The sequence below is a fragment of the Canis lupus genome, chromosome 8, assembly GCF_011100685.1.
Source record: "Canis lupus familiaris isolate Mischka breed German Shepherd chromosome 8, alternate assembly UU_Cfam_GSD_1.0, whole genome shotgun sequence".
Lineage (NCBI taxonomy): Eukaryota > Metazoa > Chordata > Mammalia > Carnivora > Canidae > Canis > Canis lupus.
Window position 1 is genome coordinate 18966329 of NC_049229.1, and position 144179 is coordinate 19110507.

A 144179-nucleotide genomic window follows, 5' to 3' on the forward strand; every position below is an offset into this window, starting at 1 on the left:
TAAAATTACTTTAAAAACACAAACAATGATGATAATGATGAAAAACAAGCCAGTTTCCATATGATTCAGCAATGTCACTTCTAGGTATATGCCCAAGAGAATTGAAAGGATATGTGCAAGTAAAAACTTGTACATGAAAAAATAGGGATTACAGGAGAACCTTGAAGAAGCATGGGCAGAAAGGTATAAAGTATACACAGAAAGACTAAATCTAGAGCACAGGGATATTTTTTTAATGTATGAAAAGGAAGTATGTAAGTTGTAGTTAATGCAAAGCTGTTTTACGAGTTTAGAAGCATGACATAGAGCTCTTTAGTAGAACATGTCAAAAAATAATGTCTTTTTCCAGTGCCCATAATACCATGACAGTTACAAAAGGGGAGGTAATTTATTGAAATTAAGAGCTGTCTAAATTATTAAGTTTAGGAGAGAATATAAACAGGCATATATAACTAATTTGATATTGATTAGCTTATTAATCTCTTTAAATACAATGACATGCACACATATACATATTTATATAAATATATTAAAATTAGTTAATGAGAACTAAATTATATGGGTAAAGCTGTCTTAAAATTATACCTTAAAAATATTATACCTCATGCATTCTTAAAATTAAAAGTTCTCAAATATATCATATATTACTTCCCAGTTTATTTGTTAAAGCCATTCTTTCTGGTATAAATTTCCTTTTTTTATATACAATTATTACTTTTTAATGTAAACATTTTTGAAGTACAACAAACAGAAAAAAAATTGATTAATTCAAGTCAGTGAATTTTTTAGTTAAATAAAATCCATGTCAGTGGGACATGTTTCAAGACACAACATTACCAGCATCCCAGAAGTACCCTCTGTGCCTCCCTCTAGTCATTACCTTACCCCTAGAGGTAAACACTGTCCTAACATCTAATATCATAGTTAGGTTTGCTTGTGTTAAACTTTGTACAAATTAGAATTATATAATATATTCTGCTTGTTCCTGGTGTCTTTGACTCAACATGTGCTTATGATATCCATCCACCCTATGTATATTATTTTCTTTGCTGTAAAATATTCCGTTTGGTGATTATATCACGGTTTATTGATTTTTTCTCTTATTTATTGGTGGATATTTAGGTTGTTTCAGTGTGGCATTATAAAGACTAGTGAGGCTATGAATATTATTTTACATGTCTTTTCATGAACATATGAACACATTTCTTTTTTTTTTTTAATGATTTATTTATTTATTCATCAGAGACACACAGAGAGAGAGGCAGAGACATAGGCAGAGGGAGAAGCAGGCTCCATGCAGGAAGCCTGATATGAGACTCAATCTTGGCACTCTGGGATCACACCCTGAGCCAAAGGCAGACGCTTAACTGCTAAGCCACCCAGGTGTCCCATATGAACACATTTCTATTGGGTATAGCCAAAGAATAAAATTGCCAGGTCATGAGTTATGCATATACTAGACTTTAGTTGATACTGACAAATAGATTTCTTTCCTTCTCTCTCTTTTTTTTTTTTTGAAGTAGAATTGGTATATAACATCACATTAGTTTCAAGTGTGCAACATAATAATTCAATATTTGTATACACTACTAAGTGACATTCAAATCTAGTTACCATCACCACCCAATTGACCCCTTCACCCTTTGACCCACACCAATTCCCTTCTCTTCTGATAATCACTAATCTGTTCTCTGTATATATGTTTGTTTTATTTTAGCTGTTCTTTTGTTTTTGTTTTCTTTTTTAAGATTTTATTTATTCATGAGAGACACACAGAAAGAGGCAGAGACATAGGCAGAGGAAGAAGCAGGCTGCCTGCGGGGAGCCTGATATGGAACTTGATTCTAGGACCTGAGCCAAAGGCAGATGCTCCACCACTGAGTTACCCATGTGGCTATTTTGTTTTTTTGATTCCACGTATAAGTGAAATCATATGATATACATCTTTCTCTGACTTATTTCACTTGGCACAATACCCTAAGGCCCACCCATGTTATGACATGGCAAGAATTCCTTCTTTTTTATGGCTAAGTTGTATTTCAGTGTGTGTGTGTATATTGCATTTCTATCCATTTATCCATGGATAGACACTTACATTGTTTTCATATTTTGGCTATTGTAAATAATGCTGCAGTGAGCATAGGGGTGTTCTCAAATTAGTGTTTTCATTTTCCTCAGATAAATATCCAGAGCTGAAATAGCTGGATCTATTTTTAATTTCTTGAGGAAGTTCTATACTGTTTTCCATAGTGGCTGTACTGGTTTACATCCCAACAAACAGTGTAATGTGTTTCTTTTCCTCCACATCCTCTCCAATACTTGTTATTTCTTCTCTTTTTGACCAGCCATTCTAATAGGTGTGAGGAGATATGTCATGGTGGTTTTGATTTGAATGCCTTTGATAATTCAGTTATCACTAATTGATAATTAATAATGTTGAACATCTTTTCATGTGTCTATTGGCCATCTGTATGTCTTCTTTGGACATAAGTCTATTGAGATCATCTGCCCATTTTTAAATTGGGTTGTTTGTGGATTCTTTTGCATGGAGTTGTTAGAGCTCTTTACAGATTTTGGATATTAACCTCTTATCAGATATATAATTTACAAATATTTTCTCCAGTGGGTTACCTTTTCATTTTGTTGGTGGTTTCCTTTGCTGTGCAGAGCTTTTTAGTTCAATATAGCCCCACTTGTTTATTTTTTCTTTTGTTGCTTTTATTTTTGGATTTAGTCCAAAAATTCAATGCCAAGACTGATGTCAAGAAGCTTACTGCCTATGCTTTCTTCTCAGAATTTTATGATTTCAGGTCTTACATTCAAGTATTTAGTATATTTTGAGTTAATACCTAGAAAACCAATGCATAATGTAAAAGGCACCACTATGCTTTAAAGTGATTAATTGGGAAACTCACCTTCATTTTGTCTTTTTTCCTATTTTTTTGTAATGCGTAATATTTTTTTTTTGCAATGCGTAATATTGTAAAGAATTTCTGAGATGTATTATTTTAAAATATTTTCACAACATAATACGTGAAAGTGGCCCAGGTACTACAACAGAAATTTATTTGCTTAGACTATATTTTAAGGTATAATAGATACCTATGATAAATTTTCAATATAATAAGACTAATTATGCTCAATTGCAAGAGAAACTACATGTTATATAAAATGGAGAAAAAAACCTTATAAGGCAATTCAGCCAAATATAAGGCATATTCAGCCAAAAGATTATATAAATCTATTATAATAAGGCTTCAATCAGTAAATCATATGAAATATGAAAAAAACCCATCAGTTTGCAGATGTGACTGAGCAGGTGTTTTATTATAGGTTGCTTTTAATATAGTAATATAAAAGCATATGGGAGATTTAGCAGATGTGGTCAAATGTTCAAGCTCTGTAGAAATTATTAAATTTTGTCATGGAAAAAGTAACAGATTTTAAAATCCAAAGTTTTGTGCATAAGTCAGCAACTTGGTGGTTAACTGAATTTTTAAAAATAGCTTTATTGTGGTATAATTGATATACAAACAACTACAAATACAATTTGATGAATTTCAACATATTTGAACACTTGTGATACCTTCACTACGATCAAGGTAATAGATATATTCAACGCATTCTCAAAATTTTCTTCAGTCCCTTTTCTTTTGTTTTTGTGGAATCATGCAACATTTGCTCCTATGTAAATGGCTTATTTCTCTTAGCATAAGGTCCTCCAGATTCACACATGTTGTTGCAAATGGCAGAATTTCCTTCTTTTGTAAAGCAAAACAATATTCTATTGTATGTATGTACCTCATTTTCCTTAGCCATTCATCTGCCAGTGGACAGAGGGTTGTTATACGTCTTGACTATTCTGAATAATGCTGCAGTGAACATGGGAATGCCAATTCTCAGCATTCTGGGACATTCCCTCAGGTGGCTAACTGAATTTAGCTGTAAAATATATTTGAAAATCAACTCATATACTCATTAGAGTTGAAAATGTTAACTTAAAAGTTGACATTTTAAAAAGTACCAGACAAAGCAATATATGGATTTTTGGTATATTTGAATTAATTTTATCTTAAGAAAATCAATATTTTACATTTTGGGATGCCTGGGTAGCTTAGTGGTTGAGTATCTGCCTTTGGGTCAGGCTATGATCCCAGAGTCCTCGGATTAAGCCCTGTGTTGAGCTCCCCACAGGGAGCTTGCTTCTCTCTCTGCCTCTTTCTCTGCGTCTCTAATGAATATATAAATAAAATTTTTAAAAAAGAAATGTATGTATCGGGGTACCTGGATTAAGCTATTGACTCTTGAGTTTGTCTCAGGTCATGATCTCAGGGCCCTGAGATGGATGGAGCCCCTCCTCATCTGATTCCATGCTGGGGGAGAATGAAAGGGGTGGTCTGCTTCAGGATTCTCTCTCCTTCCTCCTGTCTCCCTCACCCCATGCTCTGTCTCTCAAATAAATAAATATTTAAAAAAAATACACACATTTATTTTCCTTGAGTTAATCTTATTTATTTTTTAAAGATATTTATTTATTTATTTATTTATTTATTTATTTATTTATTTATGAGAGACACAGATAGAGAGGGGCAGAGACATAGTCAGAGAGAGAAGCAGGCGCTATGTAGGGAGCCCAAAGTGAGACTCGATGCTGGGACTCCAGGATCACACTCTGGGCCAAAAACAGGTGCTCAACCTCTGAGCCACCCAGGCATTCCTTGAATTAATTTTATATTGGAGTTTTAAAATACTCATTAATTTGAACTATAAAACTTAATTATCATAAATTATTTTTTTCTTGTTCATATGCAAATGAGTTAAAACATGATGACTATGCATGCATTGGAATTATTCTTAATCATGTCTCAAGAAAAACATTTGTCTTGGGACACCTGGGTGGCTCAGCGGTTGGGCACCTGCCTTCAGCTCAGGTCCTGATCCCAGGATCCAGGATTCAGTCCCGCATGGGGCTCCCTGCATGGAGCCTGCTTCTCTCTGCCTATATCTCTGCCTTTCTCTCTCAGTCTGTGTCTATCATGAATAAATAAATAAATCTTAAAAAAAAAACAGAGAAAAAAAGAAAAGAAAAACATTTGTCTCAATATTTCTGAGGAAAATAGCAATTTTAATTGCCACATATTATAATTTATATCATGCCATCATAGATCAAAGTTAACAATTTCTGTCACATAATATTTTCTGTTATTTCAAAGGAAACTGAGAAATATCTATGATATATAAACCAGTAATTATAGTTTATGGTTTAATTTTATTCTTATGTATACATTTTATTTTATTTTATTTATTTTTAAATATTTTATTTATTTATTCATGAGAGACACAGAGAGGCAGAGACAATAGTAGGCTCCCTGCAGGTACCCCGATGTGGGACTCCATCCCAGGACCCCAGGATCACAACTCAAGGCAAAGTCAGATACTCAACCACTGAGCCACCCAGGCACCCCTTATATGCATATTTTAGAAGTTCATATATACATAAAATTAATTTTGACAAAACTTATAAACTGATTTTCCCTGTTCTACTATGCAGAATATTATATTTTAATTGATTTATTTTCAATTTAAATTACATCTTTTTAATTGAATTCTTATAACCCTTAAGGACAGAATATAGCTTATGAATTGTGAATTGCCACTGATTTATTGGTAAATAAACTTGCTTTTGAATATAAATATTTTATATTATTTATTTTACATTACTGGAAATAGCTTTAATAAATAATTATATATAAGTATTAATTCCTATAAGCTCTCACTTCCCTAAGTTTCTATTTTTGTCCAAAAATTCTGTCTTTATTAAATAGCTAGACTTTCTACTGAGACTGTTAATATTGAAATCAAATCATTTACATAAAAGCAATTGCATAATCTTTCACAGTAATATCAGATATAAAAATATTTGCTAGGGGTGCCTTGGTGGCTCAGTAGGTTAAGTGTCTGCCTTTGGGATACAGCCCCAATCCAGTTCCCCGCTCAGCAGGGAGTCTGCTTTTCCCTTTTCCTATGCCTCTCCCCAACCCCTCTCATGCTCATGCTCTCTCTCTCTCTCAAATAAATTAAATCTTTAAGAATATATATTTGCCCTATTACTGAGAATAATGTACTTTTAGATTTGTACTTATTTTGATGGAATGCAATATAATATCAGTGTAATCCTCTATTCTACATTATCAATATTTTTTAATCCAAAATTGATAATTGATCTTCATAATTACATACTAACTTTACCCTTGGCTCTCTGATAACATCTTGATTACCTCTGTATTCAAATAAGTAATAATAAACAAGTGAAACAAAAAACCCATTTGACTTAGTGTCAAAACATCCTATAGAATGTCAAGTTGGATACCTGGTAAAAGAGTTATAGTTAAGAGAAATCATCTTGATGCCTATATTCATCATCCATAGCATTAATTTTATTTTTTTATTTTATTTTATGTTTTTAGATTTTTAAATTATTTTATTAAGATTTTATTTGTTTATTCATGATAGACACAGAGAGAGAGAGAGAGGCAGAGACACGGGCAGAGGGAGAAGCAGGCTCCATGCAGGGAGCCCGACAAGGGACTTGATCCTGAGACTCCAGGGTCATGACCTGGATGATGGTGGCGTTAAACCACTGAGCCACCTGGGCTGCCCCACAGCATTAATTTTAAAACATAAGTGTAACAATGCCATTGATTGAAAGAGCTCTAAATAATAATTTGTATTTTAAAATAACTCTACATATATATTGAAAAATGTAATAAGAATTTGCATGATTGATGTAGGTGACTGTTCAAGGATGCTATAAAAATAACAAGAGGACAGAAGTGTATTTCTCATTCAGAAATCATTTATTAGGCATTTATAATATGCTACTGTTGTAAACACTGAGGAATTAATAATGAATTATGCTCTCTGCCTTGCATCAGTTCAGTCTACAGGAATGAGTAAGCAGAGCTTCAATTCAGTATGACAAGTATTTTGATAGAGTTTGCTTTAGATATCAGCAAGAGAAAACCCATGGTGGGTTATCAAAAACTTCCAGGAGAATATAACTGACCAACAGAGTTTATAAGCTTAAAAATTAAAATATATTTTAATCTAAAATTTTTTGTCCTCAGGAGAATTTTTTTTAAGATAATTAGATATATACTTCTGGAAATAGCACGTTGATGTTGTCCTTAATTCATCTTTTTATTTTTTAATTTTAAAATAGCATATTTTTGTATTAAAATCAATATCCATTGGTGTTTAACATCCTTATTATTTTCTGATTAGATATTGGACAAATTAGAATCTGATCTTTTGTCCCTTCACTTTCAAACAGGATAATTTAGATTATATTTCATTAGTAGCAAACAAAACAAAATATTTCTTCTTACACTTTATAAGTGAGGCCAATTTAGTTTTTAAGGAAAAAATTATCAGTCAATTCTTTTTATGAAATCAATATCTTCAGCATTTATCAACATTTTTCTGTTGATAATTATATTCTTGAGAACAAGTCTATTTACTTTTTTTTTTTATTGATATGGGAAGTTCAAATTTTGGAGAGTTTTCCTATCTGATTTCTCCAGACAAATAGTTAATTCTTCATTGTTTTTTTTTTTTTATTTTTATTTATTCACAATAGGCACACAGTGAGAGAGAGAGAGGCAGAGACACATGCAGAGGGAGAAGCAGGCTGCATGCACCGGGAGCCTGACGTGGGATTCGATCCGGATCTCCAGGATCGCGCCCTGGGCCAAAGGCAGGCGCCAAACCGCTGTGCCACCCAGGGATCCCCAAATAGTTAATTCTTTTAATGTTCCCTCAAAGAAAAGAGTTCAAATAAATCACTGAATGTCTTTAGTCAGTTCTCTTGTAAGTTCCTTGAATTCAAGGAAACTAGTTTTTGATGACCTAAATTTATATAACTCCTGTGATGACATCTCAATATCTTAGAATATTTTAAAAATCTACTTGGAATGTGTTATCTATTTGGTCATCTATATACCATTATTTATGGGTAATTGGACTATGGATTAATCCACAATTTCCATGCTAGTAACCATATTAGGCTATTGTCCTATCAATGTTTAGTACATAATGGGTACACTATACATATTATAAAATAAACTAGAAAATTGTTGAATATATAATTTTAATGATATATTTAAATGATTATTTAAATGATATAAAAATGATTTAAATGATTATTTAAATGATTATTAAATAATATATTTAAATGATTATGTCTTTTCAGATTAATCTCTTTTGAGATTTTACCATTACATTTAAGAATAAATGTCCAAATATTTACATGCATTGCTTTTAAATTAAATCTTATAAATTTATCCCATTACACAGACTGAATTTGATGCTAATTTTGTCATCAACTCTCATCGTTTTACAAGCATATCAAATATGTTCTCATTCAGGTAATTAATTAAAAATTTACAATAGGTTAAGGCAGAAAAGAAGCCCTTTGTGCATAATTAATACTCTTTCTAGGAGATGGCGTTCATTCTTTAATCAACTCACTCTGGTGGGGGTCATTGGTATGTTACTAGTTTGCCTAATGGAATTGGCATCAAACTCATAATTCTTCATTTTAGCTATAAAAATGTGAACAACTTAACATTACATTTTCAGTGGATTTTCCAGTGATATAATATAGCTATATTTAAAGTTTAACTTTGAATAAACTGGAAAATGTTTAATATTAACATGTCACAAATGTTATGAAATTTGTGTCTACTTCAGCATTTTGCTTGACTAATATCTATTTTCTTCCACATAAAAACTGAGTCGTCAATTGTTGGTCATCAATTGTTGACTTCTAGTAAATAATCAACCCATGTATAACCATTAACAATTTTTGAGTATATAAAATATTGCTTCTCTCAAGGAACTTAATAGCACTTAATCTTCAATGAAACTTTTCTGAAAATAATGTCATGTCAAAGAATCAAAAATGTGGAAAAACATTGAATAGGTCATTTCTCAGGGGTGGGATTATTGAAAGAATTGATTATGCATTCTAATTTGAATCATTTTTAATATTTAAAAGCAAGCGCATTCCATTATATTAAAATTATCTTTGTAAATCAATATATTTTCATAAGATTGATTCAAGTGGAATTCTAAGATCTCCAATGCCATGTTATTTCAGATATTAAAAAACAACTTTTTAAAAAAGATTTTATTTATTTATTATTTATTCATGAGAGACACAGAGAGGGAGGCATAGACATAGACAGAGGGAAAAGCAGGCTCTCCACAGGGAGTCTGATAAGGGACTGGATCCCAGTCCCCAGTATCATGCCCTGAGTTGAAGGCAGATGCTCAACCACTGAACCACCCAGGCATTCCAAAAAACAACTTAAATGCTTAAGAACAATAGAACAGTTAGGTGCATTTTGTTAAATTCATACAAATCAAAACATGTAACTAGTTTTAAGCATGATATATTTACATACCTTTTGATTTAGTGATTCCACTAAAAGCATCATAATCAAATAGAAAGATAGGCAGATAGAAAGCCAGATCACAGATAAACAGATACAAAGACAAAGGTACAGAGAGGTAATAGATAAATAGATGATAGATGATAGATAGATAGATAGATAGATAGATAGATAGATAGATAGATAATAGATAGATCATAGATAATAGATGATAGAAAGATACAAAAGGCAGTTATATGCATAGATAAACACACATACAAATATATATTAAGAAGTAGGTATATAGGTGGACAGATGGACAGAAATAGATGATAGAAAGTCATACAGATCAATAGACAAGAAGATAGATTTATGGACAGACAGGCAGAGATCTACAGATAACAGATACAGAGAGAGAGGTATGGATAGAGAGAAAAATAAGCAGATAGATAAACAAATAAAATGACATACATATATTCATATAGCCTGATAAATAGAAGAATAAGAACCATATACAGAAAGAGACAGAGAGAGAATGATTGTTTATTTTCCTAACACCTGGGACAAGGCATTTTTTAAGGAAGGCATAGTTATTTTTTAGGAGGAAATTTATTAACACTGAGGTAGAACTGAAAAATCTTAAAATGCATTTCCTTGAGAAGTATGACAAAATATCTATGGAGATGGTTAAGTTGCTCACAGTTGAAGAATGAAAATTATTTTCACCTAAAAAATTAAAAGTAGATGGAAGCCCTAAGCATGGAATAAGAAGGATGTGTATGTTGTTTTATATCACTGATGAAAAGGTTCTGCTGACAAAAATGGAAGCAGAAAATGGAAGTCTAGTGTTAATTTTGATGTTATTTTCTATTTCTATGCGGAAAATACCTTCTTCACCAAGCAAATCACAGTGAAATCAATCAAACTCAAAAATCTTGGGAACAATTTGTATTTTACCTAGTAATATTTTATAAAGGTATAAAATCTGATTAAATATCATCAGCTCTTCTGGAATCGATTGACTTCCAATAGGGTGCTGATCCAATGACTCAATTTTTAGAGGACCACATACTTCCAGGGCTGATATGAATTCTTTGGTTATATCAATAAAAAAAATTAAATCCTTGCCTCCATTAAACTTATTTTCTAATATAAGTGTATAGATTATAAACAAATAAAAAGTTAATATATAACCTATGATGAGTGTTAAGTCTATGGGAAAAAAATAAAAGTTGGATAGGAAATATTGATGTGGAAATGATTGATGTATAGTGTTTGAAAAGGCTTCACTTAAGGAGAGACCTGGAGTTCATTTGTTCACATGAAAAAAAAAAAATTCTGGCAGAGAGAAACGTGCAAAGACCCTGAATCAGATAGTTCCTGGCATGGCAGAGGAATATCAAAAATGCTCATATTACAGAATAGTCTTCAGAAGCAGTAGGAGGAGTAGGAAGAAGGGTAGGTGTAGCAGGAGGTGAAGTCTTTACTTCTCTTTAGCTAGCAGAAGGCTAGATCATGAATATCTGTTAGGTTATTGTAATGATTTCAGGAAAATACTTAGTCAAGGCTGGCTATGCTGTGATATATATAATCAAATTATCAGTGACCTCACTCACACAATATTTACTTGTTTGCTCACAGAAAGCTTTAGAGGTCAGGTAACCAACATACAGGAAAAGAGCATAATTCTTGGTTCAATATTCTATCCTATATGAAAGGGAGTAGGATCTAACACACAAGTGGAGGGTTCACTTTACTTTAAATGGATGACAGTTTTTGTGAGAAGAGAGGACAGAAAATATGGGAACAAATTCAGTTATGTTGGTAGGGAGATACGACACTCAGAGCATATGGAAGTTCTCCTGATTGTTTCCATCTTCTCAGTGACTTTGGAAAGAGTTATCAGTTGAGAATATGAATGTGGAGAGGTATTGGTGGTTTGAGGAGAAAGAAACCGAGAAAGTGCCATCTAGAAGAGATAGCAAATGAATGGATTAGGGATACACAACACATTCCTTCGTATGTTAAAGTGCCCATTTGAAATTTATAGCCCAGAATTTAAGGCGAGACCTGGCAGCAAATTTGTGTGATTTTCTTCAGCCACATTCATTTGCATGTAGAAGCTGATAAACACAGAATTGGGTTTTTCCCCAGGTGAGTAAAATGAGGAGCATTGAAGGTTAATGCTAGTGTGTGGTTACAATAATGGTTATTTGAATCTCAGCTATGTTGAAAGGGAAGTGAACATATGAAGGGGTGGAGGAATTATTAAAAAGTCTAAGTTTCATTGTATTATTGGTTGAGCTGAATTTGAAGACTTTCTTGGTAGGGTAATAGAAATAGTGAACATGGGTGATACAATGCTGATACTCAAAATTGAAATAATAGATTGGTTGTATTTATTGATACAAGTGAAATATGGGTAAGTGATTTTTATCAGTGAGAGGGCCAATAGCAAACAGGGAGCACAATGGAACTGAAATAGCTTGAGGTCTTGTTTGTAAAAATGTGAGTATAGAGAAAACATAAGGGATTGTGTAATAATGAGGGGATTAGTAACAACTCACTTGGAGATCCAGAGAGGAAGAGTTTATAGAACCTGGAGGGAAAGAATAAACAGAGTAAATATATTTAATGCTTATTTATTTATTTATTTATTTATTTATTCATTTATTTATTCATTTATTTATAATTTTGAGCAGGCTCCGCACCCAGTGCGGAGCCCCATGTGGGGCTCAATCTCATGACCCTAAGATCATGACCTGAGCTAAAACCAGGAGTTGGACACTGAGCTACCCAAGGACCCCCAAAGTGAACATTTTTAAATTTGCACAGCAAACAAAAGATCTCTAGCATTCAGATATAGATAATAGGATTTTTTTTTTTTTTTAATGGAGCACAAGGTACTGAGTGCACTCTGACTGAATCTTTGAAGGGTTATCTGTTTGGATATTGATGTAACCTAAAAATATGACCTGAGTAAATTTGAAGAGTGTGACAGTTCTAGAAGAAAATGGCTGTTACAGGAATAGGAAAAAGGCAAGTGAAGCTTTAGGGTTTTAATGTACGTTCCCTAGATAGAGAAGGAGGGTTTTGTATAGTTGGACATAAAAAGCCCAAGAAGGCTTGTGTGAGCACAAAACCGAATATATTGTTTTGATTCTTGATAGAGTGATCCTTTTGCTCATTATGTAATGTCCATCTAACTCTAGTAATTTCTTTGCTCTGAAATCTACTTTAGCTGCTATAAATATCCACTCCTGTTTTTCATTTTATTATGGTTTGTCTGATACATCTTTTTCCATTCTTTTATATATCTTTAAAAGATTTATTTATTTATTTATTTATTTATTTATTTATTTATTTATGAGAGATAGCATGAGCTTGTGGTGGGGGGTGTCAGGGAAAAGCAGAGGGAGAGGGAGAAACAGACTCCCAGTTGAGCAAGGAGCCCTACCAGTGGCTTGATCCCAAGACCCTAAGATCATAATCTGAGCCGAATGCAGACTCTTAATGGACTGAGCCACCCAGGTGCCCTTAGATACTTGGTTTTTTAAGTTATCATTTAAATTCCAGTTAGCTAATATGCAGTGCAGTATAATATTAGTTTCACATAAATATGTTGTGACTTAAGTCAATTTCTTATCCATAGCATAGTGTTAAATTGTATTTCTATTCAATTAGTTTTAGGATATTTTTAGATTTACAGAAGAAATGTTATGACAATATAAAGTTCCTGCAGATCTCACACCCAGTTTCTCCTATTAATATCTTACTACTATGGTACATTTGTCATGACTAAGGAACTGGTGTTAATACATAATTATTAATTAAAGTTCAGACTTTATTTAGATTGCTTTCATTTTTACTTAAAATTCCTTTTCTATTCCAGATATCCCCTCAAGGATACTATATTACATTTAGTTGTCATGTCTTCCTAGGCTCAGAATTTTCTTGGTTTTGATGCCTTGATAGTTTTGAGGTGTAATGGTTAGATATTTTGTAGTCTATCTTCAAATTGGGACTTACTTTTTTTTTAAATCAGGTTGGAATTCTGTGTTTTTGGACAGAAGAACACAGAGATAAAATGCTATTTAAAGCACAGTATTTCGAGAGTATATATCCTAACATGACTTACCAATGTTGTTGACCTTGATCACCTGGCTAAAATAGTGTTTGTCTGGTTTCTCTGCAGTAAATTTACTCTTTTCACACTTCCCTCTTCGGAAGAAATCATTGTGTGCAAACCACACTTAAGGGATGGGAAATAAGATATTATATTATTTCAATTATGTGAAATATTCAGAGCAGACAAATTTAAACAGAAATCTGTGATGACCTGGGACTGAGGGTGAGAATGGGAACGGGCTCCAAACAGGCTTACTGGAATTATTTGAGGGTGATGAAAATGCTTTAAAAGGGGCCTCTGGTGATTATACAACTCTATAAAACTCTAAAATTAGTTATAAATAATGAAAATTTATTGAATTGAGAATAATTATGGATGAATATCATGATGTATTAATTATGCCTCACTAAATTTATTGAAATTATCATTAGAAAGTAAAAGTTGAAGAAAATTAGAGAAAAAAGTTCCCTCAGATAAATGTACTTTACAGATGTTTCACAGTAGAATGCAGACATTATGTATGGCTCATCCTCTGTGCTTCTGGATAAATATTGTAAACTGATAGAACTACTGCATAGGAAAATAATTGTGACACTTAGCTTTATATGGCAGCCACTGTTTATTCTTGTGAAGAGTAGCATTATAAAAAGTCAGCTATGGGTTTTTCAATCATTACCTTTTGCATATGGCATACTTAGAAGAAATTATTGTATATGATAACATATTTATTGAAATGATTATTTTATAGAGCAATCACTTGCCAGAACAATAAAAGTATAGAAAACAAATGAGGACTGCCAGCAGATTTTCTGTTAGTTAATTTCCAGAATCCTAATATGCAATGTTAGTTCCAAAAACAAAGCTTCAGAAGTCCTTATTACTGGTTAAATGACAGCTATGATAATAAATAGCTTATCATTAATATAATTTAGAGATTCATGATTTACATTAACCTGTTCATTACCACTTCTTATTGATCAATATTTTATATTGGTATTATGTAGTTGTCTTTACACGCTTCAGTAATATTAGATGACAAGAGTGATTGAAGAAAAACTGATATGAAGTTTGAAATGAAACTTTAATATTTAAACAGAAATGTGATGAACACATGGCATTCATTTTATTTTCCTCCTGAAGACAGGGAAAGACATATTTTTCAGTATCTAGCTCTGGCCAATGTAATATAACCAAAAGTGTTATAAGCCACCCCAGGCTTGGCCTATAAATACATCCCACACAGAATCCTGTCCCATTCTTTCCTTTTCTAGTGTAATCTTGGATGGGAACATAAAGGATGGTGATAATCCAAGGGTGAATAAACGAAATCTCTTAATAATTTCATGGAGAGGACCCCTTACCATAACTTCCAATCTCACTGAGCTGTGAAATGGTTAGTGATAAATTATGTTGAGCCACTGAGATTGGTGAGGCAGATTTTCTATTAGCTTGTATGCAGAGTTCTAATTTATATCATTAGTTCCTATCTAAAATAAAATAATACATTTGAAATACCTATATGTGCATATTTCCTGGTTAATATTTTTACTGTCCTTCTTTGGAGCTTTTAAAATGCATATGGGGATGTTGCTAAATATTATATAAATGCACATACACACTAGAAATTGATTTTGGTGTATTGAGCACTTGCTGTGTGCTATATAGTGTTCTAAATATTCTATATGCATTCATTTAAAAGATCTCATCTGCAACCAGTGAGACTGGTGCTATTATTATCATCATTTAACAGATGAGGAAACTCAGTGGAAGTAAACTTTCATGCTAATGTTAGAATATATTTCTAAGAAATGGAATAACTGGTACTGGAACACAGATAGATTTGCAAGAATGAGCTCTTAACTACTAGGAAAAACCAGGGGATATAAATGTATACATGAAACTGGTTTTGCACATTTTATCCTCTTGTAATTTTAGTATATGCTCATTACCTTACAACCCTTTAAATATATACAGATTCATACATAATTTTTTGTATTAATGAATAATAATGTCAATAATAATCACAATTATAAAAATAAGAGTAGAAAACACATCAATATAGTATGTCAATATATGAAAGATATCTTCAGGGCTAATATTGATGTAGTAGATTCTCTGAGGTTAGTGCTAAGAATAAAACCAAATCTGCAGATCAGAAAACTCAGAGAATGTTGTTGTGCCCAAGATTGCGAATCAGAGAAACCACCAAAGAGCTGACACCGGTGCAAACACACGAGGGTTTATTTACAAGCTCGAGCTTGGGTCCAAGTATACCCGACACAGTGGAGCAGGGACTTGGACCCCGAGGCTAAGAGGCTTAGCTGCTTTATAGGGGCCAATGGCCAATGGGATTATAACACACTTGGAAGTTGCACAGTCATGTTGGTCTGCACACAGGTGGCCAATTGAATCACAATTTACCCTAGAGTGACCATTTGAACTGGCCTATCACTCTGGTCAGAATTGGTGTGCAGTTTTGGCGGGCACAAGGCGGGGTTACATTTTTATGAGCCGATTTCTGATAAGGGTGTGCCCAGCGGCTTGACTAGAGTGGGGCAGCGTCTTAAGCAATAAGCAGGTCATGTGGGGGTCATACAGGAGGTGGCAGGTGCAGCACAAAATGGAGTTAGTCCTGCTCTGCTTGTCCAGGGGTAGGGGATTTTTGTTAAATTTCCTGGGTCCCACAATGTGACCCTATGTGCTCTCAACTACTACAATATCTCTTTTCCTGGTTAATTCTGCATCTGCCATCATCAAATAGGAAACACAACCATGATTAAAATGGCAATCAGCAAACAAATCTTTTGTAAGGGAATTATATTTTGTGTGGTAGATATAAATCTGTGTCAATGCTTTACAATGACAGCATTTTAACTTCAAGCCAAAATGGACAATAACAGGCTTCTCTAAGTGGCAGTCACAATTCCTTTATTAATCAGCTATATTCAGCATGGTGAAAACAGGTTCTAAAACCCTGAACTAGGAAGCAAAGTAACAATTTATGATTTTATATGCTGCTCACCTTTAAAACCCTCTGTTTTAAATTGGAAACTCAGTTGCAGATTTCACTAGGGAACTTGCTGACTATGTAGGTATTTCCTGACATGCAGATCAGACCACTTGATACAGGTTGCCATTTGAAGACTGCCAGGACTTTTCAGTCTCCAAATACATTCTCACTGACTTAGTGCATAAATGCCAGCCCTAAAGTTTTAAAGAAGACAGTTAAAATTTAAATATATTTTCTGGAAAGGCTACCACTATAAGCCATTGTCAGCCACTTATCAATTCAATTATTAATAAACCTATTATATTATTTATAAAATGAAGCTAGATTTTACAGTATGATGGATGGAATCTCTTTCTTTACCCATAGCATTTTTGCCTTCTATTTCACAATATTTATCAAAATAGATACTCCCCAAAACAGTAATAAAGATTTGCTTACATAGAGATTATTTGGAGCAAGTTACTTTTATTAGAACCAGAACATATCTGAAACCAGAACGCTTGTAAGAGAGACAGGCTCAGGTTAAATATTACAGTAGGCTGCAAGCAGGTGGAATGACAGCAGTAGGATACTGATCAGAACCACAGATCTCAGAGAAGGGAATAATGTCAAAACTAAAATTTAAGCTAACTCAGGAATAAAAATGTATATGGTAATAACGTATATTTATATCCAAATTTTGTATAGGAATTATTTTTATGGCATCATTCTAATGAATTTTAGAAATGTAAATATTACACATATCATCAAAAAATTTACTCAGAGATTTTTATCTGGTCTTTATCAAATATTCAAAGAACAGATATCTCCAATAAAGCATTTTTTTTCTCATGAGAAAACAGCAACAATAATAACCACAAAAACTCCACAATTCATTTTGTCAGGCTTGTGAAACATTGGTAACAGCCTGACAGGCTAGGTAAAAGAAGAATATCATAGGCCAATCTCAATATTGAACATGCAGTTCTTATGCAAAGTATTCACACATACTTAAAAAAAAAATCTATCCCACTAGAAATCAAATGCAACTTGCTTCACCTGGAAAAGATAACTAAAAATTATAGCAGTCTCAGTGCATTAAAATACTAAAAAGTAGTACTTCAGTCAGTAACGAAAAATATATTTGATGCCTCTTGTTCTCCTTAACATTGCAGTTTTAGGCACCAGCTATATACACAGTTTTAAGCACCTGCAAATAAAACCAATCAAAACCAAGAAAATGCAACAAAAATTTAAAAGACCTTAGATGAATATAAAATATCTTCATGAATAAAAGTGTCTTGAAAGTCAATATTTTTAAAAGATGTAAATACTGAAGTGGCACACTATATTTATAAAGGAAAATTTAATATCATTAAAATGTTAATATTCCCCAAATCCACCTATACATGCAATGCAATTTCAGACTCATAAATGAGATTTTCATGAAATCTTATGACAAGCTGATTCTATAACTTATATGAAGATCCAATAATCAAAAATAGCTAACAATAAAAATAACTAAATTTTGGAGGGAACAAGGAAGGGGAATTTTAATTGCTTATGCTAATTATGAAACTGCCATACTTAGGTTCATGTGCTATTGTGCAGGAATAGAAAATTAAGTGAATAGAATAGAGATCCAAGAAAATAATCAAAATTCTCTGTAAATTTAATGTAAGTTTAATGAAATAGCTGGTATTTCAGATTTCAGATCAGTGTGGAGAAGTATAAATATATGGAGCTGGGAAAATTGATTCCCCATATACTTACAAAAAGAAATTTGATCTCTTCCTGGCACTTCACCTATATTTAATTTCAGACTAATTATAGACTTACACTAGTTAATTGTGGTTGGAGGATAATTTCTAAACAAGACATAAAATAAAACAACAAATCATAAAGCAGAAGATTGATATGTTCAACTACATTATACTGAAAATAGTAAGTAGGGATGCCATAAAAAGATATTTTTACAATTCATAACTGATGTAGATTTTAATATAAAATAATTGCTATAGACTAATAAAAATAATGTTTTCAATAAAAAATAGAAAAAATGGTTAGAACTGTCATCTCATAGAAGCATTATTTGCAAAAACATATGATAAAAATTATCTCACTAGAAATTGAGATGTATGAAATAACATCCTGAGATAAATTTTCATATCCACTATGCTGGCAAAAAAGAGAAAAAATAATACCAAAATTTAATTAAAATAATAGTGAAATTCTTTCATGTCTAGCCATAGTTTAAATAGATAAAGGCAGAAAGAAAAAGAATTTTTCTTTACTAAATATATGTAAAAATGCACATATCAAATTACCTAAGAATTCCAAGACTAGTAAATACTAGAAAATCTTTCATAAGTGGTGTAGTAGATATATGAAAGATTGCACATAGTATCATTCTTGTAGTAAAAATAAATCTGGACATGGCCCACATCTCCATCAACAATAAAGTGGAAAGTAAATTGTTGTTTATATAATCAAGGAATAAGGAGCTAAATGAATCTCAAAATGTCAGTATGGAGTATGCAAAACCACAAAAGTCTCTTCACAATATAATTCCATTTTTATATGTATAAAATCCATGGAGAAAAAAGAATATTTTTATGCATAAATACAAACGTAGAAAATCAGGTAGGGATTATGTTAAATTCCTACTAATAGAAATCTTACGATAGTAGTTCAAATAATTTCAGATCTTGTTTTTCAATAAAATAAGCCTGGTACTGCATGGAGATTCCACTTTTTTTATCTGCTACTCCTTACTTAGCATGGCCTCTGTGTTCAAGTTCAAAAGGTGATTGTTGAAGCTCAGATATCAAGAACACATTAGAGATAGTCATAAGAAGAGGAAGAAAAAGAGACAACTAGAAAAAGAGTCTCTTGAGAGCCCCACTCAATGCCTTTCTCTTAGATCTTTCATCTGAGAGGTCACAGAAGCTAGAAAATACAGTAGTTTAGCTGAGTAGATTGCCACCTTCAATAAAATCAAGGCTCTCTGTATGGAAAGGGGAGGAGGAAGGATATGGGATAAATAATCAGCAATCTCTTGCTCATACAGTGTAATGGCAAGGAAAGGCAAGAAAGAGATTAACACGGAAGAGGAGGTATCTTCGGAACCTGGGAAAACAGCTGCTATGCACGTGGAGGACATGTGGTTTCACAAATACACTGGTATCATTTTCTTTCTAAAACGATGGTAAGTGCATGGATGTTCATTTTTAAACACAACGTACATTATATATTACCTACATTCTTCTTTACTCTTATAAAGAATTAAAAATAAACTGAAACAAAAGAAAAAACCTTTTCCAGTTAATCTTTCCATTGCAATGCGAGAAAAGCAAAATTATGAGATTCTTTCTTTAAATGATTGCTGAAAAATATACTATATATTTTTTAAGATTTTATTTATTTATTCATAAGAGACACACAGAGAAAGAGAGAGAGAGAGAGAGAGAGAGAGAGAGAGGCAGAGACACAGGCAGAGGGAGAAGCAGGCTCCATACAGGGAGCCCGATGTGGGACTCAATCCCGGGACTCCAGGATCCTGGGCTGAAGGCAGTTGCTAAACCGCTAAGCCACCCAGGCATCCCAAAATATACTATACTTTAATTGTGATTTTGACTTTGGTATCTTCTAGCAACAGAGCTTAAGAATACATGCATGCCATGGCACACTTCGATGGCTTAGATGGAACAGTGACAGGTTTTAAGTGTTTAAGTTTATATTCCTTATGTGAAAAAAATTCATTTGTCTGTTACTAGCAATGAATCACCTATTTTTAGAAAAAAACAAGAATGCAGTTCACATATCTCAAATTAAAAGAATATTGTTCTGTATATTTTCTGCAAAAATAAAACAAATTTAGCTTTGAAGTATCGTCTGTAAGTTTTCTGCATTTATTCAAAGGGTAGAGAAGGAAATCTAAGTGACAGCATTTATTCTGTGCCAGGCACTATGTTTGGATTTAACATCCAAAGTGGATCCTTTCTGGGTTACCTCTTCTCTTGCAACAAGTCTCAGGACAAACTCCACAATAGCACACAGTGTGAGTTAAAAAAATAATAGCCTGTATAGAAGTATCACAAGGAGAGAGCTTGGGGCGGGGGGGGGGGGGGGTGGGGGTTCCATGTCTCTGGCTGTCTCCCAAAAGAGGCATGCCACAACACCTTATTGATATGTGGTCTGTTTATGCATTCTCTTGAAGACCTTGTCTCTCCCTATTGCTCTATCTTTCTACAGGGAAAACATGATAAAGCATATTGTCAGGAGGGAAAAGTACACTTTTGGAGCCCAAGCAATCTGGATTCCAGTTTCTTAGATTTAGAGGAATTGTGTGGGAAAATAAACTGCCTGGTAGGTACATTTGGGTCATAGCAACTAAATTATTATATTTAAAACTTAGCATTTAAACCTGAGCAAACTGAACTCAGAGACATAAATTAACATGTCCAAAGTCACATAGGTAGTGAGCTTCAGAGTTAGATCTATGATTTGAAAACTCATAGTCCTATTCTACCTTGCTATTTGGTTTCTTAATGTGAGTATGATTGAAGCAACCTTAGAGCTTTATCAAATTCTATCTACCCTGGGGTGACTGAGTGGCTTAGTGAGTAGAGCACTGGACTCTTGATTTCTGCTCAGGTCATGATCTCAGGGGGTGAGATAGAGTCTCAGGTGGAGCCCTGGGCTCGTGCCCAGCAGGAGTCTGCTTCAGATGCTCTCTGCCCCTCCTCCAGCATATGCACACACTTTCTCTCAAATAAATAAATAAATAAATAAATAAATAAATAAATAAATAAATAAATCTTTAAAATACCCTTCAGTTTACCCTAAATCACTTTTTTCCAGAATTCAAGTATTTGTTTTCAGACAGAGCTTTAGCTATATAGACACACGAACACACACATGTATATCTTTACATGTATACATAAATATATATATACACACACACAGTTGGAAGACTTATTGTTAGTTGTCCAAAATTTTACTTGAAAATGTGTGAAATTAAAATACAATCAGCAATTTCAAACATCTCAAGAAAGAACCAGAAATGAAATATGATATAATTATTGAAATCAGAATATTAGAGTCAGTAAAAGCTATATTACAATTTATTTCCATTTTGTAAAATTCTGTTTATTGTCTTTCATAATAAGATAACATGAGAATCAAGAAATCCAGAGTTTAGATATATAAAAATCACGTATGGGTGGGCAAATCCAGAACATTATAATTAAGAGTTTGTTTTATTGTTCCAAGAAGATTCAGTAAAACTGATTTTGAAAATATAACGATTTGATAAGTTTAGCAATGGCTTAGAGCATTAGTCTGCAACTGTTTGGCTAAGTTGGTCAATGACTGTTAATGAGGCCCAGGTCAAAGGTTAATTTACTTTTGAGAATGTTAACTTTGCTCTGTTTTACAATAATGAGTTGTACTGGTAAACCTCATCAGTCACTTTGCAAATTTAGAAAGAAACTGTAATGATAAAATGCACATATATCATAATTAGATTTTGCTATTGCTAAATAATATTTAAATAATATATCTTATGTGTTATTAGTATTATCTTCACATGTAAAAGAATATGTTCAGACACAAAAAATAGATGTAAAGGAGAAAAAATATTTTTGTCCTATTAGTTAATGTCACAGGAATGTAAAACTAAATATCATGTGGACACCACTTGATTATTGTTATATATACTTAGGAGAATTTACAATCCACACCAAAACATTATTCATCTTTTCACCTATTTAGCCTATCTTGATATTCAAAATGGATGGCAGGGAAGGTTGAAATATTAAAATAATCTTAAACCAAGATATAGGTGTTAATTTTAAGATCCCTACTTTTGTTACAATATTTCAATAAAGGGATATTGATTCATTATTATGAATTTCTGTCCAAGTCTGCATTTCAGTGGAATTGCTGACACGTGGAACTATATTTCATTTTAGGCAATAGATAAGTATATTTAGAGTTGAAATAAAGTCAAACACTTAGAGTTTTAACTTTATAGATTATTGTGTTAAGTGCTAAAGGCTTTAGTTTTTTTAAGTCTATGGGAATTCAGGAATTCAACAAAAGTTAGTCTGTAGAAGGGCCAAAATCAACAAAGTAAAGTTTTGCCTGCTATCTTCTGTCCACACTACACAAGCACATATGAAATAGGTCTAAAATCATAGGTAAGCACTGATAGCTTAAGTCTTCTCATAAAACTTCTTGACTTGTGCTTGAGATAATACATTATATTACCAGCAAAATAAATCTTACTTTATAAACATTTTATAGGTTACTTGAAATTTTTGAACCCCATCTTTTTTTGTCTTTGCTACAAAAAATAATACATTGTTTGCTTGTCAAAACTGTCCTCATGTCCTGGAAGAAGCCTTTTGTTCCGATGCCCTAGACTTCTATCTGTTAAATTCCTAAAACTTAGAAAAGTACTAGTGATCCTTTGAGAGAAGCATTTTATATATATATATATCACAAGCTAGCAAGGGAACCTGTGTGCGCCTTCTGTAATGGTAATTTATCCTAGAAACTATTCAATGTTATTCATTCCATTGAAACTGCGATTGCAGACTTCACTGAAATATTAGTGTGCTTTTTTTTTTCCTGTCTTAGAATAAAAATAGAGCTGAAGCATTTATTCCCTCTCCCCTTCTAAGAATTCTGCACAATTTACCTCAAGTTACCTCTAAGTGCTTCTTTAAAAACCTATGTATTAAAAAAAATGAATAAATAAAAATAAATTTTAAAAATTGTGAATAAATAAAATCTTAAAAAAAATAATAAAAAAAATAAAAACCTACGTATTTCCCAATTTATTCTCCTGCATTTATAGAAACTTTTCTATATTCACCTGGAAAAATCCTGTCCCCATCATCAGCCACAGATGAACCAGCCTCCTATATTACTGTGAATACTAGATGCAATAGCTTGAAATATATTCCTCTTTACCCCCACCCCCTGCCATACATATCCTGCCACTTGGTTCTGTGCCCACATATCCTGGCCTTTTTTTTCTATTACTAGAGCTCTAACGTTTCTGCTTTGTTCTAAAATCAATTTCTCCCCTTTCTGACTATATCTCCCCTTTCTTCTTCTCAAAGGCATAGTGTCAGTACTTTTTTCATATAAATATTTTTTTTTCACCTACAACTATAAGTTCTTGTCTATCTCTTGGATAATAACCTCAAACCCACACATAATTTGTACTTTTTATCATCTCAAAATATTACATCTTCCCCTGGAATCTCTCTCCTCAGCTGAACACATATATATTAACTGCTTATTTTTTATTTGAATGTGCACTTCAAACTTGACATGTTCAAAACGCAAACCCTATAGGTCTTTTTTAAAGTATATGCGTACCACCACCATTTTTTCTTACCTGTTTTATTGCATTGTCTTCTAACAGGTCCCCTTGCCTCTGCTTTTACACCCTAAAATCTATTTCCAATGCAATAGTCAGCAAAGTCCTTTAACATGGTGTCAAGGGAGACTATTACTGCTTAATGTCTCTGATGGCCTCCTCTCCAGCTTATAATATAAGAAAAAGCCTTAGCCATGGTCAATTCTGGTCTCACCATCCCTGTCTATTTTTTCTACCATACCTTCCCTTGGTTTTCTTTACTCCACTTGCTCTGGCTATCTTACTGTTCTTAGAAAATGCCAAGCATGCTCCCATTTTAGTATTTTTACAGCTATTATTCTCTGTACTTCTAACACTTTTCTTCCAAATAATATACATTTCACTTCATGTTTTTCAGGTCTCTATTCAGATGTCTCATTTTCTGGGTCTTCTCTGTCTGCTACATGACACAGAACACATACGCATTCAGAATTCCTTATCCTCTTTATATAACTTATATTCTTCAAATAATTTATTTTCTATTTTTCCTTATAGAAATATATCTCCCTGAGGCCAGGTTCTCTTCCTATTTTGGTTTCTCATATATTTCAAATGCCTTACTGGTGCCTGGCACATAATACTTTCTCAAAACATATTGTTAAATGATAGATGCAATAATGTTGGTCTATTTCAAATTTGCTATCCCTTACTTACCAGGTTCTGAAGCTCTAAGTAATCATGTCTTTCTAGGCTAGTTTTAAACTCTGAAATTAGGGAAAATCATTTAACCCAAGTCCAATTATCTAATGTATGAAGTTTTCAAGAAATATATTTAAGCAATATATATATATGTGTATATATGTGTATATATGTATATGTATATATATATTATGTGTATATATGTATTTAGTACTATTTAGAATACAAATATACTATATATTTAGTACCATATATATTTAGTACTTGACTGTCTTATCTTTTGTAATGTTTATAAACTTCAAGGCGAACAGCAGAAATTATACACAATACTCAGAACACTCAGAAGGGAAATAAAAATGGGATCAGTAAAAACAAGTTTGTTTGAGAGTAAATGATGATGGAGGATAGAAGTGACCACAAAGAGAAAAGTCAAACAAATGAAATTCCCAGAAGTCAGAGTATTTTGGTTTAGGGATCTTTTGAGAGTTATTACCTTAACATAGCACAAGATACCTGCTCAAGGAGACATCTATGGTATTATTTTACCAAAATGTAAGAAATAAAAGTTACAAGAATCCATTATATCAAGTCAGTCATTGAAAATTAGATTGCATTTTTTTCTTAGAATTTCTTTAATATGGCAAAAAGTGCACACTATATATTTAAAATGTGTTTTAGTTTAATTGATTTAGATAATTTTTCTGGATATGTGTTTTTATGTACTTATTTTCTGATATAACTGTATGAGTGAGACATTATTGGTTTTACTTTTGAAAAGTTGTATTTATGGTTGTCTCAATAAAATGGAAATTGTACATTTGTACTTTTATAACTAGTATGTACCTGAGCATTTCTATCTAAAATTTTCATAATTGTGTTCACACAGACCCTTGAGAAATCAGAGATATGAAGACCGTCAGGTAAATTATCATAAGTAAACTGGATTAAACAATTTATTGGGAATATAACAATTTTTTTTTAAATCACCAAAATATTGTTCAGGTAGAAACTAAAAATAAGGAAAGATTAAAAATTCTGGAAACACCAGAAGAGGGCAATTTAAGAAAAAAGAAATAACTATGAGAAACTGTAGCAACTTTCTTCTAGTCTATATAGTTTGGACTCTCCTTGACCCAAGATATGTAGCTATGGTATAAATTTAACTTAACCTTTCCTTATGTGTCATAGAATCACTACCAATTTTCTTGCTCAGTTGGCTACCTTTATCTGTAGAGCAATTCCACCTATGAGTTATATGTGGTGTTGGAAAATCAGAGTATCACTATTTTTCCCATTTGTAGTCAAGGCAAATGGAGCCTTAGGGTATCAGCAGCTAATGATTTCCTTTCAAATGAAGTGGCTCTGTTTATTAGATATCCTTTGTTTAAGTCTTAAACTCTTTTTTTCCTTTGATTCTTTCTATGGGGTCAGAAGCATCTAGAGAAAATATTCTGAGGTTTTTCTTCTATTCACTAAAACTTTTTCTTCTATTTAATTACAACATGATGATTTTACTTTCCGATCACTTATTTACTTAATGAATATTTATTAAATGTATGTGTATATGCCTGACATTGACCTTGCTATTTGAGGTAAAGCAGTGAGCCACAGGAATATTTCCTTGGGCCTGTGATGATTAAATCCCAGGGATGATGGCTAAATCCCAATGAGAAAGAATGTTAGCTGAAGCACTGAAACCAAGATGATAGTATAAATATATTGAGATAGTGGCCACAGATAACAGAGTAATTAAGTGAGCAATTGTTGGTAGAAAATATGAAGTAAGCAAAAAATTGAGATAAAATTTATAGGTATTTATTGCCTCAAAATTTCATTTTGAAAGATTCAAATAATTCTGGCTTACATTACCCTGATCAGTGTTTCAGCTATTCTTCTTTGTAGATTAAAGTAATCAAAGAGGCCATGGTGATTGTGTTTCCCCTTAGAGTCTTTGCATGGTTCTTATAATGTTTGAGGAAATGCAACCTTGGTAATATCTATAACCAACATATTGCTGTGAAACAAATTACCCAAAACATAGCAACATAAAAACATTAGATATTCATTATTTTCAAGTTTCTAAGTTTCTGTGGGAAACTTAGCAGCATAAAATAACAATCAATATTAATTATTTTATAGTTTCTGTGTGTAGGGAATTCTGAAACAATTTGGTTGGATGGTTCTGGCCTAAGGTCTCCCATGAAGTTGGGAGTCAAGATGGCTGCTGAGGTTACAGTTATTAGGCTTGACTATGGCTGGAAGATCTACTTCCAAGGGGCTCTTACTGAGAGGCCTGAGTCCCTTTCCAGAGGGCTTATGACATGTGAATGTCATAGAGATGTGGCTGCGGGGTAGGTAATTCATGAGACAGAGCAAGGGACAGGCCATAATGTCTTTTACAACCTAGCTTCAGAAGTCACACAACATCACTTCTGCAATATACTATTGATTACACAGCCCTATTTAATGTGAAAGGGGATTGCATAAAGGGGAATACCATGATACCATGATGTGAAAATCACTTGGAGGCTGGCTACTATATCCAGGATCATTTCATTTTCTTTTTAAATTTTTTTCCATTTAAAATCTGTTTTACTTGGAATGAGTTGTGATCAGACTCAGCATAATTTCAAGTCTATGTGACAGATGCTATCTTGTCTGTAATTAGATAAGTTCTTCCAAAGCCTGAAGGTGAGGCCCTCAGAACTAAACACTCATTTTACTTCCTTTATTTATTAGATGATCTAAGTTGTGAAAAGTGTGTATCTGTTTTGGAAATTCATAGGATACCTTTTGTCCCTGATGTTAACATGTTTTCATACAATGCTTTTTAAGCTAAAAATAACATTTGTTATTTAGAGATTGCTTTCCCTGTCCTTTTATTTTACATGTGAGGTTACGAATGTCCAGAGAGGACCAGTAACAAGGTTGTAAAATTTGGAATAGAATTCAGGTATTGTGACTCTTAATCCTTTGTCTTTCCTTTACAACTTGCTAGCAGCTGAATAGTTTTCAATAATTTTATTGTAGTATAAGAAAGCATCCATAAATTTAGCAGTAGAGATTTGCAGGCTGGTTATAATGGAACACTTCAACAATGCCAGCAGCTATAAACTTTTTCGTGTATGATTTCCTTCTTTTCATTATGCTGGAGTTTCTGCTTAGCATTTCAAAGATGTAAAACAATGAAATGGGACTTCCCTTGGAGAGAAAACAAAAACAGTGAAAATGTATATGAAAATTGCAATTTTAGAAATGTGTGATTTCAAAGTTCTGACAACAAAACAAAATTTTTAGAAATATATCTGTATAATTATGTGCTGCTTGACATGCCTTACTGAACAAATAACAAAACTATGGAATCATTAAATTTAAATATAGACATATATGGTTCTCAACCCTTAATATCTATTTAGCACATCTGTGTTTGCAAATATATTTCATTCTCTTTTAAATAAAAATGATTTTCCTCTTCCCAAACCAGTTTATTGGTGTTAGAAGCACTATGCTTAAGGGTTGAATCACTTCATGAGTTATGAATCAACTGTAAAATGAAAATTATCAGTGAAAAAAAGTTAATACAGATAGAATAGTGGATCATCAACTATTAAAGTCTGTTATTTGCTTGGAATGATGATGTATGATATGACATTTGTTATTGTTTACCACTTCCTTTGTTCTTGATATTTTATTTTTTATAATAAGATTTAAAAACAGGAGAAAATACCACAATGCTAAATAAAATAAAATTATATGCTAGTATATTTTAGGCTTTGTTTTTAACTAATTGTCTCATCAAAATAACTGCTCTGCTGTAGCCCATTTGTAAAATGATCAAAATGGAAGTAAGAAAAAAAGAACTGCCTTATAACTCCTAAATATTTTGCCAAAAGGAAACTTGACTTACAGTTGGAATTTAGTATTTAATATTTTATAATTTATACCAAATATAGTATCTCATAATGCAGCATCATTTTAAGATAAAATTTTATTTAAAACTAGTTTTAGTTTTAGAAAAAATAACTTAGTGGAAAGAGTTTCCATACACCACACACCCATTTTTCCATATTATTAATGTAGCACATTTGTTATATTTACTAAACTGATATTGATATATTATTATTAACTGAAGTCTGTATTATATTCAAATTTCCTTTATATAATCTCCTCTATTTCTGGATCCAATATTATATCTAGTCATCATGTCTGCTTCTGACAGTCAGTCATGACTGTTTCTTTGACTTTCCCTGTCTCAGTGACTTTTAGAGTTTTGATGAGTACTGGCTAGATATTTGTGAAATGTGCCTATATGAGAGTTTGTTTTGGATTTTTCTTATGGTTAGATTTGGTTATGCATTTAGGAGGAGGAAGACTACATACTTTTTTTAAGCACATATGTATATCTGAATAATCAAAACTATTATAATTTCTCATTCTATCCATTATATATTCAACTTCATGTTTTCATGAGCCTTTGGGCCGGAATCCAGATAGTATTAGTACTCGCGTGTGGGATTAACTTAATGCTCTTGAAGTAGTGATGCCTACAAACAAGTTTGATAAAATCTCCAGGCTTTTGTATTTATATTAATAAAAATGTGTGAATTAAATACCCAGCTTTCTTCACAAACTTTGGTACCTGAAGCTCTGAAAATTATACTTAACTTGATGACTGTAATATAAGTGTCATCTCCACCTGTATTTTAAGTCTATAAATACTTTATGTTATTTTTCATTGAGAATAAATTTCCTAGGATAGATTTTCTATGAATTAGTTTAATGAACCCTTATGAATGGTATTCATTCAAATTTTATCACTCCATCTATAAATTTTTTTTCTTATAACCAGTAAAGTTCAATTTTGATTAAGTAAGTTCTGAATATATTAACTATATTGCCTATTAATTTTGCATAATTATCTCCTGACAGTGGAATTTCAGAGGGCATGTATATCAAATATACTATGTATATATAAGTCAACTGCTATGGAAGTGCTAACTAGACACATGGAACACAAGCACCTTTATGAAGTATAATAAAATTCTGAATTATGCTTAACATTATATTTTAGCTGTCACATGAATTAATAATATAAAAAATAGGAAATCAAATTAATTTTTTTTGGTTGAAGCTTTTATCAGATATTATTGATAATCAGGCTGAGATAAACTGTAAAATTCTGTATTGAGGCCCTCTGTATACACAGTTGGTATGATAGTAATCACAATGGTTGAATCACTCCTTTTAAGAAAGCATTTAACTCATCTAATCTTCCCTTGGGAAAGAATTTTTAAGAGTGAGTACATAAACTAGTTACTCTTGGCAGTACTGCTGACCTAAACTCTTGACCTTGGCTTAAACATAGTTAAGATGGTGCTTCTCAAAGTCACTGGGAGATGTTAAAACACAGATTTCTGGACCCTCTCCCTAGAAATCCTGATTCACTTGTCTGACAAGGGGCCTGAAAATTTGCATTTTCAGCAAGTCTCAAGTGATGTTGATACTGTTGTCTCCCATCCACTACTTAAGAATGAAAAATCTAGTGTATGAGATGCTATACTTATTTATAAGGGTGATCACTTCCTTTTGGGAACAGTATTCTGGGGAGGAAGTGAGAGAAGTCAATCAACAAATTCCAAGGTGAAAAATGGAGTTAATTCCTCCAAAATTCAACTGATGTTTTAATATGAAAATCAGCTATCTGTCCTCACATATATATGATATATTTTAAAATACTATGTCCCAAAAGGCATAGTGGCTTTTGTATCATTGTGGTTCTGGAAGGATTCGTGAGCAGCTTTCAAAAATATTTATATGCCCAATCTTCATTTGTTCTTTGTATATGTTAGTGTTTTGATCATAAAAAATAATGTATTTAAGTGGACAGAAAAATTAGGTTCAAATAATATAGAAAAAGTTTTTTAAACTGATAATTATTTTAAAAATCTTATTTTCCTATTGGTTTTGTGTTACTAAAGTGGTATGACTTTATTTTACAATCTTTATTTTATTAAACAAAAATTCAGCTGAGTAATTTAAAAAACCAAATTGGCTTTCTTGAACAATTCATGTGTCAGGCCACATCCCATCTAGCAAATAGAAAGGAACTGCTTCTATAGGAAATGAAACGTTTTCAAAGGCAGTGTGTGTATATGTATATGTATGTGTGCTTGGCAGAGGATGGGGGGCTATTATTGGCAAAAAATGCATTGTTTGAGGCAAGGTCACCTTCCTAAGGGGAATAAAAGCAGCCTATCATCAGTAAATGTCCCCTACTCACCAGGAAATTCCATGTTGACTCATTAAAGGTTACACTGTTTGGGGGGTAGAAGTATAGTTAGATTAGGTACTAAAGTTCGGTTTGCTGAGGTCTTAACATAGGTGACTCCATTTTTGGCCTGTGGGTTTCTTTTCAACAGGTTTTAAATATTTCAATTATTTTCAGTGAGACTGATGATTCTGTTAGAACTGATATTTCTGACATGGTATTCACATAAACAATCAGAATTACCATGTCTAGAGAATTGAATGAGACAATTGTATATGTAACATTTGAAAAATAAAATAGTATAAGCCATTAACAAGCTATTATTTTAGTTGAAGTTGCATGCAAAAGAGTTTTAAAAAGGAAAATAAATATCATCCTGCATCCATATGCTCTTTATATTTCACATATATTGAAATTACCTTCTGAATATTTAAATAATAATAGCAGTCAAGTAATGTCTGCTGTTTGAGCTAATACTATTAATATTATTCTAACCTATCTTTCCAATAATAAACACCCAATCTTAAATCATCACTGGGTTAGAAATAATATGTCGTATCAAACCCCTATACCTATCCACAGTACTGGTTGGCTTTATCTGCAATCAGTTCATAGCTCTCCATGCTAACTCCCTAGTCTTCACAAAGATACTTATATTTGCAAGCTTATTTATAGTAAAATTTTCCTCACATCATAGTTGTAATTCTGCTCCAAAACAAGTTTCGTGACTGGGTGACGGGCACTGAGGCGGGCACTTGATGGGATGAGCACTGTGTGTTATTCTTTATGTTGGCAAATTGAACACCAATAAAAAATAAATGTATATATATATATAAACACCAAAACATGTTTCATAAAAAAGGAGAGGGTTGGGACGCCTGGCTCAGCAGTTAAGCGTCTGCCTTCAGCTCAGGGCATGATCCTACAGTCCTGAGATTGAGTCCCACATTGGGCTCCCTGCATGGAGCCTGCTTCTGCCTCTGCCTGTGTCTCTGCCTCTCTGTGTCACTCATGAATAAATACATAAAATCAGAAAAAAAAAATTAAAAAGAAAAGGAGAGGGTTTGCAGGAATAAGTAAAGGTCCTTTAAAATTCAGTTTGGATGTTTCCACACTACGATTTCTTAAAAAAAAAAAAAAAAAAAAAAAAAAAAAAGATGCCTTTGGGTATTTAGTAATTCCCTGATATTTTCATCATGTATTCATTTCAGTTAAAGAATAATTACAAAGTAAATCAAACTGGTGGGACAACAACCAAGATGAATGCTAAAATGTGATTTCCTGAGCTTTACGTCAATTCTCATTAGAGTTACACAACGCTACAGACATGAAATTATATGTAGAAATTGTTTAGCAATGCATTAATTAAATTTCTCTTCTAGAATATATATGTTGATATAACTGAAAATCAGCTTTAGCATAAGATATAAACCATATTTTCATTAGTGAATTATAGGTATTGAAGTGGTTGGCCCTTATGCAAACTATTTTTCTTCAATAACACTAAATGATTTGTTTAAAAAATGATTATAGGGATCCCTGGGTGGCGCAGCAGTTTAGCGCCTGCGTTTGGCCCAGGGCGCGATCCTGGAGACTCGGGATCGAATCCCACGTCGGGCTCCCGGTGCATGGAGCCTGCTTCTCCCTCTGCCTGTGTCTCTGCCTCTCTCTCTCTCTCTGTGTGACTATCATAAATAAATAAAAATTAAAAAAAATAAAAAATGATTATAAATTTAAAGTTAATTCTAATTAATTTAGAATACTAAGGAAAATGAAATGCCAATTGAAAAAAAAATCTTAATCCAAATTAGGGGTGCCTGGGGACTCAGTTTGTTGAGCACCTGACTTTTGGTTTTGGTTCATGTCACAATCTCAGGGTCCTGGGATTAAACCCCTTTTTAGGTTCCACACTCAGTGCCGAATCTGTTTGAGTTTCTTTCCGTCTCTCTCTCCTTCCCCCTGCTCTTCCCCACCACTCATGCATGTTCTTGCACTCTCTTACTCAAATAAATAAATAAATAAATAAATAAATAAATAAATAAATAAAGTCTTAAAAAATCTTAGCCGAAATTCTACTTCAATACTATTTAAAACTCTTCCACAGCCATTTCTGAAGAATTATATAAAAAAATAACAGCTGATCCATCTTGACAATTTAAAAACGTACTGCACATTTTTTTATTTGATTTTGCCTAAAATCAGACAGAATTCCAAATTATAAAAGTTATGAACAAGTAACATACTGATTCTTTCATAAAATGGAATACGAAATAAAAAATAGAATTGAAAATGGTATAGCTCCAAATAGATGCATCAAAAGCAGGTTTAATTTATGTATCTTTTATTTAACTTTTTGTCTTTGATTGTGGAGGAGTGAGGGAAGCAAAATAGAAGTGGAGAGTTTGAGAACTAGAATTTTTTCTGTTGATGCCAACACAGGGATATGGAGTCAGTCAGCAGTGGAGAGAGAGGTACCCATTCTGCGGAACCTGTCCTGCAGAGATTATGCACCAAACATCCCATAAATTCCCACCATAGCAGCAGGGGTTTCAGTTCCTTTTAATTATCTCCTAATTTGCTATATGAGCAGTTCTGTTGCACCTCCAGGCACTTTTGTATCTTTTATGAGTGAGCCCTTCAGATGTTGTTTAAACTGATTTATTCTATGTAATGTTATTGATGGAAAGAGTTACAAAAAGTGAAATTGTTAAACTTAAAAATTGGACCTGAGTGTTTCCCAATGGAGATAATTCTTTATGTATGTGAAATTTTAATAATCTAATAAAATTGTCATTTTTCCAGTGAAATTTTTTCTATTGTCAAATATTAAATATTTCTCCCTAGCTTCTAATAGTAAATAGTGTCAGTCACTGATATTTTGTTGCATTTGGAGCTCCTGATTTCAGGAAGCAAGACAACAGTACTGTATATTTATTTTAGTAAAAATAAAACAGAACTATTGAGCCCTTAAGTAGAAGTTAGATAATTTCCCTATGGATTTCTAGTCTGGAACATTTACAGTTTGTATTAATGAGAGAAACCACTCTGAAATCACGTGTGCGATATGAAATCACTACAAATTCAGGAACAGTAACCAGCTAGGTCTTCATTGTGGTTTATTAATATTCAAATTAATTAATTTTGTTAAGAAATGTCACCTGTCATTAAAAACAATATGTCAGTCAGGTGTCCAGCAAGAAAAACTAATTTAACACCATTGATTCAAATGAAAGGATTTTTTAAAAATTTTTATTTAAATCCAATTAGTTAACATACTTTGTAATATTAGTTTCAGGTATAGAATTTAGTGATTCAACACTTACATACAATACCCTTTGCTCATATCAATTGTATTACTTAATCCCTATCACCTATTTGACCCATGCCTTTGCCCACCTCCCCCCGCTTACCATCAGTTTGTTCTCTATAGTTAATGTTGTGCCCAAGATTACGTATCTGAGAAACCACCAAGGAGCGGACACCGATGCAAACACACGAGGGTTTATTTACAAGCTTGAGCTTGGGTCCAAGTATACCCGACACAGCGGAGCAGGGACTTGGACCTGAGGTGGGTTCCAGCTTAGTTTTATGGGCTGGTCTAGGGGACCTCCAGAAGTGGGGGAGGAATTTCTCAAGTTCTGTTTACATTCTGATATGGGGTTTTCAAGGGCACTGAGCTCTGTTCTCATTCTGATATGGGACTTTCTGCCACGGGCGTTGAGCTCTGTTCTCATTCCAATAGGGGCTTCCTGCCACTGGCGTGAGCTCTGTTCTCATTCTAATATGGGGCTTTCTAGGGCGTTAAGTTGTAAGCTGTTTTTTTCCCTATAACTGAAGTAATGTAAATTTCAGCTCTTATTCACAGGGGCCTGGGATGGCTGTTCTTGTGCTAACACTGAACTGAAAGTGGAATGGCCTTAATTTTCTCGGCCTCCACAGTTAAGAGCCTGTTTCTTGGTTTGCTTCTCTATTTTTTCCCCATGATCATTTGTTTTGTTTCTTAAATTCCACGTATGAATGAAGTCATATGGTATTTGGCTTTTTCTGACTTATTTTGCTTGGTATAATAGTTTCTAGCCCTAGCCATATCATTGCAAATGGCCTGACTTCATTCTTTTTGATGGCTGAGTAATATTCTGTTGTATATAGATATCATCTTTTCTTTATCCATTTACCACTCCATAGACATTTGGGCTCTTCCCATAATTTGGCTATTGTTGATAATGCTGTTGTAAACATCATGATGCATGTGTCCCTTCAAATCATTATTTTTGTGTCCTTTGAGTAAATACCTAGTAGTGCAATTGCTGGGTTGTTAAATTGCTCTATTTTTAACTTCTTGAGGAACCTCCACACTGTTTTCCAGAGTGGCTGCACCAGTTTGCTTTCCCACCAACAGTGTAAGAGGGTTCCCCTTTCTCCATATCCTTGCCGATACCTGTTGTTTCTTGTGTTGTTAATTTTAGCCATTCTGACTGGTGTAAGGTGGCATCTCACTGTAGCTCAAATGAAATGATTTTTAAATAAAGGGACTACTCAGACACAAAAATTAAAGAACAAATGAGGGATGATAATGTACGCAGAGATCAGCAACAATAGGAAACTCTTACTTTCACAGTGAAGGGACAAAGGAAGACAGTGTTTCTTGAGAGCCGGGTGAGAGCTGCAGCTTAGGTAGGTGAGGGATGGCGGATGTTTGTCTGGAGTTGTGACTTGAGGGCTGCAGCTAAGATAATAAGAGGCACTGAAGCAGGGAGTGGGAAAGAAACATCCTGCTTGATCTCTGCTTGTGTTTCCCACCTGCCTAATCCAACCAAAGCCAGCAAGAAAGAGAATCTGGGTGATACCTGCCAGAGGCTCAGCCTCTAGGGACTCAGTTTAGGAGAAGAAAACAGATATGGAGAGGAAAACAAAATAGAACTGGAACATTTGCTGACAAGGCTAGGGGAAAACACAATGAACTCCCACAGTCCACTGGGTAGTGCCATCAAATGTTAGCTCTTTATCCTATTTCCTTAGCATTTTTGTTATTTCTAGTCACCTTATGCTCCCGGGGGGATTTCCTTTCAGCAGTTCCCGCAAATGTCCTATTTTATTTGTCCATCCTGAAACACTCTAAGCAGGCACATTTAGCCACTTATGGAGAGAAGAAGGAGGAGCAGGAGCAAGAATGGGAGGAGGGGAGAGAAGGAGAGGAGTTGAGAGAGGGGAGGGAAAAGGGAAGACAGAACAAATATATGAATCCCTTCTTAATATGGCTCATGCTTACCTATTCCTCTTTTTTATATATATATATATATATATATACTGCTGCTTCTCTATTTGTGAGTAGAGAAGAATTAAATACCCAAGTAGATTTATGGAAAGCCTTCAATTATTTGTTCTTTTTCTCATTTTTCAAACTCCCTTTTTTACCTTTACCACTGAGCAGCACCTTGACTGAGTAAAGATTAAAAGTTTTATAAGCTTTCCTGTAACATTCCTTAGATGTTGTAATATCTGTTGGCATCTAGTCTCATGGGAGAAGTCTGAGGTAAGCTTTATTTCTTTGGAGAATAACGTATTATTTCTGGATAAATTTTAAGATTTGTCTTTCCTTGACTTTAGTAATTGCATCACGGCTAAATTCAATCTTGTCAAGTATTTCTTTGCTATTTTTTTTTTTTTTTTTACTTTTTTCACAATATATCTTTTCAATTTCAGATATTCCTTAATATATATATTTGGGATGTTTTTCTAACAGTAAATATATTTTGTTTCTTGCTTTCTTCCTTCAAAAATAGTAAACATACATATTTGATCTTTGTTGATTTTTTTCTTGTGTGTCTTCTTCTCTAAATTATGCTTATATTTCACCTCTTTTGCATCCTATTATTGGTTTGACACATTATTAATGCTCACGATGGTAAGAGGCTGCCTAAAAGGGGCTATTAAAACAGAGTAAAAAGGTTTGAGTTCATGAAAAGCTGCATGCTGGAGTCTGTCAGGGCAAAGGATGTATGAAAATGCCCTCCCCAAACAAAAATAAACAGGCATAAAAAAACTTGCACATGTGAAGTCCACAAAGGCAGTCTTAAAAGGATGACAGAATGACTCAGAAGAACCCATGAAAATACCCAGGAAAGATCAGTCTTCAATAGATGCCAAAGTCAAGAAACAACAAAGCCAAATTCATCAAGTGAGAAATTTTAGGTCTATCCTACCTCTTTGTTCTAATCTGCATATTTTTTGCCCTGAGTCTGGAGGTACTGAGACAATTTTATATGAATGACACCATTCTGATAACTTGATGAGCTCCTGAACTGTTTTACTTTCAGGTAATATTAACTTTTCTAGTGAGTACTTAAAATATCCTTTCCCATGAAATCATTAAAACTCCAAATAATTTAAAATTAAGTCCTTGGGATACCTGGGTGTCTCAATGGTTGAGCATTTGCCTTTGGCTTAGGGCATGATCCTAGAGTCCTGGGATCGAGTTCTGCATCGGGCTTCCTACATGGAGCCTCCTTCTCCCTCTGCCTGTGTCTCTGCTTCTCTCTGTGTCTCTCATGAGTAAATAAATAAAATCATTTAAAAAAATAAAATTAAGTCCTCTCTTTAATATCATAAACATGTATTCTAAATTATCTCTAAATTTTACATCAAAATTGTTAGATCAAAATTGCTAGATTTTCCCTATTTTTCATTATTCACACAATAGCTAACCTATAGTAGGGTAATAAGACTAAAAACTGTGCCTAGTGCTCTGAAAAATTCTTGGTCTCTTAAATACACAAATCCTTTAAAAATCTATTAGTTTTTCCTATAAACCAGATCTACCTATTCAACTCTTATCTACATTCAATTAATAATAGATCTGACTGCTTTACAATAATAGCTAATATTTACATAATGTTTGTTGTATGCCAGGGATTCTTGTGTGTTCCTTATATTTAATCTTTTTAACAGTCCTAAGAGACAGGATCTAAGAACAGTTGTATTTTATATGTGAAAATTGGAGGCACAGAATTTTTTATGATTAATTTCTGGCCACATACCTCATAAGAAATAGACCTAGGATTTAGACTCAGATAGTCTAACCCCAAAATAGTCCTTTCAACACATATATTATTACTCTTTAAAACATAGGAATAATAGAAAATAAGGTCCATGGACAATTCACATTAAAATCGCTTGTAGTCCTTGGTAAAAAGTGCATTCCTGGGTTCATCTGTTTCCATTTATGTTTAATAATAATTTAAAAAGGAAATACAGGTTATTCTAACAAAACGTACCATTTCAAATTGAAATTATAGCTATTCTTATGTGTATTTTCTTTAAGCATAAATTCAAAGCAGAGTAGATGATATCCGTGATTTTCAAACTGTTTGATAACACTCTAATTTTCTTTGCTTTGTGATGACTTTTATGGTAATTGAGATGATTTCTGTTTTCACAAATTCCATGGAGTATTCTTATATTTTATCTACAAATTTCACAAATAGTCAAACAATTAACATATTATCTGAGAAAACTAAAGATTTCTTTGAAGGAATGCAAATTGGTGCAGCCATTGTAGAAAACAGTAGGGAGTTTCCTCAAAAGATTAAAAGTAGAGCTATTTTATGACCCAAGAGTGGAACTATGGGTGTTTACCTCCAAAATATAAAAACATTAATTCAAAGAGATACATAAACCCCTATGTTTATAGCGGCATTATTTACAACAGCCAAACTATGGAAGCAGATGATATTCATCAATAGATGAATGGATAAAGAAAAGGTGGTGTATATATACAATGGAATATTATTATAAAAAAGAATGAACTCTTGTCATTTACAACAGTAGGATAGAGCTAGAGAGTATAATGCTAACTGAAATAAGTCAAAGAAAAATATTATATGATCTCACTCATATGTGGAATTTAAGAAACAAAACAGAAGAGCAAAGGGAAAAAGAAAGAATGAGAGACAAACCAATAATAAGACTCTTAATAAACTGATGACTACCAGTGGGGAGGTGGGTAAGGGGGTGGGGGAGATAGGAGATGAAGATTAAAGAATACACTTACCATGGTGAAATAAATAAAATGAAATGAAACGAAAAAAAAATAAAAAACAAAATAAAATTAAAAAAAGGTCTTTGACTACAACTAAAAACCTACCAATGGCTGAGATTAACAAAGTTTTATTTATTTCAATTCAAATTATTTCTTCCCCCTATGTCTTTCTTAATATGTTAACTCTGATGCTCATAGTTTTCCTTTCATGTATTTAAAATGGCAAGTGGACCTTGAGTCTTATAACTTCATTCCACACAGGAGAAATGGAAAGAGATATGTTTAATTTTAAAAATTAAAATAAAAAATGGAGACTTTTCCCAAGGACTCCTAACTGCTTCATACTGTCCTAAACTCTGTTCACAGACACCCTTTGTTGGTTGGCAGCTGGTAGAGGACTTGTATTTAGGGGTTTAGTCAACCAACCAACAGTGCAGGCCAATGTCACCCCTATAGCTATGCATGACTACATAAATTTTTCCCCTATATCATCTCCTTCCTCCGGTAAGATTGAATCTATCATTCAGTTAATGTACCTGACTTGAAATTGGAATTTCTCCATGATATGTGGATGTTGTTTCTCAGGGCCTGGTAATCTGCCACCTAAAATACAGTTTGTCTCCAGCTAACTCATGTAATACATAATGGTACCAAAGGAAGAGGAAACAAGTACCTTTATACCCAAGGAGTGATGGGGACATCCTGAAGTAATCACTCATCTGTGAGGAAAGCTTCTCTTCTAACCAGTATGAAAAGCCCTGGCTTTGGTTTTGGTAGCATCCTACTATGCTTTACTACACTTCTTTATCACTTCTAAGCAGATCCCATTGGGAAAGATACTTTTCTCACAGGCTGCATAGATTTAGCACCTAATTGTAGGTTGGTGGAATTTGTGGTCTCCTAAATTGCTGTAGGGATTGAACAATTACAGGTTGTTTTAGGCCATAGAGTTTCAGTTCTCTCAAAACTGGTATAGATAACTAATAAGCTTCCAGTCATGTTATTGTGACTCTAAACACAACCAGAATCTTAAGTCAACATAGTCTTTAAGTCTGAAGATTATAATATTTCATTTACTGGGCTCTGTGTTCTCTGCCTGTCTGTCAGCCCATAGGTTAATGGCTACTGCCTTAAATGCACCATCCCACTTTTCCATTATACGACAATAGTTTTGTGGTTTTTCTCCACCATTTCACTTGGAAGAATCACCTTAGTGGCTGGTGCTTTAAAAAGTGTGGGGTTCCAGTTGTATATACTTTAAAGCTACTGCTTGACATTTTCAAATTCTAATAGAATCAGTAAGTACAGAGGCATGTGGATTCTGCAACCTAGCAAGGCTTTAGGCTGGGAACTCTCAGAAAAGTTTGATATCAGGCTGTTAAGAAGAGAGTGCCTCTCTTAACAAACGTGATTTTATTCCCTGTCAACCTCCCCTGAAAATGAGGTTAATTCTGGTTTCAGTTCATTCATCTCTTTTCGGACTTCACTGACAGCTGCTCAAAATTAGCAAAAGTATAATAATATGGTAAATTTTTGCTCAATTTCTTGTTGTCTTGTTTTAAAATACTTCCTCTAAATTGTGGTGTCATTGAGTATGTGGTCTGCATCTCAATGAACACAGCAGGTAATCTTGGCTAAGTATTTTGCCATCACAAAACAGGGAGCTGAGTAACTTTCCAACTCATTGCCCAGTGATTAAGAGTAAACCAGTATCATTCACTTGCCTTAATTCCCAGTACATACTGAACATTTTTCTATTGCTTGGGAACATTTCCACCTTATTTCCTCAAGGGAGAAATTAGAAATTTGTTTCACCATGCTTCTTTGCAGGTTGGGCACTAGCTGGTGATATAGACTCTGCTAAGCACATGCTCTTGAGCAATATGAAGAAACAAAAATGGTGCTGAAGCAGGGCTACTAGGTGGCTCAGTCGGTTAAGTGTCTGCTTTTGGCTCAGGTCATGATCCCAGAGTCCTGGGATCAAGTGCCCTGTAGGGCTCCCTGCTGAATACAGAGCCTGATTCTCCTTCTCCTCCTGTCCCTTCCCTGCTTGTGTTCTCTCTCTCTCTCAAATAAATAAAATATTTTAAAAAAATGTTGCTGAAGAAAGGTGAAAACAGAAGCATCCCTATTCTGTAGTCATGAGTGGTTGCAAGATTTCATTCATGATGCCCAATGGTTTTGTTGCTCCCAGCAATAGCAGCTGCTGAAGATTATGTTCATGGCAGGAATATAGACACTTCCTGGCTCCTGCATTCACAGTGGCAAAGGTATTGGTGACCTCATGCCAATTATGCAAAGTAGATTAAGATATGATTTCTAGAAACCTAGCCTCAAGCATGTGTTCCCAGCCCTCCCAATATTCCAGTATGATAATTCCCCTTCCTGTTACTTCATTCCATTTCGACTTTTTTTCCCTTAGTTTTGTTTCAAATTGAGGACACTAACAGAAGGGCATTACGTTCTAATGAGATACATGCTTCAAAGCACCAAACATAACTAAATAAGAATATAAATGTATGTGTTTATTAGAGGATTAGAAAAAGCTTATGTGTGTTGTTTGTATATATGTTGTGTGTTTATCCCATTCATCATATGTTGTCAGTGCTATTTAATTTGTTTCATAGTATCCACACAGAGATATACCTGGGTGCACACAAGCACATGTATACACATTCTACACACGAACACACACAACATCAATAAGTGATTATAGACTTTAAATACTCCTAGGCAAATTGATTATAGGAATGGAGATACTTTTTCTTCATTAAAATGGAGCGTTTTGTTTAGGGCATCTGGGTGGCTCAGTTATTTATGCAGCTGGCTCTTGATTTCGGCTCAGGTCATAATCTCAGGGTCCTGGGATCAGGCTCTGAATAGGGCTCCCTGCTGAGCAGGGAGTCTACTTCTCCCTCTACTTCTGCCCCTCCCCCTACTTGTGCTTTCTCTCTCTTAAGTAAATAAATAAAATATTTTTAAAAAATGATGGAACACCTTGTTCAAAAGAAAGGTAAATTTTTGCCTCAGGCAAAATGACTCTAAGTTTCATACCCTTTTATGCTTGAAAAACACTTTACAAGACTTAAAACTTCTATAGATAGATAGATAGATAGATAGATAGATAGATATAGATATAGAACACAGAACCTGTGTTCTATATATATATCTATGTAGAAGCAAAATATAACTAATAATGAAGACTATTGATTAAAGATACTTTAAAAGAATTGATACAAATAAAAATTCTTTTAAAAAAATTATTATGAAAGGGAATCTGGCTTTTTTTTTTTATAAATTTTTATTTATTTATGATAGTCACAGAGAGGGCGGGGGGGCAGAGACACAGGCAGAGGGAGAAGCAGGCTCCATGCACCAGGAGCCCGATGTGGGATTCGATCCCGGGTCTCTAGGATCGCGCCCTGGGCCAAAGGCAGGCGCCAAACCGCTGCGCCACCCTGGGATTCCGGCTTTTTTTTTTTTTCTTAAGATTTATTTATCAATCTTAGAGAGAGAGAGAGAGCATGCCTGTCAGTAGGGGAAGGACCAGAGGGAGAGGAAGAGATTCTTCAAGCAGAGTCCCCACTGAGCACAGAGTCTGATGTGGGGCTTGATTCTAGGACCCCAGGATAATGACCTGAGACAAAATCAAGAGTCTAACACCCAAATGACTGAGCCACCCAAGTGCCCCAATAAAAATAAAAATTCATATTAAAATATTTCATTTTAAATAGCTGAGCTCTATTTATCAATGTTCTCATATTTTTCATAAGGACAGCAAAGTAGTTAAAGATATAGACACACATGAATGTATATAATTATATGCTAAACATACATATATAATCATGAAATCTCATGTATGTGTATATGAAGTAATTAAAACATACTCTCTGTGTGTGAATGAGAGGAATATGGAGACTTCTGGGGAATCTTTCACAGGATTATTATGAATTATATCTTATGTAGCCTGTTTGTTGGAATTGTTCCAATTTCCTGTTTACTCAACTGATGAGAGAGCTAAGAAAAAAGGACATGTATCTACAGGTATTTCACAAGAGTTTGTGGAGATTCTGACTATTTCTTTTCTCAAAATGAATTAAGTAAATATTACAAATATATTTTATTTTTAAACAATGAGATCACACAATCTCTGTAACTGTATACTCCTTTCCCCTTAATAAGACCACTTCCTTAGTGTCTACAAATTTCCCTCATAAATAATGAATTTTTCTACATATGTGAAATTATTAATATAACCAATTAAGAATATTTAAAATTGTGTATTAATTACTTTGTTAATGTTTTTTTCCCTCTTATGGGTGCTGGATATCTCCACTTGGATGTACTTATGGCATCTCACCATCATCAAGTAAAAAAATGACTTCAGTTTCTTTTCTATCCTGGTCTCCACTGATGTTCCATATTTCGGATAATAAGTTTATCATTAACATAATCATTCAAGCCAGATGCCTGGAAATTATCTACTATTTCTTCCTTTTCCTCATATTTCATATTATCTTGTGAAGATTTGATCAGATTGTATTCAAGCGTGCTTATGAAGATTCCATCTAATTTGTTTTGATAGATTCTGAGCACTGAGGTCAGTGAATCTGAATCATTCCTTCTTATACTCACCAATGGGATCTATAAAACTAAACAATAAATGGTAGTGTTAAACTTTAATTTTTTTTTTCAGGAAAAACTAAATTTGCTTCTCTCTATGTATAGTGCACACAAAACATTTACTGGTATAGATTTGTTACTTTGTTCATTGGCATATATGCTTTTCATTTAGAGGTCCTAATCCAACTTCTATACTTTTTAAAGATAAATAAATATAAGCATCATATGCTCTTTTTATTAATTGAATCAATAAGTTTGAACTCCTTCAACTCAGCTTAAAATATTGCTATGATGTCATGAGTCAGGTCCTAAAGTACTAGAGTTTTCCAAAGCGATGCTGGAGGAAAATTGAATAACACTTGATTATTTATGACTCCATTATTGAAAAAATTGTACATGTTCACAATCTATCAGAACTATGGCCCAATAATATTTGATCCTTTAGCTAGTTTCTATTTTTATATGTTTTGAGTTCAACCAGTACAATTCATTAAATTGTTTTTTGCCTACATCTGAAAATTGTTGTAGAACACAGGTAAGCTTCAACTTTAAGTCATTTTAAGTTGAAATAGACAATGTTAAACAAGATTGTACTTACCTAAAGCATATGGCAGCTTTTAAAACCATTCTACCTTTTAGGGGAAAAATTAAATTTCTTATAAATATTAAATGGCTTTTGAAAAATGTTCACTAGTAGAAGGAACAAATTACCAAAAAGGAAACTGTAACATTAAAATAGCATTCTATTTATCATCTTTTCGTTTGTTGTAGAGCGAAAAGAAGGGAAAAAACAACTTAAGCAACACCTTGTGCTAATTAAAAAACATGCATATTTATCATCTGTATAAAATAACTTCTAAGATGTTTGAAATGTTTACAAAGCTATTATTTTCAGAAAAATTTCACCTTTGCCTGTGTTTCCAGATTTTGGAACATTCAGAACACAATTTGTCTTTCCTTGATGCAGGCTTACTTTCTACCAGTGAAAAATCATATTTAGGATATTTGATTTTCATTCACATAGGAAATATCTATTCAGACACTCCCCCTCAAAGAATCACTATTGCCAGGGAATTGAATGGGATTTGAATTGATCAACTAATTTAAAATACAGTCATAAAAAAGGGGGGAATATTAATAATAGCTTAGCAGATAGTTCTCTTCTCTATTATCCTCAAGAATATAAAAAGCTGCACTGATCCTTGGATTGCTTGCCTTTCAATACATTATGTATTCTGAAATCCAGCACAATGTTAAATTTAATCATAATGTTAAATCAGTATACTTTGTTAAGGATTTTTGTGGGTTTTTGATACTATTATCTATAATTTGGTTACTTTACCCAGAGATGTCAAATTCCACTTTGCTAATAATCATGTCTCCACCATCAAGATTCTCAGTGAAGGACACTGTGGGATGGGGAAGCTAAGATGACAGCACCCAAGCCTTGCCTCCTCCCTTGAGCACAGCTGGATAACTATGGAATCATTCTGAATACTCACGAAATTGCCTTGAGAATGAATAAAACAAACTGCACAAAGAGGTAGAAAAAAAGGCTACTTCAAGAGGGTAAGAAGTGTGGAGATGTAGTCTGGGGGGAAACAGATCATGCATGCTGTGGAGGAGAAGTGAGCTCTGGTTGCAGAGAAAGGCAAGAGAGAATGAAGTGAATGGGCATAAGCACACACTTCCCCAAAGCCATTGGCTGGGAAAATGAGAGAGGCTAATTTTCATGACTTTTGCAACCAGCAGGGCTCAAAGACTAGAGTTTCAGAGGTCCACAGGCTTGGCTATAATAGAGACCTGGAGTGGAGGCAGGCAAACAACCTGGAAGAAGACTGTGTGATCTGAGGATCACCTAAGTGACACAGGACAAGACTGTTTTTTGGAGCACATCTGTGAGAGGTGGCATTGCCCATCTGGGGACAAAACAACCAGCAGGTGTCATTTCCCTCCTCCACCCTTCAGCATAGGCACAGAGACACCTGCCGAGGGCAGCTAATTGGGACATTGGTTGTTTTGCCTTCTGGCTCCAAATCTCATGCCCTGTCTCCAGTGCCACTGCCCTTCTGGTCAAACCCACAACACAGCGAGACACATTTCCAGAGGAACAACACAGATCCCCACCACCCCAGGTCCCTGAAGTTTGGGATTTTAAAAGTCAACAGCCTGGTTAGAGTAGAGCCCAGGGTGCTCTGCACTGTTCCAGGCAGGCAAGCAGTCCAGAGCCAGACAGTGTGAAATCAGTGATCTGAAAAATGCCTGTGATGCATGAAGGGGAAATTGTTCACTCTGCTGAGAGTGCTTCCTTGAGAGCAGCAGGCACAGACTTTCTTCCCCAGGGAAAAGTTGCTGGCTGTTGCTGTTTCCCTCACCTGCCCCTCAGCATATCCAACTTCAGGAAACAGGACAGTGCCAGGGCTGACTGACTAAATGGCTTACACCAAGGCCTGTCAAACTGTGCTCCTCTGGTATTGCTTTTCTAGGGCAAGTATGCCTACCAACCAGCAAGGAGGCCCCACACCCGGATCAGGATAAACCCTACACACATGACGTCTACTGATCACAGAGCTCTGCAAAGACTCAATTCCAGTGGAAATAGCATCAGGTCTTTTTTTAGTAAGCAGACCAGAGAACGCCTAGTTAAAACTTGCTACACTATGGCCAAGGTCCAAACAGTCCCCACTGCAAACAAGGAGAAATTCTGCAGAGGACTGACCTGAGGGATAGAGCAGCCATACAGCAGCAGAGTGCACATAGCATACACCAGAAACACTTCCTGAAGCACCAGGCCATGAACAGTATATGACTTCTTCATAAAGCCATTACTCTTAGGAGCAGGCAATCCTAACACATAGAAGAGGACTAGACAAAAATGCCAGGACAGGAATTCACCCAAGAAGAAAAAACAAGAAAAGATCACAGTCAAGGATCTAATCAAAATAGATATAAGTAATAAGCCTGATTCAATATTTATAGCAACAATCATAAAGATATTAATTGGGCTTGAGAATAGCACAGAAAACTGCCCTTACCATAGACATAAAACGGCTTACAACCAATCAGTCCAAAATTTTTAAAAATGTAAAAACAAAGGTTCAAAACTGAGTGGATATAATGGCTACAAGGACAGAAGAAGCAGAGGAATGAATAGGTGATATAGAAGATAGAATTATGCAAAATAATGAAGCTGATCAAAAGAGGGAGAGAAAATCCTGAAGCATGAAAATATGTAGGGAACTCAGTGACTACATCAAGCATAATAACATTTGTATCATAAAACTCCCAAAAGAAGAGAGAAAAAAGGGAATAGGTTTATCTGAGCAAATTACAGTTGAAAATTTATCTGAGAAAAGAAACAAAATGTGCAAATCCAGGAGGAACAGAGAATTCCCATGTAAATCAACAAAAGCAGGCCAACACCAAGACATATTGTAGTTAACTTAAAAAATATAGAGATGAAGAAAAAATTCTAAAAGTAGCAAGAAAAAGAAGTCCCTACCATGTGAGGGAAGACCAAAAGCCTACCAACACACCTCTCCAGAGAAACCTGGCAAGCCAGAAGAGAATGGCATGATATATTTAACATGCTGAATGGAAAAAATTTGCAGCCATGAATTTGGATAAACCCAGCAAGGCTATCATTCAGAATAGAAGAAAAGATAAAGTTTCCCAGACAAACAAGAACTAAAGGAGTTTGTGTCACTAAACCAGCCCAGCCAGAAATATTTAAAGGGGACTCTTAGAGGGGGAAAGAAAGACCAAAAGTGAAAAAGACTAAACATAAACAGAGAACATTTCCAGAAACAAAGACAAAACAAGTAATAAAATGGCACTGAATTCATATTTATCAATAATCACTCTGGATATATATGGACTAAATGCTCCAATCAAAAGATATAAGGTGTCATAGATTTAAAAAACAAGAGCCATGCATATGCTGCCTACAAGAGACTCATTTTAGACCTAAAGACACCTGCAGATTGAAAGTGAAGGGATGGAGAAATGTTTATTAAGCAAATGGACATCAAAAGAAATCCAAAGCAGTGATACTTATATTAGACAGACTAGATTTTTTTTAAAGATTTTATTTATTTGTTCATGAAAGAGAGACACAGAGACATAGAGGGAGAAGCAGCCTCTTCATAGGAAGCCTGGTGTGGAACTCTATCACCGGATTGGGATCAAGCCTTGAGCCAAAGGGCAGATGCTCAACTGCTGAGCCACTCAGGGGTTCCAAGACAGATTAGATTTTCAACCAAAGAGGTAAAAGATCTTTACTCAGAAAACTATAGATTAAAAAAACTGAAGATGACACAAAGAAATGGAAAAACATTCCATATTCATGGATTGGAAGAACAAATATTGTTAAAATTTCTATACTACTAAAGCAAAGCAATCTAATAATCCCCATGAACATACCACCAGAAATTTTCACAGAGCTAGAGCAAACAATCCTAAAATTTGTATAGAACCCCAAAACCCTGAATAGCCAAAACAATCTTAAAAAAGAAAGGCAGAGCTGGAGGCATCACAATTCTGGACTTCAAGTTCTATTACAAAGTTGTAGTGATTAAGACAGTATAGTACTGGCACAAAGATGGCACATAGATCACAGGAACAGTGTAGAAAACCCAAAAATGGTCCCACAACTATATGGTTAACTAATCTTCAACAAAGCAGGAAAGAATATTCAATGGATAAAAGATAGTCTATTCAACAAATGGCGTTGGGAAAACTGGACAGCAACATGCAAAAAAACAAAAACAAAAACAAAAACAAAAACAAAGAAACTTGGACCAGTTTCTTATACCATACACAAAAAATAAATTCAAAATAGATGAAAGACTTAATGTGAGACCTCAAACCATCAAAATCCTAGTGGAGAACATAGGCAGCAACCTCTTTGGCATCAGCCTTAGCAACTTCTTACTACATATGTCTCCTGAAGGAATAAAAGCGAAAATAAACTATTGGGGCTTCATCAAAATAAAAACCTTCTGCACAGCAAAGGAAACAATCAACAAAACTAAAAGGCAACCTATGGAATGGGAGAAGATATTCACAAATGACATATCAGATAAAGGGTTAGTACCCAAAATCTATAAAGAACTTATCAAATTTATCAACCAAAATCCAAATAATCCAGTTATAAAATGGGCAGAAGACATGAATAGACATTTTTCCAAAGAAGACATCCAGATGACTGACGGATGTGAAAAGATGCTCACCATCATTCATCATCAGGGAAATACAAATCAAAACTACAATGAAATATCACCTCAAACCTATCAGAATGGCTAAAATTAACAACACAGGAAACAACAGATGTTGGAAAGGATGTGAAGAAAGGGGAACTCTCTTACACTGTTGGTGATGCAAACTGGTACAGCCACTCTGGAAAACCATATGGAGGGTCCTCAAAAAGTTAAAAATTAGAGCTACCCTATGACCCAGCAATTGAATTACTAGGTATTTACTTAAAGGCTACAAAAATACTTATGTGAAGGGATACATGCACCCTGATGTTTATAACAGCATTACCAACAATAGCTAACTTATGGAAAGAACCCAAATGTCCATCAACTGCTGAATGAAGAAGAGGTGGTGTATGTATATATATACACACACACACACACACACACACACACACATATATATATATGTATATATACATACACAGACACACACACACTGGAATATTACTCAGCCATAAAAACAATGAAATCTTGCCATTTGAAACAATGTGGATGGAACTAGAGTGCATAATGCTAAGTGAAATAAGTCAGAAAAATACCATATGATTTCACTCCTATGTGGAATTTAAGAAACAAAACATATAAATATAGGAGAAATTAAAAAAAATAGGCAAACTAGACTCAACTACAAAGAATAAACTGAAGGTTGCTAGAGGGGGATGGGCTAAATGGGTGACGGGTATTAAGGAGGGCACTTGAGCACAGGGTGTTGTATGTAAGTGATGAATCAATAAATTCTACCCCTGAAACTAATATTATAGTGTATGTTTACTAACTGGAATTTAAATAAAAACTTGAAAAAAAGAAAAAAAAAGATTCTCAAGGTATATAGAAATCCTGACACATATGCATATAGAAATTTATAGCTAGTATAACAATATCATATTGATTATTAGCTGTTTGAATACTTGATACAAAAACATGAGATTCTTGTATAACTTTGTTAAACCCATTCAGTTCCATGTTTAACAACAAAAACAAAAAAATCTAGAAACTACATCACAGAGTCTGACTTACATATTTTATTTTGATTTTGCACTCTTGATTATTTATTTATTTTTTATTAATTAATTTATTTATTCAAGAGAGATGCGGGGCTCAATCCCAGAACTCAGGTATCATGACCTGAGCCAAAGGCAGATGCTTAATAGATTGAATCACCCAGATGCCCCTGTGTACTTGATTATTTAAAATATTCATTCAATTCACTTGAATCATTCTAAATAGCCAGGATAAAAGAAGGGTGGAAAATCTAGTCCTTGTTTATTTATTATTTTTTTTTAATTTTTATTTATTTATGATAGTCACATACAGAGAGAGAGAGAGAGAAGCAGAGACACAGGCAGAGGGAGAAGCAGGCTCCATGCACCAGGAGCCTGACGTGGGATTCGATCCCGGGTCTCCAGGATCGCGCCCTGGGCCAAAGGCAGGCGCCAAACCGCTGCGCCACCCAGGGATCCCTAGTCCTTGTTTATTTTTATCAGATGTTTATACCACTGACATGGATCCAGAAGTTGCAAATAAATTTTCCCAACTATTCAGTAATTTTACATATAATTTAAAATTTTATATCCTAACTCTTAAACATTCATTTTTCCCTTTCATAGTTTCTATTTTCTATACTGGTGTATAAATGAGAAGTTTATAGGCTCCAGTGTAAAAATTATTCTTGCCAAAATATACTGAAAATTATTGGATATACTGGAAAAAAAGCCAGGTTTTGAGTTCCTGAGAAGAAACTTGTGAGAGTTGAATTGGTTTCCAGAAATAATTTTTAAGAATAATTTCTTATTTTCTTGTTTTGTTTTTATTGTACTTAGTGTTTGTTTACCCAAATGATTAGAGAGAAGGAAGAGGAAGCCAGAGAACATGGCTGAGTGGCTCACCATATTTTAGTAACAGAGTATATTATATATAATATTATGTAATTTATCTGTGCAGTGAAATAACTGCTTTCTCCTCCTCAAGATTTAGTAAAGTCAGCCATATACAAAGACAATTTAAAAAGAATTGAAACACATATTATATTATTATTATGTGTGTTTTTACCTGATGCCCTTACTTGATTATAAGAATTTACAGACCATTCTATTTTAAATTGTCCTTTATTTCCTGAAGTACCAAGTAATAATTCAACAATTATTTGTCCAGTGGAATTATATATTGGATTTTATATCTTTTCAAGATATATTTGGCTTTTAAACATGGTGGCTTATGAGATTTAAGTCATTTTTCTTAGCAGTCAATACAAAACATGGAAATAAGTCAGGTGTTACAAAATTTACTGTCAAATGGGTGTAAGATTTAAGTTTTCATAGTTCTATATTTCTTTTTTTTATTCATTAAAAGGGTATATCAACAAATATTTTTGTGGAGGGCATATGTGTGAAGTAGATGTATACATACATATGCAGTAAGCATATGCATGTTTGCAATGAGAAGCTGTTTTTAATCTCTGTATAACTATTCTTCACTTTGGCCTATGCCCTGATTGATTCCTGTAGCTCTGGTAGGACAATCATATGACCCTGATATCCTGGCCTCAAGGATGATACCATGGCCTAAGTTATGCTTACTAGATTCTATTACCAATGATATATGTTTTGAATAAACATATCTAAGGGCAGAAGTCATCTGAAAGGCATACCCAAGAGAAAAGTCTAATGGATTTTCCAAATTCCTCCACTACTAGAGATATATTATCAGATTGATTAATTTAGTTACCTGACATTCTTCATATATACAATATATATTTTGAAAAGAACTACTATAATGTTAACAACAGCAAACTCTGGAGAACTCTGGAGAATGGAATAATGAGTTTAAATTCATTTTTTTCAGTGTGGCTATAGTTTTTGCAATAGAATCCATTACATTTTTAAAAAAGATTTATTTATTTTAGAGAGAGAGTGTGTGCTTGTGCACAAGTGGGGGAGTGGGTAAACAAACACTAAGTACAACAAAGACACAAGAAGAAAATAAGAAATCATTCTTACCAACTATTTATGGAAACCAATTCAGCACTCACAAGTTGAGTGGGAAGCTCCATGCAGGGCTCTATCCCAGGACCCTGACATCTATCACAACCTAAGCTAAAATCAATTGGGATGCTTAACCCACTGAGCCACCCAGGCATTCTGTATCCATTACATTTCTATCTTGTTTAAAAAAGTAGCATGATAGGGTTTTCTATATACAGTATGTAGGAAGAATAAATCTATTTCTCTTTTCATATATCCTATGCTTTTGTAGAGTTAAAAATACAAACAAAATAGAAAGTTAAGAAAACCTGAGTATATAAAATTCTTTGAATAGTCTGGAAAGATTATTATATAATTAAAATGCAAAAACAAGTAGTAAAGTTAAACATGTGATAATTTTTTTTAGTAAAGGAAGGAAATCCAGAGCGGTACTACCACAAAAATACAAACAGTCTTTCTTGGTAACAGACTATTTATTCAAATGAAAAGATTTTGGTAAAAGTGGACAGTGTAGTTAAGGCCATTCTCTCTGTACTGAAGTGGAATTTAACTGAATTAATTACAAATATGAATTGAGTCGGAAATTATGAATTCCTATACCAGTTCTAGCACTCACTGGCCATTTGATTCAAGAAAACTCTCTCAACTCATCTTTCTATTTTGTTTGTACTTTTAGAAGGTGCACACTTAAATAGTAACCAGTAATTTGGCATCATACTTGCATCGTAATTGATTTATAAGATTCTTTCTTCCCTAAGAGTAAACTCTGCCTTCAGCTTATATCTTTGCACTGTGAAAAGCACCTAACATATACTGGATTTCTAATTAATATTTTATGAGGAGGAAAGAAAGAAGAGAGAGAAAAATGATTCTTTTATTCATTGGCTTTAAAAAAATTGTCAATTTTATAACTACAGAAACTTAGGAAATAACTGGTTTTCCCCCATCTTTTTCTCTCTCTCTGGTAGACATTTCAGATTAAAAATTGGCAGGCTCTTTCCTATTTACATCTCTAAATTTAGCGGCTTTCTTGGTCTCCAATATAATTCTTTCCTTTTAATCTTTCAATTTGAAAATATTTTCAAGCTTGGAAAAGTTTTAAGTATAAAAAAGCATATAAATATATCACATACGCTCTCTCAGATTTCCTAATTTTTAACATTCACCATATTCATCTTATTTTCTGTCAATGTATTGGTATATAAATATCTACCTACTTACCTATCTCTCTATATACAAAATATTTGTCTGAAAGACTTACGATGCAGGTATGATGCCAAATTACTGGTTACTCTTTAGGTGTGCACCTTCTAAAAGTACCAGTGTTTCCATTTATCACAATAGTACAACCAGGGACGCCTGGGTGGCTCAGTAGGTGAGCATCTGCTGTCAGCTCAGGGAGTAATCCCCCGTTTGGGCTCCCTGTGGGGAGCCTGCTTCTCCCTCTGCCTATGTCTCCACCTCTCTCTGTGTGTCTCTCATGGATGAATAGATAAAATCTTTAAAAGAAAATAGTACAACCATCAAAATCAGGATATTTTCACTGGCAAAATTCTATTATCTATTCCAAGGATGTTAAAATGATTCTGAGAATTCTAATATTTGATTTTATAGGTTCAAAATCATGCATTGCATTTAGTTGACATGTCTTTTTAGTGTTCTTCAGTTTGGAGCACTTCCTAAATTGCCCTTTATCTTTTAGTACTTTGTCATTTTTTACTCAAACAGGCACTTAATTTGTAGAATGCCCCTCAACTCAAGAGATTTGTCTGATCATTATTTGATTCAGTATATGCTCCATATTTATTTAAAAGCCATGCCATATGTAATTATATTATCTACAAAATCATCATATTGCTTTAAAGGTATACCAAATTAAGAAAATAGATAAAAGATATATAGAGGAGAGTGACATCAGTTTCATATGATAATTACAAACTATTTGTTATTTGTGGAATGCTTATAAGTCTGTTTGGGTCAAACAACTGATCCTAATGGTAATGACCTGACTTACTCAGTCTATCTTATTTAGGGATAATTTTCATATACATCAGAAGAACAGAACCAGTTTATTCCCTAAAATGGTGAGAATAAAGTACCAATTCCCAGCATATAATTTTGTATAGAAGGTTTCATTCCTGACTGGATGATGCCTTTCTCCTGACATACAGTTTTCTTAATTACCCTGAATGTAAGATGGCTGTTTATATTTGGTAATCATTCAAAAGAAGTTCCTTAATCAAACTGCTCTTCATTTATGCAAAGATTGTAACAGTTTGTTATTTGCTTTATTGAGAACTTTGAGATCTTTAGGTTCCTTATGATCACTATGCCAATTACTTCTCTGTAATTAAAGATAATGAAACTTTGATAATGACTTTGCCACCTATGATACTCAAGATAATAGGCTGGTAGAAAAATATCAATAGTTACATGACATTGTTGTGAATGGTAATTGATATAACTGTGGCATGCTAATAAGAGCATAGCAGCTGTCTACTTCTTCAAGTGTGTGTGAACCCTAACCCATGACAGCTGTGCTGGGTAAAGATATTGAACATTAGTCTGACTCAAATATAAAATTACTTCAAAATCAGCTTGAGTCATATATGAGTTAGGAGTTCAGGCTGAAAAAGTGCTCAATAAAGACATTATAAATCAATAAGTTTTTTTTTTTTCTGTTGTCTACAAGTACTCTCTAATTAGGTGCATCAAAAAAAGAGGATAAAATATTCTGATAATAGGAATCACTTTTACGTTGTATTTTGGTTTTGCTTTTCATCTTCATGGATAAATGGAATTTCCAAAAACTGTTGTACATATTCCAAAGCATTGATTATTTCTCAGATGCTTTTTATTTTTTAATTGAAAAAAAAAAAAAAGCTGTAATCCCAACAGTGTCTCTGCATGAAACCTGGAAAATCTACAAGATGTGGTTAAGAATAAATGTCAGAAGCTAGGTAAATTTTAGGAAAGTTGTCAGTGAGGTACAATTTAGAACCAGGAATCAGTGATTTTGGAGACCATTTCTTCCCTTTTATATTTCAACTTGCATATAATATTTTTTGTAAACCCCTTTTGTGGGCACCTGGGTGGCTCAATTGTTGAGCATTTCCCTTTGGCTCAGGGCATGATCCCAGGGTCCTGGGATCAAGTTCCATAACAGGCTCCCCTTAAGGAGTCTGCTTCTCCCTCTGCCTATGTCCTTGCCTCTCTCTCTGTGTCTTTCATGAATAAATAAAATCTTTAAAAAAACACAAAACCAACTTTTTGACATATATTATCTCTACACTTTCCTTTACCCGTTACAAACAGGCATTCTTGCAAAGAAAGGCGCTATTTTTGAATCACCCCCTATCTCAAGTAAAAAAGGCATTTCCTCTTATAATCCAATTGAAAAATATCTTTATAATGAACTTTTACTTTTGGATTAGATTTATTGTTTCTTTATCCCTTGTTTCCATGACATACTATTTTTTTCCTGGAACATATTTTCATTTATCCAGTATAAACTTTTATCTTGATAACCTTATAAAAATATAGAAGAACTAAAAAACCCCTACTTCCTACCATTTGTAGTACACTAACTTCAATTTTATAAGCATCTCTTATAGTCTTCTTCATGTCCTTTATCCCTCAACTTCTTGGCTTCTCTCATCTGTACTTTTATGATATTAAAATGGAAAACATTAATACTCATTATGAATAAATACACTAATCTTTGTCTAAAAGTTGGTTCTAAAGTCTAAAAAGGAATATATATTCAACATTTACCTTATATTGATATGAATATAATGTTCACTTTTGTATCAGACAGCTGTTGTATATGACAAGCAACCACAAAATCTCATAACCAATGAGCATTTCTTCCTTACTAACTCATCTGTATGTTACCTGGAGTTCAATGGAACATAGGTGGACTCAGCTTTCTTCAGGTCTCAAGTTTGGACTGGCTGTTCCCATATCCTAGTACAGTAAGGCTGGCTACCTAAGGAAGAGTTTTCTCATGGAGGTGGGGGAAATGTGAGAGGAAAACCTGACAGGAAACACACTTTAAAGATTTTTCTTTGTTATAACCGCTAACATTGCTTTAACCAAAACAAACCGCTTGGCCAAGTCCAAAGTAAAGGGGTGGTGAGACACATTCCGACCTTACTAAAGCAATGACAAGTCTGTTAATGTATACTCTAAAATTGTAGTAAAAAAAAAAAGACAAATAATTCAATGTAACAAAATTATATAATTGCATACTCAAGTAAAATGTTACAACTATATTTCCTTCCCACCCCAAAATTTATTTTTTCATTTTTTCTTTTGTCATGCAACTTCATGCTTAAAGTAGTTGTAGCTATCAAGTGTAATATCTATTTGTAGAATTATTTTCCTTGAACCAATCCAGTCTGAGACTCATCTCTCTTCATCTTTCTCATCTTTTTAATGATTTTTCTCTAGCTCTGCACTGAAGCTATCATTTCCAGAAATCTTACCTTTTTTTTCAATTGTAGATTAAATGTAGCATTTCTTGGTCCAAAGTCTTTATCTTTATTAGGTTGCCATCTTAATTTTCTGAAGCTCATTCTCAAGTAAACCCTTAAGAAAGTACATTAGAGTTAAGGTACACATACTGAGAAGGGCTAATATGAAATATCCTTTAATTTGCCTTTATGCTTGATTGAAAGTTTGGTGGACATCTAAGTTAGATTAAAAAATTAAAATATTTATTAAAAATTAACTGATGAGAACTATGATACTCTATGTAACTTTTGTTCTCTGTATTTGACCTATATATGTTCTTTTATGAAAAATATAAGGGTCTTATTTTTTTAAGATTTATTTGTTCATGAGAGACACACACAGAGAGAGAGAGGCAGAGATATAGGCAGAGGGTGAAGCAGGCTCCCTATGGGAGCCTGATGTAGAACTCGATCCCAGGACCTCAGGATCATGACCTGAGCCGAAGGCAGATGCTCCACCACTGAGCCACCCAAGCATTTCTAAGGTTCTTCTTATAAACAAATATTTTAGATTTCATGGTGATAAGTTTCTAAATATGATACTGGGTTAATATCAAAGTTATATCTTTGATCATTTTTATCTTAAGGAAGTTTACTTCTTTCCTCATATACTTAAAAAAAAGATGAACAGACAAACATCCTTGTGTTAATAGGCATAATACTCTGGGGAAAGTTTTCTTTCTGTGTCTGTTACCAAGTGAATATATTTTCAACCTGGTCAGTGGTCTTTTCCTTGCTTTCTAATAAGTAAGTGTGTAAGATTTTATATTGTTCTGGATCTTGGTGAGAAGACAAAGACACCAGTTGCAAAAAACCCATTAATGTCATTATGTCTGTTATTCAACTCCATTTATGCTTCTAGAATGTAGTGTTTCAACAACTTGAGTTTCTTAATAGTTTACTCATACTATCGGGTAGATTGCACATACAAATGTTGGACATCTTTTGTACTTGTTGCTTTTGTTTGAATATATATAATCCTATTAAAACGAGTTTATCTATAATATAATTGATTCATATATATTTACATTGAATATTTTTTCCTGATGAAAATTCTCCAACCTACTCACCTCCCAGTTATTCTCTGAACTGTAACTAGTGTGATCTTTTGAGAAGCAGTTTATATAAATTTACTGTATGTTACCAAACTTTTAATATGTCTTTCAACTGCCTTAAAAGTAACATTGAAATCCAATATCAAGATGTACAGATTCCTCCATGACCCAGTCTCTGTCAACCAATGCACCTCGTCTGTGTTCAGTCTCCTCATAAAAATCTGATTCCTCTCTAATCTGCCTACCGTACCCTCATTTTCACTGCCCAGCTGTATCTAACATACAAATAATTCCATATCTTCTTCCCTCTTTTGTATTTTATTTTATGTATTTATTCATGAGAGACACACAGAATGAAGCAGAGATATAGGTAGAGGGAGAAACAGGCTCCTTGCCTGATGTGGGAGCTGATCCCAGGACCCCAGGATCACGACCTGAGCCAAAGGCAGATGCTCAACCACTGAGTCACCCAGGCGTCCCTTCTTCCCTCTTTTTGGAAGAAAATGTTCCATGACACCACTTTCAGTGCCAGCAGCCTCTTTTCTCTGCTTCAGCTGCTACCCCAAATATCCCTGCCCATTCATTAAATAGTCTCACTTGGGGCTTTTATACTTAAAATATCTCTTTCCTGACTGTTAGACTAAACTGCTTTTTTCTCTTTTATGTTCCAACCATGAATTTATATCTTTGACATAAGACCAATGCATTTTTAGATTCTGAAATTATCCATTTTCAAAATTAAAAATTTTGACTCCTTTACTACTATGTTGATGGTATACTTTTTTAGTTTTTTCATTTAGAGTTTTTATCTGTGAATAGTCCATAACCCCAAAAATTCTAATCTTCTAGAAAATAATTGTGCATCCTTTTATTTCTATTTCCTTTCCCCCCAGCTTTATTGAGGTATAACTGACATAAAACTATAATATATTTAAAGTAAACTATGAGATGATTTTATATAGGTGTACACTATGAAATGATTTAGCACATCAATCCTCTCACATAGATAACTTTTTTTTTGTTGGTCATGGTGAGAGTGTTTAAGATCTATTGTCTTAGTAAATTTCAGGTATACAATATGGTACTACGATAGTTACCATGCTGTACATTAGAGCATCAGATCTTATTTATCTTATAACTAAAAGTTATGCATATGGGACTTCAAACTGATTTCTAAATAGAGTTGATGGAGAAAATCATGATAACTACTAATATCTTGATAGCAGCAAACAGCAAAACTGGAAGAGATAAGAAATCACAGTGATCCATTTAAACATGAGGAACATTAAGTAAATGTTTTACACATATCGCTTTATTTAGTTTCCATTTTATTTTAACTTATTTAAAGAGCTTATTTTTGAATGGCTAATATATATATGTAAATATATTGTATATTTTTCTATATGCTATATTTATATACTTATAAATATATATATAGTATATATAAAATGGAATATTATCAGCCACAAAAAATGAAATCTTGCCATTCCTGACAGCATGGATGAATGTAGAGGATATAATGCTAAATGAAATAACTCAGATAGGAAAAACAAATACTATATGACTTCAATTATATGTGGAATTTAAAAAACAAAATAAATACAATCAGAAATTTATATGCAAATACAGAAAACAAACAGGAGGTTGCCAGAGAGGGGGAGACAGAGAGTGGGTGAAATAGGTGAAGAAGATAAGGAGATACAAACTTCCAGTTATAAAATAAATAAAGGATGAAAAATATATCATGAGCAATATAGTCAATAATATTGTAATGATTTTGTATGGTGACAGATGGTATTTACCTTTTTCATGGTGAGCATATCATAGTGTGTCTAATTGCTGCATCGTTATAGTATAATATTTTATGTCAGCTATACTTCAAAATAATTTAATTTAAAAAAATTTAAAAAGTTTTTTTCAGAGTTTTGGATTCACAGCCAAATTGAAAGGAAGAGACAAAGATTTCCTATATAGTCCCTGCATAGATTTAGACAGATATACATGCAGAGACTCCCCCATTATCTACATCCCCTACAAGAGTACTAGATTTGTTACAATTGGTCAATCTACATAGATGCATCATAATCACCCAAAGTCTATAGCTTACATTAGGGCTTTTTCTTGATGTTTTACATTCTATGGGCTTGTATAAAGATATTTATCCACCTTTATAGTGTCATATAGAGTATTTCCAATGCCTTAAAATTATTTTGTGTTCTATTTATTCATACTTCATCTCCTTGAACTCCTGCAAACCATTGACCTTTTTAATGCCTCCATAGTTTTTGCCTTTTGCAAAATGTCACATAGTTGGAATTATACAGTATATAGCCTTTTCAGACTGGCTTCTATCACTTAGCAATATGCATTTACATTTCTTTTATATCTTTTCATTTTTTTCAGGACTGAATAATATTTCATTGTCTGGATGTACCTTAGCTCACCCATTTATGTACTAAGTAAAATCTTGGTTTCTTCCAGACTTTGACAATAATGAGTAAAGCTAGTGTAAATATCCATATTCAGACTTTTGTATGGGTAGAAGTTTCAACTCCTTTGAAAAATGAAGGTGGGAAATTCCTAGATTATATGGGAAGAGTATGTTCAGTATTATAAGAAGCCGTCAAACTGTCCTCCAAAGTGTACCATTTTGCATTCCCACCAGCAATACAAGAATTTTGGTTGCTCCACATTCTTGTCAACATTTGGTGTTGTCAGTGCTTTAGCTTATGTCATTCTATGTGTGTAGTGGTGTCCCAAATTTGTTTTAATTTGCATTTCCTTAATGACATATGATATGGGGCATTTTTTCATAATGCTTATTTGCCATATGTAGATCTTTACTGGAATGCTTTAGTCAATTTGGACTACTATGACAATAACCATATATTGGGTAGCATATAAACAACAAAAATTAGTTTTCACTATTATGGAGGTTGGAAGTCCAAGATTATGCTGTGATTTTTGTCTCTATGAAGCAGAATTCAACCAGATAAAATAAATAGACCAAAAAAGTGTTTTATTATTTTTAGAAGAATCTGGTATTTTGCTAAATGGACAATTGAGGAAAAGGAGAATGTGATAGATAATTACCTGTGGAAATTACCTATAATTACCTGCACATTATATATGTGTAGAGTTGTATGTAATTGGTTTTATCACAGCAAGTAGTGTGACCTCTAGCCTCATTCAAGTGTCAGAGTGGGTAGAGGCAGGTGGAAAGTAAACTATTTAAAAATAAGAGAGAATTATTTTTTATATATTTTATTTGTTTCTTTGAGAGAGAGAGAGAGAGAGATTGGGAGGGGTAGAAGAAGAAGTAAGCTCTCAACTGAGCAGGGAGCCTCATTGGGGCTTGATCCCAGTATCCTGGGATCATGACCTGAGCTGAAGGCAGATACTTCACTGATTGAACCACCCAGGTGCCCCAAGAGAAAATAATTCTTAAAGTAGTAACCTCAGAGAAAATGAGAATAAATTCACTTTGAACTAGCAAGATCATTAAAAGAGTTCAAAATCATGTAAGACAGAGAATGATGAATAGAAATGTAGCTTGTTGTTTGATATATTCATATTAAATATTATGGAAATTTAAAGTATAACAGATTTAAGGTGAAGCTGGATCAGAAAATTTTCATGGAAAACATCTATTTCTTTTTTTAACAACTCTATCCATTTTATGCTACCTCTATTTTTAACTCTCCATAAAGACTGAAACAGATTCACTTGTATAACATTTGCTTTATTTTTATTAAAAACAAATTTCTTGGTCAATCTTTAAATCTACAGGTAACACAGGTAAAGTAATTAATTCTTACAAATCAAAGAGTTTATCTTGAAATTAATGTTAGTTTAAACTATATAAATTTGAATTGAGATTGACTTTTTAACTCTTTAAAAAAACCTCATAGAGTTTTAAGATTTGGATTATTTCATATTCATATATTCAATATATTCATATTATAAAATTGAATTATAAAATTTCTAAAAATAGTGAAGCCATCTAAAAGAATTGACAAACTGATAAGAAATTTAATCCAGAGAAATGTAGGTCCCGTTTATGCATATATCTAGAGGCAGTTTTCACCTAGCAAACTATAAATTACACATAAAAAACTCGAACTAGACTTTGTCAGCCAATATAAACCCGTTTCAAAGTCAAATAAGGATTTGTGTCTGTCCCAAGATATTTAGTAACTATAGAGAAAAGACACTAACTTTAGAGAGGATAATCTTGGCAAAAACCTTATTAACTAATTGATTGAAACCAACATCACCAGTAATTACCTGGTGATAAAATATAACATGATGCATTAAGAAGGACACATAGTTTTTGTGGCCCCCTGGAAAAATATTTTAGTCCGATACTATGAGAACTCCAAACAAATCTAATTTGAGGAACATTCAGCAAAATAACTAGCTATTGCACTTTGGAAGTATTAAGATGATGAAACAAAAATCTAATCAAGAACAATTACCGATTGCAGAAGACTAAAGAAAACAAAAGTGAACAAATACAGTGTGGGATTTTGAATGACATCCTGGAGCATGGGGAAAAAAGTGGTAGAAAAACTGGTGAAATTCCAATATAGTCTTTAATTTTGATTAAAGTCTTTAATTTTGATTTTGGTTCTGAAAATTTTACAAAATTATGTAGGATGTTAACTTTGGGGGAAGATGAATAAGGAATATATAGCAACTTTCTTCTTTTTTAAGATTTTATTTATTCATTCATGAGAGACATACAGAGAGGTAGAAACATAGGCAGAGGGAGAAGCAGACTCCTCACGGGGAGCATCTCTCTTATTTTTATACTTTTAAGTCTAAATACAGTTTAAAGTTTAAAAAAGTTTTTAGGGATCCCTGGGTGGCTCAGCGGTTTGATGCCTGCCTTCTGCCCAGGGTGTGATCCTGGAGACCAGGGATCAAGTCCCACATCAGGCTCCTTGCACAGAGCCTGCTTCTCCCTCTGCCTGTGTCCCCGCCTCTCCCCCGCGCCCCCTCCCCCACTCTGTCTCTCATGAATAAATGAATAAAATCTTTAAAAAAATAAATAAATAAATAAATAAATAAATAAATAAATTTTTAGGGTGAGGCAACTATAGGAATTGCAGAAAGGATAAATTTTGTCAGGAGTTAGTGTAAGGGTGGGATTGATTACAGAATAGTAACAGGAGGGAATTCCTTTTGATTGTGAAATTATCTTGATTATGATGATGGTTACATGACTGCTTTTGCCAAGATGCATAGAAAGGTGAACTATTGTATTCTTGTATATATTTTATAAACAAACAGACATAAAAGAAAAAAAAAACCCAAATAGTCAAAGAAAACATTTGCAGCAGATATGTCAAGAATGAAAAATAAATAAAAGAAGTATTAATATAAAGCTTGATACCTGAACAGCAATTTCATTTCATTGCAAATGACAGCTAGAAAAATAATTGTGATAATTATTCACCATCTTAGTTATTAATTAGGTGTAATTTTAGTGCAATATAGTGATAGAATAATTTTAAATATAAATATTCAATTATTTAAAGATTTGGTTAGTCATGGTCAGTAAGTCATTGTATTTGATAAAACATTTAAATATATATATATATATCATGAGGCTATAAAATTAATCCATTGATTCAGTGTTTTTGAGTCTTCTTAATTTTATTTCACCAACTTTTGGGTAAATATAAGGTGCATTTCTATTATGTACCAGATTCTATGATATTCCATGGACCTACAATGGTGCTGGACAGACCTAAAGTTAAAATGCTAAGTAGGACAATAAGTTGATGCAAAACTCTATGCTGCAAACAAGAAACAATGCAAAAAGATGTGAGATACACACACACACACACACACACACACACACACACTTGAGTTTGTGCCAGTTGACAGAATGAAAAGGTACTTTGAAGTCAGAATTGAAAGTTTAGGCTGTTATCAAATCAGTTAGTGGTGTTTGGACCCGGATATTAGCCCCTACAGCTGGGAACTGGGATTGTAATGCACAGTAGTAGAAATGGTCTTTCACAGTGTGGCAAGACTTAGCACTCAAACTGCTGGTTACTTGTGTAATTGTAAATGATCTGATCTTTCTGCATGAAGGAAATCACAAATACTTCATTCAATAGCTCTGTAGAAATGGTGTGCAGTATTACTGATACTTTAAGATCTAAATAGGTTTCAATGTGTTCTGTGAGAAAGCTCAAGTTAAAGTGTGCTGGGTGTATTGTTTGCTCCTTATAATCTGCTATACCACAGTTTCTTTCTTGCTTTCTACCTGAGAGACTAATTGGGTGAACTACAGTAATGAGGCTGGTCTCACTACAGCTTCTGGTAGTTTAAATGCTGTGGAAAACTCTGGCTGAAGAACACAGAGAGTGGGAAAAGTTAAGTTGGGGCATTTAATCCAACAGCTAATCTTTCAGAGAATTGAGAAATTTAGGAAGAAAAAGAAAAGATACTCAGATAACTGAATTTCAGCTAAACAATGAATGTTTTAAAGTTAAAGTATGCCCATGTAATATTTGAGAAATACTTATACTAAAAGAGTTGTTTGTCTGAGATTCAAAGTTAACTGAGAATCCTGTATTTCATCTGGAAACCTTCCTTCAGAGTGTTGTTGGCTTTGCAAAATCCTTCCAAGACTTTGTGATGTGATGGAAGTGTTAACTAACCTTAGAGCAGTAAAGTTTTTGCATTTTGCGATATATGTGTGTCAAATCAACACATTGTACTCCTTAAACTTACACAATATGTCAAGTATGTCTCAACAAATCTAGGGAAAAATAGATCATGACTATTATCAAGGCAACTTACAAACAGTTCCTTTATTTGGATTCAGGTATTTTTGAATTCTCTTTTAACTCTGTTAGGAAATGCCAATCTAGCTGTCTGATGAAAAAAAGCTTGCATATTTTCTGGCAATATCATTAAGAAACGTTTCTCAGGCATTAAATTTTAATTAAAAAATGCATTTTCTGTATCACCCTTAAGTTCAAGTAAAGTAGAAAAGTAGGAAGTAAAACAGTATTCTTAGATTCAAATTAGCCAACATTTTATAAATCCTGTATTTCTTTGATCTGATGAGTTGCTTTTGGCCCTAATTACAACAGGGTTGTTTCTTTTGGTATGTCTTTGACCATTGACACTCTTCATATGAATTGATAAATAGATAGCATATAAATCTGGAAATATAACATCCAATCTTAGATTCCATTTATTACAAGTTAGTAAGGCTCTGAGACCTCAAATTGAGGAGTCTTAAAAATTGTCTAGAAGTAGATGATCTTGGGCTAAGGGCAAGATGAATCAACACTTTCAAGTCAGGACAATATTGGCACAAAATAAGAAGCTTCCATCCACAATAACAGAAAAATAGTCTTGTTCTGAGATCTGTGCTATTCCTTTTTTTCTGTTTACTTTGTTATAAATATTTATATTTTATTTAAATGAAGCTTAACAATTGCCTAAAAAGGTTTTCCAAGGTTGTGTTATACGCTGACATGTCTATCACACCCTTAACTCCCCTCAATCTTTCCTGTCATGTGAAGAAGCCACTTATCTATACATTTTTCTGAATCCTGTCTTTATGATTGTTGAATCTATTTACTTTCATTTGTGCTCCTGATAAACATCTAATTTATGTTTCATTAAATAATATGGAAGGGAAAATCTCTACAACAGGTTTGTGTGTGTGTGTGTGTGTGTGTGTGTGTGTATACTGAAATTATTCTCCCATCAACTCCAACTTTCAATCTTGTAATAATTGGATCCTCACCACAAATCACCAGAATGCTTCTTTATAAGCATTCCACCCTGTGGGCATAGCTGAGCTCACCAGGGGGAACAACTGTTATAAGAGCTTTCTCACCACAGTAGCCAGTCTGTTCTTTTCAGAGATCCTCCAGCCTGCTTATCAGGAATTATTCATTTCTACTAAGAGAATCTACTAATCTTGAGGATGGATAATTGGTTTATCCCTGTTGTGAAAAATTGTATGGTATATTCTTCACCAGGGTATTAATTCTTAAGTGGAAAGCAGACTTTCAGTTGACTACTATGGCATGCAACGTGCCTTGTGTTTATGCTACAGTTATTAGAGAGTTCCATTTATTAAAACTCCCTATCTCACCAGGGGACTATGTTTCCCTAGGAATTACATCTGGAAATCTCCAAATTAACGTAAGCACAGAGTACTCAGGATTACTACCTAGAGAGATAATAAACTTTTTTCATATGCACAATTTGGGCTGCTTTTCCAACAGCAAGAATACAAAAAACAAGAAAATTTGAACCAGAACTTATTAATATCCTGGCCTAAGTAGAAAGAAAGAAAAATAAGGAAAGAAAGAAAGAGAGAAAGGGAGAAAGAAAAGAAAGAAAGAAAGAAAGAAAGAAAGAAAGAAAGAAAGAAAGAAAGAAAGAAGAAAGAAAGAAAGAAAGAAGAAAGAAAGAAAGAAAGAAAGAAAGAAAGAAAGAAAGAAAGAAAGAAAGAAAGAAGAAAGAGAAAAAAGAAAGAAAGAAAATGGACTAATTTTATTCTAGAGGCCTAGCTTACATTTATTAACCAGGGTTCATTCACTGATCTGAATTATTTTTGTGAGACAAGAGAGTTAATAGTGTTTCATGTGTCATCAGTATAAATAGCACTGGTCAGGTGAAACAATATGCATCTAAACTTAAAGAAAAAATCCACCTGACTTCCTAAGATTAAACTCAACTGCTCAATAAGACATGTTATTATGGCCTAGGCTTACCAATAGATATGTGTACTCATTTACTTTTAAAGGGACTCAAAATCAATTTGCTTGTAATTATTTCTCTTATTTTAGTTGATTTTTACATCTATTCAGTCTTAAATGTTAGTAATAAACTATTTCCTATCAGATGATTTAAGAGCTCCTGCTACAATAAAATAAGAAAAGAATGCTAAGGAATTATCTTGGACCAACTAAAGATAACATTTGTATAATCTTCCGATGATAAGACCACCAGGATTTTTTATTCATGTGAAATTAAATACCATAATATTCAACCTTTCAAGTACAAATCAGTGTTTTTTAGTGTATTGATAAAGATATGCAACCATGACCATTATCTATTTTTGAACATTTTCTACTTGTTTTTTTTTTTTGAACATTTTCTACTTGTATAAATTGTTGTGTATATTCCTTAGAAAAACGTCTCTTCAAAAAAAAAAAAAAAAAAAGAAAAACGTCTCTTCAGATTTTTTGCCCATTTTAAAATTTGCTTGTTGGTATTTTATTGTAGAGTTGTAGTTCTTTCTATATTCTAGGTCCTACATACTTTAATCAGCTATGTAATTACAAATATTTTCCCCATTTTATAGGATGGTTTTCATTTCATTAATGTCTTTTGAAACACATTTTTAAAATAAAGTCCAATTTATATCTGCTCTTCACCTATGGTTTTTCTGTAATATTTAAGAAGTCTTAGTCTAACCCAAAACCATGAAGATTTACTCATGTATTTTCTTCTAAGAGTTTCATACTTTTATCTTATATTTGGGTTTGTGACTCATTTTTTTTTTAGGTGGGCACAGTGATGGCAGGTTTATGACTCATTTTGAGTTAATTTTTGTATTTGGTGGGAGGTAAGGATCTAGCTTCATGCTTCTGCATATAAATATCCATTTGTCCCAGAACATTAGTCAAAATGACTGTTTTCCTCCATTCAATTACCTTAGCTCTCTAGTTGAAAATCACTGGTCACTAACAGAAGGCCAAATTGTGTGAGCCCAAAATTAATAGAATTGCAAAGAGGAATAGATGAATACACTATCATAGTTGAAGATTTCAAAACTCCTTTATGAGAAATGGACATATCCAGCAAGGAAAAGCAGTAAGGGCATAGGTGAAGTCAACAATTAATAAACTGGATTATTTGACATCATTCTTTTTAAGCTACATAGAACATTTATCAGGGTAGGGCTACATTCTGGACCATAAAACACAACTTAAAAAATTTACCTTGTTTTCTTTTTTTAAAGAGGGCGAGAGAGTAGGGGGAGGGGCAGAGGGAGAGAGAGAATCTTAAGCAGGCTCCATGACCAGCACAGAGACCCACATGGGGCTCAGTCTCATGATCCTGAGGTCATGACCTGAGCTAAAATCAAGAGTTGGACACTTAACCACCAGAATCACGCAGGTGCCCCCACAACTTAAAACATTTAAAAGAATAGAAATAATACAATGTCTTTCTTTCATTTTATAATGAGATTAGACTAGAAATTAGTAACATAATTAGAAAATCCCAAACCACGTGGAGATGGAGTAACAGACTTTTAAATAAACTATGGGTCAAAGAAGAAATTTCAAGAGAAAACAAAAAAATGGTTTGAATAGTTTCTTTCTATGAAACTAGAAAGAGAAGAGCAAATTAAATCTATATTAATTAGGGGCTCAGTGGTTGAGTGTCTGCCTTTGGCTCAGGTCATGATCCTGGGGTCCTCGGATGGAGTCCTACATGAGGCTCCCTGTAGGGAACCTGCTTCTCCCTCTGCCTATGTCTCTGCCTCTCTCTCTGTGTCTCTCATGAATAAGTAAAAGTCCTAAAAAAAATCTACACAAGCTTTAAATCCTCTTTTAAATATGTCTTATTGTGTTAGGACTTCTCATTCAGTGTTGAAAAGGAGTGATGAAAAGGGATATCCTAGACTTGTTGATCTTTGAAAGGTTTGAGTTTCTCACCATTAAGTATGTTAACTGTAGGCTTTTTGGTGGTATATTTTTTTTTATCACATTTGGGAAGTTCCTTTGTATTCCTACTTTATGTTTTCATATATGGGTTGTGGATTTTCTTAACTGCTGTTTCTGCATCTATTGATATGATCATGTGACTTTTCTTTTTTAGCCTGTTGATGTGATAGATGACATTAGTTGGTCTTCAAATGTTAAACCAGCTTTGCATATCTGCAAGAACCACTTGGTTGTGGTCTATAACTTTTTTATTCACTATTGGATTCACCTTGCTAATGTTTTGTTGGGGATTTTTGCATTTAAGCTCATGAGGGTTACTGGTATGTAGTTTTCTTTCTTTCTTTCTTTCTTTCTTTCTTTCTTTCTTTCTTTCTTTCTTTCTTTCTTTCTTTCTTTCTTTCTTTCTTTCTTTCTTTCTTTCTTTTTTTTTGTAATATCTTTCCTGGTTTTGCCATTGAGATAAACAAACAAACAGCCTATTCAGATAACTTATTACCTATGCTCTTCTCACACAACTGCTAATCACACACCTGTTTATCATTATTGGTATCAATTTCAATTAAATTCTATGAACTATGCTTTTTTTGTGTAACATTTACTAAAAACCATTCTTCTTTAGGGATAAACTTTATTTTGTGATTTTCTGTGAAAAAACAATGAGACCAGGATTATAGGGCATAAATCTTGTATTCCACAGCTTCCCAATGAAAGGAAATCTTGGATATGAAAATAAAGGTAAATGCCTATAAACTGAGAATTAAATGATAATATTTATGTTGAAAATGTTATTTTCCTCATAAATTTTACATAATTTTCGTTGAGCAAATCAGAGCCAGAAAATTTTACTCTACTAGTGGTAAAATCCCACTCTTAAACATGATAATATTTGAAATGCTTACTTAACAATAAGACCCAATATTAACAGTAGGAAGAGTGAGGAAAGAGTGATACATTCTAGTATCTTGGCTATCCCTCCTTCAAATAAAATCCCTCCCCCAACTTTATAATCTTATTATCTTCAGGTTTTAGTCAGTTGGGGCTACATCATGGCAATAATATGGATTCATACACACAAGACACAATGACCTCACCAATATTGATTTTAAAATCTATTAGCCTTGCAGTGTTCCTCATTAAATAATTATATATGTAAACACACAAATAGCATAATATTCCCATTATCTTACCAGCTACTTCTGAATGCTATAATGGATCTTGAGGTTTCTCTGTAACATTCTTTCCACCTTTCACCTGTTGTGTAAGGACGTGGTTTGAATAGGCATGACTGTTCCCTTAGCTTTTTGATTAAAACCATTGGTGACAGTCCTATGCCTCCTGCCACCAATGATGTGTTCATATATCCCAGGCATAGAATAATGGTGTCAGTGGGACTTTGGCCTACACATAGCAAGTGATTCAGGTTTGGTTTAATGTAATTGAATTTCAGATAACTTGCTTGGAACATTGAAACAGAGGTTTCCTTTTTCATGATGTGATATATAACTGGAAGCCTGGATCTGTTAAAATCACTTGCTTCTTGAAGGAAGCCAGTTTGAGGATAAGGCTGACATGGAAAGAAAAGAATAATTGATACAAGCAGAAAGTAATAGAACTAGAATCCCAATTTAGGGAATAGAAAAAAAGCCTTTTGATATCCTTTCCTCTTTTAGCTGGTTTTAGTTGTATTATTATTTAACCAACTTTTGAAGGTACCGGGTACATAAATCACACATGATTGTTATTTTTTAATGTGAACAAATATTTATATTTAAGAATATATCATATATCCATTATCTACATAAAACCTCTACCATGACTGATTAACTTTGGCTAGGTTAAGAAAAGGAGTTCTATATCACATTTACAGTTGAGTTCCACACATCTTTAATCTTTTGATCTTTAGTAAAGATCAAGTTTGCACCAATAAAAAAATAACAGGCACCTAGTGTTACTTATTACTTGTATTAGCCAGTCATCAATACCGTAAATGATTCAGAGTTGTATGACATTTCCTACCTCCAAGGACTATTTAATATGGTTAAAGAAATATCTGAGAGTTTTTGTTCAATAGCAAATATTTTTTATACTTATATGACTAATATGTAACTTACATAACTAATATTTCATACGAGAGTTACTGTGATCAAGCCCCCATTCACAAATTCTGTTGTTTTTCCTTCATGTAATCAATGTGTGCTTACATTCATTTATAGATATTTTGATATAAAATCAATCTATCTTATAAAATCATGATAAAAAAATAAATAAAATAAAATAAAATCATGATTATAATATTGAGAGATATATATAATTTGCTTTTATTAAAAATATGCACCCTTATTCATGAATATCTTCTTTTTTAAATAAGCAAAAAGAAATATAATTAAAATCTGGCTTTAGTCATTTAAATTGAATATTCTTTTACTATGCTGTCATTGAAGCTTCTCTAAATCAATACCTCTCAAGCAAGAGAGAAAAGAAAAATATGAGAAGTATAGAGGGATTCAATTTATTAGATGTCTACATAAAAATTGAATTTAAGCATTACTTAACTAAAATTACTTGAAATTTTGGTAAGATTACAGGTGATTGTCTATGATTGGAAGATATATATTGTATAGTTCATTTGTTTGAGTTATATAATTGTTCAATGTCATTTATTAGTTTTAATAAAAAATTGTATCACATTTATTCTGTAAAGATTGCTGACACAGGAACTGGAAGTATAGAGTGACATAGGACATAGTCCCTGCTTTTAAAGTATTTATATTCACTACTTGTTGGCATGGCTGTGAACTTTCATCATTGATGAAAGCTTTTCATTGATGTACATGACCATCAATCACTAAGATGCTGCTCTATTTCTAAATGCTAATTCTTCCTTCTACCTTCTGGCCCTTTAGCCTGTGGTCAAATTGTCTACCATCTGTACAACTTTCTACAATCAGATGTCTTTGATTACATCTCTCTTGCACTATAGAAGTTATAACCATATCAATGGAAGCTAAAATGTATTAAATTTTTTAAAAATTATGCATATTTTAATATTATTATTGCTTTAGTTACAAGGTAGGAAAATATATCTGTCACTAATTTTGGAGATTTAGCTGCATTTTTTTGTAATGGCATTAATTAATATATTTATTGACATAATAAATATTAAATAGCTACTATCCGATAAGTGCTGTGCTAACTGTAAGCAAGTCTACTGACTGTTGAGAATTTTCTTTAAAAATCTAATCAAAGAGGAAAATACATACTTTTGGAAATCAAATAGCACAGAGATAATGACTTGCCCAAAGGAAGAGCCAGTTTGCATTGTAAGATATTTCACACAGGGACAGAAAGTCTTATCTTGGTCAAACCACATGCATTGTGCATTTTTTTTCCCCTCTGGCTTAAATGTTTTCTTTGGTATTTTATGAATTAGTTTAGAAGGCCTTTGAAAGGATGCATTTTAGAAAACATATTTTCCCTCTGTGGTTGCTCAAGTTTTTGTTTCTGTTTTTTTTTTTTTTTTTTTAAGTAAACTCTATGCCCAGCATGGAGCCCAACATGGGGCTTGAACTCATAATCCTGAGATCAAGATCTGAGCTGAGATCAAGAGTCGGCCACTTAATTGACTGAATTACTCAGGTGCCCCAAGATTTTGGTTTTTTATTTAAAAAAGTATAATTTCTAACTATGTGTTAAGGAAATGCTGTTCATTGTTCTATCTTATATATTAGCAGTGTCAGCATGAATATATTGATGATAATAAGTATCTAGTATATATAATTGTTTATACACAATTCAGGTCACCTGAATATTTACATTATTACTAGAAACATTTCTATCAAACAGTTCTAATTTTAAGTTATGATTCTGATTGGGCTTATGGAAGTGAATATGTACTTTAAAGTGACCCTAAATTTGAATCCACTAAAATAATAAAAAAAATTAATGAAACTCTTTGGATCACACTACTTACAGAAAATATGTTCACCATAATATATAAAGTGCATGTATGCATAATCTCACCACCTTGACACTAATGCTTGACATTTTCATGGACCTCCCCTTTTCCTTTCTTGCAAAAATGAAAAATATAATACATAATGCTATATATCTTGTTTTTATTTATTATATTTTGATAACTGAAAAGTAATTCTTCAGTACTCCAAAGCATGGTTTCCTTGTCTGCAGAAGATTCTTTTATATGGATGCATTGTAATTTTGATATTATTCCCAAATTTAGGGTAATTATATTGTTTGTAACTTATTCTTCAGTAAATAGCTACGTTGTGAACAATGATCCTGGGGTTCTGGGATTGAGTCCTGCATCGGGCTCCCCACAAGGAGCCTGCTTCTCCCTCTGCCTATGTATCTGCCTCTATGTCTCTCATGAATAAATAAATAAAATATTTTAAAAAATCTATTAAAAATAGATATACCTTTGTAAGGATCATGAAACTCACTATCAGATTACCCACCAGACAGTTTTACTGATTTACAAATGGCACTATATCAATGTATCAGGTGGGAAAAACTAAAGACTTATACAAATATAACCTGAAATCTTTCTGGAGCAAAAAATTAAATATTTTTTATATGAGTATTTGTTTCTGTGGGGCCACTGTCATCCTATCAGTCATTAAGGACTGAATTTCTTCCTTTTTGGTATCCGTATCAAGGAAGCTAGGAGCTAGGAGAAACAATGACTGCTTTAAAAGTTTTAGCCTAAGGGCGCCAGGGTGGCTCAGTGGTTTAGTGCCTGCATTCACCCCAGGGTGTGATCCTGGAGTCTGGGGATTGAGTCTCACACGGGCTCCCTGCATAGAGCCTGCTTTTGTCTCTGCCTCTCTGTGTCTCTCATGAATAAAAAAAAGTTAAAAAAAAAAAAAAAAAAAAAAGCCTTAGCCTGGAAGACTAAGGCAGGCACTCATATTCCTTTTCCATTAACCTAACATGGCTACAAGGGGCTGGGACATTCTCTTTCAAGTTGCTTCCAATCTACAACTGCATACTGTGGAAGGGGACAAGCTAATAGTTTTGCCCTGGTCCATCTCCGGGCACCATTTGACCTGCAGAGTACACATCTTCATCCTTTCCACCCCCTCCCCAGGGAGAACAACCCAAATTTACATCTTTTTTACTTCATTGAGCTCAAAATTCAGGTTTACTGGCTGACCCACAGCCCTCCTCACAGGTATGGATGGAGTTCCTTTTGATCTAGCAGTTGTTCAAGGTGGAGAATACTTCCACTTTAAGAGGTCATTCAGTTTTTCACTCTGACCCATAAATACCTGTGCATTCTCTGCCACAAAAAAAGTGCGTTTCTTTTTTTTAAACCCTAGCCATGCTAACATGGTGTTAAATTATTAAGATGAATTAATTAATGTATTAGCATATTTGTCAAAAAATAATTCCAAAAAATATAATTCCTTCATATTTCAATTTGTGGTTATTAGCTTTTAAGTGAATACATTAGATATGTATATGTATATTGGTCATTTGTGATGCTCAATTTTTATCATTAGCATTTTTCATGAATTCTATTAAGCCTAGTCTCTAATAGTAAATTGTTTTATTAATTAATTAATTTATTTATTTATTTTTAAAAATATTTTATTTATTTATTCATGAGAGACACACAGAGAGAGAGAGAGAGAGAGAGAGAGAGGCAGAGACACAGGCAGAGGGAGAGGCAGGCTTCCATGCAGGGAGCCTGACACCGGACTCGATTCCGGGTCTCCAGGATTACACCCTGGGCTGAAGGTGGTGCTAAACCACTAAGCCACCCGGGCTTCCCTGTTTTATTAATTTAAAAATCAGAACTTTCATAATCATTCTTTTTTTTTTAAAGATTTTATTTTTTATTAATGAGAGATACAGAGAGGCAGAGACACAGGCAGAGAGAGAGAGAGAAGCAGGCTCCATGCAGGGACCCCAACGCGGGACTCGATCCTAGGTCTCTAGGATCACGCCCTGGGCTTAAGGCAGGCGCCAAACCACTGAGCCACCCAGGCGTCCCCATAATCATTCTTATAATAATTTGTCTCCTAGATTTCCATCCATTGTTTCAGTTTTTCAAAGTATATTTTTTAAATTTTTTATTGTTTTGCAGAAAATAAACTCAACAGAAACAACTAATTAGCTTTATGCTATGACATCAGAATTCTTACCTTCATTCCCCTTCCCTTGGGTACTATAGACTACACAAATGGTTATTGGAAAATTTTAACTAAACCCATGCAGTCTGTTATTCTTATAGTTTGTGACAGCTTCCCTGAATCCACAGAATACCTTTCTAAACATATCATAACTATTTCCCCAAATTCTGGCCATATCATCTATTTCTTTTATATTTTAACACCTATTTGGAGGACAACAGTCATTATGAAATTGCACTATGCTAGAGATAGTTAAGACAAGAGAAAATAAGCTCCTCAAAATCCTCCATTAGCTTGCTGTTGCACAATCAATGTATTGGGAATAATGTGGACACCCTTTGTTGCATATCATGATGCCATTTGTCTTGGTCCATTGAAGCTGCTGTAACAGAATACCATAGACTGGATGGCTTATAAACAATAGGAATTTATTTCTCTTAGTTCTGGAGGCTAGAAGTCTAAGGTCAGATTGCTAGTATGGTTTGGTTCTGGTGACAACCCTTTTTATGTGCAGACTGCTGTCTTCCTGCAAAATCCTCACTTGGTGGAAGTGGTAACAGGACTCTCTGGGATCCCTTATTTATTTTTATTTTTTAAACACTATTTATTTATTTGAGAGAGAGAGCACAGTGCATGAGAGCACAGGAGCAGAGGAAGACAGAGAGAATAATCCTCAAGCTGACTCCCTGCTGAAGAGTACAACTTGAGCCTCAGGGTTTGATCCCAGGACCCTGAGAACATGATATGAACCAAAAGCAAGAGCCAGCCCTTTAATCATCTAAGCCACCCAGGGGCCCTCTCTTGGATCTCTTTTTTAAGAGTACTAATCCCATTCTTGTAGACTCCACCTTCATGATCTAATCACCATCCTAAAGTCCCACCTCCTGATACCATCACATTGGCAATTAGGATTTCAACATATGAATTTTGGAGGTGACAAATTGCCAAATAGAGGTGACATTCAGACCATAGCACCATTCATACATAACTATACCTAACCACAATCCTGTACCTCCTGTACTTTCCTGTACTTCCTCACATATAATGATTTCTTTATACATTACACACTTGTATACACACTTCTGTTTGCCTGAAATATTCTTTCTGCCCACTATTGCTCGAACAAGACTTTTGTGATCCACAGATCTCATAGATTTCTCTTGCACTCTCCCTTGTACACTTGTATACTTTTTCTCCATATCACTTTAAAAAAAGTATGTATTTGTTTTCTATACTGTCAATTACTGAGTGACTTAAAACAACAGAAATTTATTATCTTATAGTTCTGGAGCCTAAAGTCAATGTGTCTGCAGGATGAAGATTTCTCTGAAACTTTGAGAGGAAGGAGGAGAATCTGTCATTGTCTCTTGTAGCTTCTGATATTTGCTGGCAAATCCGTGGTGTTCCTTGGCTTGTAGATGCTTCACTCCAAAATCTGCCTCAGCTGTTACATGGCCATTCTCTCTTGTGTCTCTTCTCTTCTAAGGGCCCCAGTCATTTTGGATTAGGGCCCATCTAATTCAGTATGATTTTGTCTTAATTATACATGCAAAGATTCTATTTCCAAATAATGTCACATTCACAGGTACAGGGGTCAATATTTTTTGGGAGGATACAATTTAATCCATGATAGTATTTAATTATATTTTTCAAGGTTGACAGTTTTTCTAATAGTTTGCTCCTTCATTGGCAGGATTATCTGTTCTTTCCATTTCCCAGCACAAGTTCCCATGCATAGCCCAGGTCTTGCATATAAGAAATGTTTGATAGATAGTTAAATAAATGAATGTTATTTGTACTTTCTAATAACTTTGGAAAAACTCTCTAGAATTACATATTAAGGTCAGGGCTTTGACTTCTATACATAGTTTATCATCTCTTACCTCAAGAATTCCTTTCTTGCAATTATTATCTTTTTTTTTCTTTTATATAACCAATTTCTTTTCCTCTATTAAGTTCTTCCCCTGGGATATAAATATGTTCTAAAATTTATTATTATTTTAAAATATAATTTATAATTACCCTGATCAGTTTCATTCTGATGGGAGAAATAATTTTTTTTGTTGTTATTGTAGCTCAGTAAATAAAATATAGCAAAACTCTATCTACTTATAGATATTTTCTTTTCTTAGATGATATAAAGCACTTGATTGCCAGTTTGTAAGAGAATAGGGAATTTTCATCACTTCTCCAGTGATAATTTCTTGCTTCAGTATTAACAATTATACCTCCATGATTGGATCTTGTGCATATGTGTATATATACCAATGAATATCTGTTGCAATGTGGAATCTACAGTGGTCTATTTAGTAGATTATATGACAATTAAATCTAAACCTAAATGCAATCAAAGAGAGAAAATTATGACAATATTTTCAAGTTTTGCACACACAAAGGCAAAGACAGCTATGTCATGACAGCTGTTCAAGCAGCAGTAGTTGTAAGATGGCATCACCTTTTAAACCACAACTCAATTTCAGAGGCATTAAAATGTAGACAGCATGCCTTCTGAAATTGATGAACTGCAGGCAAATATAGATAGATGAAATATAATAGATTTCTAGAGAGAAAGAAAGAATAGAGAAGTACATTCTAAATTCATGATTTGAAAAGTTGGCTTATTTTAGGAGAGAAAATACTTTAATATCCTTCAGCTAGTTATTTGGTAGGATTTAGGATACAGTGATAAAGAGAAGATCAAAATGTGTATAAAAATGCACAGGGCATATTGAAGTTGAGGCACAATAAATAGAAAGCTAATAAGTTACAACTTGCACGCTTAAAAATGAAAAAGAAAAAATACAATTAGAAGAAAATTTAAGAAAATATAATGTGCAGTGGGTAAATTCGAGTAGCTTTCAAACTGTAAATGTCAAGATCTCAGGGCCATGGAGCACTTGGGTGTCTGCCATTATTCCCTAAAAATTAGGTATGTAATTCATTTTTGGTCAGCAGGAATTCGTAAAAGGAGGATTGTAGTAAGTGCGATCAAATTTCTTTTAGGAACAGCAATACAAAATTGACAGTGGGTGCCTCTTGATATAATTTTATGACCTTTAAAAAAGCCTTTGTTACTATGTTTTACAAAGAACCATAACATAATGGAAGAAAGTATGGCCTTGAAGACAAGTCAGTTGAATCTATGAAAAGATGCTTTTTCTATCAAAGGAAATGATACTAATTGAAATGGTTTGGAACTAAATAGAATATTTGGGAACTTAATTAAAATCCTAATTATTCCCTTTGCTTAACTGAACAATAATTTAAAAGAAATATCACAGAAGAGAAGGTAGGACATGTATATCTTTTATGAGCCTTGCATGCTGGGGCAAATGCAATGTAGTCATTCAGAAAATTCATTAAAATTTAAAATAGGTTAAACACATTAAATTAAGAATCAAATGATACTGACATTACATATTTGAGCATTCCATACTGGAAATGCATATTTTATTTTCATAGATATATACTCTTGACATAAAATAAACATTATTGTAAAAATGAATCTTAAACTGTTTGCCATTTCACAACAAATAATCAAATTTATGGGAAAAGCTGGCTAAACAAATATATATGTATATATATTTATACATAAATTTGCGACTGTGCTTACAAGAAAACAACAAAAGAAAAAATAAAAACTCATAGAATAGAAAAAAAGAGTCAATTTAAAACCAAATTAACCAACGAACTAAAGCAATAATCCCCTAGAAGCTGTTGAATTTTGTGTTCTACTAGATCATTTTTCACTTTTTAATTAATTGATTTTATTGTTGTATAGCTTACACATGGGAAAAACACAGATCTGAAGTGTACAGTTTTATGAGCTTGGTATATTGGAAAAATGACTACCAATTATCCCTCTCCCTGTAACCAAGCCTTTTGCAAACATGCTTCCACACGGACTCTGGGCTGGCCTTGGGATATTGCAACATGAGATAAGAATAGAGTTTGAAAAGTGCTTTCACCTGGGACTTGCTTGCTTGCTGCTTTTGGGAATCCTCAAACCACAATTGTGAGAGTTGTGACTTTTGTTAGATTAACATTTGTTAAGTAGAGCCCCAGGGTGTCATATGGTGAACCTTGGATCAACAAAGACCACAAGGGAATATTAAATAGAGAGGAGTTTATTACTCATAGGTCCTGGAGGAAGTACGTGGCCGCCTGCTGGGGCCACTTAGAAGTTCAAGGCAGGGTGTAGGCAGAGAGTGAGCAGCAGCGCCTGGGACATGTCTTTATTAGCATCTGAGAGGGAAATGCTTTTGGCTTTTCTAAGGGTGCAATGCCATGCAATTTCTAGGTGAGCGAGACTTTGGCTCAGCTTTGATCTAGGTTGCAATTCTTTTATCTGCCAGGGTTGGGGGCAGCAAGCCCATAGTATGAAGAGATAGGTTTCCTATCTTGCATTTCTCTGGTAGTTGACAGGAGAAGGAATCTTGCAGCCAGTGAGCCACAGCCACTGGCCATATAATTAGATGTGTCTCCCAGCACCTGTGAGGTTCATACCAGGGAGTATAGCCACTACCAAAGAGGAATGATGTTATTATTATTTTTTTAATTAAAAGCCACCATGATAGGTTATGAGAGTAAACATCTAGGAGGAAAGAAAAAAAAAAAGTTTTATATTTAATACTTTTTTTTTAATTTTATTTATTTTATGATAGTCATCAGAGAGAGAGGCAGAGACACAGGCAGAGGGAGAAGCAGGCTCCACGCACCGGGAGCCCGACGTGGGATTCGATCCTGGGTCTCCAGGATCGCGCCCTGGGCCAAAGGCAGGCGCCAAACCGCTACGCCACCCAGGGATCCCTATATTTAATACTTTAACACTTTTCCTATCCCCTCAGGTTTTTTCCCCCCTTCAGGTTTTTGAAGAAGGGAATCCACATTTCCCGTTAGCACTAAACCCTGTGAATTATATAGCCAGCTCTGCCGGCAGAATCATGAAAAATAATAAGTGGTTTGTGCTTTAAGCCACTAAATTTAGATATAATTAGTGTGTAAAGTAGCCAAAGCTACAGATTTTTGACAAATATATAACCCCCATGCAAGTAATACCCCAATCATGATATAGAATGTTTCTATCATCACAAAAAAAGTCCTCATACCCATTTCCAGTTTGTCTTGTCATATATGTGTGTGTGTGTGTGTCTTGTCATATAAGGGCATCAACTGATGACCTTCTTTAGCAGAACACTTTTTTTTTTTTTTTTGAGATTCACCCATCCTTTGGAGTGTGACAATTTGTATTTTCTAAAGATAGATTTAACAATATCTCCCATCCAACATGTTCTTTTGCATTGTAATTTTGCCACTATCTCATCCAGAGATGGAGTTCTTACATCCTTCTGAATCCAGACTAGCCCTGTGACTGCTTTGACCAATAGAATAAAATTGAAGTGACAATGTAGCATTTTCAGGCGTGACTTTTAACCTGCTTGAAGTTTTTGCTTTTTGCCATCTAGAAAGCTAGATATTTGCCTGCAAGTGGACAGAATTATAAGATACAAAAATTGTTTTATTTTAGTCTATTGATTATATATTTGTGAGAAAATTTCTCTATATCTTTCATTTCTTGTCTGCATCTGGGGACTTAATTTTTCCCCAATATCTATTATGCTTATCCTTACAATAATAACACATTGTCTCAATCACTGTCATGTTATTGTAATTTTTGAGAACTACTTAAGTAAGTTTTCTTCTTTTATTTTCAGAACATTTATATATTATAGATCCTTTTGTTTCCACTTTAAGTTTAGAATTAGATCATTGATTTATAAAAGGAAAAGTCTCTGAAGGTTTATATTGGATTGTGTTCACGTATATAGATCGCTTAGGTGAGAACTGACACTTTAAAAATATTAAGTCCTCTAATCAATGAATATTTATTTAGATCATTTAGATCTTTTTAATTCTCTTAACAATCTTTGTAATTTTGAGAGTACAGATTTCCTCACATTAAAGCATACATATTCCTAGATACTATAGGTGTTTAATTTTTTAAGTAGTTTATTTTTATTTCAGTTTCCAATTTTTTGTTGTAATATATAGAAATTCACACTATTTAGGATATGTCCTCTGTCCTGTCAACTTACCCCATTAACCTAATAATTCTAACATAAATTCCTCAGGAATTTCTTTCTTTTTTTTTTAAGATTTTATTTGTTTATTCATGAGAGACACAGAGAGGCAAAGACACAGAGGCAGAGGGAAAAGCAGGTTCCCTGCAGGGATCCCAACATGGGACCCCATCCTGGGACCCCAGGACCATGCCCCGGGCCGAAGGCAGGCGCTAAACTGCTGAGCCACCCAGGGATCCCAGGAATTTCTACATATAAAATCATGGCATCAGAAAATGCATATATTTAAATTTTTTTGCTATGAAAGTCAAGCCTTTGGTCAAACTAGAATAGAAATCTAAGAATTTAAGATATTAATGGACTATTGTTAGGTTTCATAAAAATTATGCTTTATGTCTAAAATATATTGAATAAGAAAATAAGTGAATACAGTAAAACCCAATAAAAAATGGTGCTGACTTAATTGGAAAACTATCAAATAAAAATACAAGGAAAAACACATTGTTATTAAAATTAAAAGTTAAATGATGGATCATATAATAGAGCTGAATAAATTACTGAGAAAGTAGCACAGAGTAGACACTGGAATTAAGTTTAAAAAACTTAAATGATTAAATGGAAAGATTGGAGATATCTCTAAGAGAGAGATGAGAAGAAAAAAAAGAGATTACAGAGAAGCAATATTTTTCAATGTTTTATTGGGAAATTTCAGGTATACAGGAAAATTCAAAAGCTTGTACAGTAAACATCTTTTACAGACATGCAGTTTTAATAATGATTAACATATTCCATAAATTAATTTCCCTGTCTCTCTGCCTCTCTGAATCTTTCTGCCTATCTTTCTATAGGTGAAAAATTTCAAGTAACTTGAATAACAATGACACTTTGTAATTCAGCATTCATCTCCTAAAGGTTATTCATCTCAAATGAGAAAATATAAAATCATTCCCTAAAATGTAAGATCCATTGCATATTTAAACTCTTCTGTCCTTTCCCACTGAATGTGTCCTATAGCTGCTTCTTCATTAAAAGATCACATTAAGTTTCAAGAACTATATTTGAATTTTATAGCTCCTTGGTCTCTTTTAATTTAGAATAGTTTTATCTTCTTCATTCTCCCAGTAAGTGACTTTTTTGAAAGGAATAGGTCAGTGGAGTTTTACAGTATACATTTCACAATCTGGATTTGTATGTTTATATATTTATCTGCTTTTTAACTTCTATTAATGACTATTTCCTGTGTACTGGTCATTTTTAAGGTTTGAATAAATATGGCTTAAATAGTTCTGGCAAGAAGTATTTATAGATACTAATATGTATTTTATAATACATCATTTAATGGACATATAAGACTGGGTTTCTTACTAAACAGGCTCAGTATGATCCTCTGGTGAGGTAATAACTGCTCAACCTCATTAATAATGGCAGAAATATAAATTAAAACCATAATAATGTATCAGTACATATCTACGAGAGTGATTGAAGTGAGAAATACTGGAAAAAAACAGGTGTTGGCAAGGATTTGGAGGAGGAACTCTTACATATTATCATTACACATATGAATCAGTACAAACGTTGAATAAAATTCTTTAGTGAATAACATTAAATCCTTTTCCAATTGCTATCACTTGGCAATTCCACTTCCAAATAACACATGTATACCTGAGAAATAGAACACTACTACTAAAAGCATGATCTGAAGATCACTGTCTGCAAATTCTATTCCTATTAATTTGAACAGCAATGCACTAAAAGACGTGCATAAACGTGTTCATATCCATGTTATTCATAACCCTGTTAGGAAACAACCGAAATATCTATCAACAGCAGAATCTGAAAAATAACATGTAGTTTATTTATGTAATAGAATGTTATGTAGCAATGAATATCCTCCTATATGACCACATGTAAAATGTCAGAACTTCTATATATGAAGCAATACAGCTACATTTTACAAACGTAATGTTCAATAAAGAAGTCAGTCACAAAATAACATCTATGGTTTGTTAACATATTTGAAATTGTTTTATCTATGGAATTAAAACTAAGGTCAGGTTTGGGAAAGTAATGAGGAGTGAGTATGATAGAGTTTTTTTTTTTTATAGATTTTATTTATTCATTTGAGAGGGAGAGAGAGAGAGAGAGAAAAAGAGAGAGAGAGAGATTGATTTTGGGGAAGGAGCAGAGGGAGAGGGAGAAACAGATTCAATGCTGAGCACAGAGCCCAATGCAGGGTTCAAACCCATGACCTGAACTGAAATCAAGTCAGATGCCTAACTGACTGAGCCACCCAGGCACACTGAAACCGTTTTTTATTCATTGAGTTTTTCTCTATTATCTTATGTTCTTATTTTATTTTTGTCCAATATGAAGCATAATTTTTATGATTCCAATCTATTGGTTTTAATACCTTAACTTCTCAGTGCTCTAACAATAATATTGTACTGTGCTTAAAGTTTAGAGTGATGATATATTTCTTGACTTATTTGGTGCGTGCATAGATGTTTTCCTTCTAGAGAATTCATTATGCTGAACATCTCTGAGGATAAAACATTAAAAATTTTAAATACAGTTCTAAACTAACAACTTTGCAAAACATAGCTAGATTATCCAATTTCCCGGAAAAAAATTACTTACCAAAACTTACTCTAGAATAAATATAAAATCTTAATGACTTTATGAAAATTGATGTAACAATTATTAAATTCTAGTCACCATCCAGCTCTAGATCATTTTACAGAATTCTTATCATTTGAGATTGAACTAATTTTAATTACATTTTAACTAATTCTAGGAAAGGCAAGTGGAGAGGAAAGATTCACAGAGGATTTCAATTTAACTATAATGTTTTCTTTCATTAAAAACTCTAAAAACAAATGACAACATATTAAGGTTTAACATAGCTCAGTTAGATACACATGAGTGTGTGCAAGTATTATCTATACCCATATATTTGAAATATGCAATGATAGTTATGTGCAATAAATGATAGCATATTTTAAGAAATAAATATATTTGATATTTAAATTAGTTTTATATTTTATAAAGACTACACTATATTTTGTATCTCCATTGCTTTGCAAGTACAACCATTTAGACTTACCTAAAATAGAAAACAATGTTGTTCAGCAATGTTATTCCTGAAAAGTTATGATGGGCGATGGACATTTTCTAATTGACATCTCCTACTTTCTAAATTGAACTGGCATATCACCTATGAGTCTGAAGTATCCACTTCGATCCAGATAAAAGAGGCCAAGAAAAATTCTTAGTTTCAGATTAATAGTGATTATCTGTAAAATGATGTAGTAGGGCTACATGCTTCCTAAGAGTTTTCTACCACTAATTATTTCTGAACTAGCTATTTCCTGAAGTAGCTATTATTTTATGTGTTTTTTTATTACATGAGAGTTGTGACTATTGTAGAAATGTATATTTTCCTTTACAAATTGTTAGACAATACATCATATAATGCAATTTGTAATGAGTTGTATAACTCCATTACTAGCTACCTGACATCAAAGTACCATCTCTGCTTTACTTTTTACATCAGTAGAATTGGGATAATAACACCATCTACCTCATGCAATGGTTTAGAGGATTAAATCTGAAAAAAAAGCATGTAAAAGTGCTTAGCTGAGTGTTGGCATAGTAGTAGTCGATCAGTAAAAATAATTCAAATACTCCTTATACCTAGATGATAGTAATATATATGTTATATATATAGAATTATATAATATCCCATACTATAATGTAATATTAAGCCAAAATAAGGCTTATACTCTTTTGAGGAGTGAAATTCCAGAGAGGTAAGCTTGAAGAGAAATAGGGAGGGGGGAATATAACAGGGATGTAGGGAAAACACATACATGAGAGAGCACTACCAGTCTGTCCAGTGTCACACCCAATTGTTTCACAATATGTTCAGAAAGCCTATTTGAATCCTAGAGATTCTCAAAACAGTATGAGGGGACAGGGGTATAGATAAAGAGAAGAATTTACTCACGATCTCGATACCATCCTCCATCTTCCAGAGATCATCAAAGTAAACTCCTGTGATGGGTTAACTTCCTCAATATTTTTGGTGGGTTACCAGGACTGTCCTGCCAGTATACAGCCAAAGTCTCCAGGTCCAGTCCAACCACTGCAGTTATCTGGGTTTGGTGATGATAGTAATCATGCGATCTACCTTCAGGCCAGCTCCATCTGGAAAACAAGGTCAATATTGAGGGCCATGGTGTTTGGGGGAAGAGCTCTTGGCTAGAATAAGTGAATGTGGATCAATATATAAAGAGCATCTATTATACAACCTTGTTCCACATAATGTTTTGAAACCTTTTTTTTTTTTTTTTTCTGTCCCGATATACTTTATGCAACACTTTTTTCTACACTGAAGAAAATTTTTTTTTTTAAATATTTTATTTATTTATTTAGGATAGTCACAGAGAGAGAGAGAGAGAGAGAGAGAGGCAGAGACACAGGCAGAGGGAGAAGCAGGCTCCATGCACCAGGAGCCTGACGTGGGATTCGATCCCGGGTCTCCAGGATCGCGCCCTGGGCCAAAGGCAGGCACCAAACCGCTGCGCCACCCAGGGATCCCCACTGAAGAAAATTTAACTGTAATAATCTGCCTGTATTTTTCAATCATTGAACTATGGTGGAAGCATTTTTTTAGCATTTTCTTGCTATTATAAATGTTTCAAGTAAGTACTCTTGCAACCAAATCTTTGTAGTCAGTTTCTGGGTGCGATAAGCTGTCTCAGGTGCTATATATATATTTTAAATGACAAGTGTGTTGTTAGTTCTTCTTTCTTTCAGAATGGTTGTGCAGTTGACATTTCCTAAGTCATTTATGAGTTTACCTGCTTATATACAAACTTGATGATCTAGGGATCCCTGGGTGGTGCAGCGGTTTAGCGCCTGCCTTTGGCTCAGGGCCGATCCTGGAGACCCGGGATCGAATCCCACGTCGGGCTCCCGGTGCATGGAGCCTGCTTCTCCCTCTGCCTGTGTCTCTGCCTCTCTCTCTCTGTGTGTGACTATCATAAAAACAAAAACAAAAAACCTCAATGATCTAAGTTTTTAAATAATTTTCAACTTTGATAATTTAACTTTGAAAAATGCAGGGTAAGTTAGGTTTTCACTGTATTGTATATTTGAAGTGATTTTGCATTATTTTCAAATTTTTATTGTTTACATATATTTTTCTCTTTTTAAAAAAGTTGCTGTTATTTATTTTATTATTATTATTTTTTAAAAGTTTATTTTCTTATTCATGAAAGACACACACACACATAGAGAGAGAGAGAGGCAGAGACACAGGCAGAGGGAGAAGCAGGCTCCATTCATGGAGCCTGATATGGGACTTGATCCCGGGACTCCAGGATCAGGCTCTGGGCTGAAGGCGGCGCTAAACCGCTAAGCTACCCAGGGATTCCCCATATATTTTTCTCTTAAAGTGTTTTACTCACAAAGTATTTATTTTCCATTGTTATTTAAACATACTTTTATACTTAAGAATATAAATTCCTTGCAGTAAATTTTCTACATCAGTAGTCTTTTCTTTTTATTAGTGGTGATTATGCTACAAACGTCTATTGTTTTTGCTGTTACTAATAGAAGTAGCTCTAACTTTTTCTTCTTATGTTGCTTTTAAATGCCATGTTTAAAATTTTTTCACATCCTTAGGAAATTATGCATTTTCAGTTTATTATTCTTATTAAAATTATTACATTTTAATTTATACTTAAAATGTTCAATAAATTTAGATTATCTGTTGGCATATGAAGCATAGTGATTAAAAATTATACATTACTACTGGTAACATTATTTAAGAAATAATTTTTTTTACATGCAGTTTTTAATGCCACCTTTATCCTATTCTGTTTCCTAACATGTATTTGCATTTCTTTCTGGATTTTTTGCTATGTTCAATTTATCTATCTACTCCTGTGTCAGTATAGACAATTTAATTATTTTATAATGTGTAGATTTTATGCGTGGTAAATTTTCCTTATTAATCTTCTTTTTTAAACTTTAAAAAAATTTTTTTATTCTAAGTGATATTTAAGTCTTTTTGACTAAGTCTGTGAGAACCTCACTGACTTTGGTTAGAATCAATTAAATTGAGAATAATTGTCTTATACAGTTGTTCTAAGAAGAAATGTATTCTTCTAGGTAACATAATATATTCTGATGAGAGGATATTTAGCCTTGGTCTTTCCTTGTTTTGTCTTCTTAATATTTTAAGGCATTTTACATTCTTGTTTGTTTTGTAATATATTTCATTAAAATTTGTGGATGACTATAATTAATCTGTAAAGGGACTTAAAATTGCTATGTTTATCTAGTAAAAGGTCATCTTTCTATACTTTGTTGACTCATTTGATTATATTTGGTTATCTATACATCTCCTTTCCAATAGTATGCCTCTTCTTTTCTTGGTTACAACTAATTTTTATTGCTAAACAATATGCTATCGACAGACCTATAACATAGGCATCACCCAAGAACTTGTAGAAATGCAGAAACTTGGGTCGTTGCCCAGGTATACTGATTATGAATATGCATTTTAACAAGAACCCATGGTGATGCATATACCCATTAAAATTTGTGAAGGCTATATTAGAAAGCCTTCAGAATAAAATTTTGTTTAGGCTTTCTGCATGCCAGGCTCAGATTTTTGTGTCTTATCAGTGTCTGCCACTACTGAAAGCCACCACTAAACTGGATCTTTTTCTTTTTTGGACTTGTTCTCAGGTAAATCCTCATGCTGTCTTTTGATATCCATGTCTGGACACCCCAAGTGTGTGCTTTTTCATCAAAGACAAGGCCAACAAATGGATTCTTTATTTGCTTTTAGTTTCTTTATGGTCTCATCCACTTGCCCAGGCACACTTTCCTTTAACACAGAGAGAAAAGGAATCTGCCCTTTTGCCTCCTTCATTTTATTCTTTTCCAAATTCAATATAACAGAAATGACTCTAAATTTTTGGCACTGTGATGTCATTCTTCACAATATTCTGCTCCAATACCTATTTTGTTCTTTTTCTGTAACTCATTGCTCACCTATATGGAATTCTGGGCATATAGACATCATACTGTTTATTCATTAGCCAATTAATAAATAAGTTATTGCTACTTATTATCTGACAGTTACCAAAATCCTGTATTATGGGTGAGCCAAGAAACCAGATAATTTTTGTTTTATTCTATTTTATAGTTAGGATCTTTATCATTTGGGTTTGGTCTGGTCAATTCAACCATTATAAGTGATATGAAATTAGATTTTTTATTAAACCCTAAAATTGTGCAACAACTGGGGAAGCAAAGATTTGAAAGATAATTAAAGAATTAAAGAAAAGTTGTTCACCATAAATCATGAAAGTACACTAATAAAGAAGTTTGTGGAAAGATGTTACTTCTTTGCCTGGTAGTAGGCTTGAAGTTGTTATAGGTCAACCCCACAGGCACTCTGGAAAAAAATCTGGATACTGCAACCTGTGAGGACAGATTGAAACCAGTGAGGAAAATGGACTATTGTTTCTCTTGCTATTTATTTTGGGCCTTCCTGAGGCAGTGTGTGGGATACTGTGGGATACTCACACATGCATATTCCTGGAAATGGATGAAGGTCATTCATTACCTGTGGGTCAAACCTTGACAAATGGAAGATGAAAGCCAATAAAAACAGTGTTCTGTATCAATGAACCTTCTATAAGGATGAAGAAGATAACTTTGAGTCTTCTAAGATTAGGGCTTCTCAGTTGATAGTACATCTCTATCTAAATGCCATAGTTATCTATTAAAAATGATAATTTTAACTCAACTTTACATAACCACCTTGAAGATCCTGCAGCTTCTCATGTGTAGAAAAGTAAGTAGAGTCACTATGTGACTCCAGCATATGCCTATGCTACTATACACTTTAAACATTGCTATAATGACAGTATGTCCTGTTTCACTGATATTTTGCTTCTAGTATGAGGTCTTGCCAGTGTTGGAGGAGGTATTCTCCAGCACATTCCATTTATTCTGGGTCATAACCATGATGCTATCAGACATGTTCCATCATATATTTGTCCTTTATAATTCTTATGGATTTTTTTTTCTACTATGCCTTATCCCTACTTTTTCTGGAGATTTTGTTTAAACTGCTCTCAGCTATACCTTATCTTTTCAGGAATGCATTTATTTCCCTATACAACCTGTATGATATATGTCACACAGGCCCACAGGTGATCAATTTATATTAGAACAATATATACATGCAGATATGGGTTGACATGATGTATATGAATAATAAAGACAGTAAGGAAATCTTTACTTTATTCTTACAACTTTCTTATCTAAGTAATAGTGTCTAGCGTTCTATATTTTTCCCATGTTAAAAGTACAAAGGAACTTCATTTCTCAGGAGGTGGTATGACCAAGTCCAAGGCTAGAGTTCAGTAGTGTCTAGGCATGTGGATGGCAGATGGCAAACAGCATTTGACAATCAAGATATAGTTGACGTAACTGTAAAGGTCATTATCTGCCTTTGTGAGGTCAGTCCCAGATTGAAGTATTGGGAACAATCCTCAGTAGTGTTCAGTATCCAAAAAGTCAATATCATCACAGCATATTTCTTAAGTAGTGAGTAATAAGATATTTATTTAAGAAAATAAACACAGTGCTAAAATCATTCTTAAAAATTACTATATGGGATTAAGAGAGTTTTTTAAAATATTTATTTCATTAGGTATTCAACCACATTCAAAGTTAGGCATCCTTTTATTTTGCACTTCTCTAAGGAACGTTTTACACAAACATCAAAAAAAGCTGACAGGAAGTATAGGAAAAACTAAAAATTCTTATCAGAGGCTTTTTTATCCATAGCAGCTGTTCCAGGAAGTGACTTGGCTAATATTACTCCATGAAGCATTAAACTGACTACACTCAGCAATATCTGAAGCAAACATTTAAGGGCTGCATGAAATGAATTATTTGTGAATTATGAATATATTTTTCTTATATTCATTATGAGAATGGCACACAGACTAAAGATTTAAATGCCATGTAAGTACTTTCAGACTTCATAATTGCATCTTTTTTCACTTTTGCAGACTCTCTCCCTTCTTTCTTTTTCTTCCTACTCAATGGGAGATTTATAGTTGTACACATTATATTTATTTCTAAAATCCACCTTGAATTATTTGAGTGTGATATCAGTGTTTTTTATCATTAAATATAATATAATATAATATAATATAATATAATATAATATAATATAATATATAATAAATGCATCCACTTTGTAAGAAAGGTCATTCTTTTATTTTGAAATATCTTAGCCTCTTGGCAAGAAAAAAAATGATTTTATATAAATTGACCTATTTCTGGAATCCCTATTGTGCTATGTCAGTACTGTGCTTACTTTATTATTTAGGCTGAAATAAATCTTGAAATCTGGTAATACAAGTCTTACAACTTACAGTTATGTTCTTTGTCAAAATTGTCCCAAGTATGCTATACTATATATCCTTCTGTTTTTTCATAAAATGGTGCAGTCAGGATTACTGTTTACCTAAAACTGCCAAGATTACGAGAAGTGGTTACATCTATAGATCGAGTTGTCTACAAATGAAATCTTAAAAGTATTGATCTTATAATTCAGGAAAGCTGTATATCTCTATATTTATTTAGCTCTTCTTTAATTTATCTGAGGAATATTTAGAGATTTTAGTATAGAGTTAGATAATCTCTACTTCTACTAGGAGTGTTTATCTTATTTTCATTTATGCTGTCACTGATATTATCACACATAGAACTACCAATTTTTGTGTATTTGCTATTTGTCCCATTGGTTTTTTCCCCTGTTTCTCCTCATCCAGCCTTATTATAAGGGGATGGAATGTTGTTTTAGGACTTCATCATATTTCTACTCTTAGCTTTTTAGATATGCCTCTATTTATCATTCTTATTGGCTGATCCAGAGCATGCCATATGCACTGTGAGCTTACTATTGTCAAATTATAGTGACTATTATACCAATCACTTACATTTATCAGAAATTTTAACTTCATTTTTCAGTTGCTGCTGCTACTTAGCACATAAAAATAAAGTTGATTTTTGTCAATTAGTGTCAGATCCTGTAACTTCTTAAAATCCACTTACTAGTTTTAAGTTTTATTTAAGTTACTTACAATTTTCTGTGTAAATGTTATTGACAAATAATACATTTTACTTCTTTTTTGATTATTATGCTTTTTATTTCTATTTCTTTCCTTTTTCAATAGGTAGGAACTTCCATATAATATCAATAAGTAGTGGTCAGAATGGACATCCTTTTCCTGTTCCTATTCATAGGGGGAAAATATTACTATTACTGCAATAGTAGCTATAAATATTTGGTAGATGCCTTCGATTAAATTGAAGACTTTTCCTTCTATTTCTAGTTTGCTAAGAGTTCTTATTATAAATGCATCTTGAAAATTTGTCAATTGTTTTTCTTGCATATACTAAGATGATTAAATTCTGCTTCCCTTATTTTGCTAGTATAGTCAAATGCATTAATTAATTTTAAGATTTTTATTTATTTATTTATTCATGAGAGACAAACAGAGAGAGGCAGTCATAGGCAGATGGAGAAGTAGGCTCCCTTCATGGGAGGGAGGACTCCATCCCAAGACTCCAGGATCAGACCCTGGGCCCAAGGCAGACGCTCAACCGCTGAGCTGCCCAGGTGTCCCGGTAACTTATTTTTCAAAGAATTTGTCTATATTATCTATGTTGTCAAATTTATGGGCACAAATTTATTCACACTATTTTCTTATTATCATTTAAGCAAATGTGGAAAGTATGATAACCATCTTTCAGTATTGACATTGGTAAATTTTATTTTCTCTTTTGTTTTTCTGTACAGTCTTGTCAAACTTTTGTCATTTTATTATTTCAGTGAACATAATTTTGGTTATAATTGTGTTCTTGTTTTTTAGTCCATTGATATCTATTCTTATTTTGTGTACTTCCTTCTTTTAATAATTTTGGATTTAAACTTAATTACAATTAAGTATTGTAATTAAAATCATTCTCCTTTACTGATAGTTTTACTTAATATTGTGAATGTCTTTCTAAGCATACTTTAGCTGTGTTCCACAAATTTTGATATGTTTGTTTTCATAAATGCTTTATAATGTCCCTAATGATATTTTTCTTTGACATAAGGTTACTCAGAGAAGTGTGCTGCTTTGTTTTCAAACACATGGTTTTTCAAAATATCTTCTTTTTATTACTATTTAATTTAATTTATGGTGTGTAAAACAGTTTATCTGTTAGGATTCAATCCTCCTTTATAATTTATTAAGTTTTTTTAAAGCTCCTGAGCATATGAACTAACTTGGTAGCTGTGCATATACAACTCTGAAAATATATCCAGTTACTGACTGCAATGCTGTGAAATGCTAGTTAATGCCAACTCTATTGAGTTGTTCAAATTTTCTATATTCTTACTTAAATATTTGTTTATATGTTTCAACAATTAGTAAAAGAGGAGTACTAAAACCTCCTACTGTTTTCTCATGTTTTGTTAGTTTTTGGTTCATATTTTCAAGTTCTGTTATCGGGTGTGTACATTTATAATTGTTATGTCTTTCTGGGGTTTTGTGATCAAATCTCCCACTATATCTGGGTTTTACTACTTACTTAGACTAGTTGACATGTATTAACATAGCTTTGTGATTTTCCATGTGTTTATTTTTTTAGGGTTTTTATTTAAACTGTGGTGTCATATTAGTTTGAGGTGTACAATAGTGATTCAATACTTCCATACAACACATGGTGCTCATCACAAGTACCCTCCTTAATACCCGGCCCTATTTCACCCATCCCCCCACCTACCTCCCCGCCAGTAACCATCACTTTGTTCTCTATAGTTAAGAGTCTGTATCTTGGTTTGCCTCTCTCTGTCATTTTTTCTTCTCTTTGCTCGTTTGTTTTGTTTCTTAAATTCCACATATGAGTGATATCATATGATATTTGTCTTACTCTGACTGACCTAATTCACTTAGCATAATACTCCCTGATTCCATATGAGTTATTTCAAATGACAAGATTTCATTCTTCTTATGGCTATTATTCCATACACATATATCCGTGCACGTGCACACACACATGCACGCACACACACATATTTTCTTTATCCATTCATCAGTCAATGGACACTTGGGCTGTTTATTTTTTTGCATGGTATATGTTTCCTTATTGTTTTATTTTTTTAAATAACTGTATTTTTCTCTTAAGTTCATCACTTGTGAAACCATGCATTTCTTTTCCTGTTTTATCTCTCCTAAAAATTTCCACTCTTAATTCGATAGGTTGTTCCATTTTCACTTAAAGAAAATTTGAATCCTGTTGGGTTTAGTTTAACCATTTTAATCTATTTTCCATTTTTCTCATTTGGTTCTTTTCCTCTCTCCTGACTTACTGCAGGTATATGCAGTGCTCTTTTTTTTTTTTTTTCTTCTAGGATTTAATTTTATTTATTCATTAGGTTTTTAACTATCCCACTTTATATGATTCTTAGTGCTTATACTAAGGATTAGCATATGCATCTTAATCCTATCACAAAGTAGTTTGAGTTATTACTAACTAGATCATATAAAATATAAATATTTTGAAACATTATATTTACCCCTCCTTAGTTTTAATGCTATTACTGTATTACTGTCATATACTTCACATATACTGAATTCCATAATTCAGTGTTTTTAAAGCTCCAATTCATTATTTGTGCTTCAAATAAATAAATTGGATTTTTAAAAGAGAGATAATTTTTTAATTTTGCCATATTTTAGGTTTGTTTTTCTTCATATTTCTATTTCTACTCTGGATCCAAAATTTTCTTGTTGCCATTCACTTTTATGCTGAACACTTATTATTTCTTCTGCTAACAGATTATCATATATTTTTGTTCATTTGAAATATCTTCATTTCAACTTTTTTAAAATGATTTTATTTATTTATTCATGAGAGACAGGGAGAGAAAGAGAGAGAGAGAGGCAGAGACATAGGCAGAGGGAGAAGCAGGCTCCTTGCCTGGAGCCTGATGTGGGACTTGATCCCAGGACCCTGAGATCACAACCTTATCCAAAGGCACTCAATCACTAAGCCACCCAGGTGCCCGTCTTCATTTCAACTCTTAAAAATCCCATTTTATTGTCTTCTGGTCCCATTATTTCTAAGGAAAAACCAGCTTATTTTATATTGTTAATTCCCTTTAGGTGATATATTGGTATTTTTCTCTGGTTACTTTTAAGTTTTTAACAGTTTGTCTACATTGTTCATAGGTGTGCTTTTCTTTGAATTATCATATCAATTTGTTGAATTTCTTGGAATTATAAATTTAGATTTTCCTCAATGGTGAGAAATTATTTTTTCTATTGCTTTTGCTTTATTCTCTCTCTCCTTTCCTACTATAGCTTTAATTATGCATTTGGTCTACCACTAGATATTTTTCTACAGATGACTTAAGATATAACTTAATTGAAATATTTTTTTCCCCAATCTGTCATGGCAGACTAGTTTCTGTTAATTTATCTTCTAGATTACTAACACGTTTTTTTTTTTTTTTTTACTTTTTCCAATATGATGCAAAGTTTATGCAGTGAATTTTTCATTTTAGGTATTATACTTTTCACTTTAGGAATTTGTACTTTTTTTACAGTTTTCATTTTTACCCCTGTGATTCTTCTCCATCTGTTCACTCATTTTGCTTTAGGTCCTTAAGCATATTTATAATATTCCTTAAAAGCCACCTTTTGCTAATTCTAACAGCTGTATTTTTTTTGTAGTTTCTACTTACTTATTTTTCTTGTGTCTCTTGGTGTACATGTTCCTCTTTCTTCAATATTTCTGTTATATTTAATTACATACTCCATATTACTGATAATGCATTGTACAGTTCCTGATTCAGTTATCTTTCACTGGAATTTTTATTAGCATTTTCGTAGATTTTTGAGTTTAGCTACATTTAACTTTTAAACTCCATCTCTCTTCAAAAATAGGGAAACAGCAGCTGAAATTCATGCTTAGTCTTCTTAGTGTTTCTAGTTAATGTTTCTTCTGGAAACCATGGAGAACTTCCTGCACATGTCATTCAGGTGTCTTTCAAGAATTTAAGCATAGTTTACAGAAACATAAATTCCTCATGAGTTTTCCTATCTGCGGCTCTCCCTCTTAATTTTTACAAGCTATGGTAGCCTAAATTTAATTCTCTGATCCATGAATCCAATTAAATTTTGTCTAACTTCTGGCCATAACAGATTTTTTTGTTTGGACAATAGCTACATTATGCTTCATAGGTTGTAGAATGTCCTTGGGTAAAATTCATATCAATGTGGACCTCACCCAATATAGTTTCCATCATTTGTGGGTCTATTTTTCTAATTCCTGCCTGTTTTTGGTAAATCTCCAGTGCCTTTAACCTTTTTTTCTTAAGTCTGAAATTTACAAAAGTTACATTGCTACTGGAATTTGGACTTCTGTTTGTTCTATTTTTACTTGCAAAATTCTTTGGGTTTCATTTTCAGGAAGGTAATGCGTGGTTAACTGTAAATCGATCAATTAGTGTAAACAATAACTAAGAAGATGATCCATAACAAACCAAGTTTTGCGGCTCAACTTTCTCTGCAGTGTCTGAATATTAGGAGGAGGTTGTAGGCCTATTACAAGAGGTCTTTCTTTTTCTTTTTTTCTCCGATAACTCAGAGTTTCCCACAAACCTAGCACTGAGAAATGATTATAGAAGACCAATCTTTCTATAGGGTCTTTTTCAAAATGGAGTTGAGTACCTTCCAGGAAAGGTATATGGTTAATTTGGGATACTCAGAATGCCCACTATAAATTTGATATATATACTATCAATTTATATATATATACATATACATATGTGTATGTATAGCTGGAAGAAAAATTATATTTAGTATTATGGAATAATAAAATATTATTTCGATATTAATTTATAGAGTAAAACAAATATTGAATTATAGTAGACATTTAAAATTAACTTTTATGGAGTAATTATTATAACAGTTACACTGATGCACATTCATTCTTGCTAGATATGAGTCAAAATGATTAATTGTGCAACAAATCATTATAAACTATAGTTATAAACATCTGTATGTATAAAATTAAACTAGATCGATTGATTTTGGCATGAAAAAAATATTTTCTTAATAGCCTGATCTCCATAAGTTTTAAAATATTTTATAGTGCATTCAAATATTTTTCTTGAAGATTTTATTTTTCCTCCTTTTGTATGGATTACCTTCACTGACTAAAAGATAGTTCTCTATTTATTCTACTTCACCTTTCCTTTTTATCCTGGCTGCCGCTAGTGTTCTTTAATGATGCACATTATTAATACTGACAGGGACTTAGACAAGTATAAATCGGATGCTCGTGTGGAAGATAAATTTGTAAAGTCAAATTATCATTATTTCATAATTTATTACCTGGGTAAAAAGCTGCTACATGACATCTGGTTTATTCTTTGTAACACAGTTTTAATAATCAGATATTAGTTGCATATTGACTTTTTTTGAATATAGGTGAACTACATGATTGATGTGTAAAAGCTAGAAAACAGAAACAATTTTAAAGTAACAAATTTCTGGACTATAGAAAGGTAAGATAATTAATGATAACTTTTGTTGATTCATTGTCTTCTTTGGTCAAATAACCTAAGTGTTGTGATTTATTACAAAAAAGTACCAGAGGGAAAATACTTCCATTTTTTTTTCTCTTGACAAACATCAACTGTTGATAGGCTAGCTGAAGTCACATTTATCAATTTCTACTCTGCTATGGGAAAATTCTATTGAATTATAAAGTATCACGGATTTATTAAAACTACTGGAGCCACAGATACAGGCTTTGAATAAAAGAAAGTGTGCATTTATCAGTCTTGTTTACTTTTCTTTGGTCTCATTCTCTTGACATCTTCAGTTACGTGATGCCAACAATAATTCTGACTTCCTCCACCTTAAAGTATAAATCTTTAGAAGAAGTAAGAAGAATTTAATACCATTTAGCCCAGTTACCTGGTCCTGGGTTTGTTGGTCTTTGATCAATTCTCATTACAGAATTTCCAGTTTGTTCTTGAGATTTCACCATTTTCCTGTTTCAGCTCACAAAACTCAATCCAAGTCCCTACTCATTTCACCAGCTGTATTGAAAGAAGCTTAAGTTATGCTCACATACATGGTTCTGCCTTATTCAGGCTTATGAAAGTTGGAAAACCCTGCTTCTTCACTGTGTATCCACTTAGTTAACACTTGTGTATTCAAATCACCCACCTCAGACTCTTTCATGGTTAGTTTTTTAGGGGGGAAAGGTTGTTTTTTTTTAATAGTTACAAACCATACATAACATAAAATTTACCACTGTAACCATTTTTAGGTGTACACTTTAGTAGCAATAAATACCTTTACATTGATCTCCAACCATCACCCACTGTCCATCTCCAGAACCTGTTCAGCCTCACAAACTGCAACTCTGTACACATAAAAAAATAACCCCTTATACCTGCTTCCCCCAAATCCCTGGTAGCAACCATTTTGCTTTTTGTCTCTATGAATTTGATTATTTTAGGTACTTTTTGTTAAGTGAAATCATACAGTATTTGTCTTCTTGTACTTGGCTTTTTTCAGGTGAGTGCACGGTGAAGCAGGTATCAGATTTTCATTCCTTTTTGAGGCTGATTAGTATTCCATTGTATGCAATACACTACAGTTTATTTATGCATTTGCCTATTAATGGATGTTTGAGTTGTTCCCACCTTTTGACTATTGTGAATAGTGCTGCTGTGGACAATGGTGTACAAATATCTGTTTGAATTGCGCTTTAAATTCTTTTGGTTATATTCTTATAAGTGGAAATGCTGGTTTAAATGGTAATTCTATGCATAGTTTTTTGAGGACCTACCATATTCATATTGTCTTTCACGAAACTGAATCATTTTACCTTATCATCAGCAATGTACAACTGTTTCAAGTTTCCATATTCTTGCTAACACTTATTTTCTCTCTCTTTTTTTTTAATAATAGCCACCATATAGATAAACATATGGTAGAAATATAAGAGGCTTTGGAATCAAACGGACATGTCTTGAAATCTGCCTGTGGTATTTCCCAAATATAAATAACTAGGTCAATTATTTAACCATCCCAGTCTTGATTTCCTCATCTGAAAATTAATAATAATAAAAATAACTATATCATAAGGGTTGGAGCAGAGATTCTTAGAATAGCTTGGATTATTCTCAGTAAATATTGAACTCCCTCTTCTGTGGGCAGGGTATACTTCCCTGCCTTACTGGTGTTGGGTTTGGTCAGGTGAGATGTTTGGCCAATGAAATATTAGTAGATATGTTTCAAGCAGGCCTTAATATGCTTACACAGTTTGGCTCAGATTTTATGATCATTTCATTTGTTAGGAGAATGCTATACCCCAGTTATCTCCTGGTTAAGGAGTTATCTACTGGTAAACCTTGAAGTAGACTAAGGACTCTGGCTAATAATGATGTGCCAGTACAGGTTCATCATTTCTAACAAATGCACCAGTTGGTTTGGGGGGAATGTTGATAATGTGAAAGGCTATGCATATGCAGGAGCAGCAGGTATAAGGGAAATCTCTGTACTTCACTTTCAATTTTGCTAGAACCTAAAACAACTCTAACAAATAAATATTATTTGAAAAAATGAATTTGAAAGAGATTACTATAGCATTTTCTTTATTACATGTTAAATAACAATATCCATTAGTGAATCTATTAAGTACTGTAACATTTAAAAACTGTGATTGGAGTAAACAATATGCTTAAATATATACAATATCTATAATGTTATAAAAATATATGTGATTTCTATTGGTGACAAATATGCTGAAAATGTTAATAGTACTATGTTGTGTTGTTTACGTTTATAACTGAAGAATGTATTAAATTGAAGCAAAAAGTTCAGTGAAAATAAATAGCAAGCTCTTTTAACTTCTTTACATGTCAATTTGTCTTTCTACCAGTTGATGTTTCTGGTTTTTAAATAAAACATCATGTGAAAAGTGCAGAGCACGATGCCATGCCTTAGGAGACATTTAAAAAATTATGCATGTATGTAAATCTGTCATAATCACTATCAAAAAAACTTATCCAAATATATTTTTTAATGAGATCAAGCCTGTGATCAGTTACAATTGTAGAACCACCATCACCACAGAACAAATAACATAGCATGTTGGGAGTCTAGTAACTATGAAGAATTTTAAGGAGAATTTGGTTCTAACAGAAGATTAATAAATTCTTCTTGATTATAGTGCCTAAGATAGTGAAGAGACAGCTTGAGTATAAACAGGGAGGAAGGTTGGTTGAGTATACACATAAGAAAAAATAAGTAGAAGTTCATGTTTGCAGTGTAGACATATCAGAATTTTGAGGAGGTGAGAGTAAAAAGTCACATTATTGTTTTTGTGACAAATTGTGGTGAATATGAAGCTAGGATATTTTTGGTTGTTTATTGAGGACTCATGTACCAAATGTGCAAGTTTGTGTCTTTGGACAACAGTAGCTGTTGAGTTTGGATTCAAGTCTGAAGAAGATTCAGTATTTTCAGGAAAAGTATTCATAAGACCACAAAGTCAGAAAAGAGGTAATGAGAACTTGAAACAAGGAATAGTATTTTCAAGGAAGTCACAAATGCCAGGCATCTATAAACCAAATCCTCCACTTGTTACCATAGATTCACATCTTACAAAATTACTCACATGGCTTTTTGCCTCTCTGTGAAACTCGATGTGTTTAGCAGTATATGCAAACACATGCACAAACACATATATGTATATGTATGCCAAAATTATATCTAAAAATATTATGAAAATCTCCTACTTTATATATTAAATGTATATTATATATCTTATGGGATAAACTATCACGATAAGTTTTCTTTTGCAGCTTTTCATTATTTATAAGAGGAAATAAGAATAGTACTTTGACTGTAACTCATAGTCACTAGGAGACTGAGATTAAATAATATTTGCCTAAAATTATTCAAATATCAAATAGAATTTTAAGTACATCTTGAAATCCCAGCTCAGCACAAGTCCAATTGAAATAACTTTTCAATTTGAACTTTAAGTGTTTAAAGTCTCTGTTCCTAGCGGGCTACTAAAGTATTGAATTTTATCTGAGATGGGAACAAGTGAGAAGGCTAAAAAATCAGACAAGTCACCATATTATCTGATCTCTGAACAAGGAAATAAGTATGGGTTTAGGAAATTTGAAGACTTGGATTAATTTTGTAGGTTTTTCCTCCCAATAATGGTGTGAAATCAGCTTTTCTCTAAAGCCAAAATGAATATATGTCAAATGAATACATCATATATTAAGGATTGAAAATTTAATATTGGCAAAATATATTAGTATATGTAGCTCATAGAGGACTTTCAAAGGTTTAGTTGGGAAACCAAGTCTTGTGAAACACTCTCACGCATAATATCACCCAATCCATAAGATATCTACCACATTTCCACTGCATGTATTCATAGAAGAAAAAATGGAGGAAATAGTGCAAAAAAAAAAAAAAAAAGAAAAGAAAAGGAAAAAGAAGAAGAAGAAGAAGAGGAATGACAGCAGGACAAATATTGATCAAATCTATCCCCAGAATAAGAAAGCCTATTTTATGTAATAATAAAATACTGAGAAAATCTATTAGTAGGTTAAAGCACTAACTCCAGAGAAGAGATGAAATAGTGCATGGGATGCATGAGAGGATAGCCTTTGAATGATAGTGTCCTAACGACAGAAGGGAAATAGAATCATGTGTGAGATGCTCTAAGGAAAATAAGCAGTGAAGATGAAAACAACAAGAAGGGGTAACTTAGTACAGTACAAGAAAAAAGAAAATTAAATATGTAAAGAAACACAATGCTTCCCCAAATTTTCCTCAAAACAACTACCCAATGAATAAACCATTCTTTACTACACTAAAGGAAAGAGATAACTTTGAAATAAGAACCCGATAAACAAAATTGTCATCTCTGTCCATAAAATGCAAAAATGCAAACTGTCATCTGGATAAACTGTATTCATCTATATAAAACACTAAAAAATAAAACAAAATTAGAATCCCAATAATTCAACAAATGATCCGCTCACCCACAATGGCAAGGTAAAAGGGATGTATATAATTAGTTAATAATAATTAACAATTCTCCCTATCCTCTGCATCAGGCCAGGAAGCATGGGAAGAAAATAGGGAATATTGAAGCTTCCAAGTATCATGTCTGAAGATGATATGCATCACTTCGATCCATATCTCATTGGCCAGAGCTAATTTCATGGCATAAACTAAGAAGACTAATATATGTGCTGAAGCCATAACTAGATTTAAAAAAAAAAAAAAAGAAAAAAAAAAGAACATGTCAGAGATACTGGTGAGAACTAGCAGTCTCTGTCATGGCACTCCAAAACATGGAGATAAAACAAGAAATGGAAGCCACAAAGAAAACAGTATAAAAGAAATAATGCAGATTGGAAAAAATAACAAAACTGAGGTGTAAGCCTTAGAAACAGTTATCCTAAAAGGGAGTATTAATTATTGCAAATGCTGTTGTAAGGCAAATTAAGATGTGGAAGTAGAAATAATAATAGAATTATGATAAAAAGATGCCATTTGGTGACCTTTTTTTTGGAATCATTGCGGATAAAACCAACTAAAATGAATAGAAGAAAATGGGTGACTAAGAAGGAAGACAGTGATTCAGATCAGTCCTTTAGGCTTTCTTTAATGAGTCATTGCTGCACAAAAGAAAGTACTAGAACAAATAAATAAAACATAAATTCAATTCTTAAGAAGCTCATAATTTAGTGGGTAGCCAAGTCACTAAATCCTGTTTAATGTTTTAGGCTTTTTACTAGCTATGGAGAATATGGCTCACTGGGGATATAAGGAAGGACATTATCAACTTAATTTAATTAAGTATTCTATTGTCTCTGAAGACAAATGGTGAATAAAGTATATTCTATCTCCTGTCAAATTTAAAAATATATTACTGACTTGACTTTTATTTGTAGCTCTGTCATTATTTAGTGCATTTACATTTCTTTTGAATGAATTTTGCCACTTGCCTTTTTAATTTTTGATAATAAGGAATTATTGGACTATATTTACTATACAATGTTGCCTTTTATTTTCCTTAGCCTCTATATTCTCTTCCTTTTCTCTTATTTTGTATATTAACCTGAAGTATCATACAGAATTATACTTATCAATCTGGTCAAATCTTTTGTCCCATATCATGATAGAGTTTATGATCAATTCTTATGCTTTTAGTTATAGTTTGAGAATAAGATTATATAGATACTTTTTAAATATGATTCTTAAATACTCTTAGCAAAGTGATTTTTGTTAAATGATTCTGTATAATATTAGCATACAATTATTTACTTCTTTCTTCTAATTTGAGGTAACTAGAGAGAAATCTTAGTAAATAGTGTTATGTTTCTTGTTAAGCCATATGAAATTTATATACTGAGTCCTTGTCCACTTTATTAAGTTCCAAGCACATTCTCTAACAAATGCATCTGGTATTCATACTTTTTTTCAAAGAATAATCTCAGTAATAAGATAATGACATAAATTGATAAGAATAAATATTTCATGGTCCTTAATAATGATATAGTCCATTTACCTCATATGGAAAACTCATAAAACTCATAAATAGTTAAAACTCAATTATACTTGTCAAAATAAATTAACAAAGTGTGCTGTTTTATTGTATTCAACCAATTGTTTTTTACTAGTATCAGTGCTTTACAGTATTTTTTTAACATTACTGTATATAAAAAGCATTATTCTTAAATTTTGCACCTAAGATTTTTTTAAGATTTATTTTAGAGAGCAAGAGAGAGAGCAATTATGACTTGAAGGGGCAGAGGGAGAGAAAGAGAGCACTCCAAGCAGACTCCACACTAAGTGTGGAGCCCAACATGAGGCTTGATCCCATGACCCTGAGATCATAACCTGAACCAAAACCAACAGTTGGATGCTAACCAACCATGCCACCCAGACGCCCCATGCCTAAGATTTTTATTGTTAATCCTATTGTTGCTTTTTTCCTAAAAATTACTTTTATAAGTCAATTTCTTTCCCAATATATTTATAATAGGCAAAACTTATCCTAACATTTAATTGGCTAGCCGCTATTTCTTTCATTGTATGGAGTTGTTGTTTCTTCTGAAGATGAAATCTGTTTCTTCATCTGAAAAATAGGACTTGTAAAAATTGAGTGAAATTCAGTTTCAGCTAAAAAGAAGTCATCCAAAATAGACTATATAATGTCTGGTCTAGTTGTAATGCCATGGTTTTGATAAGAACATTTTTCCATAGACATGGCTTAAAACTTTCCATGTTTAGGATTTAAATTGTGTGTTGATTTTCTTAACCCTTAAACAGCTCACCACAGGACTATAGTCAAGACCCTGTATATCATCTAGTTCAATCCTTTATCTGTGAACCCAGTGTGTTTACAACACCTACACATCATACAAAACTCCAAAAAAGAATGTTGTCATTTTGAGATGATCCAGGCATTTCCCTTTTAGACCCAGTGTAAATATAATTTCTTATCACTTTATCTAAATAGTAGATCATAAACTGTAAATCTTTTTATGTTATGCTTCTATCACGTTTCTCTAAGGCTCTCCCTTCTCAGGGTGAAGGCCAACACACTGGTTGTGACCTAAGAGACCTTCATGATGTGGCTCTTCGTTTTTAATCTGTTCTCATCTGTGACTCTGCCTGTTTTTTCTTGTCTTCTAGCCATACTCTTCTCCTTCCTCCTTGAACACAGTGGGCACAATATTTCCTTTGGTCTTCGTTCTTACTCTTACCTCTGTTTGAGTATTCTTCCCCTAGATGTCCATGCAGCTAGCTCCCTTATTTTCTCCTGGTTCTTAATTGAGAATTACTAACTCAGAAAACTTTACCTGAAGTGTCAACAACCCCCACTGGCATTTCTTGTCCTCTTTCCTTGTGTTTTCCCTTAGCGGTTTGCACTAAATAATAACTATTTAGTTTTAAGTCATTTATTTTCTTTGTCTCCCTCCAGAATGTAAACTCCACAAAAACAGGGGATTTTGCTTGTTTTATTTATTACTAATGGTGTTTTCAGCATCTAGTACATTGTCTGGTACATGGTACCTTCTCAACTTATAATATTGTTTGCATCACACCTTCTCAATATAAAATATTGTTGAAAAAATTAAAATCTCATTTAACTTCACATTTGAAATATGTGCCTCAAGAATATATTTTAAAAACTTTCTTTTTTACAAAAGGACTTTATTTATTTATTTGACAGAGAGAGAGAGAGAGAGAGAGAGTACAAGCATGGAGAGTGGCAGCAGGAGAGGGAGAAGCAGACTCCTGGCTGAGCAGAGAGCCTGATGTTGGGGCTTTATCCCAGAACCCTGGGATCATGACCTGAGCTGAAGGCAAAGGCTTAACTGATTGAGCTTTCAAAAGAGTTGGTGAATACAATGTAAAATGATTTCTTAACTTCTCTCTTTTTCCTTCCATTTAAATTTACATCTAATTAAACCAATTCTAAATGCTCTCATTTTTATGTGGTAAAAAATCTTTTTTCATTTGATATATATATTGCAGAAACACTGATTAGTTTCTGCTGGTGCTGTCTGTGGTCACTTCACTGTTGTTCAATAGTATTTCCTATCTCTTAGGGGAACTTTCCTCAAAGAATTTCAAGTTTTGCAAAGCTTATTAGCAACTTACGCAATTGTCTTTCCCAAATTCTTTCAACAATTGATGTCATTATTCTAATTAATGTATCTGGTTGAAAAATTTCAGTAAAAAGAAAAAAAAATCTGAAAACTACAAAGAATGATTTCTGTCTTCCTGCTTTGATCTCCCTTGCCTCACCTACTCCAAAACTGTCATCAGAGAAAACCAGTATCAGAAAAAATAGCATTCCATCGCACTATTGCAATAAAACACACACACACACACACACACACACACACACACAAATAAATGGTAATTTTAGCATCCTTAGTGGGCATGGTGTTACTGATATTTCAGAAATTCTCTGTTCCTAGGAGTGAAATGAGGTATTTGAGTCATTTTGACCTCAATCTGTAGTGATGTGAGAAATGAATATTTTACAATAAATGTCTTCTATTAGAAAGATGCTTAGGCTGTACCTCATAAGTCAAATTATTTGCAGTATATCTAGAAATCCCAAAGTCCATGATGATAAAACATTGTAAATAAAGAAAATATGTTTTTATAAAAGCAGCTCTGATTATTTAACTTTACTCTCTAAATAAGATATATTCATATGTATGGAAAAATAATGAATCGCTAACCTAAAATGTATCTAAATTTCCTTTTCAAAAAAACAATCATTTGGCTATGCTTTAAACTCTTCCAAGTCAGAGAAATACTGTCCTTTTTCAATGAGCTGTGGACAGTAACACTGTCCATTGAACCTTCAGAAGAAATTGTCCCTTAATATATTGTGATGCTTATTAAAAATATATATCTATCCTCATACAAATAATAGAAATGTGAATTTAAAAAATTTTAAAGTATTTTTTATTTATTCCTGTGTGCGAGAGAGAGAGGCAGAGACACAGACAGAGGGAGAAGCAGGCTCCATGTAGGGAGCCTGATGTGGGACTCGATCCCAGGTCCCCAGGATCAGGCCCTGGGCTGAAGGCGGCGCTAAAATGCTGAGCCACCAGGGCTGCCTGTGAATCAAAATTTTTAAAGATCACAAAGTTTAATAGCAAGCTGTGTTGAGTGTCTGCAAGAAAATCCACGCACACATTGTTGATACTGTATAAATGGCTGCACTTTCAAAGAACAGTAAAATGAATATAACTTCAAAAAAAATTTAAAAATTAAGTGCACATAGAGCAAAGTGAACATGCAGTTAGTTGCTTAATGTTAATAAATGAATACAGAGAAATTCTTACACATGGGATTCAAAAGTTTTATAGAGGTAATTTTATTTTTTAATTTCTTTTTTAAAAGATTTATGTATTTTATTAGAGAGAGAGAAGGAGAGCATGAATGGAAAGGGCAGAGAATAATAAGCAGACTCCATGCTTACCACAGAGTGAGCCCAATATGGGCTTGATCTTAAGACACAGAGATCATGACCTGAGCTGCAACCAAGAGTCAAATGCTTAACCAAGTGTTCCACTCAGGTGCCCCAGTAGTGGAAATTTTAAAAAGAAGCCTTCTCGATATGCCCTAGTTATAGGCTGTTGGTATGAAGTAGCCATGGACGGCCTAACCAGAAGTGGGGCATACTCTGTGATTGGTCAGGAGACATTCTTGGATTTTTCTAATTGGCCTTAACTGGAAATAGGGACAGGATTTAGGGTAACTATCAGTTAATAATCAAGTCTTGATGTTTAGGGCTGATTGTTACAGGAGTTCTGCTTGGCTTCTTAGAGTCATTGCTAGAGATAGTAATTGGACCTTGCAGAAATATGAATATGGTAATACTTGGTTAGTGTTTTAATTTCTGAGTTTTAGACTGGTTTTCTATGCAGTAATATTGTGACAAGAATGGACTAAATAAATAGTCTCAGTCCTAGGTACCTGCATCTAAGGCCAACAAATAGATAGCCACTTGAGAGAATAGAGAGAATCCAAAAAGAAAATCACCTACGTGCATTTGACCAGCACGGTGTCCTGGGTAATGTAAAAGCACAAACTTGAGAGCTAGACTTTCTGCATTTCCTTATTGTTTATTGAATATGTGTCTATTGTGTACATGGTCCTAGTTTAAGCACTGAGGATACAATCACGGTCAAAACAGACAAAGTTCACTGTTTTCTTTGTCTATTCAGTTCTGGAAAAGTAAAAAAAAAATAAAGAACACAAAAATTAAAGAATATAATTGCAAATTATGACAAAGTATTTGAAAATAAGAAAGACAATAACAGAGACTAACTCCACCCCAAATATCATTATTTATTAACAAGTTACTTATTACTTTCCTGTAATATGTTCATGATGACTCACATGGTTGGATATATCATGTAAACTATTTAGAATAGCACCTGACCTATAGTATGCCTTTAATCAATAATATATGATGATGATGATGATGATGAAAGCTCCATCTATTAAGAGTATGGCAAAATCCAATCCATGGAATTGAATCAGTGCAAATCAGTTCTTTCTTTTCTTCATTAAGTAAATCATGAGAATAAAAGGCAGAGTATAAGGAATACAGTCAATGATACTGTAATAGCAATGTAATAGGACAGATGGTAGCTATATTTGTGGTGAACATAGTTAACGTATGATCTTGTTAAATCACTAAGTTGTACACCTGAAACTAATGTAACATTGTGTGTCAACTATACTCAGATAAAAATAAATAAATAAATGAATGAATGAATGAATGAATGAATAAATAAAAGATACGAAAAGTAGGTGAATGGAGAAAAGAAGTCTCAACCTTTTATGGACTCCACAGAATCTGTTGGAATACTTTTGTAATAGCCCAGATCAAAAAAAAAAGAGAGAGAGCAGTGTCAAAGGTAATGGGGAGATAGGGATAAATGTAGCGAAGTATTTAGAAGCTAAATTGATGCAATTTAATATCATATCAGTTGCAGATGAAGTAGATAGGGTAAAGTTACAGGATTCATGAAACTACCATGATTTCACTTTCACAGTATGTTGGGATATTTGTAGTATCTCACTATTCAGTGAGATAGAGAATACAAATGAGCATTTGGAAGAGAGTGTTAATGACCATTAAACATTCCGTTTGAGGCTCTATGCTTATTCAAACAGATACTCAATAGGCACTTGAGAAATTTTGCATTGACTGATTCTGAAATCAATTACATATAAAATAATGGTGGATGCATAAAATAATAGAAAAAAATATCTATCTATCATCTATCTATCTATCTATCTATCTATCTATCTATCTATCTATCATCTAGATCTAGCATCTAGATCTGCTTCTGGTTCCTGGCACAGAGCTCTTAAAATCCTTGAAATTTCCTAAGTGACAAGAGAACTAGGGATGTCTTTTGTTCAAGTATTTGGTCTTGGTCCTGGTTTCTGACATAGAGCTCCTAAATATGTTGAAACTTCCTGGGTGATAAATGTGTCTTTTGTGTTCTAATAAGGCAATTTCTAGTGGACTCCTGGATAGAAGTCCAGGAGAACTTCTAGAAGTCTCTTCTAAGAAGAGGGACAGATCACCAGAAAGATCAAATCATAATTAGAAGCGCCAGGAGAGGAAGAAGAGCTCCAGGGTGAGTTAAAGATGGATCATGTTTATATGATGAAACTTCCATAAATATCTCTAAAATATGGGACTGGATAGCTTCCAGATTGGATAATACATCCATATACTGGGAAAGTCATGCACCCAAGCTTCATGGGAACAGAAGCTCCTAACTTGGAAGCTTTCAAGACCTTACTCTATGTATCTCTTCATCTAGCTATTCATCTGTTTCCTTCATTATATCCTCTTTTTAATATAATAAACCAGTAAGCATTATTGTTCCTCTGAATTTTGTGAACCATTCTAACAAATTCTCAAACCCATAGAGGGAATAATGGGAACCACAATTTATAGCTAGTCTATCAGAAGTATAGGGGACAGTTTTGGACTTGCAATTGGCACCTAAAGGGAGGGGCAGGTAGATAGTGTCAAAATTCAGTTAAACCGTAGGACATTCAGCTGATGTCAGAGATTTGCTAGATGTATGGAAAACCCACATATCTGGTGTCAAAAATTGAAATGAAGTATGTTATACTGTGAGAGAAAAGGAGAAACACAAAAGTTTCCTAATATAGAAAGTTACAGATACAATGAACACTTGAGAAGTTAAAGTAAGAGGAAATAATTTGAGAAATATGTAGACGTCAATAGGGAAAGATGATTTCAATAATGATCAGACGAGAAATTGTCAAATGAAGGTGAAAAGGTGAAAAGCCAAATAAGATAAACTTTGAAGCATAAACTATTGGATATGAAAAGTAAAAGATCACTAATAGCCTTTTTTTTTTTTTTTTTAATTCAGAGAGAGAGAGGGAGAGACACAGGCAGAGGGAGAAGCAGGCTCCATGCAGGGAGCCCGACGTGGGACTCGATCCTCGGTCTCCAGGACCAGGCTCTGGGCTGTAGGTGGCGCTAAACCGCTCAGCCACCGGGGCTGCCCCCATTAATAGCCTTTAAAAGAAAAAAATTATGTAAGAATATGTATGAAAAGCCAGCTAAAGTAGGTTGAGATGTAATTCAGACCTTAGGATAAAAGAAAAAATAGGTATGAATTGCTCCTTAAGGAAGTTTGGCAATGCAAAGGTAAAGGATAGGACAAATGAAATAGGCACATTAGAAATAAAGAACTTTCTGGTTTTAATATGAGAGGGATTTGTGTACACTTGGTGATAAAGGGTAAGGAACAGTGCAGTGATTGAAGCTGGAGAAATAATTAATTCTGTTTCCTGGGAAGTTGGAGGAAATGAGCAGGCTCCCATCTAAGCCACAAATCTCTCTGAAGCTCTAACTTCTCTGTGGGAAAAGTATTATATATAAGATAAGCCCCTGTTCTTAAATGTAGTATCTCTAAAATCTAACTTCCTTCTCTGGTATATAACACTTCCACTTTGCCTCAGGACAAACTACAGCAAGTTCTTAATTTTTCAATATATCTTACAAAATTTTCCATGGATTTACTCATTGCTCAATGTTCTCTGATCTACTTTTTTTTTGTATTCTACTTTTTTTTTTTTTGTATTCCACTTTTTTTTTTTTGGAAAATGCCTGCTTTAGCTGTCTGCATCATCCAGAGTGTCTCTCTCTGCCTCTGAAATATACTGTAATAAAGGAATTATATAGGTTTTGTATTTGGGCAGGGAAAGTCACTTCTAGATGAAGTCTCATTTGAAAAAAAAAATGGTTCTAAAAGGAGCAGAAATAGTTAACTTAGTAAAATAACTTTTTAAAACTTCCTCCCTGATATACAGCCCCAGTTTTATTGCTTATTCAGTTTCAGTCCTCTATTCCATAAGCTACCACAAATCAAGAGTAGGTATGCCTTTGGAAATTTGCCTTCAGGAAATGTACCCTAAGATAATCAGAAACATTTGAAAAAATGTTTTATTGCATAAATTTCATATCATGCTATTTAAATTTTTATATGTTTTATCAGTAATACATATGGCATTTTTACAGCTTTTTTGAGGTATAATTGATACACAATTGTACCATTTAATGTATTAAATTTAATGAATTAGGATATATGCAAACAACTGTTATATCATCACCACAATCAAGATAATAGACATTTTCAACATACTGTAAAGTTTCCTTGTGTCTCTGTTGGTTTTTTTTATGATAAAAATACTTCACATGAGATCTACTCTCTTAAATTTTGAAGTGCTCAATACCATGTCATTAACTATAAGCATTAGGTTGTACAGCAGATATCTATAACTCATTAATCTAACAAATGTTTGGCTTTTTAAAAGTATTATGGCACCTGAGTGATGCAATTAAGCATCCAGTTTTTGGTTTTGGCTCAGGTCATGATCTCAAGGTCACATGACCAAGCTCCTTGTTAAGCTCTGCGCTCAGCTCAGAGTCAGCTTAAGACTCCCTCTCCCTCTGCCCTTCCCCCACCTCTCTCTCTCTCTCTCTCTTGCAAATAGATAGATGTCTTTTAAAAAATAAGTAATATGGCAATTTGAAAAAAATGATTCCTTTTTTACCCAGAATTAATTAGTGTTTTTTTGGAGATGAGGGGATGGGAATCAGCTAGATATAGAACTAATAATACTTGGCCACTTTATTGTATAATAGAGCTAAAAAGCCCATTTTAAGGAAAATCAGAGAAAGGCAAAAGATTTTCTGATTCCTAGTCATAGCTGAGGACACAGAAAAATTAAAAAAAGAAATCTATTAAGACATTGACACTCTAATTAAGTACTGAATTGGTGTTCATTTGATTTTTAACATTGAACTGAACTTTGCCATGGATATAGTGAACCTGCAATCTTTATTCTTCTAATTTAATTAAACAAAAACTAAGGATCCCAGGACTTAAATTATGAATTACATATAGATTGGATAAGACAAAAAAAAGTTGTCAAATTTATGTTAATATGGCAAAAAGAGCTACTTATTTATTATCTTATTATTGTTCATATTTCACAACCAAGAAAATTAAGGTTCATTGAAATCCTTCTATTGTATGTACAAAATACATCATTTAAATTCTTTATTCAAGCCATTGATTAAAGAACTCTAGTTCAAAGAGGTGAACTGTGTATGACATTTTGTATCCTCTGAAGAGAGACTCTAAACTTCAAACTGTATGAGTTCACTATATCAAGTGGTGAGTAGAAAAAGGGGGGGGGATCTAGATTGACATTTCATTGTGCAATTTTGAAGGACTGAAAAAAAGAAAAAATGCTAAAAGCCTCTAGAAGTAGAAATATGTCTCTTACAAAGGAAGAAGATTCAGGCTGACTTCAGGTTGATTCTGATCAGAAATATTGAGTACAAGAAGACACTAAAACAAAATCTTTCAAAATTTGGAATCAATATTATTATGGACCAAAAATTATATATGCCATTAAGCAATTATGTAAGTGTGAGACTTAAACCCCCCAAAACGACAGAAAGTGGCATTTTCAAGTATAAAACAATTTTGAAAAATTTGCCATTCATTGTACCTTGAATTATAGAGTTAACAAAGCAAAAATAAAAATGAAATAAATGAAAAGGAATGAAATAATTGTATATCTAAAAAAATGAATTCAAATAGAATAAACCCCAAATTAAAATCATGTGGCACACCTAAAATCAGTTGGTAAAAATTAGAGAAGAAAATAGCTGAGTTTCAATGGAAATATCTTCAAAAACAATAACAAAAAATGAAATACATTCAATACAATAAATTATATAACTATTTGACTGTAGTATAGAAAATAAGGTTTTCATTTCTTTTCTTCAAAAGAAAAAGAAAAGGCCAGTGAGTCAAATTTGAATACAAGGTAAAGCCATAGTCAACACCTTTGTCAAATTTATGTTTTAATTTTTCATTATTTTTGAATAATTAATGGCTTTGTAAAAAATAAAATTTAATTTGACCTAATGCTAACAATAATTTTATAACTGAAACAGAAGTTATGACATTATACCAATAAAGAAAAGTAATCCTAGCCTACTGTTTGGATCTTTAGAAAAAAATTAAGCTTGCTACAAAAATATAATGCAAGTATTGTTTGTACAGTTTCCAACTTTTTGAATCAACCTATAGATTCTTCTTTTAGAAGAATTGAATATTGTTATAGAATGTGACTTAAATATTATCACTTTGATAGTTCTTAAATAAGGAGATGAAAAGAGAGAGAAGAGCAGAAAGCTATTAGGGCTGCACAAGTGTTATTCTAATATAGTGAGTACCTGAAAGACAAAATTGAAGCAAGATGTGGAAATTTTAGTATTTCCCTTAGAACAGGGTTTTGCAATATCAGTAATACTGATGTTTTAGACTGGCTAGTTCTTTTTTTATTGAGGCTTCTCCTGTGCATTCTTGAATGTTGAGCAGCATCTCTAGCCTCTATACACTAGAGGGTAGTAACAACCCATACTCAAGTTATGATAATCAATAATGTCTCCAGATAATTGCCATAGCTTGTCATATAGCATGAAGAAGTTATAAAAATTAGGCAAGAGGAAAAGAATGAAATATTGCAAATATACTAAGTCCTTTCAGCTCATAATATCAATACATAATATTCTTAGTTAATAGGTTTTAAAAAATAAGCAAAAACTGAACAAAAAATTAAAATGGGTGGGACACCTGGGTGGCTCAGTGGTTGAGCATCTACCTTCAGCTCAGGGCATGAGGCATGATTCCGGAGTGTCCAAATCAAGTCCCACCTCGGGCTTCTTGAATGGAGCCTGCTTCTCCCTCTACCTAGGTTTCTCCCTCTTTGTGTCTCTCATGAACAAATAAAAATCTTAAAAAAAAATTAAAATGGGCAGCCAATGTTTTTTAATATTAGTTTGGTAAATTGAGGGCATATGTGTTACACATAACTATGTTAATGAAAAAGTAATTGTCAGGAACTTTATAAAAAAAATAGCTTCAGTGGCACGTGGATGGCTCAGTTGGTTAAACGTCCTATTCTTGGTTTTGGCTCAGGTCATAGTCTCATGGGTCTGAGACTGAGTACCAAGTTGGGCTCAATGATCAGTGTGGAATCTATTTGAGAGTCTCTCCCTGTCTCTCGTCTGACTAGCACAGGCATGTGCTCTCTCTCTTTCTCTCTCAAACAAATAAATAAATCTTTAAAAAATATCTCCAACATCTATAACTAAATTTCTTTAAACAACTTCCTGAAAATATTTTACTTTAACTTTTGAAAGTTTTTTGAATTAGAGAGAGATGTGATTTTATGTTAAGCATTGATGTTCAGTAAATGATGATCATAAAATATTTCAATTTCTTTAAAACAGTACAATATGAAACTTACATAATATGAAAATTCTTCTTGACTTTGTATCTAAATCCCTCTTTTCTTCTTTCAATTATAATACTGAAAGACCTATTTTTTATACAAAATGCATCATACCACAACCCTGATCATTTAAGTTTACTATGGCAATTACTCATGAATAAATACTAAAAAAGTACCAAAACTGACTTATAATTGAGTAGGTTTCTTGTCTTAATTCTAAAGATTTAAAAATATATATTCTATTATCTAGTAATAATATTTTGATCTATGTTTCTACATATGCAAGATGGAGGGAAAAATCCATAGAAAAGTAAAAACTAAAAGCTTAAAAAACTCTGGTAGTTTACCACTCACACATAATCCTGTCACTCAGTGTACAGAAGCAAACACTGAATATTTATCACGTGTCTTTGTTGCTCCTTTAGGGGATTACATTCCATTTATGTTAAAGTTTTGGGGTGGGAAATATATTCCCAAAACATTTTCCAAATATTTTCTCCTATAAATTATTAATGTTATTATCTATTTTTCAAATGTACTCTCCAGAATATCATATGTATACAATTATAACAAGATAACTTTTAAAGTATTTCAGAAAATTTGATTTTCATTACAAAAACTTCAGGAGTCTTTTTGTTCTTTCTACCATATAAACTGTTCTTCTGTAGTCCATGATTCACTTTGATTGTTTATGGGCAAAAGTGTTTCTGGAAAAAAGTTACAATTATATTTAGGTCACTTTTCTGTTTAATCAAAGAGATAAGAAGAAAGATAAAACAGAAAAGGTAGAGAAAGGACATAGATGTAAAATATACTACCTATCTTTGAGTTAAAATGTTTGGCTAATTTTATATATCAACAGTTAACTACTTTCAGTCGTTGTTTGATTATTACAATAATTAGCACTGTACATCTTAATGATATTGGTTTTTATGATTATCTTTTATTTTGTAAAAAACTAATGTCATTCTTAGGAAAGAATATTATAAGCTTAATATTTATTAAATGGTGACATAAAGGAGGAAATTACACTAAAATTTTATCTAACACTAATAAGCGGTCTTTTCTAATTAGATGGCTTCCAAGGAATTTAATTCCATTACTACATAATTATCCCTTATTTATTTTTCACAAGTTCCTTTTTCAGGCTTTTATTACCTTTATTTAAGCAACCAGGCACTTTTCAAAAGATATTCACATTCTGATATTTGTGTTAGAAATATAAATGTAAAATTTTGCCTATTAGATTGAACCATGAAAATGTAATCTATATTCAAATATCATTTTTTCCCTGTAGTTGGCTTAACACCTGGAGACTGGGTGGTTGCATTTAACAGGTTACAATACATATTGCAATCCTGTGTGAAAATGTATCATTATTTTTATTTCCTTAACAAGAAAAATTGCGTTTTTGAAGGGATGTAATCATCAGGGCAAGATCTATAAATGTACCAATGATTTTTTTTATAAATAAGGTTTCTCTGTAATTTTACATGCATATAGTCCCTTACTGCACTGCACTTCACTGATGTTAAGTGGAAAAAATTATAGGAAGGTGGAAACAGAGGAAGCATAGTTTACAGGTAGTATTTCCCTTTTCCCATGTTCTGTTTGAAGCATAACAGTAATATCACTATGTCTTTAACAGTGATGTCGACTTATTCTGATGACTTATCAAGTGGCAGTAATGCTATTTAGTAATATAAGATGATTATGACTTTTTTCTTGACATTTGCCTTGTTACTCTGATTAACCTAAATGTTTGCATTTAAAACTTTGATCTTTAAGTTGTGGTCAGTGGACAGACCTAAATTTGTAAATAAAGCATGGATTTTTATAGACCTGAAAATCCAGTACACACTTTTTCTTGTAACTGAAATTGCCCTGTTGCACATAGAATCTACCTCTGCAGTGAGCAGTCCATGAAGAAGAGTTCATCTAGCTTCACAGGTAGATTTCCTGGATAAGAGTTTAAGTGATAATCTAAGGAGTTAGGCTTCAAAAATCTTTCTAATCCACTGTCTACAGGGAGGAAAGGGCCTCTTTCCCAATGGCATCAGACTATTTTAGGTCATGTTTTTATACTCTAAATATTGGTCTTCTCTTATTAGTCTCTGAATATTTTTTCTGATATTTTTTCTGATAGATTTATTCTCACTTTCTTCAACTGGGGTATTTGAGTCTTATGACAGATTTGTTTTCCATAAGTAACATGGGATAATTACTGTGACATGAGACAGTTTAAGACTAATATTATGGGTTTAGCAAAAGAGTAAAATATATCCAGCTGAGAACATCTTTTAAGTGCTAAATGCATACATACTTTTATTGAGTGAGGAGGCGGGGCAAGATGGTGGAAGAGTAGGGTCCCCAAGTCACCGGTCCCCACCAACTTACCTAGATAACTTTCAAATCATCCTGAAAACCTAAAAATATCTGCCCTACCACCCAGCAATTGCACTGCTGGGGATTTACCCCAAAGATATAGATGCAGTGAAATGCCGGGACACCTGCACCCCGATGTTTATAGCAGCAATGTCCACAATAGCCAAACTGGAAGGAGCCTCGGTGTCCATCAAAAGATGAATGGATAAAGAAGATGTGGTCTATGTATACAATGGAATATTACTCAGCCATTAGAAACGACAAACACCCACCATTTGATTCGATGTGGAGGGACCTGGAGGGTATTACGCTGAGTGAAATAAGTCAATCAGAAAAGGACAAATATTATATGGTCTCATTCATTTGGGGAATATAAAAATTAGTGAAAAGGAATAAAGGGAAAGGAGAAAAAATGAGTGAAAATATCAGTGAGGGTGACAAAACATGAAAGACAACAAACTCTGGGAAATTAACAAGGGGTAGTGGAAGGGGAGGTGGGCAAGGGGTTGGGTGACTGGGTGATGGGCACTGAAGGGGACACTGGGTGTTATGCTATATGTTGGCAAACTGAACTCCAATAAAAAAAATTTAAAAAATGCATTCATATTTTTATTAAAGGAACAGTAAACCATTGTTATAGTTCAAAATATCCAGGTTCTGTGAAAACTTATTCAATATTGTCTTATTCAAAGATCCCATAATTATTAATTCTGAACAGTACTTACTACTTTAACTGATATCTCCTGAAAAGAAGTGCATGACTCATAACTAATTGAGAGCTGAATTAAAATATTTTCTCAGTGAACAGAATTACACTTAATTTATAAATTCAATTTCCTTATAAGAGCAACCCTTGAGTAGTTACCTGAACTTTGTAATATTATGCATCACAGTCCATGAACCGGTAACATTGTAGAAGTAGTCCATTTACCATGAAAAATGCTTAATGAAGTTTTCCAATTAGTTTTACTGATTAAAATGGATACTTCAGAAGAATGTTCCACAGTTTTCCCAGGATCTCCTGCACTCTAACATAAAGATACCCATGCTGATTTACCTTTACTTGTTTGCAAACCTTAGTCATCCAATGACTTAATATTTATTTCATTTATTAAGTTCCTTTATGTTAACATAATATGAATAACAATTTAAAGAGTCTGAATATATACCATGTGTTATATTTTTCCTATAAATTCTAATTTTAAGGGCAGAGGTGGAGGTAAACAACCAAGAGGTTAGCTCCCTTACTTATGGTTGGGTAACCACAACGGAACACAAGTATTATTTCATATCCAGTTTAAAACTTTACTAATCTTGAATTCATTCCCAATTTAGACAACCATATCCCAATTAATCATCTTTTTTTTTGTCTTTTTTTTTTTATTGGAGTTCAATTTGCCAACATATAGCATATCACCCAGTGCTCATCCCATCAAGTGCCCTCCTCAGTGCCCATCACCCAGTCACCCCCAGCCTCCGCCCACCTCCCTTTCCACCACCTCTTGTTCATTTCCCAGAGTTAGGAGTCCCTCATGTTCAGTCTCCTTTTCTGATATTTCCCACTCATTTTTCTTTCTTTTTTTTTTTTTTTACATTGAAAAAAAATTTTTTTAATTTATTTTTTATTGGTGTTCAATTTACTAACATACAGAATAACCCCCAGTGCCCGTCACCCATTCACTCCCACCCCCTGCCCTTCTCCCCTTCCACCACCCCTAGTTCGTTTCCCAGAGTTAGCAGTCTTTACGTTCTGTCTCCCTTTCTGATATTTCCCACACATTTCTTCTCCCTTCCCTTATATTCCCTTTCACTATTATTTATATTCCCCAAATGAATGAGAACATATACTGTTTGTCCTTCTCGGATTGACTTACTTCACTCAGCATAATACCCTCCAGTTCCATCCACGTTGAAACAAATGGTGGGTATTTGTCGTTTCTAATGGCTGAGGAATATTCCATTGTATACATAAACCACATCTTCTTTATCCATTCATCTTTCGATGGACACCGAGGCTCCTTCCACAGTTTGGCTATTGTGGCCATTGCTGCTAGAAACATCAGGGTGCAGGTGTCCCGGTGTTTCAAGCATCCGTATCTTTGGGGTAAATCCCCAACAGTGCAATTGCTGGGTCGTAGGGCAGGTCTATTTTTAACTCTTTGAGGAACCTCCACACAGTTTTCCAGGGTGGCTGCACCAGTTCACATTCCCACCAACAGTGTAAGAGGGTTCCCTTTTCTCCACATCCTCTTCAACAATTGTTGTTTCCTGCCTTATTAATTTTCCCCATTCTCACTGGTCTGAGGTGATATCTCACTGTGGTTTTGATTTGTATTTCCCTGATGGCAAGTGATGCAGAGCATTTTCTCATGCGCTTGTTGGCCATGTCTATGTCTTCCTCGGTGAGATTTCTGTTCATGTCTTTTGCCCATTTCATGATTGGATTGTTTGTTTCTTTGGTGTTGAGTTTAATAAGTTCTTTATAGATCTTGGAAACTAGCCCTTTATCTGATATGTCATTTGCAAATATCTTCTCCCATTCTGTAGGTTGTCTTTTAGTTTTGTTGACTGTATCCTTTGCTGTGCAAAAGCTTCTTATCTTGATGAAGTCCCAATAGTTCATTTTTGCTTTTGTCTCTTTTGCTTTCGTGGATGTATCTTGCAAGAAGTTACTGTGGCCGAGTTCAAAAAGGGTGTTGCCTGTGTTCTTCTCTAGGATTTTGATGGAATCTTGTCTCACATTTAGATCTTTCATCCATTTTGAGTTTATCTTTGTGTATGGTGAAAGAGAGTGGTCGAGTTTCATTCTTCTGCATGTGGATGTCCAATTTTCCCAGCACCATTTATTGAAGAGACTGTCTTTCTTCCAATGGATAGTCTTTCCTCCTTTATCGAATATTAGTTGACCATAAAGTTCAGGGTCCACTTCTGGGTTCTCTATTCTGTTCCATTGATCTATGTGTCTGTTTTTGTGCCAGTACCACACTGTCTTGATGACCACAGCTTTGTAGTACAACATGAAATTTGGCATTGTGATGCCCCCAGATATGGTTTTCTTTTTTAAAATTCCCCTGGCTATTCGGGGTCTTTTCTGATTCCACACAAATCTTAAAATAATTTGTTCTAACTCTCTGAAGAAAGTCCATGGTATTTTGATAGGGATTGCATTAAACGTGTATATTGCCCTGGGTAACATTGACATTTTCACAATATTAATTCTGCCAATCCATGAGTATGGAATATTTTTCCATCTCTTTGTGTATTCCTCAATTTCTTTCAGAAGTGTTCTATAGTTTTGAGGGTATAGATCCTTTACATCTTTGGTGAGGTTTATTCCTAGGTATCTTATGCTTTTGGGTGCAATTGTAAATGGGATTGACTCCTTAATTTCTCTTTCTTCAGTCTCATTGTTAGTGTATAGAAATGCCACTGATTTCTGGGCATTGATTTTGTATCCTGCCATGCTACCGAATTGCTGTATGAGTTCTAGCAATCTTGGGGTGGAGACTTTTGGGTTTTCTATGTAGAGTATCATGTCATCAGCGAAGAGGGAGAGTTTGACTTCTTCTTTGCCAATTTGAATGCCTTTAATGTCTTTTTGTTGTCTGATTGCTGAGGCTAGGACTTCCAGTACTATGTTGAACAGCAGTGGTGAGAGTGGACATCCCTGTCTTGTTCCTGATCTTAGGGGAAAGGCTCCCAGTGCTTCCCCATTGAGAATGATATTTGCTGTGGGCTTTTCATAGATGGCTTTTAAGATGTCGAGGAATGTTCCCTCTATCCCTACACTGAAGAGTGTTGATCAGGAATGGATGCTGTATTTTGTCAAATGCTTTCTCTGCATCTAATGAGAGGATCATATGGTTCTTGGTTTTTCTCTTGCTGATATGATGAATCACATTGATTGTTTTACGGGTGTTGAACCAGCCTTGTGTCCCAGGGATAAATCCTACTTGGTCATGGTGAATAATTTTCTTAATGTACTGTTGGATCCTATTGGCCAGTATCTTGTTGAGAATTTTTGCATCCATATTCATCAGGGATATTGGTCTGTAATTCTCCTTTTTGGTGGGGTCTTTGTCTGGTTTTGGAATTAAGGTGATGCTGGCCTCATAGAACGAATTTGGAAGTACTCCATCTCTTTCTATCTTTCCAAACAGCTTTAGGAGAATAGGTATGATTTCTTCTTTAAACGTTTGATAGAATTCCCCTGGGAAGCCATCTGGCCCTGGACTCTTGTGTCTTGGGAGGTTTTTGATGACTGCTTCAATTTCCTCCCTGGTTATTGGCCTGTTCAGATTTTCTATTTCTTCCTGTTCCAGTTTTGGTAGTTTGTGGCTTTCCAGGAATGCATCCATTTCTCCTAGATTGCCTAATTTATCGGCATATAGCTGTTCATAATATGTTTTTAAAATCGTTTGTATTTCCTTGGTGTTGGTAGTGATCTCTCCTTTCTCATTCATGATTTTATTAATTTGAGTTTTCTCTCTCTTCTTTTTAATAAGGCTGGCTAATGGTTTATCTATCTTATTAATTCTTTCAAAGAACCAACTCCTGGTTCTGTTGATCTGTTCCACAGTGCTTCTGGTCTCGATTTAGTTGAGTTCTGCTCGAATCTTTATTAACTCCCTTCTTCTCTTGGGTGTTTGATCTATTTGCTGTTTTTTCTCTAGCTCCTTTATGTGTAAGGTTAGCTTTTGTATTTGAGTTCTTTCCAGTTTTTGAATGGATGCTTGTATTGCGATGTATTTCCCCCTTAGGACTGCTTTTGCTGCATCCCAAAGATTTTGGATGGTTGTATCTTCATTCTCATTAGTTTCCATGAACGTTTTTAATTCTTCCTTAATTTCCTGGTTGACCCTTTCATCTTTTAGCAGGATGGTCCTTAACCTCCACGTGTTTGAGGTCCTTCCAAACTTCTTGTTGTGATTTAGTTCTAATTTCAAGGCATTATGGTCTGAGAATATGCAGGGGACGATCCCAATCTTTTGGTATCGGTTCAGACCCGATTTGTGACCCAATATGTGGTCTATTCTGGAGAAAGTTCCATGTGCACTTGAGAAGAATGTGTATTCAGTTGAGTTTGGATGTAAAGTTCTGTAGATATCTGTGAAATCCATCTGGTCCAGTGTATCATTTAAAGCTCTCGTTTCTTTGGAGATGTTGTGCTTAGAAGACCTATCGAGTATAGAAAGAGCTAGATTGAAGTCACCAAGTATAAGTGTATTATTATCTAAGTATTTCTTCACTTTGGTTAATAATTGATTTATATATTTGGCAGCTCCCACATTCGGGGCATATATATTGAGGATTGTTAAGTCCTCTTGTTGAATAGATCCTTTAAGTATGATATAGTGTCCCTCTTCATCTCTCACTACAGTCTTTGGGGTATATTTTAGTTTATCTGATATAAGGATGGCTACTCCTGCTTTCTTTTGAGGACCATTCGAATGGTAAATGGTTCTCCAACCTTTTATTTTCAGGCTGTAGGTGTTCTTCTGTCTAAAATGAGTCTCTTGTAGACAGCAAATAGATGGGTCCTGCTTTTTTATCCAGTCTGAAACCTGCGCCTTTTGATGGGGTCATTAAGCCCGTTCACATTCAGAGTTACTATTGAGGATATGAATTTAGTGTCATCATGATAACTATTCAGTCCTTGTTTTTGTGGAATGTTCCACTGAACTTCTTCTTAAAGGGGAATTTTAAGAGGCCCCCTTAAAATTTCTTGCAGAGCTGGTTTGGAGGTCACATACTCTTTTAGTTGCTGCCTGTCTTGGAAGCTCTTTATCTCTCCTTCCATTTTGAATGAGAGCCTTGCTGGATAAAGTATTCTTGGTTGGATGTTCTTCTCATTTAGGACCCTGAATATATCCTGCCAGCCCTTTCTGGCCTGCCAGGTCTCTGTGGAGAGGTCTGCTGTTACCCTAATACTCCTCCCCATAAAAGTCAGGGATTTCTTGTCTCTTGCTGCTTTAAGGATCTTCTCTTTATCTTTGGAATTTGCAAGCTTCACTATTAAATGTCGAGGTGTTGAACGGTTTTTATTGATTTTAAGGGGGGAATCTCTCTATTTCCTGGATCTGAATGCCTGTTTCCCTTCCCAGATTAGGAAACTTTTCAGCTAGAATTTGTTCAAATACATATTCTGGCCCTCTGTCCCTTTCGGCACCCTCGGGAACCCCAATTAAACGTAGGTTTTTCTTCCTCAGGCTGTCGTTTATTTCCCTTATTCTATCTTCATGGTCTTTTAATTGTTTGTCTCTTTTTTCCTCAGTTTCCCTCTTTGCTATCAACTTGTCTTCTATGTCACTCACTCGTTCTTCCACCTAGTTAACCCTCGTCGTTAGGACTTCTAGTTTGGATTGCATCTCATTCAATTGATTTTTAATTTCTGCCTGATTAGCTCTAAATTCTGCAGTCATGAAGTCTCTTGAGTCCTTTATGCTTTTTTCTAGAGCCACCAGTAGCTGTATAATAGTGCTTCTGAATTGGCTTTCTGACATTGAATTGTAATCCAGATTTTGTAACTCTGTGGGAGAGAGGACTGTTTCTGATTCTTTCTTTTGAGGTGAGGTTTTCCTTCTAGTCATTTTGCTCAGTGCAGAGTGGCCAAAAGCAAGTTGTACTGGGAAAAGGAGAAAAAGAGGAGAGAAAGAAGGAAAGAAAAGAGGAAGAGAAAAAAAGGAAGAAAAAAACGAAAAAAAAAGAAAAAGAGAAAGAAAAAGAAAGAAAGGAGAAAAAAGGGGGGTGGGGGAAGGAAACAAATCAAAAAGCAAAACAAAACAAAACAAAACAAAAAAAAAGAAAAAAAAAAAGAACCACGGGGGAGTATCTTCTGATTCTGTGTACTTTAAGTCCCTTGGCTCCCCCTGGAAGTTGTCAGTCAGTCTAGCTGGTCTTCTGGGGGAGGGGCCTGTTGTGCTGATTTTCAGGTGTTAGCACTTGGGGGAGCTGCTGTGCCCCTGCCTGGTGCAGGGCTCAGTGGGGGTTGTTTACCCCGTGAGGCCCCAGGAGCAACAGCCCCAGTGGCGGGGCAGCTCTGGAAACCTGGATTCAGCTCCGGCAGGAACTCCGCCTGCAGGGCCTGGAGGCTCCGGGGCGGGGCCGCTGATCTGCTCAGCTGGGGCAGGAGCGTCCTCGCTGTCCTGGGCCCTCCCGGCCTCTGCCTGTCCCGGGGGAGGCCGGATCCTGGGCTGTGTCCCGGCGCCCTGGGCTCCGGAGCCTGCGCTGGTGGATTCGCGCTCCCGGGCCGCGCAACCCCCTCCGCGGAGCTGCCGTCCGAGCCCCTCCGAGCTGCTCCTGGAACCGCGCAGGCCCCTCCGCACGGAGCCTCTTCCTCTGCCCGAGCCCCCCGAGCTGCTCCCGCCCCGCAGCCCCCTCCGCGGAGCCGCCCCCGAGCCCCCCGAGCTGCTCCGGGTCCCGCCGTGCGCGCTGCAGCCCTTAGGGAGCTCGGAGCACTCTCCCGGGGCGCAGGTGTCTGTTAGTGTCCCCGGGAACCCGAGGGCATCCTTGCCCTCCTGGGTCCTGCTCCACCTCCCCGCGAGCCCCTTTCCGCCCGGGAAAGTCGGTGCAGCTCCTGCGTCTCCGGGACGGGGCAATCCTGTCCTGGGGACACTCGCCCCGGCCTCAGCCCGGCTCCTCGCGGGCCCCTCCCCCTTGGAGGCCTTTGTTTCTTTATTTCTTTTTCCCCATCTTCGCGCGAACTCTTCTCACTGTAGCATTTCACTGTTCTCTTTTTAAAATCTCAGGCTGAATTCGTAGATTTTCAGGATAATTTGAAGGTTTTCTAGGTAATTTGGTGGAGACAGGTGATTTGGGGACCCTACTCTTCCACCATCTTGCCCCTCCCCTCTAATCATCTTTTAAATTTTGCAATCCCAATAGTGGTCAGACAATAAGACCCAAGTTTCTTCCTTTTTTTCTTTCTTTTTTTTTTTTTTTAACATTTTATTTATTTATTTATGAGAGACATGCAGACAGGCAGAGACATAGTAGAGGGAGAAGCAGGTTCCTCCCAGGGAGCCCTTGGCGGGATTCATTTCCCAGACTGGGATCACGCCTTGAGCCAAAGGCAGACGTTCAACCAGTGAGTCACCCAGGCATCCCAAGACACAAGTTTTGAAAAGACTTAAAATGAGTTGTTGTTTTTTTTTTTAATTCCTTAAGGTTTCTCTGTGGACTAGTTTTTTACATTGGGAGAAAAATGTACAATAGCCTCCCCTTATCCACAGGGGATATTTTCCAGGAGCTCCAGTGGATAATTGAAGCTGTGGTTAGTACTGAAGCTGATACATATTACCTTTTCTTTTTTCCTCATACATACATACATACCTATGTAAAGTTAAATTTTAAATAGGGCACAGTAAGAGATTAAGAACAATAACTAATAATAAAGTAGGATAATCATAATAATATATTATAATAAAAAGTTATGTGAATGTGGTCTCTCTCTCTCAAAATATCTTCTTGTACTGGTACTCACTCTTCCTCTTGTGATGATGCTAGGTGATAGATGCCTATGTGGTGAGGTGAAGTGAGGCGAAAAACATAGGCATTGTAAAGTAGCATGAGACTGCTATTGGTTGTCCAGCAGTATGTCAGAAAGAGGATCACCTGCTTCCAGACTATGGTTGACCACAGGTTATTGACGCTATGGAAAGCAAAATAGTGGCAAAGGCGGTACTACTGTATAGAGTTGTAGTGATCATTCTTTATATGCCTGCAGTTTAATTTCTACTCAATACCTTGCCACTTGTCTTTTTATTTTTGTAAATAAAAATACAAAGATCTCATCTCGACTTCCACAATCAAGAAGATATAATTGAACATATTTGAGCATAGATCATTAAAATATATTTCTCGTGCAAATGTATTTAAATATTTTTAATATTAAAATACTTTAAAACAATTTTATACTGACCAAACTGCAAGTGGCAACCTCTGTTGTCACTTAATCTTGACAGATCAAGTGAAGATACATACCTGTAAAGATAGTTTTCTTTACTCTAAAGATGAAGCAGCTTCTCTTTAGACTTTTTTTTTTAAATCTACAGTAAGTCTAACTATAGAAGAAAGACTAGAAGCTCTCTCCTTCTTAGCTTAATTGAAAGAGAAGGAATGGACTTTATAGGTTAGCTATTTCAAAAGAAATTCTCAAAAATGTTTCATGTCTTATATCTTAGTCCCTTACATTACCGTGAAGGGCTAAGGTAATTTGCCTCTTAGATGCTCCCATGAACATTTATGCATAGTGAGCTACCTCTCAGATATCTGTCACATCCTAAAAGTCTCAGTTGAAATATCTAACTTAGTATAGATTTTGTTTGGGTTACACAAATAGTAACATAAGCTCAATGTTGAACAAGTATATGGATACCAAAAATAAGGCTATTATTATTCAGTCTCTTTCCATGTTTGGCTTGTAATATGACTAATTACTAGTCAATGTGAGCAGAAGGAGGAAGGGTGTATGCAATGCTAGTTTATGTATTTATAAGAAAACACATGATTGCCCAGGTTCTCTTCTTCCCTTACCACAGGTTACAATGTGACTCTATGGTGAGCTATCTGGAACCAGCTGAATAAAGGAGCATCATGAGGAACAAAATGATAGAAGTGGCCTTGATCTACTTGGAGAGCAGACCTGCCATATCAGCCTAGATTTTTATATGAGATAGAAATGAACTTTGTATTTGAGCCACTGTGGTTTTAGAACTCTGAGATCAACCACAATTGTAATCTAACTAAATGGAATCCTTAACCTCCTTATGGAATTTAAGTTCTTGTTCTAAAAAAAAATCCATGATTTCAGGAAGAGGGAGTGTCATAATTCAGTTCAGTTGAATTAAAAATCATTTTATAAAGGTGAAAATACACTTTAGAATGCAAAATATAAGGAATTTGAGAGATGAATGAAAGTGAAGAAATATAGAGAGTCCACATTTATATTTTAAACTTGGGAAGATAATCTACTTGCCTGGAGTACCAGAGCTAAAAGAGTTCCAGTGTTTCACCAATGGTCATATGCCAATGAGCAGAAAAAAATCCAAAGTGGTAGAAATCCAGCTCCTTCTACTTCTGCTTACATCTACTTTTAAAGTGCTTACATTTTTGCAAAATATAAATATAGTTTTGCCATTTTGACAAACCATAATGAAATAATAAATTAAGCCAGTCTCATTTCAAGTGACTGTATTGCTACATATATAATTTAAATAACATTTTTATTTTTGCCTACTGAAAGCTAACTACCCTTTTTGGAAATATTAGTCAGTTTTTACTCTCATTAAACTCAAGAATAAATTTAAAAATCTGTAAATATTAATGTCATTACTATATTGGGTTAGTTACCTTTATTGGTATAAACAGAAATGTAAGTCTATTTTATTGTCCCTAATTTAAGATTATGTCTCTAAATTTATGGAATTATTCAATGATTATTTGAATAGCAAAAAACATATTATAAGCTTCCAAGCTGATATTTGTAATAACTCATGAAACAATGACTAATTGTCTAAATATTTACAATTTATATGACTCTTTCAGATGCATTATATCATTCAAATCATTCTCTAAGAAGTTTTTTAGGGGTTATGGGGAGGTTTCACTGACTAAAGTGAGGGTTTGAATAGGAGCAATGTTAGGAACCTTCAAAATTCAGTCCATTGCCTTTTTTTGTGTTACCTCCATGTTTAGAATACTTTATTAATAACTATAATTTGATAATTGTCAAAAAATAAAATTCCATGACAAATGAAAGTTTCATAATATTCCAATTTCAGTGTCCATAAATGAAATGTTATTGGAACACAGCCACATTCTCATTTACTTATTGTCGTGGTTGCCTTCACTCTACAATGGCAGACTAGAGTCACTACAACCAAAACCATATGGCTGTAAAGCATAAATTATTTACTATCTTGACTTTTATAGAAAATATTTCCTAACCCCTAAAGTGGATGATTTCTGTGAAGTATTTACTTATATTCTGAGAATTTATACAATATTTTTTTAAAAACAATGTTCTACGGCTAATTGATTTTAAGAAATCTTGAAAAACACACAATGTATTATTTGATATTCATTAGAATCCTGTGCTATTGGTATAATTTTATATTATCAATAAGGAAACATTGTCAAATGACATTCCAAATGTTTCTGGCTAATGAGTGTCAGAGCAGTTAAAGTAACTAGTTACCCTGACATCCCTAGTCAGAATCCTAGTCCAAATCCTTCAATACATGTAAAAATAAAACAGAAACCATATCATTTTCTGATCTGATTAATCTCTTGTTTTGTCTACCATAATGTGAAAGAATAGATATATTGCATACAAATTTTTCTATACAATTTTTCCTTTTTTTAAATTTAAATTCAATCAGCCAACATATAGTACATCATTAGTTTCAGATGTAGTGTTCAATAATTCAACAGTTGCATATATGAAATTACTTCTGGGTAAATAGAACTGATAGAAAAATAGAAAAATTTATCCTAAAACCTTTACCAGAGCCAGAAATAAAAATTTGGAGATTTTTATTTATGCTAGCAGCCATTCAGTTTTAAATTATAAATGTCCCTGGATGCTTATAATTCTCATATACTTACATTTCAGAGTTAAGTGGTTCTTTTTTTTTTTTTTTTTTTTTTAATTTATTCATGAGAAACACAGAGAGATGCAGAGACACAGGCAGAGGGAGAAGCAGGCTCCATGCAGGGAGCCTGACATGCGACTTGATCCTGGGTCTCCAGTATCAGGCCCTTGGCTGAATTTGGCACTAAACCGCTGAGCCACCAGGGCTGCCCAGAGTTAAGTGGTTCTAATCAGGTAGTTTTTTCTCTAACAGCTGAAACAAACTGAAGAATGTGTAAGAGCAGTAAGAGAAACTGCCAATCTGAAAATCTCTACAGTGCATAACGTTTTATGTCCAATGAAGGCCAATTATCATTGTTTTTTTTCACTGATTAGAAAAAACGAGTCAGAAGAGAGCCTCTTTATGTGGTAAATTATACCTTTTCAATTATTTGTTTTGAGATAGATGAAACTAGTATTTTCGTAACACTTGAAGGAGTTTCTCTACCAGATGCCATTATAAAGCAATTAGAAAAATAATAATTCATTATGGCAAAACTCAGCTAGCATTGTGATACAATTTAGCATTTAATAAATTATGTTAATTTGAAACAATAAGAATATGTATCTAAGAGTCCCTCCAGATTTAAAAATGTAAATTTTATTTCCAATCTAGAGATACACTATGTAGCAATTGTTTTTATTTTTTTGTTTTTGTTTTTTAAATTCTTGTAAGTCAAGCATCTGGGTTAAGTATTGACCAAATTTATGTAAATATCCAAAGCTATAAAATAGCAATTTATTATCTTGATGAAAGTTTTCCAGATTGAAAAAAGTCTCTACCATACTTTAATTAGTATATAATTAGTATGGCAATTTTTCTCTTTCCCTGATTTTTCATTTTGACCTTTTCTGGTTCTTCAAAGGCATACAAAGATGAAGAAAACTATTACATTTGTCATTTCATGAACTTAAGTCACTCACTAAGCTGTTAAGCTTTGATAGTTCTCTATGCTGTAGAAAACATTACACTTTGTTTCCTACAAAAATATTTATTTTCAGGCTTTTAGAAAATCAAAATATATTAGACAGTTTAGTTTCAACCTACATGCAAAAACAAAGGCTCATAATGCAAAAAAATTAAAAAGAAAACATCTAAAATATTTCATTTTAATGCATTTAAAAACACATTAGAGCTGAAATTGTCTAGGTATTCTCATCACACTTTTGGCTATTCTTTTATGTTTTAGAAAAATACATTGTGAGAAATGTTCAAGGAAAGATATTTCTATAGACAAGTCTGTAGACAGATAATTCTATAGATAACAATCACAGAAAAATTAAATATTTTTATAGGGAAATAGAGTGCTATAATAGCACCATATATTTTTAAAGAATTCATTAAAAAATGCAAGCTTTACTGAAAATTATGCATTGTCTATAACATATCATTCCAATTTATATAATTCTGATTTTATGGGAACTATTTTGTAATTCTGTAAATCATAATAACTGGTAGTGATGCAAAACCACTATTTCTTATAAATAATTTTCCACATAAATTCTATCCTTTATTATGGAGTTTCAATTGGCTTATTCCCTTCACTGGAACAGTCCAGTTCTATGTCCATTTTCACATTTATTTAAATATTCCAGTTTTATAAGTGTGTCTCTTCAATTCTCCTTTGAACCTGTTAAAATACTTGCTTCACTTCTTCATTGCAGTTAAATAAAATATTTAATATATGTTCATTTTTGTATTTCTATTAGAATTATTATTTTAATTTTTATTAAACTTTTTGAAGGTTTTCCAATGTGTGCCCATTGGATCACCTAACACAACTAGTTGAATTTCATTACCAGAGAAGCACACTTCATAAACAGATTAAGTGCAGTTGAGTCTTTCGTTTGTCACAGAGAATCCAAAGAGTCAACAGAATTTTTTAACTTATTTAAGTTTAATTAGTAATATACTGTATTATTAGTTTCTGATGTAGAGTTCAGCTATTCATCCATTGCATATTAATATCCAGTGCTCATTACATCATGTGCCCTCCTTAGAGGACATCACCCAATTACCCCATCCCCCTATTCACCTCCTCTCCAGCAATCCTCAGTTTGTTTCCTATAGTTTAGAGTCCCTTATAGGTTGCCTCCTTCTCTGATTTTGTCTTATTTTATTTTTCCCTCCCTTCCCCTAATCCTCTGTTTTGTTCTATGTTTTCTTAATTTTATTTTTCTTCCTACTATTTTGCACCTTGTATTTTGTGTTTAAATTTATATTTGACTTATTAGTGACCAATAATCATTGCAGGCAGCAATAATTGATCAGTTGATCTTATATGTGATCATTTGATAATCTCTGACAATTGATTAATAGTTTATGGGTATCTATTTTCTGATGGATGAGAGATGAGGAATAATATAGTTTGTAAGAATTCAGTTTATAAGGCTTTTCCTGTTCTTGATCCACAGATGAAATGTTGACACTGTAAGCCTTCTCACAAAATGTCTGTTCATTTATATATCAGCAAGGCTTTGAATTGTATAGATGTATAACATTTTCATAGTTCTGGTTGTTATGAACAGATTATAATGTCTCTTAAATTAAAAGGACAGACAGTGGGGAAAATGCTTTGTGACCACAGCAATAGAACGTTATTTCCTGGGGAAACTTAACCAGTCGGATATACAGTGCCAATAATATGGTGTTAATGGTGCTAGCTTTGGCAGTGTTTTACTTATCACACATCTGTGGTATTTTGATTGAAATTTAATCTCTGACCCTTCCCTCATTTATTGAAGCACATTTTCTTACCTCATTTGAGAAACCTTTTAGCTAGAACTATTTTTTCTCATAAATTCCCTTCTTGTTTTATTTGGCAGATTTTATTTCTGTTTATTGAAGCTAAAATCTGTAATTAATTTGAATATTGTCAGCAGAAATCACTGCCAAAAAATAAATCAACAGGACAGTGGTTAGAATTTGGGAGATTTTGCTTTTAAAACTAGTTTGAGTTGAAAATGGTGAAAGTATTAGAGGATGGGCTTTTGATAAAATACAGCAATACTTTGCAAAGAATACTAATTCTACAATCACCAGTTATCTTTAAAGATTCCAAGAATTTCTTTTTTTTTTTTTTTGTCTCTGTCTTCACTAGTTTCTCTATAATATGTCTAGTTATGGTTTTCTTTCCATTTACCTTACTTGAGATTCATTGGCCTACATCTGGTTAAAATAGCTGGCAAGACTATTTGTCTTCCGGGATGGTGAACACGTGGAGGTATGGGAAAAGTGGGCATCCTGGAGAGCCATGAGGGCTACACACCCTTTACCTATGCCTTGCCCTGTGCAGTTCTTCTGTTTGACTATTCTGAGTTATATTTGGTGATCTACTACAGGACGTCGTCTTTAGGCTGGCCACCTCCCTCGGGAACCTGGAGCTTCAACCAGGTGTCTCCCTATAGATGGGAGATGACTGGGAATATGGATGGCAGACTGCTTCGTCAATCACATATGCAGGGCATCCCATTTGACGACCCTCGGGTAGAGAGCTGCCAAATTCCTCCCTCCAGCCCCTCGGAGGGTGGAGATGTTGAGGGACCCTGTGCTCGGGTTTCGTTTTGTGGCCAGGAGTGAAAAGCCAAGTGGCTGTTGGCTCCATTACACCAGGTGGCCCCTCCGGTGGCAAGCTGATCCCATGAGAGCAGACTGTAATAACAAATGAGCCAGTCAGCGCTGCACAGAGGGAGAAGGTCATCGACCTGGTCAGGAGTTGAAAAGAATTGATACTCCTCACTGTCATTCAGCCTTACCCTGTAAGTTTCCTATGGGCAGAAGTGCTACTGTATGAGCTCAGGATTTCAGTCTCCTCCTCCTAGTTCAGTGAAACCCTGATGATGAATAACAGCAGAGAAAAAAAAATGCATTCACAACATGAGTTCAGAAATCATTATTTGTGTTTTACATATCATGATAACAAAACCATTCATGGGAGAGAAAGGACAGTAATACATATTCTACAGATCTTGAAGTCCAGCTATTCAGTCCTATGGGACTCACATCTGGAATCACACAAGACTCAAGACTATCTTATGGTTTCAAGCTTAAGAATCATGAATGCAATGGGAATATTTAATTATAGGATGTTCTAGGATAATTCTTTTTCATATCCCCTTCTAATTAATTTGGTAGGTATTTCAGGGAGACCCTCCTGAAAAGGTAACTATTAGAGGAAAGAGAGCCGTCAGAATTTGATTTTAGTAGCCTTGGTCAGTAGGTTGAGGAGTGATTAAAAACCTACTGCCTTCAGTTGCCATGATTTTTTTTCAATAACTTTATCATGATATAATTTTTGTATCTTAAAATCCACCCATTTTAATGTATACTTTGATGATCTGTATAAAATTTATTGAGGTATGTAGCTATCACCACCATCCAGTTCAAGAACACTTCCTTCAGCCAAATGGGATCTATCGTTCCCATTTACAGTAAATACCCACTTCCAACTCTCAGTCCCAGGAAACTACTAATTGACTTTCTATTTCTATAGATTTGCTGTTGCTTGTGAATTCCATATATTGGCAATTGAACTAAAAAGTACCAGGGCAAATTCCTTCAGATTTTACCCCAAACATTTACCATCAGTACTTTGTGTGGCCTTTGCAGAGATTGGCAGAGATTTCCACCTGTTTAAGTTTCTATCTTCTTCCCTGAGGAGTTGGAGGCTCTGCTAATGGCCACTCTCCATTTCTTGACCAAACTCTTTCTCTCCTTTGTCCTAGCATTTTCCTCTAGTACTGTGGCCTAAACATTTCAGGTAGGAAAAAATATATATTCCAGATTCTAATAAGATGACAAATAGAACTAACCAAGACAAAAATTGTGTCATCTTGGATATAAGTACTTATAATAAAAGGTTAGTTTAATATTGAAAAAAAAAAAACACTATTCTCCTTCAGAAGTTTTGACATTTCCCTATTGTTATTCAAGGCATGATTATATTAACCTAAATAATTTTTTTTTTTTGTGAAAGTGTAAGTTTGGAAATAAGAGCATATGAAGATGTTGAGTAGCCAAAGTGTTAAACTAGAACACATGATGTTTTTTTTTTCTTCTTCTTCTTCAGGTACCTGGCTCCTATGAACTTTTTTCACCCTTAGAGATGACTCCATGTAAGAAATATGATGGGAAACAAAGTGCACACTTCCTATTTTGAAGTTAAAAACTGTCATCTTGCTTTCTCTTAGCCTGTTATAACTTGTATACTTTTAATATCACAACTAAACCACAGTCTCATGTCCTTTTCTTAGGATTCTGATAACCATTTCCTGACAAGTTTCTATATTACTAGTCCAAAGCATAGTTAATTTTAAATACCTAAATCAAGTCCATGTCTTTGTAGGATTTGATCTCTATGGTTGGACTAAACATTTGTTGTGAACTATGAAAGTCTGATATGTATAAAACTTCAAGGAGCCAAAAAACATTTATTTTTTTTAATGAATATTTCGATATCAAGTGAAAACCTATTTCCAGTTTAATAGATACTGAAAAGTTTATTAGATATTTCCAAAAGAATAACAACCATGCAGCATTAAACCATTTTGATTAGTCAGTTCACACATTTCCCAATAACACAATGTGTCATAACAGACAAATCATAGACTATTCTTACAACTTTTTTTTGAATTATGGTATTATTTTGAGAAATATGAAGGTTAACTTTTGATTGACCCTTGTTACTTTGAAATATTACTCCAAAGTCTGAATACATTCTTAGAGAAAACTTTTTAAAATTTATTTATTTATTTATTTATTTATTTATTTATTTGAGTGAAAGTGATAGAGATCACAGGAGGAGAGGGGGAAACAGGCTCCTACTGAGCAGGAAGCCCCAACATGGGGCTTAATCCAAAAACTCCGTGGTCATGAACTGAGCCAAAGGCAGATGCTTAATTGACTGGCCCTTGCAGGTACCCCTGTTAGCGACAACTTTAGAAGCCTCCTATCTTTGGTGCAGAGTGCTGATGTAAACACAGGATGTAGCTGAAGCTACACTTCAGATACAAAGACCTAAAAAAAAAAAAAAAAAAAAAAAATCCAAGGTGTAACACATCTGAATCTCAGCCATGAATTTCAAACTAAAAGAAAAGTTACATCCAGGAAAAAAAAATCAACTTTCAAAAAGGCAATTTAAAAGCATATTATTAAATCAATTTGCCAAATTAGAATTTATCACTAAAATTATTCTGTATCATTCTCAGGGTATAGTTATGGAGTAGACAATGAGCATTATTTTACCCTATTGACAATATTAAAATTCATAAAAAGAGTTCTTAAAAGTCTTTTTGCATTGTTTTTATTGAGGTGAAACTAATGTAACTGTACTAATTTTAAAGTGGACAGTTTGGTGGCTTTTCTTATATTCAGAACAATGTGCAACCACATCCTCTATCTACTTCCAAAACATTTTCATCTCCCCTAAAAGTCCTATTATATGGCTTAACCTGTTCTACTTCCAGTTGAAAAGAAAAAATGGCAACAAATCAATTAGGATGGAGCAGGCACTCTTGCAGCTCTTCCTAGCATATCTTATATTCATTCAAAGTAAATTTATTCTAAATCCCACTGTCCATCACAGGGGGAAAGCATATCCATGTCTATCCTAGGTATCCAATTCTGTTCAGAATTGGCATTCTCTTCACATATGTTCCCTGAAATAAAGTAGCACTTGGATGTGCATATGATGTTCTCCTGAGTGTCCACAAAGGCAGGAAATGTTCTTGTAAAGACAAAATTTCCTTAAAAAAGTATTTTCATCTACCCAGAAATAAGTTGATCTCAAACAAGGAGGGATAGATTGTATAGAATTTTATCCAAGGTTGCATAAAACTCTTGTCCACCTATCTGTGGACTCTGTTCTACTAATATCACAAGACTTAGGTTTACAAAATATTAAATTGAGGGGAGGTGGGGCAAGATGGTGGAAGAGTAGAAGTTCTCAACTCACCTGGTCCCACCAACTTAGGTAGATAACTTTCAAAACATCCTGAACACCTATGAATTCAACCTGAGATTTAAAGAGAGAACAGCTGGAATGCTACAGAGAGAAAAGTTTTCACTTCTAACAAGGTACAAATGCAGAAAAAAAAAATTAAAAAGAATAAAATGGGGGAGGGGTACCGTGAGTAACCCTGCTAAAGCAGAGTAGTGAAAGCCTCCGTGACAGGAAAACCCAGCCCTGGAGAAGTAGGAACTTTAAAAACTCATGCCGGATTTTTCCCATATAGAAAAGTGGTTAGCAAGGAAATCAGGCAAAATACCAGGAGGGACAGTGAAGCCTCAAGATTCCCAGAGTCACTATTAGAGGAGGGGGCACTCTGGGGAAAGCTCACTGCAAACCACAGTCAGATATCAGTAAAGGAATGGGATAGAGGTGGCTATGCCCCATTCCCTTCAGGAGAGGTGGCCCCCAGGAGCGTGGTTCAAGCAGCACATGGCCCCAGATCCCAGGGTGCCCAAGCAGACAAAGCCAGAGACCCTGCATTCCCCCAGGACAGGAAGAAGCAGGAGGGCACAGGACAATGAGAACTCTCCTGCTGCTGGGTGCCCCCAAGCTGTGCATATCAGGGCACCTGCGTTGGCCCTAGGACCATCTAGGCCAGTGTGGAATGGGACACTACATTAGTTACTCATGGGGAGCTGACTCTAGAGCTGGAGATCTGGCCACCACCATTGTTGTTTACCCTCCTTGTTTGACCTTGTGCCAGGGAAAGGCAGGGCCACAAGGGAATAAAAGCCTCTCAGGGTAAATACCTCATGCTGAGCTGGTCACCAAGCAAAGGGTGAGGAATCTCCGCCCAGGCACAGACACCTGAGAATCAACACAGAAGATGCCTCCTCCAGAAGACCAGTTGGAAGAACAGGGGAAGAGCAAGTTCTTGACCAAGAAGTGCTGGAAAGCTCCAGGACTGAGGGAAAAAGAAGGGAATATAGTATATAGAACTAGATGGTCCCCATTTAAAAAAAAAATCCTTTTTCAATACAACTCTTTTTTTATATCAGACTAAAAATTTCCAATATTTTTTCTCACCTTAACTACAATATTTTACCAGCTCTTCATTTGTAAGTTTTCTTTTTTCCTTTTTGACTTTCATATTTCTACAATTACATGTCTTAGATATATTTTTCACTTCCGGATTCCTTTCAACTTATTCAATTTAATTTTGGGAGATATACGAAATATGGGTTTTTGTTTTGTGTTCTGTGTTTTCTCTGCCTCATTGTATTCTACAATGGCGTAAGTTAATACCTTCTAAAACATGACCAACATATACCCAGAACCAAGTGGAATACTGTGCTGATTCATTCTGTGAGATTATAATCTCTATTTATTCCCATTCTTCCCCCTCTTTTATTTCATTTATGTTTTGGTGGTCATTGTTGGGGCTTTCTATAAGTATTGCTGGTTTGTATAAATTTAAGATTGAGCATCTTCTAACATACAGAACAAAATACAGGGATCCCTGGGTGGCGCAGCAGTTTAGTGCCTGCCTTTGGCCCAGGGTGCAATCCTGGAGATCCTGGATCGAATCCCACGTCGGGCTCCCAGTGCATGTAGCCTGCTTCTCCCTCTGCCTGTGTCTCTGCCTCTCTCTCTCTCTCTGTGACTATCATAGATAAATTAAAAAAAAAAAATAAAACAAAACAAAACAAAACAAAACAAAAAAACAAAATACACTCTGAACCAAGAGGATCACTCTCTAGGACCCTTCAGGTAGACTACATTCTCTCTTCACTACCAGTTTCTGACCACCACCATCCCCCAGTCGCCCCCCCCCCCTTTTTCTTTTTTCTCTTATTCCTCTTTATTTTTTTCTTTTATACTTTTTGTTTTTTTCTTCATCTTTGGGGTTTTTGGCGTTTCATTTCTTACTATTTTGTTTTAAAATTTGTTTTTAACTTTAGTGGTCCTTTTGTTATATTTTGTTCTGATCTTTTGCATTTTTTTGGTCTCTGACCTCATTTTTATTTCTTCAGTGATGATTAAAGTCATATAAAATTAAACCTAAGTTTACTATTAAGATGTTTCTTTCCAGGGAATCCCTGGGTGGCTCAGCAGTTTAGCACCTGCTTTCAGCCCAGGGTGTGATCCTGGATACCCAGGATTGAGTCCCACATCAGGCTCCCTGTATGGAGTCTGCTTTTCCCTCTGCCTGTGTCTCTGCCTCTCTTTCTCTCTGTGTCTCTCATGAATAAATAAATAAAATCTTAAAAAAAAAGATTTTTTTTTTCCAGAAATTAGGATAGCCAACTGTTTAAATTAGGATATAGGCAGATGGTCAATGAATATTTTGTTCAATTCTAAGCCATCTATTTACAATATTTTAGTATTAAGTCTTTTTTTAACCAAAACAGAACTAAATCTAAAATTATTCACTCTAATTCTTTTTAAGGAAGTGTTTTATAAGTTGCTTCCATCAATTCACAATTTAGATTTTAATTGTAATCATCAATGACTATCTTCTTTATTTAGGTTGTGGTTGATATTTTTGACTCAGCCCATTCATACAGCCACTCTACATTGAACAAAATGACCAGAAGGAAGAATTTATCACAAAATAAAGAACCAAAAACAGTACTCTCTGCTACAGAGCTACAGAATTTGGATTTCAATACGATGTCAGGAAGCCAATTCAGAAGCACAATTATAAAGCTACTGGTGGCTCTGGAAAAAAAAGCATAAAGGACTCTAGAGACTTTGTTACTGCAGAGTTGAGATCTAAACTGGCCGAAATTAAAAATAAAGTAAGTGAAATGCAATCCAAAATGGATATCTTAACTGCTAGGGTTAATGATGTAGAAGAAAGAATGAGTGACATAGAAGACAAGTTGATGGCAAGGAGAGGAGCTGAGGACAAAAGAGAAAACCAATTAAGAGACCATGAGGAAAGGCTTAGGGTAATAAATGATAGCATGAGAAGGAAGAATTTACATAGAATTGGAGTTCCAGAAGAGGCTGAGAGGGAGAGAGGACCACAAAGTATATTTGAAAAACTCATAGCTGAGAACTTCCCTAACTTGGGGAGGGAAACAGGCATTCAGATCCAGAAGACAGAGAGATCTGCCACTAAAATCAATAAAAACCGTTCAACACCTCAACATTTAATGGTGAAACTTGCAAATTCCAAAGATAAAGTGAAAATCCTTAAAGCAGAAAGAGAAAAGAGATCCCTAACTTATATGGAAAGAAATATTAGATTAACAGCAGACGTCTCCACAGAGACCTGGCAGGCCACAAAGGGCTGGCAGGATATATTCAGGGTCCTAAATGAGAAGAACATGCAGCCAAGAATACTTTATCCAGCAAGGCTGTCATTCAGAATAGAATGAGAGATAAAGAGCTTCCAAGATAGGCAGAAACTGAAAGAATATGTGACCACCAAACCAGCTCTGCAAGAAATATTAAGGGGGACCCTGTATAAGAAAGAGAAATCCCAAAGAAATAATCCACAAAAACAGGGACTAAATAGGGATTGCAATGACACTAAATTCATATCTTTCAATAGTTACTTTGAAAATGAATGGGCTAAATGATCCTCATCAAAAGACACAGGGTATCAGACTGGATAAAAATATTATTTTGATGATTTAATTTTTACTCTATTATGGTATTTTCTTTTGAGATAGATCTTCAGCCTGACCCCTTGTCAATAGGAACACTAGCATCAAATTTGTCTTAACATTAAAGGCAGGAAATGTGGAGATGGTGCTAATAAATATGGTACTTCTCAATCATGGGCACTATGGCTGTAGTGCAATGCATACATCTCAGGATGTCTTAACACTGCAATAACACAGCATCACTAATTCCACTTAGGGATGAGGAAACAAGCTCAGAGAAGTATTATGACATGAACAAAGCAGCAAAGCCAGTAAATGACAGTCTGAGATTCGAATCTCTATATAATTACACAATCCCCAGTTCCCACTGCCTGTAGCGTCCATATTTTTAACCATCTATTAGCATTAGAATAGGCATGGGGGCTACATAAAGGCTACCAATATTTGTATAGTCATTTGATGTCTTCTTCCCATTACTTTTATGATATGCAAGGATGTGTACTTGAAAATCACAAGAAAATGAATTCAAATGATTTATAATATATCAAGATATATCTAAAAGTATGGGGAAATAGCTGGAAAAACACTATATCTAAAAATATGGGGAAATAGCTGGAAAAATACTATTTCCTATTTTCTATCGCTTCCTCCATTTTTTTTCCATTTGTTTTTACTGAAGTTCAATTTGCCAAGATAAAGTTTAATGTTCATCCCATCAAGTGCACTCCTCATTGATTAGATCTCAATTCTGCAGTAATGAAATCTCTAGGGTCCTTTATGCTTTTTTCCAGAGCCACCAGTAGCTTTATAATTGTGCTTCTGAATTGACCTTCTGACATCAAATTGAAATCCTTATTCTGTAACTCTGTGGCAGAGAGTACTGTTCCTGATTCTTTCTTTTGTGGTGAATTCTTCCTTCTAGTCATTTTGCTCAGTGCAGAGTGGCTGTATGAGTGGGCTGAGTCAAGAATATCAACCATGACCTAAGTAAAATACACCCTAGATGATTTCGAAGGGCCAGAGACCAGAAAACAAAATAAAAAGAAGAACATAACAAAATATAACAAAAGGACCACTAAAGTGAATAGTAAATTTTAAAACAAAGTAGTAAAAATAAAAAGCCAAAAACCATAACAAAGAAGAATTATAAAAGGAAAAGGGGGGAGGGGAGTAAAGAAAATGGAAAAAGAGAAAAAAAAAGTTGGGGATGGTAGTGTTGAATATATAATTATTATATAATTATAATTATATAATAATAATTGGTAGTGGAGAGATAATGTAGCCTACCTGAGGGGTTCTAGAGGGTGATCCTCTTGGTTCTGAGTGTATTTTGTTCTTTTTGTTCTGTATATTAGAAGATGCTCAGTCCCAAATGTATATAAATCAGCAATACTTATAGAAAGCCCCAACATTGTCCACCAAAATAAACAAGATAAAAGAGGGGGGGCACAATGGGAATGAATAGAGAATATAATCTCACAGAATGAACCAACACAATATTCCACTTGATTATGGGTGTATGTTGGTCATGTTTTAGAAGGTATTAATTTCCACCATTGTAGAATGCAATGAGGCAGAAAAAACAAAAAACACAAAACAAAAACCCATATCTCATATATCTCCCAAAATAAAATTGAATAAGTTGAAGGGAATCCGGAAGTGAAAAATATATCTAAGACATGTAATTGTAGAAATATGAAAGTCAAAAAGGAAAAAAGAAAACTTACAAAGGAAGAGCTGGTAAAATATTGTAGTTAAGGTGGGAAAAGAGAAAAAATATTGGAAATTTTTAATCTGATATAAAAATGAGGGGCAGCCCAGGTGGCTCAGTGGTTTAGTGCCGCCTTTGGCCCAGGAAGTGATCCTGGAGACCTGGAATGGAGTCCCATATCAGACTCCCTGCATGGAGCCTGCTTCTCCTTCTGCCTGTGTCTCTGCCTCTCTCTCTTTCTCTCTCTCTCTCTGCATGTCTCTCATGAATAAATAAATAAAATCTTTTAAAAAAATGAGTAGTAATGGAAAAAGGAAAAAAAAAAAAAAGAAAAAAGGGGGGACCCTCTATTTCTACATACTGTTTTCTTTTAGTCCTGGAGCTTTCCAGCGCTGCTAGGTCGAGGACTTGCTCTTCCCCTGACCTTCCAACTGGTCTTCTGGGGGAGGGGCTGCTGTGCTGATTCTCAGGTGTGTGTACCTGGGGGTGCTGCCCCGCAGAGGGCCGGGCTCAGTGGGAGCTGTTTATCCTGTGAGGCCCTGTCCCCTGGCAGCCCCGCCCCTCCCAGGTACATGGTGACACCAGGAGGAACAACATTGGCAGCGGCCAGCTCTCCAGCTCTGGAGTCAGCTCCCGCAGTAAATACCACAGTCTCCCTGTCCACACTGGCTTAGGTGCTCCCAGGGCAGTGGGGGGGGGGGGTGCTGCACATCTTGGGGGTACCGGGCAGCAGGAGAGTCCTCCCCGCCCCGACCTGTCCCAGGGGGAGCACAGGATAATGGGATTTGTCTGCTTGGGTGCCCTGGGATCTGGGGCCCAGTGCTGCTGGACCTACGATCCCGGGGAATCCTTGTCCTGAAGGGAACGGGGCTCACCACCTTCACCCAGAACCACCTGCTTGACCAACTGGCTTCTCCCAAATGCCCCAGGGCCTCTGCACTCCAGCCTTTTACTGATATTGGACTGCAGTTTGCGGTGAACTTTCCCCCAGGCACCCCTTCCTCTTATAGTGACTCCGGGAATCTTGAGAGCTTCACTGCCTCGCCTGGGGTTTTGCCTGATTTCCCTGCTAAGCGCTTTTCCATCAGGGAAAACTCAGGCGTAGATTTTTTAAATCCCTGCTTGTCCAGGGCTGGGCTTTCCTGCCCTGTGGGCTTTTGCTGTTCACTTTAGCCCAGCTACTCATGGTTCTTCTCCCTCACTTTATTCTTTAAAAAAAAAATTTTTTTTTTCACCCTCCTACCTTGTTAGAAGCAAAAATTTTACTCTCTGTAGCATTTCAGATGCTCTCTCTATATCTCAGGTCAAATTCATAGGTGTTCAGGATGTTTTGAAAGTTATGAAGGTAAGTTGGTGGGGCCAGGTGAGAACTCTTACTCCTCACCATCTTGCCCTTCCTTGCTATTCCTTTCTCCTTGACAGAAGTCTATAATAGCAAAATAAGTTTGAAGCCACTCAATTACCTTATTGTGTATAAAGGATGGCCCAAGTAAAGAGAAACTTATCATATTGAAATAATACTATCAGAAGCAATTTTGATATTTCACTATGATTTTTGTAGACTCTTTGATTTCTCAAAACTGACTATAAAATTAAAAGTGACTATTAAAATTTCAACTGGTTAACTAAGATTAAATCAATATTTAATGAAAAGTATCTTTGTAAATACAGTATCTAAATAGTTTGTGTACAAAATATGAATCCTCTATCTAACTAGTTTTGAGAGAAATAAAAAGAGGAACCCATTTTTCTTATCGTTTTGCCTTAGAACAGTTTATAGTGGACTGATACACTTTACAGTCTGGTGTTTTAGGTAACAAAAAAGTAACACTTCATCACTGTCCCAGAGAGGGGAGAAAAAAAAGTGGATAACCTTTTCATGATAGATATCTTTAGAAAATCCTAATTTATCTTCAAATGCCATAAATCATGTAAGAAATGCTTTATGTTGTTGCTTGTAACATTTATATATTTATCTCTATAGTCTTTTTTCTTTTCATATGTGAATTTTTTTAGTTTATTCAAAATTTATCTCTCACATATGTTCTGTAGGATAAGAAAAGTTTCCATCACTTTTTAATAAAGTATATTAGAACATACTGATTACTTCAATTGAACAACAAATTCAGAACATACTTTCAAAACAAAACTGGGAAAACATTGAGTTACATAGTGTTAAAGATTCAAAATAGCCAAAGTAAAACCCATGAATCACTAAGGTAGAAATTAGTGAAAATTTGTTGTGCACACCCCTAAAAGTCTATTTGCAAGCCAGTAACATTCAAACCGGAGCTTGGAATGAGGCTCAGGGGTACATTATCACAAAGCAGCTTATGTAGTGAGAAAGCAGTGATTATTTACCTGTCACAGTGATTATAGTTTTCAGTGGTTACCTCACATCAACCTTGAGAATTGGTTCAAGTTTTGCTTATTTCCAGAGGCACAAGTAAGATATGATCCAGGTCCATTTAGCATTGCAAAATAAGACCATTTAAGCTTTGTTTGTATGATTAAACTGCTTTTGTCTGCTCAGGAAATTTTCAAAGCTAGTTTCCATTTGCTTCTGATTTTAACAATAGTATGAGAAATGTTCAGAAAGAGAATTATTTGTAGAGGCATTAGTTTATACTGCCATTGAAACCTGAAACAAATTAATAATGTAAATATTTTAAGATAAGACCTACATCATTTTAATCAGAGTTTTTAAATAGAAACTTTAAGGAATTATTTCATTGTATAATTGTTGAACTAGAACTTCAATAATAATGAAGTTTAATTTTAATGAAGCATATATATATAATGAAGCATATATATATATATATATATGATTTAATAAACCACAGTGATAACTTAAAGCATATGGATCAAAAACAGCAAATCTCTCAATAAAATAATTTCCTAGGACACTTTAACACGTCTTGAAATTCACTTACTCCAAAAATAAAGATTCTAACAAGACCCTAAATTACAGGTTCTATGATTTTGCTTATGCAAAGAAAAACATGCTTTTAAAAGCAGAACTAGAGAGAAAGGAAATATAAATTATATACCAGGTAATCCTAGATATTGAGAAGTAGTAACTAAATATACACAAAATACATTGTGGAGTTGCCAATAGATAAGATTAATATTTTTTTGTCTCATAAAATAATTTAAGATCACCCCACAATGCAACAAAGATTGGGACAACTTGGAGGCATTTTTCTTTAAAGAGGCTTTTAGGGCATATATGAAAATTTGTGTCTGAAAGTGAATGTTTATTAAAAACTGTCCCTCTCTAAATAGGAGCCATCACACACTAATAAAAATGATGGAAGAAAACATTCATTTGATTGTCATAAATGTCCCTGTTATGTACATAGAACTGATAATCTAACTCTGTGACATTAATCCCACGGCTTTTCAGAAATCTTTATTTTATTTTCCCTGCAAAAATTACCCTGGAAGGAAACACCTAAAAACTTAACTTGCTTTTTAATGCCTACTTGGACTTTATCAGCTGTCCTTGTTTGTGGAGGAAGTTTAACCACAATTTTAGTCTGGCTTGGGAGCAGTAATCATCCAAAGGGATATAAAACAAACAACAGTGATGGTTCAATGAGCTATGAAAATCAATGAGGCAAAACTATTTTTTAATTCTAAATTGATTTTCCTTGCCAATTAATTCCTATTTGGTTGCTCATTATTAGTCATTTGGTTTATGTTCTATTACATTTAGTTTGTCGCTTTTTCCATGAGTTCCAAGTGCCAGAAATTGACTTTCTGAAAGCTATTATCTTAAAAATAGTATTACAAAAAAAGAAAAAAGATAGTCATTGATGATTACAATTAAAATCTAAATTGTGAATTTATGGAAGCAACTTATAAAACACTTCCTTAAAAAGAATTAGAGTGAGTAATTTTAGATTTAGTTCTATTTTTGGTTAAAAAAAGACTTAATACTAAAATATTGTAAATAGATGGCTTAGAATTGAACAAAATATTCATTGACCATCTGCCTATATCCTAATTTAAACAGTTGGCTATCCTAATTTCTGGAAAGAAAAATCTTAATAGTAAATTTAGGTTTAATTTTAAATGACTTTAATCATCACTGAAGAAATAAAAACAGCTGTGAATAAAAACATACAACTTTTACCGGCTAGAAAAATTTGGCAGTTTCTTAAAAAACTATGCATACAATTTATGGTGAAATCCAACAATCGCACGTTAGGTCATTTATTGTCAGAGAAATAAAAACTATGACCACACAAAACCCTATACACTAATGTTCATGACAACTTTATTTGTAATAGCAAAAAATTGGACTCATTCACAGGGAAATGCTAAACTGTGGTACATATGCATTATGAGATACTACTCGGCAATAAAAAGGAAGGAATTATTGATACACATAACTACTTGGATGGATCTCAAGGAGATTAAGCTAAATGGAAAAAAGAAGTCAATCCCAAAAGATTTAATACTGTTTTTAAAAAAATATTTTAAATTTTTATTTCAATTGTAGTAAGTAACATATAGTGTAATATTAGTTTCAAGAGTAGATTTTAGTGATTCATTACTTACATATAAAATCCAGTGCTCATTCAATAAGTGTGCTCCTTAACCCATCATCCGTTTAACTCATTGTTCTCTATAGTTAAGAGTTTGTTTTATGGTTTCCCTCTTTTTTTTTTTTTACCCCATGTGCATCAGTTTTGTTCCTTCAATTCCACACATGAGTGAAATTATATGGTATTTGTCTTTATTGACTGATTTATTTTGCTTAGCATGATACATTCTAGTTCCATGTCTTTGCAAATGGCAAGATTTCATTCTTTTTGATGGCTGAGCAATATTCCATTGTATGTATACCACCTCTTCTTAATCCATTCATCAGTTGATGGACATTTGGGCTCTTTCTATAATTTGGCTACTGTTAATTCTGTTATAAACATTAGGATGCATGTGTCTCTTTGAATCAGTATTTTTGTATCCTTTGGGCAATTACCTAGTAGT

General features: G+C 33.9%; 1 long non-coding RNA gene across 3 annotated transcripts; it reads right to left on the reverse strand.

The window, feature by feature from the left end:
• Positions 1 to 11835: 11835 nt before the first annotated feature.
• On the reverse strand, positions 11836 to 88805 carry LOC111097208. Of its 3 annotated transcripts, XR_005362844.1 has the most exons (5): positions 88746 to 88805; positions 84323 to 84522; positions 16586 to 16767; positions 13573 to 13686; positions 11836 to 12033 (listed from the first exon to the last, which is right to left on the reverse strand). It is a non-coding gene; the product is annotated as an uncharacterized LOC111097208 (long non-coding RNA). The 3 variants fall into 3 exon arrangements; XR_005362843.1 differs by lacking the exons at positions 11836 to 12033; positions 13573 to 13686; positions 16586 to 16767 and adding exons at positions 44154 to 44187; positions 56282 to 56384; XR_005362842.1 differs by lacking the exons at positions 11836 to 12033; positions 13573 to 13686; positions 16586 to 16767 and adding exons at positions 55689 to 55782; positions 56282 to 56384.
• Positions 88806 to 144179: the final 55374 nt, after the last annotated feature.